This window comes from Bos mutus, chromosome 22, assembly GCF_027580195.1.
Source record: "Bos mutus isolate GX-2022 chromosome 22, NWIPB_WYAK_1.1, whole genome shotgun sequence".
NCBI classification, from domain to species: domain Eukaryota; kingdom Metazoa; phylum Chordata; class Mammalia; order Artiodactyla; family Bovidae; genus Bos; species Bos mutus.
In genome coordinates, this window is record NC_091638.1 from 54,161,599 (window position 1) to 54,283,494 (window position 121,896).

Consider the following 121,896-nt stretch of genomic DNA (forward strand, 5'->3'; position numbering starts at 1 on the left):
CCTGGGGAAGCACTTTTTGAAATCATGGAGTATTAGGGTTGGGAAAGTCTTGTAAGTCTTGCCTTTCATCAGTCTGACTCAGGTCCACAGATGTCTACTGAGCACGGCTCTGTGCAGAACTCTCAGCTGGGAATCAGGAGTCTGGGAGGAGCCTAGCAGGGGGGGCTGTGTGCACCCAAGTCAATGGAGGCAGGTCCCAGGTGACAGGAGGCCCCCAAGGAGAAAGTGCTTGAGAGGGGAGTTCTCAGAGGAAATGGGGGCCATTTTATCCCAGGGGGAGGGAATAGGTGATCTGTGGTGTGTGTTTGTGAGGGGCTGGACTTGAATGGAGCGTCCCTGGCGGCTCAGTGGTAAGGAACCTGCCTACCAATAGAGGAGACACAGGATACATGGGTTCGATCCCTGGGTCGGGGAGATCCCCTGGAGAAGGGAATGGCAACCCACTCCAGTATTCTTGCCTGGAAAATCCCATGGACAGAGGAGCCTGGCAGGCTACAGTCCATGGGGTCACACAGAGTCGAAAATGACTTAGTGACTAAACAACAACAGACTTGAATGAGGCACATGGATCTGCCTTACAAGGCCTCTGTGCCTCACAGACTCATAGCAAAAGCCTTTTCTAAACCTGTGATGGCAACAGGTGAAGGGCTGAGCAATCAGGGATCCTAGATCCAAGGCCAAGGCCCGGATGCTGCCTGGGCTGCATCCACAGCTCGGTGTTGCCTAGATCTGCACTTCTCACTTCTCAAGAGGAGATGGATTTTCAAGTCACCAGGAGAAGATCCACTTGCAGCAAAAGTCATTTGCAAGGCTCACACATGCAAAGGAAACCAGGGAAAGACTCTTCCTTTGCTGAATCCCCAGAATGATAACGGAGTGTCATTTAGTATAACTATGTTTGGATTTAAATGCCCTGCTTTATGGAGACACAGGCATAGAGAACAGACTAACAGACACCCTGGTGGGGTGGAGGGGTGGGGTGGGGTCTTGTGAGGACAGGGTGGGATATCTCTCCCATGTCGGAGAGACCAACATGGGAACTTATATTATCATATGTGAAATAGATAGCCCATGGGAATTTGCTGTATGACTCAGGGAACTCAAACCCCGGCTCTCTAACAACCTAGAGGGGTGGGATGGGGAGGGGGGCTCAAGAAGTGGGGGACATTATGTATACCTACGCTGATTCATGTTGATGTTCGGCAGAAACCAACACAATTCTGCAAAGCAATTATCCTTCAATTAAAAACAAATAAAATTATTTAAAAAATAAATCCTTTCTTTTTCTTCTAGCTATAATGCACACCACTCAAGTTAAAGACCGGTTACAAAATGAAACACGGCACTCTTTGGATAAATAAGAGGGAAAGGAAGAGAACAGACTTATAAGCACTAATTGGGTCCAAGGCTATTGCAGACCCTTGATCCCTATTCTCTCACTAGTATAACTCAAAGGTAGGGATAATAGTCCCCGTTTTACAGTTTTCATGAGCAGAGATTCAGAGACGTTAAGGGACTTGCCCCAGGTTGCACAGATTAATAGTGACAGAGCCAGAATTCACGCTTGGGTCTGAGTCCCGGCTTCTCTGGCTAGAATTACCACAAAGAAATGGAAAGGTACGTGTGGGGGGGGGCCTGGTTATTTCATGGACATGTGAAAAAGGACACATGCCCCAAGCAGGAGAGGGCAGCAGTTAAGTGTGACTGCAGGGCACCTAGCTGATTCTATGATCAGGTCTCTTGTGGCCAGAGCTCCATGCTTCTCCAGGAGGCTCCCTTCCTCAGCCACATGGAATACCCCTGTATTTCTGCGGTCCTGCCTCTGAGGGTTCCCATCTTGACCTCTTCTTTTAGGTCATCCTCTAGGCTTCTAAATAGATTGTACTTTCTCTTGACTTAAAAATAGGGCTTCGCTGATGGCTCAGTAGTAACGAATCTGCTGGCCAATGCAAGAGACACGAGTTTGCCCCCTGATTCAGGAAGATTCCACGTGCCGAGGAGCAACTAAACTCATGCAGCACAACTATTGAGTCAGTGCCTTAGAGCTCATGCTCTGCAACAAGAGAAGCCTGCGCACCACAGCTAGAGAGGCGCCCCCCCATTATTATTATTTTTTATAATTTAAAAACTTTATTTTTGACTGTGCCTGGGTCTTTGTTGCCACGTGGGCTTTTCCTAGCTGTGGTAAGCAACTTCCCTGGCGGTCTAGTGGTTAAGGTTTTGCCTTCCACTGCACAGGGTGCCTTGCGGCCAGAAAACCAAAAACCATAAAACAGAAGCAATATTGTAACAAATTCAATAAGGACTTTAAAAATTGTCCACGTTAAAAAAAATCCTCAATAAAAAAAATAATAATTATTATTATTTTAAGGCTTTGATTCTAGGCCTAAAGTATGCCATTATCCTTAACTGGGCTGCATGATAATTGGTGATGATTCACGTATTGGCAATTTGGGAGTGCCCTTCCATTCCTGCAAGCTTGGAAAATATTCCCTGAGAGCCTTTCCCGGTCTCCAAGTGCATTTATCTTCCTGGCATTCTCCCTGGGCCCTTCCAGCCTGCCCAACCCCCCTCTAATGAAGCCTCTCACTGGTGTGTGCCTAGCTCGAAGAACACAGGGATGTCTCAGTCAGCGAGCTGTCCCACAGCTGCCCTGCTTCACAGTCAGTGATCTGATGGATTTCCACACTCTTCTCTGCTCATGAGAACGGTTAGTTCAGCACCTTTTTAGGAAAAGATTCCTCAGCGGGAAAGCAGACCTGGAGAGGTTTCTATCCGAGGCCCTGACTATTACTCAGGGCTCGGGAGGAGATGAACCAACACGGCTGAGGAGCTGGGAGAAGAGGAGACAGAGCAGAGACTCCAGCACATAGAAAAGGTGGAGGACAGGTGATCCAGATCAAGGCTGTTGTAAATGAAGCCAGCCTGGAGAGAGGGAGACTCGGAAGAATGATTTCACCAGTGTGGAGAGGGTGCATTTGGGTGCATTTTCCAGAGATGAGTGCAGCAAAGTCTCCCTCCCTCCCTGCCCCCAGTACTCTTCCAGAAGCTTGCCACTCCCCCATCAAAGACTGGGGTCCAACAGAAAGAGAGGAATCTAAAAAGAAATGATACAAACAAACTTATTTACAAGACAGTATTAGACTCACAAACTTAGAGAAGGAACTTGTGGTTGCCAGGGGGAAAGGACAGGTCTGGGATCATGTACACACTGCTGAATTTAAAATGGATAACCAGGGCTTTCCTGGTGCTCAGTGGTACGGAATCCGCCTGCATTGCAGGAGATCCAGGTTCGATCCCTGGGTCGGGAAAATCCCCTGGAGGAGGGCATGGCCACCCACTCCAGTATTCTTGCCTGGAGAATCCCATGGACAGAGGAGCCTGGCAGGTTACAGTCCATAGCGTTGCAAAGAGTTGAACATGACTGACGCGACTGAGCACACGCAGGCACGCACAACGAGGGCTTCCCCGGTGGTTCAGTGGTTAAGAATGCGTTTGCCAATGCAAGAGACACGGGTTCGATCCCTGGGCCAGGAAGATCCCACATGCCGTGGGGCAACTAAGCCAGTGTGCTGCAAGTGTTTAGCCTGTGCTCTAGAGCCCAGGAGCCACAACTGCTGAAGCCCACATGGCCTAGAGTCCCTGCTGTGCAACAAGAGAAGCCACCACAACGAGAAGTGCATGCACCACAACTAAAGAAAAGCCCACACAGCAATGAAGACCCAGCACAGCCAAAAATAAATAAACAAAATTATTTTTTTAAAATGGATAACAACAAGCACGTACCGTATAGCACAGGGAACTCTGCTCGACGTTCTATGGCAGCCTGGATGGGAGGGGAGCTTGGGGGAGAACGGATACATGTTTACGCATGGCTGAGTCCCTTTGCTGTTCACCTGAAACTATCACCACATTGTTAATCGGCTACTCTCTAATATGGAATAAAAAGTTAAAACAAAGAACTGGGTCTAATTCCCTTGCCCTTGACATGAAGTGAGTTTTAGAGACTGAATTAGCAGTGAACGCTTGAAGTGATGCTAGGTGACACTTGGGAGGCTCCACCATAGAGATCCACATTCATCCCCAGGCCTCGCCTGTGAAGCCCTCAGCCCTCCTGAAGCATTTCAGCTTCCTTGAGGCCTCCATGCTGTGATAAAACCTAAACTAGGCCACACGGAGAGGCCACACCGAGGCCCCGACAGCCCATGAAGAGACGGAGTGCCTGGCCAGCCGCCTGCTGCTTCAGCCTGGCTCTCCGGGCTCTGGCCACTGTCTGATCACAACCACATACGAGACGCAAGCTGCAACCGCCCAGATGAACCTTTCCCAAGCTCCCAACCCACAGAAATCATGGCAGGTTACACAGTGGTTACTGTCCTAAGGCCCTAAGTTGTGGGGTGACTTGTTACACAGCACTCGATAGCTGGAACGTGGTCCTGGCCAAGTTCGGATTAGACAGGAAACGAAGTGGGCAGGCAGTGACGTCACCGCAAATCATTTGAGGAAAGAAATGTTTACCTGTCTTTCCTGGACTTTTCATTAAATTAAATTGCTAGAATCTTTACGAGACTACGACTTCAAAATGATGCTAACCTCCGTTATTACAACCAGATGGTGAGGGACCACGCTCCAGCAGCCTAACCGCTGGTTATCAACAAAACCATGGTCCAACCTGCTCCTTCTAGGAGTCCCAGGGGATGTCCTCTCGGCCTTGCTAATACTGCTGCCATTTCTACCCACACTGCCCCACTTCCTACCCTAGCTCCCACTCTTCCTGGTCAGGAATCACTGCCCACAAGGCCATCTGACGGCCATCAACGTCAAACAATAAGATGCAGAGCCAGGGCTTGCCTTCAGTGGTTTTGGGGCAGAGGCCAGGCGACCAGTCCTCCCCACAGCCAGCTTCCCATTGTCTTCCCTGAACCCGCTGGCAGTTGTGCTTGGATCCAGGGTCTTAAAAGCTCTCACTTGAGCAGCTACAGTCTCAAATCTCTTTCTCTGCTTCAGGCATGTGTGTGTTCAGTCGTGTCCAACACTTTTCGACCCCATGGGCTGTAGTCCACCAGGCTCCTCTGTCCAGGGAATTCTCCAGGCAAGAATACTGGTTCAAAGAACAGGTGACATAACATCCCTCCTGGAGTCCTTCTGTCTCCTCCAGCCCATCCCCCAAATAAAACTCATGCTTCCACCTCCCAATACAGATCAAAAGCTCTTATGTATCCAAAGAGATGCTGGGTGGGAGCAGAAGAGTGTTTTTATACATCAAGGTCCGGAGCAGCCCAGCAAAACTGCTCTCTTAACTGGAATCATCTCAACCAATGCCTTCCTCTCCACAGTGTACATCAGATCTTTGAAGAGCCAGAAATTAAGAACAGGACTATTTAAAATGAGTTTTAGTGAAATGGGGGTGAAGGAATGGAGACACAAAAGCTGCTGGCAATAAAACTTTCAGTTACGAGAATCTCTCCTGGTGGATGTGGTGGGAGCATTGCTGCAAGTTTCATTCTAGACTTGAGCAGACACCAGCGCCATCATGGGAACATAGAAAGGTGGAGTTCTTTGCAAAACACTTTGATTTTAAAAAGTGGACTTCCGTCATAGCTCAGTCAGTAAAGAATCTGCCTGCAATGCAGGAGACTCGGGTTCTATTCCTGGGTTGGGAAGATCCCCTGGAGAAGGAAACAATAACCCACTCCAGTATTCTTGCCTGGAGAATCCCATGGACAGAGGAGCCTTGCGGGCTGCAGTCCATGGGGTCACAAGAGTCAGACATGACTGAGTGACTTTCACTTCACACTCACTTGATTTAAAAATGTGTTCAAATCACACCACACCAACGGAGATGACTTTATACTGTAGATTGGAAATTGGCTAAGAGCTGGTTATCAGAGACAAGATCTACACAGGATTATTTGAATCCATTAGTACAAAGGTATTTCCATGCAGCCTCTGGAGGTCTGAAAGGACCACTATGCTTGGACTGAACATTTTTAGAACTATGCAGAACAGAATCTGAGCTGAAATCTCCATCTGTTTCCCTACGGGGACTGTCCAGACAAGACTTTAAAGACGAGGAAACTATTTCTTGAGCCTTTGTGAAAATTAACGATGTGGTAAAAAAAAAAAAAAAAAAAACAATTTTATGCTTTCAAACTGTGGTGCCGGAGAAGATGAGGGTCCCTTGGGAAGCACGGAGATCAGATCAGTCAATCCTGAAGGAAATCAACCCTGAATATTCATCGGAAGGACTGATGCTGAAGCTCCAATCCTTTGGCTACCTGAGGTGAGGAGCTGAATCATTGGAAAAGACCCTGTTGCTGGGAAAGATGGAGGGCAGGAGGAGAAAAGAGCAGCAGAGAATGAGCTGGTTGGATGGCATCACCGACTCAATGGACATGAGTTTGAACAAACTCTGGGAGATGATGAAGGACAAGGAAGCCTGGCATGCTGCAGTCCGTGGGGTCAAAAAGAGTCGGACATGACTGAGTGACTGAACAACAACAAAAGAAAGAGAGAAGAACAGAAAAGCTACTAAAGATTCTGAGACAGGGAAAGACATGCCCAGTGTGAGAGGAAGTCAGTGGACAAGGAATTGGAGTGGAAGTGTTGGGGCAGAAACGAGTGTGATTACACCCTGCAAATGAGATCTCATCTGAGGCTCCCTCGAGGAGCAGCATATTCAACAGAACTTATTCTCAGGGCCACTCAGACAATACCTTCCGCAGCTCCTATCTGCCCTGAGGTTTTATAGGAAATCACAGAAACGTCCCAACTGACAGCAGTCCATCATCCCAGCAGAGAAACCTAACTCACCATCTCTTTCCTCCCCACCCAGGGAAATGACACCCTTCTTGGGCTGTGCCCTCCTCCCCTCTGTCCTCCACAACTGGAAGGTCAGTTAATTCATGTGGCAGACACATGGCTGTGAACCCAGCCACGCGCCCAACAAACCCGGGTTTATCCTGGTACCCACCTTCCTCAGGGCAGTTATTCCCAGAAGTGTGTCCTAATTAGTCTAAGCCAAGTCGGTGGTACTATTGCCTTGCCTGTGATTTGTTTCAGTTCAGTTCAGTTCAGTCGCTCAGTCGTGTCAGACTATTTGCGACCCCATGAATCGCAGCACGCCAGGCCTCCCTGTCCATCACCAACTCCCGGAGTTCACTCAGACTCATGTCCATCGAGTCAGTGATGCCATCCAGCCATCTCATCCTCTGTCATCCCCTTCTCCTCCTGCCCCCAATCCCTCCCAGCATCAGAGTCTTTTCCAATGAGTCAACTCTTCGCATGAAGTGCCCAAAGTACTGGAGTTTCAGCTTTAGCATCCTTCCTTCCAAAGAAATCCCAGGGCTGATCTCCTTCAGAATGGACTGGTTGGATCTCCTTGCAGTCCAAGGGACTCTCAAGAGTCTTCTCCAACACCACAGTTCATAAGCATCAATTCTTCGGCGCTCAGCTTTCTTTATAGTCCAACTCTCACATCCATACATGACCACTAGAAAAACCATAGCCTTGACTTAGACGAACCTTTGTTGACAAAGTAATGTCTCTGCTTTTGAATATGCTATCTAGGTTGGTCGTGACTTTCCTTCCAAGGAGTAAGCGTCTTTTAATTTCATGGCTGCAGTCACCATCTACAGTGATTTTGGAGCCCAGAAAAATAAAGTCTGACAATGTTTCCACTGTTTCCCCATCTATTTCCCATGAAGTGATGGGACCAGATGCCATGATCTTAGTTTTCTGAATGTTGAGTTTTAAGCCAACTTTTTTCACTCTTCTCTTTCACCTTCATCAAGAGGCTTTTAGTTCCTCTTCACTTTCTGCCATAAGGGTGGTGTCATCTGCGTATCTGAGGTTATTGATATTTCTCCCGGCAATCTTGATTCCAGCTTGTGCTTCTTCCAGCCCAGCGTTTCTCATGATGTACTCTGCATACAAGTGATTCGTTTAGGCAGGAACATATGATAAGACAATTCTGTCTAATGAGATATTAGTGAGGGGCTCTGGGGAACTATTTCTTTGAGGAAAAGAGACACACGGGAGATGCTGACCTTTTCTCACTGGACGTTGCTGGGTCTGCTGACGATGCTTGGAACTGAGGCCACCAACCTGGGACTAAGAGGAGCTGAGGATGAAAAGAACCTGAGATTTTGACAATGTTATTGAGCTGCAGGATTATCAACCTTGGAGTTATCCAGGCTTGGGTATTTTTATACATGCGTGTGTGCTCAGTCACTCAGTCATTTCCACCTCTGTGCAACCCTATGGATTGTAGCACGCCAGGCTCCTCTGTCCATGCGATTTCCCAGGCAAGAGTACTGGAGTTGCCATTTCCTTCTCCAGGGGATCATCCCCACCCAGGGATCGAATCCACATCTCCTGCATCAGTTGCATTGCAGTCAGATTCCTTTACCACTGAGCCATCAGGGAAGCCCCTGGGTATTTTTATAGCTTAATCCATTTCCAGTTGGTATTTCTATTACCTGTATTTGGAAATATACTGACATAACACTTAACTTTCTCCCACTTTTCTTCTTCCTACCTGTCTGCGCCTTGTCGCCTTTGGGAAAGGGGGTTAAGGAACTCCATCTCATTTTTCCTTTGCTGTTCAGTCACTTGGTCATGTCCGACTCTCTGCGACCCCATGGACTGCAGCATGCCAGGCCTCCCTGTCCTTCACTATCTCCCAGTGCTTGCTCAAATTCATGTCCATTGAGTCAGTGATGCCATCCGATCATTTCATCCTCTTTCTTTATGTGAACCCAAAGACAGCTCTGATCACTGCCGTGAAGCTTAAGAGACAGTCCAACCTTGCGCCTGTATCATACAAACAGACTCTAAAGTTGTGACGTGAAATGGGACATCAAGTTCCAAAGCACTGGTTCCAGTTTCAGAGGTCAAAGAGATTTGGGGGAATCTGAGAAGAAAGCAGCAGCAGCAGGGAGAGCGCACATACCCACACACAGTGCCCACCCGCTAAAGCTTTCAAAGAGGCTTCAGAAAGAACCTCTACAGCCCAAAGAATGGTTACAGCGCTGCAAGTCCGGACCATTCTAGACTTTTTTCCCTTAAGAAATGAAATGGAGAGCATTTTTTTCACCAGAATTCAGGAGAAGGCGAAGGCCTTAAAACAGAGCAGTGGGTTGGGGCCAGGGTAGGGAAGTATGGCTCTCGTGAGGAAAGTCATAGATCAGAGTGTATTCTACAAGCGTCTGTGGGATGGAAAGGGAAGTGGGGGGAAGAGAGGGGAACTCTGAATGACAACCAAGTGAAAACGAGAAGAGGATCTGGAACCACCCAGACAGCAGAAGGTCACAGTGTGTGATGAGCTCTTCTGTTATTGTTTGGTCGCTTCAGTTGTATCAGACTCTTTGTGACCCCAGAGAGCCCGCCAGACTCCTCTGTCCCTGGGATTTCCCAGGCAAGAATATTGGAGTGGGTTGCCATTTCCTCCTTCAGGGGATCTTCCCAACCAGGGATAGAACCTACACTTGCTCTTTACCCCCGAGCTGCCAAGGAGGCCCTCCTCCATATAACCCCTCAAACCCATGAAGTTTCCAAACTCAGGAGGTGTTGAGAAAGGTTATGTTTGCTGTGGAAAAGAGCGATGGGGTGAAGCTCGCATCTGGGTTTGACGTGAGGCAACAGACAGATGTGGAGTGTGGGGACAGAGTGCAACATAAAAGAAAAAAAAAGTATTTTTTTTTTTAAAAAGCCCTAGGCATAGAAATTTCCAGAAATGATGAGGAAAACTCTGGAATTACCTAATCCACTCCACAGGATGTTTGAGTTAAATGTGCCAAGTCTCCAAGGGGCAGAAAGGCCCCACATGACACTCAGATTACACACAGCCTTGAGTTTAAGCAAAGTGCTCAGAATAATACAGTTAGTAAGAGATGAGCCGGGACTCCAAGCCCGTTCTAACTCGGATCCCTCAAAGTAAAGAAACATGGCTTCAGTTTTTTTTTTTTTTTTTTTTTTTTTAAGTACTGGTATTGCCACGATATTGTCTTCTGGTTTTATTGTCAACGGGCAAAAATTCAGCTTCACTCATTATTCTTTCCCCCAGATTAATCAAGAGTCTGTTACATGTAAGGTATTCAAGCTTGGGTTTCGGTTTCCAGATCCTGACTTTCCTCTCCTCTCCCTCTGGGACTTCTCACCAAAGGAGCTCACGAATGAGAACTAAATGGAAAACAAAGTGCTGCTGCATGAATACGGAGCAAAAGCCGACAACGAGGGGGCCCAGAGCTCCTAGGTGGCTGGAAGTGCCCTTCCCAGGGTCTATATTCATAACCTCCCCTTTCATTGTCAAAATGCCTGACTTGGATGATGGATTACATGGTGGCCCAGATGAGACTCCCAGCCTCAGGACAAGCTGGTTTGCAGAAGGCAGTTCAGGTTTGTGGTCACTAGGCGGTCCCTTTGTTCACACTCACCTCCCACTCTCAAACCCCCGAATCTCAGGTGCCTGGATCTGCAGCCTCCACCCTCAGGTGGGGAAAGTGGACCAGAAAGAGAGGCCAACCCTGCCAGGTGAGAGGGTGAAACAGAAAGTGAAAGAGGGTGGCTGGACCCGCCCTGCGAAAACGGGGTTTTCTTTGGCATACTCGTCACTCGGAGACGGGAAGGGCAAGAGGAAGTTCATTAACACGCCCTTACCACTAACACCCATGAGTCTGCCCACCAGTAAAACACTGCCTGATGGATTCTCAGGCTCTGACCAGCCATCCTGCCAATACTTCCTCTCGTGGGAGGAGCATGAAGGGGAGACGTCTAGGAAGAACCCTCTCCCAATGACAGGCACATAACGTCTTGCAAAGGTGCCTTCGAGATGGAATAACACAGGTTCCTACACCCTAGGAGCACCTTTGGTGCCACCAGCATGTCAGAGATGTAGCTTCTGTCTCATTATTTTGCACACTGAAGAGTTCTTGATGCTGTATCTGGTCACTGGGCTTCCTGACTCTACACACACATGCAGTTCAGCCAGGGAGGTGAGGCACATGCACAAGCACCCCCCAGAATGAGGTGGACAGTGGGAAGAGGCCTAAGGGAGACCCAGATCCTGCTCTGGGTGCGTAGAGATGGAGACATCTGACAAGAAACCTTGGAAGACTTCATGGAGGAGGAAAGGTTCAAAGAGACTTTAAAGAGAGGACGGAGCTTCACTGCATGGACAGGGGAAAGAGGGTTGTTCTAGACCAATTTTTTGGTAGCAAGGACAGAAAACCAACTCAGTTAGCTTCATGAAAAGAGTTTTCCTACAAGAAGTACATGGACTAAACTGAAAATGGGAGACTTGGTAATCAATGCAATTCCAAGGGCCCATCCTTCCCTCCACAGATTTCTTCCTGCTTGGGTTTTCTATTTTCCTCTCTGAGCCCTCTGACCCCACTCTGCCATATTTCTTCTCTAACAGACAGAGAGCACGGACTACGTGCCAGGCACTCTTCTAAGGGCTTTAAACAACATTAGCTCATGGAACTCTTCCAACAACCCGAGACAGGCCCTATTCGCACATCTGCTTTATAAATGAGAAGTGGGGCACAGAATGGTTGCATTAGTTGGACAAAGATACACAGCCCATGGGCAGTGGAGCCAGGATTCGAACGGGCCGGCCAGCTCCAGATTCTGCTCACATCCACCGTACACGGCCGCCTCCTGAGAGGTCAAATGGCAGCTGATGCCCAGTGTGGTCAACAGCCCAGGATGTGGTCTGATGGCAAATGTCTTCCCAACAGGCTAACAGTTATCAGCTGTGCCAATCAGATTTTCCGAGCTCTCAAATATGGACAGTAAAGGCCAATGAGTAGAGAGAAGAGGGCAGGCCCCGAGCAAGTACCCAGTTCCCACGTGGAGATTCTCAGCTCCTCCTGCTGTACTCTCAGAGGCATGTATATGGATTCTGGCCTCGGTAGACCCAATTCCATGGGTTTTTTTTTTTAGGACTGGATCTTGGGTTTCCCTAGCTTCTTTCTTTTTTTTGTTTTTTAAAAAGTATTTATTTGGCTGCGCTGGGTCTTAGTTGTGGTACCCAGGATCTTCAGTCTTCCTTGCAGGATGTGGGATCCTTCAGCTGTGGAATGCAGGATCTTTAGACGTGGCATGCAGAATGTAGTTCCCAGACCTGGGGTCAAACCCAGGCCCCCTGCACTGGGAGCGTGGAGTCTTAGCCACTGAACTGACAGAGAGGTCCCTTCTCTGGCTTTCTGAGCTCAGGAATCCCTACAGTAACTACACTTGCCGTTGGTTGATGTCACTGGCGGGGAGTTTCCTTTTCTTGGAATCCGGGAAGCCCACCTCTCCCCCTGCCCTGTCAGGCAGTCTAGCCTGAAGAATAACACTAGTCCTGGCTTGGTTATCCACTCACTGGCTGAACTGGGCAAGTCACTGCCTCTTTCTCTCTGCCTGGTTGGCTGTGGCTGCACAAATGCTAAGATTTTCGGGTGTGGTTCACTGGGATGGAATTCGGGTGGAAGGGGGTGCACTGGCTCATATGACGTCTCAGGCATGTGAAGAATACAGGGATAGAGGAGATGACGGTAAGACTGCTGCTGACACCATTCCTGCTGGCTGACTGTAAGACTGCTACTGACACCATTCCTGCTTTAGAGAGAAAAAGTAATACCCTGATGTGGTTGTTGTTTGTGCGCATGCCCGGTCGTGTCCGATTCCGAGACCTCATGGACTGCAGCCTGCCAGACTCCTCTGTCCATGGGATTTCCCAGGTGAGAATATTGGAGTGGGTTGCTATTTCCTTCTCCAGGAGATCTTCCGGACCCTGGGTTTGAACCCAAGTAGCTATGTCTCCTGCACTGGCAGGCAGGTTCTTTACCACTAGCACCACCTGGGAAGCCCAATATACTTCGGGCAAGTAGTCAATTAAAAATATGGAAGTCAGAGGGCCTCATTGGCAGTAGTTAAGGAAATCCTCATCTCCTGTAGCTAAAGGGCAGATGAGGAGCGTCTTTTGTTATTGTCTAGTCGTTCAGTCATGTTTGACTCTTTGCGACCCTATGGACTGCAGCCCACCAGGCTCCTCTGTCCGTGGTATTTTCCAGGTAAGAAATTTGGAGTGGGTTGCCATTCCTTTCTCCAGGGAATCTTCCTGACCGAGGGATCAAACCCAAGTCTCCTACATTGGCAGGTGGATTCTCTACCACTGAGTTGTGGGCTTTCCTTGTGAAGGGCAGCTTTGCTGCTGCTGCTAAGTTGCTTCAGTCGTGTCTGACTCTTTGAGACTCCATGGACTGCAGCCCACCAGGCTCCCCCGTCCCTGGGATTCTCCAGGCAAGAACACTGGAGTGGGTTGCCATTTCCTTCTCCAATGCATGAAAGTGAAAAGTTAAATTGAAGTCGCTCAGTCATGTCTGACTCTTAGCGACCCCATGGACTGCAGCCTACCAGGCTCCTCCATCCATGCTGTTTTCCAGGCAAGAGTACTGGAGTGGGGTGCCATTGCCTTCTCCAGAAGGGCAGCCTTAGGTCCTAATTATAAGAGTAGCAGAACTTGAGAGAAGTTGATTTCTGAGCCTCGTCAAATCTCTGGTAGGGAAGGAGTGGGACTCTGAGACTCTGGATGGGAATCTCTAGGTAGAGGCACTTGGAAAACTCGACCTCTGATTCTCTGGAAACCTTTGCGGCCTCAGGAGTGACTCACTGTCCCTCGATAGAGGAAGCACCTCTGCTTTCTCCGTGACTGAGCAGAAGCTTCACATGAGACGGAGGCCGCACAAGACAAAGCTTGCCCTCCTCAGAACCTGCCCTCCCTCCCCTCCTGGCCGCTAGACCGACAACTAGGGTTAACTTTCAGCCTCTCTTGAATCTTAGCATAGCTAGCTTGTTTGGATGGGGAAGTTCTAGCCATGCTAAGGAAGGAAACAGATTATGTGTGGAAGGACTTGCAGTTCTTGCCTAATATGTACAAGCAGGATCTGGGAGAATAGGCCTGAAAGGGGATCCTCCTGGTGCTGGATCAAGGGGGCCAGAATCTAAACTAAGTAAGGAAGAGTTTGTTGATATGAGCACACTCTCCCATGACACAGGAGTTAACACCCAGAAAAGGTCCTAGGATCTTGTTCTGATACCCGGCTTGAGACTGAGACAGGTGGGGGTTTCCTGGGGCCTGGGACCCTTTGCTGCAGTGCTTGCACCTGGAAAAACATCTCCTCGAGCAACAGAATAGAAAGAAACTGTGAGGGACTATGCATACACAGCTGGGGCAAATTATGAAGAACAAGATACAAGAGACCCAACTGTCACTTCTGAAGAGCTAGGAGCAAAAACAGGGTGTTGGGCAAAAGCAGGGTACTGCACACATCCCCTGCACTCAACATCACCAAAGGGTGGGCAAACCACTTAAGATACCCCTCCAGCCTGACCCCTGGACACACCACATGTAAAGGAACCAGCTCCAGCTGCCTTGGGGAGTGAGCAAGGGAACCTGCTGCTTGTTTTTGCTCCCCATTTCTGGAGCAGGGGCCCCGGTAAAGCCTTGCTTGAATTTTTTATCTGGCCTCTTATCAACTTCTATTTATTAAGGAGGCCAAGAACCCTAATTGGTAATGAGATGACCCTTGGAAGCTGGAAAAAGTAATACCTAATACAATAAATGGGCTTCCCAGGTGGCTCAGTGGTAAAGAATCCACCTGCCAATGCAGGAGACGCAGATTGGACCCCTGGATTGGGAAGATTCCCTGGAGGAGGAAATGGCACCCCACTCCAATGTTCTTGCCTGGAAAATTCCATGGACAGAGGATCCTGGTGGGCTACAGTTTATGGGGTTGCAAAGAATCAGACATGACTTGGCGACTGAGCATGCACAGACATAGAGTAGAATGAGATGATGTTCTCAGGAATATCTAGCTGTCTAGGCTCCTTTAGACTCTATTGTGGCAGAGAGGTGAATAAACATAGCCCCAGAGCAAGACAATGAGTGTACACTGTTGTCTGTCCCAATTGAATATAAACTAATCTGTGTGGAACACAATACATTTGCCACACTCCTTACCAGCGGCTATGTAATCTGCTCAAATAAAGATACCGTATTGGGTTTGGCAGTTGCAATGGGGCTATTGCTTAGAAATTTTGTGGTAGACTATTGTCATCAGACTATATTATAGTCAGTCTGGCTTTTGCAGAGGCCAGGCCACTGAATTAAATGGAGGTAGGTGGGGGATGACCTTCAAGTCTCTGTGGGTGGCCTATTCTCTGTCATCCTTCTGAAATGTGATATCATTTGTGACTTCCTGCCCTGGCAGGAGAGGCTATAAGTTTTCACTTAGTCTTTGCTACAAAACATAGCTCTTATTCCTCTTTCTCTACTGATCAAGGAACCAATGAGAAGATTTATTTTCAAGTAAGCCCACTGCAATAAACAAGTGGAAGCTGGAGGATGACTACTGGGTAGGTCCATGGACCCAGTGGACCCACTGTGAGATGAACCTGGGCTGCAGCTTCATTTACCAGCTGACCCTACAAGCCTCAGTCTCACAGGTGGAACATGGTGGCTGTTTGGTGCCCAAAGACCTAGGCATTCTCTTTCCCCGTTGTGTCACCTGAGCTATGTTAATTCACCCCTCTGCCACAATAGAGTCTAAAGACACCTAGACCAGTGAGATATTCCTGAGACTAGTATACTGTTCTACTCTATGGGCATGCGTGCTCAGTCACTACTCATGTCCGACTCTCTGCAACTCCATAAACTATAGCCCAGCAGGCTCCTCTGTCCATGGGATTTTCCAGGCAAGAATACTGAAGTGGGTTGCCATTTCCTCCTCCAGGGAATCTTCCTGACTCAGGGATTCAACCTGCGTCTCTGGCATCTCCTGCACTGGCAGGTGGAGTCTTTACTACTGAGCCACCTAGGAAGTCCTGTTCTACTCTATAGATGACATTATATAAATTGGATCAGATGTGCAGAAGTAATGGAAGTACATTGGATTCCCAATCACTACAAAGAATGGGTCACACAAAGACTCATGGGTGCAGAGGTTCTGGGACATAGGGAGACATTCTGTTCAAAGTAAAAGATAAAATTTTGTCTTTGGGCCATGTGACCTGTAAGATCCCATGCTGCCAGAAGTGTCTGAGGTAGAAAAGATGCTATGCAGAGCCTCTGTGTGTCCCCAAAAGAGATGCACAGCACAGGGACATCCCTGGTGGTCAAGCGGTTAAGAATTTGCCTTCTGGGGGAAGGCGCCAAGATGGCGGAGGAGTAGGACGGGGAAAACACTTTCTCCCCCACAAATTCATCAAAAGAGCATTTAAACGTCGAGTAAATTCCACAAAACAACTTCTGAATGCCGGCAGAGGACATCAGGCACCCAGAAAAGCAACCCAACTCCTCGAAAGGAGGTAGGAAAAAATATTAAAGACAATAAAAGAGACAAAAGAGGGAGGGGCAGAGTTCCGTCCCGGGAAGGGAGTCTTAAAAAGAGAGAAGTTTCCAAACACCAGGAAACCTTCTCACTGCCGAATCCGTGCCGAGCTTTGGAAGCACAGAGGGCAACATAACAGGGAGAAAAAATAAATAAACAATTAAAACTCGCAGATTGCGAGCCCTACGGTAACTCCCCCAGCGGAGAAGCAGCGCAGACGCCTGCATCCGCCATTAGCAAGCGGGGGCTGGGCAGGGAAGCACGGCGTGGGCTGCATCGCTGAGAGTAAGAATCTGGCCTGAATACCCTGAGCACTATCTGAGCGAAATAATTTGGGCTAGCAAACCAGACTGTGGGATATCTACCATGCGAAAAGCCAGCCCTAACCTAAGACACCGCCAGCCCGCGCACGGAACAAAGGACTAAACAGAGGTAGCCGGCTGCAAACCTTCCCCCTCCTCCGGTGACAGGCAGCCAGAGCCGGAAGGGGGCAATCGCAGCCCCAGAGAGACATTATCTATAAAACTGGCTTCTTTGCTAACTAAAACTTATTGGGGGTCTGGACGGTCAACATCTGCCTGAGAAGGTGCGCCGGTTTTACACCCAGATAACCAAGTGGCGGGGAGGCGATAAGGCGAGCATTGGCGCTCACCAAACACCTCATCACCTGAGCTGCTCGGACCTGGGAAGAGCACAAAACGCAGCCCCAACTGAGTCTGCGCCTCTGAGGACTACCTGAGTGCCTGAACCTGAGCGGCTTGGACCTGGGAGGTGCATGCAACCCAGGGTCAGCCTCCGATTGTTCCCGGCGGAACAACCTAGAGCCTGAGCAGTGTGGGCAGGGAGGCTACACGCGCTGTGAGCGGGGGCAGACCCAGTGTGGCTGAGGCACTGCGAGCGCACGCCAGTGTCATTTGTTTGCAGCATTCCTCCCTCCCTCCCCATAGCGCGACTGAACAAAGAGAAGAAATACAGCTCCACCCACCAGAACACCGACACAAGCTTCCCTAACCAGGAAACCTTGACAAGCCACCTCTACATACCCACACACAGCGAGGAAATGCCACAATAAAGAGAACTCCACAAACTGCCAGAATACAGAAAGGACTCCCAAACTCAGCAATTTAAACAAGATGAAGAGACAGAGGAATACCCAGCAGATAAAGGAACAGGATAAATGCCCACCAAACCAAACAAAAGAGGAAGAGATAGGGAATCTACCTGATAAAGAATTCCAAATAATGATAGTGAAATTGATCCAAAATCTTGAAATTAAAATGGAATCACAGATAAATAGCCTGGAGACAAGGATTGAGAAGATGCAAGAAAGGTTTAACAAGGACCTAGAAGAAATAAAAAGAGTCAATATATAATGAATAATGCAATAAATGAAATTAAAAACACTCTGGAGGCAACAAATAGTAGAATAACAGAGGCAGAAGATAGGATTAGTGAATTAGAAGATAGAATGGTAGAAATAAATGAATCAGAGAGGATAAAAGAAAAACGAATTAAAAGAAATGAGGACAATCTCAGAGACCTCCAGGACAATATTAAACGCTACAACATTCGAATCATAGGGGTTCCAGAAGAAGAAGACAAAAAGAAAGACCATGAGAAAATACTTGAGGAGATAATAGTTGAAAACTTCCCTAAAATGGGGAAGGAAATAATCACCCAAGTCCAAGAAACCCAGAGAGTCCCAAACAGGATAAACCCAAGGAGAAACACCCCAAGACACATATTAATCAAATTAACAAAGATCAAACACAAAGAACAAATATTAAAAGCAGCAAAGGAAAAACAACAAATAACACACAAGGGAATTCCCATAAGGATAACAGCTGATCTTTCAATAGAAACTCTTCAAGACAGGAGGGAATGGCAAGACATACTTAAAATGATGAAAGAAAATAATCTACAGCCCAGATTATTGTACCCAGCAAGGATCTCATTCAAGTATGAAGGAGAAATCAAAAGCTTTTCAGACAAGCAAAAGCTGAGAGAATTCTGCACCACCAAACCAGCTCTCCAACAAATACTAAAGGATATTCTCTAGACAGGAAACACAAAATGGTGTATAAACTCGAACCCAAAACAATAAAGTAAATGGCAACAGGATCATACTTATTAGTAATTACCTTAAACGTAAATGGGTTGAATGCCCCAACCAAAAGACAAAGACTGGCTGAATGGATACAAAAACAAGACCCTACATATGTTGTCTACAAGAGACCCACCTCAAAACAGGGGTCACATACAGACTGAAAGTGAAGGGCTGGAAAAAGATTTTCCATGCAAATTGGGACCAAAAGAAAGCAGGAGTCACAATACTCGTATCAGATAAATTAGACTTTAAAACAAAGGCTGTGAAAAGAGACAAAGAAGGTCACTACATAATGATCAAAGGATCAATCCAAGAAGAAGATATAACAATTATAAATATATATCCACCCAACATGGGAGCACCGCAGTATATAAGACAAATCCTAACAAGTATGAAAGGAGAAATTAACAATAACACAATAATAGTGGGAGACTTTAATACCCCACTCACACTTATGGATAGATCAACTAAACAGAAAATTAACAAGGGAAAAAAACAAAACAAAACATGTATCTATAAAGTTCACTAAAGCAAAGCACAGTAAAATGAGGTATGGCAATAAAAGGCGTTAAATTTATCAAATAAAAAAATAAAAAATAAAGTATTTATTATGGATAATACTGAATATAATCAAATGTAAATAGAAGCATGAGAAGAAACCCAAGGAAACCCATGCATCCTTCATTCAGATTCCTTCTCCACTAATCATTAATGACACGACTTTGAACAAATTAACCAAACCCAATGAATTATCTTCATCTGTTGTATGGCAGTAAAATGCTCTCATGTTTTGCTTAATTTGAGACTTAGACAAAAATGAAAATATTACACTAAAAACAACTGGCACACAACCTGGTGCTTAATAAAAGTTGATGGCAGTGCTATTATTGTTCTTATCCAAATAATTAATATAACAATGCTGTAGTTCTTATAATGTGGTTCCCCAGAATGAGAGAATAATGGCAGAGGTTGGGTTGTATTATACATGCTAACCCTTTGCTCCTGTAACTGCAAAAAAAAAAAAAAAAAAAGAAACTGCGTTTTAACAAGGTTCTCTGGTGACAGACTTTATTTTCTTGGGCTCCAAAATCACTGCAGATGGTGACTACAGCCATGAAATTAAAAGATACTTGCTGCTTGGAAGAAAAGCTATGACCAACCTAGACAGCATATTAAAAAGCAGAGACATTACTTTACTGACAAAGGCCTGTCTAGTCAAAGCTATGGTTTTTCTCACATCACATACAGATATGAGAGTTAAACCATAAAGGAAGCTGAGCACCGAAGAATTGATGCTTTTGAACTGTGGTGTTGGAAAAGTCTCTTGAGAGTCCCTTGGACTGCAAGGAGATTAAACCAGTTAATCCTGAAGGAAATCAATCCTGAATATTCATTGGAAGGACTGATGCTCAAATTGAAGCTCCAGTCCTTTGGCCACCTGATGCAAAGAACTGACTCATTGGAAAAGACTGATGCTGGGAAAGATTGAAGGGAAGAGAAAGGAACGACAGAGGATGAGATGGTTGGATGGCATCACCGACTCGATGGACATGAGTTTGAGCAAGCTCGGGGAGTTGGTGATGGACAGGGAGGCCTGGCATGCTGCAGTCCATGGGGTCACAAAGAGTCAGACATGACTGAGCAACTGAACTGGTGGTTCCAGGAGTATTAAAGTTTGAAGAGCACGATAATAGTTCACACTCCTCCTCCACCAAAAACACACACACACACACACAAAAAAGATATTCTAAGATTTCATTTTTGGGAGGCACATTTAAAGGAAAAAAGAATGGTTAGCTAATCATTGTTAAACTATACACAACATGTTATACTAGATAAAAAGAAAGGAATACTTGTCCAAAGGGCTTATTGTCCCAGCTGGCATAGTTTGAGGGAACAAAAAAAAAAAAAAAAAGAATTTGCCTTCTGGACTTCCTTGGTGGAACAGTGGATAAGAATGTGCCTTCTGGACTTCCCTGATGGGGCAGTGGGTAAGAAAGTGCCTGCCAGTGCAGGGGACATTGGGACATGGATTTGATCCTCGGTCCAAGAAAATCCACATGCTGCAGAGCAGCTAAGCCTATGTGCCACAACTACTGAAGCTAAAGCTTGTGCTCTGAAGCGAGAGAAGCCATTACCATGAGAAACCTACGCACCGCAAACAGAGTAGCCTTCACGCAGCAATGAAGACCCAGGGCAACCAAAAATAACAGAAAGGAAAAAAGAAAAGAAGCTTGAAAAGAATGCACCTTATAACGCAGGAGACTTGGGTTCCATCCCTGGTCGGGGAACTAATACTCCCTATGCCAGGGGGCAACCAAGCCTGGGCACCGAAACTACAGAGCCCGCGTGCCAGCAAGCTGTGTGTAAGATCCCGCACACTGCGACCAAGATCTGACACAGCCAAAAACAAATACATATTAAAACAAAACCAAAAGGGCCTTCCTGGTGGCTCAATGGTAAAGAATCCGCCTGCCAGTGCAGGAGACACTGGTTCGATTCCTGACCTGGGAAGATCCCACCTGCCGAGGAGCAACTAAGCCTGTATGACACAAATTTTGAGCCTGTGCTCTAGAGCCCAGAAGCCACAACCACTGAGCCCGAGCACCACAACTAGCAAGTAGCCCCTGGTCTCCACAGCTACAGAAAAGCCTGCACAGCAAAGAAGACCCAGCAGAGCCAAAACTAAATAAATACATAAAACTACTATAAAAACCCAAAACATACAAAAAAGAGATGCACAGCACAAACCCATGGGGTTCGGGAACAAGGTCATCCAACTGCAGGAAAGATCTACATGCCACTCAGAAAGAAGCACCAAGCATATTACTGTACCTAAGTAGAGACTGACCAGATGACCATCTGGCAGGACTGGCCATCATGAGGCATGTAACATCAGACCCACTAGTTCATTAAGCGGGCAGACTGAAGAGCAATCCTTCACATGATGGGAGAGGGACAAGCAGGATCAGATGTAAATTGGGCCGGAAGGGACAACTAAGCTGCCTGACCAGGTGGCACGGACCTTCAAGCCACACGTCACTGCTGCATGGGTGTCTCTCCTTCGGCTCACCCCGCTGGCCCCGTGTGGGGTCCCCATGGCCAGATGACAGACGAGAAGGCCTGAGTTTGGCTGCTGGGTGATTAACTCAGGGTGTGGGTAACAAATGCAGGGGACTGCTGTAGCTCTGACACACACAGACAGGAAGGAAAAGACAGGAGAGTAAGGGAATGTCCCTGATGGGTGGGGCTTTGGGGCAAAGGGCACCCGGTCATCCATCCACCCTGAGTGGAAAGAGAGGGGCTTGAGGCAAGAGTATACACAGATGCATGAGCGGTGATAAAAGACTTAGCAAGTTTTGCAAACAAGTGCATCTGTAGCATTTTCCTAAATTCCACGAGTGATATTTTGTGCTATTTGTTTTTCTCTTTCTGACTCACTTCCCTCTGTGTGGCAGCCTCAGTTCCATCCACATTCCTGCAAGCGGCACTCTTTTGTTCCCTTTTATGGCTGAGTAATATTCCATTGTGCATATGTACCATAGCTTCTTTATCCATCCCTCTGTTGATGGACATTTAGGTTGCTTCTCACAGATGCAGAGAACAAACATGGATACCGAGGAAGGAAGAGGGCGTGGGATGAACTGGGAGGTTGGGACTGACATATATATACTACTATGTATAAAATAGATAACTGGTGAGAACCTACTGTATAGCACAGGGAACTCCATGCTCTGCGGTGACCTAAATGGGAAGGAAATCTAAATAAGAGTAGATATATGTATATATATGGCTGATTCATTTTGCTGTACAGTGGAAACCAACATAGAATTGTAAAGCAACTGCACTCCAATAAAAACTAATTTTTTAAAAAAAGGCTTAGCCAGTTGATCAGAGGCCTGGGAGGGGCAAGACTGGAAGATCAAGAACGAAAAGGCCTGGGGAAGAGGCCTACAGTGGACCAATGGGTGAAGGATTTCTGTGCCATTTGTTAGGGCCCATTGTGAAGATCTGCTCCAGAAGAGGCACTAAACGCCTCAGCGAACAGGATGACTTAGCCGTTAGATGAGCTGCCGACCACTGAGTGTGTGCACTGTGGGCTTGTGAATGAAGTAGTCATGTGGCAGAGATGGGATCAGTGGGCACCCTCTTACCAAAGCTCATCTAGTCCTCATCCCCGCTAGTGTGCTGCCTGCCACCAGCAGACAGCCCTGAGACCCCCACCCTGAAAAGCCCCATCACACTTCCATCTTTTCCCTCCCTTGTACAACAAGGGCTGTACTTAGTGGGCTCCTTGTCATCGGGCATTATCAGCTAATAATTGTCCTCACTGTCCAGAGATTGTACACTCATCGGTAATTACAGAGTGTGAGCTATTTTCTGCAGAGGCCTGCTCAGTGCAGCTCACTTTATGAAAGGACAGGAAATTGTCTGCCCTCCAGGGGTGGAGAAGTGTCTGGGAAAACACCAACATGGTGGAATTAGGGGTCCTTTCATTCTACCAATAAATAAATTCTACCAAAAAATAAAATGTATTTATTTGATCTATTATTATTATTTGGCTGCACTGGGTCTTCACTGGTGCGCTCGGGCTTTCTCTAGTTGTGGTGAGCGGGAGCTACCACGTCGCGGTGCACAGGCTTCTCACTGCTGTGGCTTCTTTTGTTGCAGAGCACGGGCTCTAGGTGAGCAGGTTTTAGTAGTTGCGGTGCAGGAAGGCGGACCCCTTCCAGGGCCCGAAACTGGGTTCTTGTCTAACACTCGGAAATGAATTGTCCGAGGAGACACATGTGCTGACAAACCAAGAGATTTTATTGGGAAAGGGCGCCCGGGTGGAGAGCAGTAGGGTAAGGGAACCCAGGAGAACTGCTCTGTCGCGTGGCTCGCAGTCCTGGGTTGTATGGTGATGGGATTAGTTTCCGGGTGGTCTTTGGCCAGTCATTCTAATTCAGAGTCTTTCCTGGTGGTGCGCGCATTGCTCAGCCAAGATGGGTGCTAGCCAGAGGGATTCTGGGAAGTGGACGGACAAGTGGTGTTTCCTTTTGACCTTTCCCGAACTCTTCCGGTTGGTGATGGCTTATTAGTTCCGTATTCCTTATCAGGATCTCCTGCCATAAAACAACTCATGCAAATGGTTACTATGGTGCCTGGCCAGGGTGGGCGGTTTCAATCAGGGTGCTTCCCCTAACAGTTGTGGTGCGTGCCCCGTGGCACGTGGGCTCTTACTGGATTAGGGATGGAAGCTGTGTCTCCTGCGTTGCAAGGCAGGTCCAGGTATCCGCCGAACCACCAGTGAGGTCTTGAAGCCGTACCTTTTGAGGAGTGTTTGTGATATGACTTAATTTCCCAAAACGCACCTAGCAGGGCCCCAAATGGTTCTACATCCCACTGCAGAGCGGAATTCCTAGATCCTGATCGTCATCTTCCTGGCAGGCAGAGAAGAGCTAATTGCAGTGAGAGCCCCAGTAACTGGTGCCTGGTACACTCCCAGCTGTATTACCCCAGACCTTGGGATAACTCAATGGAAGACAGAATTTCCCTATGTTACTGGGAGGACATGAAGCTTCAAGATGCAACTCCCAGGGTATTCAGCTGTCACCAGATTCTGCCTCATCCCCCACCTGCAGAGCCACTGGCCAGGGCCTGGCTTTGCCAGCAGCGTCCTCTGCCCACCTGCGGTTTGGATGTAAAAACCTATCTGTAGTTTCATCATTTCTGTCTCACATTTAGAAGCCTAGGATTTGAGGCTTGCTTCTTTTCCTTTCAGGAGGTGAATCTTCATTTGAAGCCCATCTGGAAAATGGACCAAATGAAGCTGCTCAGAACTTAACCTCTGCTTCCCCAGTCCCATAGATTTCGAGCTCTGTTTAAAAGAGGTGGTGCATGTCCCTGGGCCTGGTGAGAACACTGGCCTTGGGACTTCCATGATGAAAGGCAGGAGCTTGGATGCAACACAGGTCACTCCAGCCCCACACCTGGGCAGCTAACCCCTCCTGGGGGTGGCTCTGAGCCAGCTGCCCGGGGCTGGGCACATGGAGGGATGCGTGGACAGGGTCTGTCCCCACCAGGCTTGCATCAGCACGTCTTGCCATCACAGTACGAGGGAGGAGGAACTGATGCCAGCACACAGGAGGGAAGACACTGGGACGCTAAGCCCCCTGTGCTCCACTCCAACCTCATGCACCCATTTAACAGATGGTGCTCACTTGAGCCCCATGTCTTGAGCCCCATGTCACCCAACTAAGACTGAAGGGCAGGAAAATGGGAAGAATACTAAACACGATCTGAAAACAAATACTTGGCAGCCTGAATCTCTGGGGTGGGAGGTCCAGTCTCCTGATGGCCCCCAATCCAGCCCTTCGCACAGAGCTATACTTCCTAGGTCTTCAGAAACCGGTGGGTGGTGGAATGTCAGAATGAAAGAGGCCTGGAATCCTTGTGGTCAGGACTCCTATTCCCACAGGCTTCATATTAAGGCCCATTGTCCGTCTCTTTCTTTCTAGATTCCCCAGCCCCTAGGGGTAGCTTAGCCCTCCACCCTAAGAGAAACCGAGACAGGAGTGAGTCAGGACATTCCTCCCTTGCCGACTCACCCAGACTGCCTGGGATCAGAATCAGCCAACACCCATCGCAAACTCACTGGTTACACCGGCCAGCCTCGAACTGATACCCACCCACCCAGTGGTGCGTGGCTTGCTGTTTCTCGGAGGCCCACACCCTCTCTGCAGCTTTACCCTCTACTTTAACCCTCCTACAGAAGCACAGAAACACATGATCCTGGCCCCTGGGAGGCATCTCCAGTTTCTTAGGAGTCAGGTAAGTCAAGGCTGGTTTGTACTCTGCATATTTCTGGGTACCGCTGTTTACAGTGAGAAACAGACAAGCCTGCTGTTACTGCCAGGAATGAAACCACAGTAACAGTGTAACAAAATCCCTGTGTGTTTACTTGGCAGGGGGCAGGAATCTGTTGTATCAGAAATCCTGACATAGGGGGAATACTGCAACTTACACAGAAATCTTGCTCAGAGCCTCCTAGCAGACAAGAGGAAAAGTGATTGATACTGCTCTTATTATCAAACAAAAAAAAAGTACACCATACCTGCTCAGGGACCCAGACTTTTGGCAAATTTTTCTAACCCAGAGAGGACCTCGGAAAAATAAGCAAGGAGGGAAAGAAAGGAAAGCAAACTTACTCCCAGCCTTGATGCCTTGACTACTAAATGCTAATTAATTATCACCCAGAGAGAGCATGGAATAAGCAGGGGCAGAAGCATTCGTGGAAAGTGTTACAAAATTTACCAAGTTATCTTCCTGGTGCAGTTTCAAAATCTACTGTGAAGCCTGCAAAAATGCACATTTGTGATCCCAATCCTAGACCCATAGAATTGGAATATCTGAAGGGAGGGGCCCAGGAACCTCCATTTCCTTTGTATTCCCCCATGTGACTCTTAAAAGCACACTGAAATTGGATAACTGATTTGGAGTTCCTTATACTTGGAAAGGGGCTTCCCAGGTGACTCAGTGGTAAAGAATATGCCTGCCAATGCAGGAGACATGGGTTCAATCCCTAGGTTGGGAAGATCCTCTGGAGAAGGAAATGGCAACCCACTCCAGTATTCTTGCCTGAGAAATCCCATGGACAGAGGAACCTAGTGGGCTACAGTCCATGGGGTGGTAAAAGTTGGACACGACTTAGCAACTAAACAACAACAACAACAAATACTGGGAAAGTGCATTAAAATTTGGACCAAAGAGTAATTCCTCTTCCCCCACAAGCATAGCTTTGAGCAACAAAAGATGGCCCCACTCCCAGGACCACACCAGCTGAGATGTTTGTCAGCCAAGCTTGCACACTTGAGCTCACCACTCCCAGCCCTGCCCTGCTGGCTGAGAAGTAAATGCCAAGAGGGATTAAACATGAAAGGATTTTATCAGAGGAAATGCATGTGTGACAGGAAATAAGAGAGGGATCAGAAGAGGCTTCAGAGTGAGCCTGACCCCAAGTAGGGTTATCAGAGGTAGCAAATACACAGCTACAATGCCCAGTGTGAATTTCAGATAAACAAATAAATTTTTTAGTATCAGCAAGTCTCATGCAGGACTGGGGACATGCTTATATAAGAATCGTTTGTTGTTTATCTGAAATTCACATTGACCTGAATGTCCTATAGCTTTTTGGCAGGGGGTGGGGTGGCGGGGTGGTCGGTGTCCTATAGTTTATCCAGCAGCCCTAACTCTGAGGAAAGGAGAAAGGTAGGTTTACTGGCAGCATTCTAAATTGCTGGGCTGTCTAAGGAGGTTCTGCAAAGCCACCGGGGAATCCTTGAGCCAAAGTTATGGGACATCTGAGGCATCTCCCAAAATAGTATTCCTTCTGCACTATTGACAGGTCATGGGAAGTGCCATGGCCTCAACACAAATGAGGGGTGGAATAAGAATCCAAAATCCAGGATCTGGGGCCCTGGGTTGGTTAAGTTCCCTGCAGTGGGAGGTCTTCAAAGCACAGGCTCAGGGCCGCCGCATCCCAGTACAAAGTCCAGTGTGGCTGAGAGGTCAGCTGCAGCTGCCACCGGACACATGTCTTCCAGACCCAGCTCAACTGCCTTGAAATGAGGTCAAGAAAAACATCTCTGCCCCAGTTCCTCCACCCTCCCTCCCTGCCTCACCCCACAGGTACACTGGAAAGAAAAATGGGTGATGTGGCTAAGTACTTCTTCATCCTCAGATCAAAGGGTGGGTGTGTGCTGAGTGGACCAGGCTTCATTCAGGCTCAGATCTTCTCTGGGGACTGGGACACGCTGCCTCAGCCCCACAGAGACTACCTCCACCCAGCACACCTGGCAGATTTGAACACCCCTTTTCCACAAAGGTGAAATCATGGGTCTGAGAGCATCTCAGGTCCATCTCTGGGAAAGCAGAACCGAGATGCCTGGAGAAGAAGAGGGGAGAAGGGCGGGAAGAACCACAAGTGTTGCAGGTCTGGGGAAGGGTGGGTGCAGCAACTGGTGGCAGAGAGTCCTCTGCCCCTCCTCTGGGGCAGAATGACACAGGGGAGTTCATCAGCCAGGGAGCTGATGGAGGGCAGCACTCTCCAAGCACCCCTGCAAGGTGGGGAGCAGCTCTACAGCACCACCGTGCTTGTAAATCACATCCCTAGGTTCTCTGATATTTCTCCCTCTAAAAGGCAATTCCGGACTTCCCTGAGGGTCCAGGGGATAAGATTCCATGCTTCCAATACAGGGGGCCTGGTTCGACCCCTGGTTGGGCAGCTAGATCCTACATGCCACAACTAAGAGTTTGCATGATGCAACTAAAGATCCCGTGTGCAACACAGACCTAGTGCGGCCAAATAAAAATATATTAAAATTAAATACAGATATAAATAGTAAAATGTTTTAAAATAAATATATTTTTTAAACTATCAACAAAAGGCACTTCTCCTTCAATTAAGTATGGAGGTATTCAGTGAGTTGCTCTCAACAAATAAGATGTGGCAGAAATGATGGTGTGTGATGGTATGTAAGACTGGGACATAAAAGATGTTGTGGCTTCCTCCTTGCTTTCCCTCTTGACCTGCTTGCTCTGGGCGAAGCCCGCTGCTGTGTCAGTGTATACACCAGCAGCCCTGTGCAAAGCCAAGTAGTAAGGAAGCCCTCCAGCCCTTATGCAAAGCCCAGTGGTATGCGAGCCCTCCAGCCCCGCTTGAGCATTCAGATGACTGTAGCCCCAGCCAAAAGCTGGAGTACAACCTCACCAGAGACTCTGAGTCAGAGCCACCCACAGAAAGCGGCTGCCAGATTCCTGACCCACAGAAACGCTGAGATAACAAAGGTTTGTTGTTTCTCTCTTTTAAAGCAACATGACTTTATTTGGCTGCCTCGGGTCTTGGTTGTGGCACGTAGGATCTTCAATCTTCACTGTGGCACGTGGGATCTAATTCTAGTCCCTGACCAGGGGCAGAATCTGGGCCCCCTGCACTGGGAGCGGGGAATCTTAGCCACTGGACCACTAGGGAAGTCCCGTGTTTGTTGTTCTAAGCCACGAAGTTTTGGGGCGATTTATTATGAAGCATTAGGTAACAAATATAAGGACTGCAGCTGCAAGTTCGAATGGCCACTCTGCGCCCTTGGACAGATTCCCACACCCCAGAGAGAACACCGACCTGGAGTCAGAGGTGGCCAGCCGGGGTGCCCTAAGGGCCGGCAAGGGGCCTTCCCAGCCTTAGGGAAAGGAGCACAATCACATTTCCTTCCAAACGCCTTCTATCTGACACCAGCCACAGGCTTTCAGACTTAAAAGTCAACCTGTTGTCAGCTTTGTTCTCTGGCAAGGGTCCTGGTCCCGCAGGCTGGCTTGGGAAAGCCCTTAGAGCACAAGTGAAGACATTCAAGGTCATGCAGATCTCCTCCAATCTCTTCACCAGCTCTGTACATCCCTCCCCTAGCTTCTGCATGCCCTGTTCCTGGGGGCTGGCCCCTGGCTCTAAGAAGATGACACTGCGGCCACCTCGTCCTTACAGAGAGCTGGGAGCTCCCTCTGGCTCCCTGGCAGCCTGTGACCAAGAACTCCCTAGTGGGAGGACAGACACCAGCTCCTTTGCCTCGAAGTGAGGACAAGCCCAGGGCTCCCTGATGTCTAGGATCAGGCCGAGACTGCGCTCCCCCTGAACTCTCCCCCTTGGGCGGAGGGATGGTGATGTTGGGGAGGTGGCTCCTTTCCATCCCTCTCCTGCTTTCCCCACTGCCTGACCAGGTTCTCCTGAGAACACTCCCTTCAGAAACTGCTGGCATCAGGTCCTTGACCAGGTTCTGGAAGACTCTGTCCTGAGACTGTGAAAACACAGGACCTTCCAAGAGTCATGCAAGAGTTACCATCATTAGACACACACTTAGGAGTTGGGCTCTGCCCTCCATCTTCAGAGCCAGAGGTCAAGAGGAGTATTTGGGGTGCCAAATCACATCTGGAGAAATTGGGCATTCGAAAGACTAAGAGACTGGCCCAAGGTTCACAGCAAAGAAAAGTACTAGGACTCAGGTCTGTTCCTCTAAAGCCATGCTCCTGGTTGGACCTCGCTGCCTCCCCTACCTGGGCTGCTTAGAGTGTTTCTACATGTTTGTCTTTTTAACCCACAAACCCAGACCCACTTATCCAATTTCCACTAAGACCACACACGCTCCAAAGAATATGCACTCCTCAGGGCTCGCTCGTGAATGGCAGCGCCAGGATTCCAAACCAGATTCCAAACCAGGATTCCACACAGAGTAGTGGAGGCAAGGCTGTAGTCAAGTCCGGTGTTACGATGTGGCTGGCTGTGACCATGGGTGGTTGAACACTATGCCCCAAAGGCCCTGGCAAGGCAGAGAACCACACTTTCAAAGGAAGCCACAAGTCCCAGTTTCAGACACCCAAAGGAAAGTCTCTCCATTCGGGGCACTGGAGGTGACTTGAGGGGACGAGCTGAGACTTCTCAATGTCACCCTGCCTTCCCCAGAGCATCTTGGTCCACCCTATTCTCATCCTCATGACCTCTCTCCCAGTGACCCTGAACACAGAGCTGCTCCACCCCTCTGGGCCTTGGCTTGGGCTGGTCCCCTTACCTACAGTGCCCTCGTCATGCAGGCTTCACTCTGTAAACAATCTTAAACCATCTATTGTTGCATGCTAGTGTGGCACAGCAGTGAAGCGCTTGGGATCAGGTTCTGAGAGCCTCTGGTCTGGGCTCTGCTCCAGGTTCGGCTCTGCTGTGGAACAAACATGTGAATGGGAGTGAGTTACCTTCTCTACAGCTCTCGTCATTAAGTTCTGGGTAGATGGCCTATAGACAGGGCCCTTGAGAGGCAGAGTGGACTCCTAAAGTTTAACTTTAGTTGCTATGGCCTGACTCACTGTACCTCACCTAGAGTGGCAGAAGGTGCTTTGGGAGACAGAGGGACTACACAGTGTTGGCATTAATCACTCAGACTGCCTCCAGTTGACAGCCTCTTCACCGACAGTGTGGGGTTCAAACCCCAGTCCCTCCCTTTCCAGGTGAGGAACTTTGGGAAAAGCTCTGATTTACTTTTCAGGGCTGCTGGAAGGACAGATAAGTGTTTTGGACAGTACAAAACAATTGTCACACAAATGGGAGATATTGGTGCCAAAAAGGGGCTTCCTGGAGATTAAACAGGGGCAAAAGTATGGCTTTCTAATGGTGACATCTCACTCATATGCAGGACAGAGGAAGAGCTGCCTTTAGAAGCAGATGACCTACAAGTTCTGGGGGATCCAGCTTTGACAGTCTCACATAAAGCCATTCTGGGCCCAGCCAAGGAGCCATCACCCCTAAAGACAAAGAACCCTGTAGAAGTTGGGCATTCAGAATGGAGAGTTCTCAATAAAATAAAGCTTTCGTTTGGACTTCTCTGGTCATCCAGTGGTTAAGATCTACATTTCCACTGCACGGGGCAAGGGTTTGCTTCCTAGTTGGGGAACTAAGATCTCACATGCTGCAGGCTGCAGGAAAAATAAAAATAAAGCTTTCATTCAAGAAAAGCTGAGTGTGGAACTAAGCCAGACACTTACATGTTTTGTAGAGGCTCATTTACACTTATAACTTTGCAAAGAAGATGCCATTGTGCCCACTTTATAGGTGAGGAAAGTAAAGCTCAGAGGTGTGGCTACCTGTCCAAAGGTTCACAGTCCATTACCGGAGGGGCCAGGATTGCAACCCAGAGGAGCTGGTTCCAAAGTGGAAATAACTGTCACCCATTGCATGTCACAGTCTTCCTCTCTAACATTATCTTATTTGACCTTAATGTCAGCATCTGAGATAAATGTCCCTGGCCCAGGTCCAGCTCATGGTGGTGCATCCATGGAGCCAACTGGTGGTCATATCTCTAGTTCTCAGATGTGTAATGTACTGAGTGGATACACTTGGGAGTAAAAACCACGCCTCAGGTTCCTGGACTGTGGGGTGGGAGCCAGGATAGTGGAAAAGGGGAAGGTTCAAAGCTGCCCCCAGCCATGTCACATCCTTAGGAGAATGGTGGAGACTAGTGCTTTCTCAGTGTCCTAAAAGATACAAGGATTGCAGCCCCCTATCTAAGCCACAGGGTACTGGAAGATGGAAGTGAATTGTCTCAAACTTAACCATGCAACTAAGCCCAAGTGCTGCAACTGCTGAGCCTGTGCGCCACAACTCCTGAAACCTGGGCATCCTAGAACCTGTGCCCTGCAACAAGATAGGCCACTGCAGTGAGAAGCCTGCACACCGCCACAGAGATTAGCTCCCGCTCACTGCAACTAGAGAAAGCCCGCAGGCAGCAATGAAGACCCACACAACCAAAAATAAAGAAACAAATGTTTAAAAACATATACAGCGAAAAAAAAAAAAAAAGCCAGATGGTAGCCCCAACAGCTGTTACCAAATGCAGTATCCTTGCTAGAGCAGATTAACAAGACATAGTATGCAGCTATTGGTCTGGCAAATGCATTTTATATTGGATAGTTCAGATGGGAAAGAATCTGTCTACAATGTAGGAGACCTGGGTTCTATCCCTGGGTCAGGAAGATCCCTTGGAGCAGAAAATGGCAATCCACTCCAGTATTCTTGCCTGGAGAATCCCATGAAGAGAGGAGACTGGCGGGCTACAGTCCATGGGATCACAAAGAGTCAGACATGGCTGGGACTAACACAAGAAGAACCATCCTTCTCAGAAGAGGGGATCAGAGAAAATTCACTTTCTCTGGGGATGAACAGCAGTACACACTGATGAGCCTGCCAAGGGCTAGGTCACCTCTCCTGTCCTCTGTCATCACATAACATCCAAAGGGATCTGTCTCACCTGTGCCCCAGAGCACTGCAGGTCCGCTGCATTTTGAGATCATGTCATCAGAATAGAGGATCGAGAGGTGACAGGTATGTGAGAGATGTTAGTAAGACACACACACTCAAGAAGGTGAGGGATAAATCCTAGGCGGACTCAGGTACCTACCAGACAGAGCAAGCGTTTACGGGTGTGGGGACACACCAGAACATGCCCTTTGACATAAAGAACACACTGGAAAATTAATGAAGAGGGTGCCTGAGAGGACGGGGTAACATCCTGCAAGAGGCAGTGTATACCCTGGTGCCCTAAGTCAGTGGGCATTGCATGGGGCTATGTCTCCATTAGAGGGGTTACACAGTCTGGAAACCAAGAGCGGGGAGCAGAGTGGTTCCAGTCACTGTCACTTCTGGGAACCCAGATGGAAAGTTCATGTCGCCAGGAAAGTTTAGAAATTCTAGTAACCAGAGGAGAAACACTTGCACTGGTGAGAGCAAGGATTCCACCAGACCCCAGGCTGTCCAGTCACTTTGGGCTCCTCATGCCAAGACACTGGCAGGGAAGGACAGGAGTCCCTCCCTGACTGGGTAATAGACTCTGGTCATCAGGAGACAGTCTAGCTGCTGATCCACAGTAGGGGCAAGAAAGAAGAGGTTTGGCACCTAAGTGGTTCACTGGGACAGCTCTCAGTTCTCTCGTCCCCAGTTTCAACAGGAAATGAAGAAATGCATGGACCAAGAAGGGCCTGGTAATAAGCAGTACAGACCTCTCAAGGATGAGGGTCTCACTCACCACCACCCCCATCCAAGCCACCTAACCAGTGGGGGTGCCAGCTCAGGGCACAGGGGCACAAGGAGGTGGTGCAGCAAGGGGTGAGGATGTCAGTTATACCCTCGAGACCAGCTGCAGGGAGGAGGGAGCTGAATTCTAGACCTCCAAGCTTCCCCCACAAGAGTGCCCAAGAAAAGAGGCCCAGTGGGGACTGGAGGAGCTGCTTCCCAAAACTTATCATATAAAACTGGTGAATCTGGGCTTCCCTGTTCAGCGGTAAAGAATCCACCTGCTAATGCACGAGACATGGGTTTGAGGATCCCACATGCTGTGGGCCAACTAAGCCCATGTGTTACAACTACTGAGCCTGTGCACCACAGCTGCGGCAGTCTGCATGCCTAGAACCCCTGCTCCACAACAAGAGAAGCCCTCGCACCGCAACTAGAGAGAAGCCTGCATAGCATCAAGGACCACGCACAGCCATTTGTAGATAAAATTATTAAAACACACATACACACACAAAGGATCGCATGTGAATCAGTTCCAATGAGGTCGATGAACCTAGAGTCTATTGTACCAAGTGAAGTAAGTCAGAAAGACAAAAATCGTATATTAACGCATATATGTGGAACCTAGAAAGATGGTATCAATGATCCTACATGCAGGGCAGCAAAGGAGACACAGACATAAAGAACAGACTTTTGGACCCAGTGGGAGGAGAGGGTGGGGTGATTTGAGAGAATAGCATTGAAACATATACATTGCTGCTGCTGCTTAGTCACTTCAGTTGTGTCCAACCCTTTGTGACCCCATGGACCATGGCCCGCCAGGCCCCTCTGTCCATGGGATTCTCCAGGCAAGAATACTGAAGTGGGTTGCCATTTCCTTCCCCAATGATAAAGTAAGAAGTGAGTGAAGTGAAGTCGCTCAGTTGTGTCTGACTCTTTGCGACCCCATGGACCGCAGCCCACCAGGCTCCTCCATCCATGGGATTTTCCAGGCAAGAGGACTGGAGTGGGGTGCCATTGCCTTCTCCAACATATCCATTACCACATGTAAAACAGATAGCCAGTGGGAGTTTTATGTATGACACAGGGAACCTAATGCCAGCGCTCTGTGACAATCTGAGGGATGGGGTGGGGAGGAAGACAGGGTTGAGGGGAGGGGTCAGGAGGGAGGGGTCACATGTATGCCTATGGCTCATTCACAGATGTGGCCGTTGACACAAATTTTAATTTATGGCAAAAACCATCACAATGTTGTAAAGTAATTATCCTTCAGTTAATAAATAATTAAAAACCAAACAAAACCAGTGAATCTGAGTAGTGTGAGGGATGGTGGACATTGAATGAACCGCTAAGATATCTCCTTCCTCCAGGAACGGAGACTTGCTCCCCCGCCTGCTGGTGGCTCACACTGAGTCTCTCTGGGACCCACCTTCTGCTGCAGTGACGCCCTTATCCAAGGCTGAGATGTGTTCAGAAGGGCTGCCTGCATCTAGAGCCTGGTCACGGTGACCAAGCAGCCTCGTGCCCATACAGGTCCACTTGGAACCAGAGCTCTGCACCAGCTGGACCAAAAGGTGAAAGCTAGTTGCACAGTCGTGTCCAACTCTGCAATCTCATGGACTGTAGCCTGCCCAGCTCCTCTGTCCATGGAATTCTCCAGGCAAGAGTTCTGGAGTGAGTTGCCATTTCCTTCTCCATTTCCTTAACTGCACTGAGGCCTTTGTCAAGACTGAATCACGTTCAACCTTGCCCTCCGGTCAAGCCTGCTGTCTTCATCCCCTAGAGGTCTTGACCCTAAGAGCTCTCTCTTGTGAGCCTGGATTTTGTAGATAAAACGATGCCAATCTGTTTCCCCCGAGGGGCTAACTTGAGACAGGGATCCTCATTCAGCCAGGCTCTGCTGAAGGCTTCCGAGTATGAATCTCACCCCAAGCTCAGGGTAGCAAGAAGTAGGATTTTATTTTTCTACAACTTAACCCAACTTCCACAGAAGTCCCATTCTGCTGAGTTCTGGATGCTTCCCCCGCTGTGAGGTCCAAGTTCAGGGTCTCACACTGTGCCCAGATCCTTTCTGGACGACCCTCCGGAAGTTCCATCCCCAACACCCACCTCAACTCTGTCCTTTCCAGCCTCCTCCCCGATCCCACCTCCAAACCTTTCTCCCAGATCCAAATGTTTTCCCCCAAAAGTTGTGAATAGAGGTGGGGCAAATGCAGCTCATGGAATTAGCCTACGTTCTAAATTCTTAAACATAAATAATTACAAATTAAGAAATCCCACATAAAAATCCATTTTTTTTCCTGCTTCTAAGGAAAAAAATCAGATGATCTATCCTTCAGTTCCCCTGGTAACAGCTTGCTGAGGCAAGGAGCTGCTGCCCCTTTTGGTAGACCAGATGGCTGGGGTCCCTCCTACGGTCTAGATGGCCTCCAGCCTGCTTCTCTTAGCCATTTTTCCCACCTGGTATCAAAGCTTAGCCCTTGCTGTTTTGGGGCTTCCTTAAGGACTCAGGATTGCAGTTTTGGGAATTAGGCCTGATTTTCACTTCTGTTGCTCAGGCAGTGGTGGGGGAAGGAGTTGGTGGTGGTGAGAGAGAAATGCCAAGAAAGTTCCTTGAGGTGGCTTGTGAAAGCTGGCATAGTTCAAAAGTAGAAAGAAGAGAGGGCATCCCAGCAGGTGAACCCACCTGAGCAGAGGCTGTCTGCAACCCCCCAGGACAGATGAGGGGGCCTGTCTGATGAAAGCATGGGGTGGAGTTTATGGAGCAGCGGGGGAAAGGCTGGGTGGGAAAATGGGCCAGACGACAGGCAGCAGCCTTGACCACCCAGATGCCAAGCTTGTGGGCAGCTGGAGGCAAAAAAAACCCATGCTTCTCCAAGTGTCCTGCATTTCTGAACAACACAAAAGGGAAGCAAGTGGGTTCACCCCAAACTGCCCTCTGCACCCAGGCCTGCAGCAACCTGAAAGGAATCCGGCTCTCCCAACAAGTCTGGCTAATGTTTAGTTCAAGGCTCTGTGTCAGGCCCAAGGAGGAGGGGGTACAAGGAAAGACCAAGAGCAGAGGTTGGAAAACATACATGCATGTTCTTGGACATTTCCTCACATCGATGGTGAATTCTAACTTCCCTTTCCTTGTGTTTGGGTCCCTTTAGTTACAAGGTTCTAATCAGTAAAATGGGCTTCCTAGGTACCACTAGTGACAAAGAATCCCCCTGCCAACGCAGGAGATTTAAGAGACACAGGTTTGATCCCTGGGTTGGGAAGATCCGCTGGAGAAGGGAATGGCAACCCACTCCAGTATTCTTGCCTGGAGAATCCCATGGACAGAGGAGCCTGGCGGGCTACAGTCCATGGGATCACAAACAGTCTGACACGACTGAAGTGACTTAGCACACACAATCAGTCAAGTACTGATGTGGATGACTGATGTGTGACTTCTGAGGCCAGGTCATAAAAGGAATACAGCTTCCTCCTTCCTCTCTCTATCCCTGCCACCTGGCTGTAAGGAGGCCCAGGCCACACAGAAAGAGGCCACCCATGAGCCAACAGTCCCGCCAAAAGTCAGTATCAACAGCCAGCGTGTGAGTGAGGGTCCTTCAGACAATTCCTCTCCTGCCCTAGCCTCTCACTGCCCCAGCTGTCACCATAAAGTTAAGCAAAATAGAGGCAGTTTTGCTGTTTTAGCTTCCAAGTATCAGAATGGTTTGCTGTGCGGTAATAGGTTAAGTGGCCCGAATACACAGACCCTGTCCCCGGATGATAGATAAAGCCACTTCTGGATAACTCACAGCCGAGCACAGTGTCTGGAACATCCTAAGTGCTCCTTAGCTGCCAGGGCTGGTGGAGGGTTCTGGATAGGACAGAGGAAGCCTCTTGCCTATGACGGCACTCCTTATCTCTTAGTATCCATCTCATTCCCCACCTGCACTCCTGCAGGGACCAGTAATTCCTTTCACCTACTCAGAGCTTCAACAACCCTGGAGTAAATGACTCAGACTTCAGCAGCCCCTCACCGATGAACACTTCCCGCTTGTCCTCCTGCTAACATTGGGGCTGGGTCTCCACCCGCCTTCCCTGTGAGATGGTGGCTTAGCAGGAACCGACTTCCCAGATGAACAGCTACTAATACTTCCTGTGTTTTTTAAGTTATAAAGGCAAGACAGCTACATTACAGAAAATGTTAGAAAAGCAAGAAAAAAATCACTCGCAACTTCAACATCCTGCCCTGCCAGCTCATTCTTCTCATCTTTGTGTTTTTCCCCCAAATCTACACCTTAAAAAAAGAAAAAGAAAGAAAGAAACCTGTTAAGAGTCACGTTTTCCATTTAATTTTGAATGTCGCAGCACATGCTTTTGTCATAATTATCTTTTTCCTAATGAACACAAAGCAGCATTGAGTAATTGAACCACATTGTCTGTAATTGTTACTCCGCTGTCTGGCATTTAGGTGGTTTCCAGCTTTCCTCTGCTGTAAACTTCTTCCTGCCTAGAGATCTGCCCACAGGCAGAACTGCTTTCTCAGGACAAAGTCCTGGGAGAGAAATAACTGGGACGGAAGGTATGGGTATTTTATGGTTCTGGATATGCATCCTTTGTCAACTGATCACAGTGACTTTAAAAAATTTGAAATTGTGGGAGAAGCGGAGTAAGAGGGAGAAGTATGTCTGCGGAAGTCCCCGAGGCAGCCTCCGCGGAGGAGCAGAAGGAAATGGAAGATAAAGTGACTAATCCAGAGAAAGCTAAGGAAGCAAAATTAAAAGCAAGGTATCCTCATCTGGGACAAAAGCCTGGAGGTTCCGATTTTTTAAGGAAACGATTGCAGAAAGGGCAAAAGTATTTTGATTCTTGGGATTACAACATGGCTAAAGCAAAAATGAAGAACAAGCAACTTCCTACTGCAACCCTGGATAAGACAGAGGTCACTGGTGACCACATTCCCACTCCACAGGACCTTCCTCAATGGAAACCATCTCTTGTTGCTAGCAAACTGGCTGGCTGATTAAAAAGAGCTGAACTGCATGAATCTTCTAATTCCCATTATTTCTCAATATGTTACTCCTCTGCTTTTTATTTCCTTTTACTCCCTATGTCATTTGAGAGTGATGGCTTTGCAGGTAGCGGTAGTGTGTGCTGCTATTTTAAGGGAATATACATGTGTAGAATTTTTGATTAGTTTAACAGTGCACTGATGAAAAGAACATGTTAGAGCAACATAAAGTAATCTACTTGAAAATAATTGTATATATTACCTAACTCCTAGTGTAGGGCTGGATCCAACAAGTAACTAACAAGTTTTGCAGTTTTAATGTTGGCTTTCTTTAATTCATCTTAATTATAGCTTTGTATGTTACTCTTATTTAATATAACCTCTACTGTTGGTTTCTTCTGGATTTTCCTTTTGGGTTTTGTAAACAGAAGTTTAAGACCACAAGTTAGAAGAGAGGTCACATATTTCAAACACAAATAAATGGGGCTCCAAAAGATTTGTATCCTGTGCTTGAACGTGAATGGCCTTAAATCTGTTTCAGCTTTAACAATAGAATTTTACTTGGGCAATATTTGCCCATTCTGGAGTAACTTACATGACTCTATTGCTTAACAGCTGCTGTTGAAGCTAGTATTCTTATTCAGTTCTATAGTGTTCAGAATACCTTTTGTCATTGAAGATGTGAATGAAGTGTGCATGTGCATCGACTGTTGAATTCACTTTTGTGCCATTTTTGTAAATACAATAGTTTTGCACAACCTCAAAAAAATTTTTTGAAATTGTGATTGTAATAGCTGCTATTGTTGTTATTATGAACATATTAGTTGACTGATGTAGAAAATATGGAGGGAAGTAAATCAAAACCACCCATATTTTACCCAGCTAAGGACAATCATTTGGAGAAGGCAATGGCACCCCACTCCAGTACTCTTGCCTAGAAAATCCCATGGATGGAGGAGCCTGGTAGGCTGCAGTCCATGGGGTCGCTACGAGTCAGATGTGACTAGCGGCTTCACTTTCAATTTTCACTTTCACACAGTGGAGAAGGAAATGGCAACCCACTCCAGTGTTCTTGCCTGGAGAATCCCAGGGACGGCAGAGCCTGGTGGGCTGTCGTCTATGGGGTCACACAGAGTCGGACACGACTGAAGCAACTTAGCAAGGACAATCATTATCAGTAACATATTGGTATATTCCTTTCCTGTATTTATTTTTCTTTATGTAACCTTATGGGTTTTTTTGGTTTGTTTCAGTGCATGTGTGAATTAACATAATTCTGATGATACTCTAAATAAATTGGAGATGACAGTTTTCCTTGAGCATTACAACTAAGCATTTTCCAGTTTATTGCTCACTCTTCATAAGTTATCAAGTTTAAGAAATGCATCATTTCCCACAAGGTAGATGGATCCTCATTTACTTGCCCATTATCCTATTTGGGGACACTTTAACTGGTATCAAATTTTTGCTTTTAAAAACATTTTTCTTGAATAAATTTGCAAATTATGATCTAAAAAGCAATTTGTAAGTTAGGAAAATTGAAAATTATGGATACTCATGATAGAAGACTTGACTAATTGGTCTTAATTGTGGAACAGATTAATTTAAAAATGCTTTTCTAGACTCATGATTGGAATTTAAATAACCAAGGGTGTTTTGGAGTTTTCTTTCATTTTTAACTTAAAAAAAATTTTATTTTTATTTATTTGTCTGTGCTGGTTCTTAGTTGCAACACACAAGACCTTTAGTAGTGGCATGCATGACCTAGTTCCCCAACCAGGAATTGAACCCAGGCCCCATGCATTGGGAGTTTGGAGTCTTAGCCAGTGGACCTCCAGGGAAGTTCTTGTTTTGTTCCATCCATTGGAACCTCAGACACTTGGTTTTCCAATGGCTTTGCCTCTTGCTGTGTGACCCTGGGCAAGTTACACAGCCCCTTGGGACTGGATAAAATGAGCAAGCTAGATGATATTGGCCCTGGTGCCCAGGGTGCAGCCTGGTTCCTTGTCCTGAGCCTACACCTTTGTAAATGGTGCCTTCATTAAGGCTCGTCAGTCACCAGGTTTCAGTTGTCACCTGCTTCCTTCCTCCCCGAGTCACAGGGCAACCTGGGGGCATGCACTGTACAGTCTGCAGGCTCCAGGGTGGCTGGCAGCAGTGCCTTAGAACTGAAGTGTGTTTGATTAACCATCAAAAATGACTGATGTTGCTTCCTATGTACAGACACTCTGAAATAATCAAAACTCTTGTTAGGATGAAGGGGAAAAAATCCTTAGGGGTAGAACAAGATGATAATATGTTATTATTTGTATAAAAATAAAATAGAGAGCCAGACACTCGTATGAAAAATATAGAAAGAGCTGGGGACACAGAGGGCAGCAAAGGGCCTCACAGTGACCAGTGGCAATCACAAAAAGTGTGGATGCTTGCTTACCAGATAATCACTTTATTTTACACACAGGTAAAAGTTTGCTCATTGAAGAGGCCACCTGGTGAATGACACAGACACGGCTGGATGAAGTGGAAATAGTTTTCCCAAATGCTTCCTGGGCCCCTGGGCTAACCTGTATCTGAGACCTTACCTCCTTACCTCTTCACGCCTGACCCCTGCTCAGCCTCACCAACAGACCAGCAAGGACTGAACCATCAGAAACTACAGCTAAAAAGAGAGATGGACAGAGAGAAGTAGGGATACAGAGAGAAGGGAGTGAGAAAAAGAAAGAAAAGTGGCCATCGTCTGAACAACCAGAAAGAACTTGGCAAAGTTTTGATGATGTTCCATTTACAATGAGCCTTTGCATATGATATTCTTTAAAGCAGCCTGCCTTCCGGATATCTTTCTGTCTCTTAGCAACTCAGAATGGCAAGGCACTATGCCTGCATGGGATAACACCTGGGATCCCAGTTGGCCCAGGCTCCAGTGCCAGCCCCATCCCTCCAGCACAGCAACCGGTGGCCAGCCACCAGTCCCCAGGAGCACTGGGCATCTGAGCCCCTGAGAGAGCTCACTCCCTGAAATGAGCCACTTCAACAACCGGACAAGGCTTTGGAGTAAAGGTCTGGGATGGAAGATAAGAAGGAGCAGAGTCAACATTTCCAGATGTCTTTTTCCTATCTGTTGGGATTAATCTTCAGTGACAGAGCAATTAAACTGCACAGAACACGTGGGGAATGGATATGAAGCAGGTGTTCTGAATAATACGGGGAGGCAGAGGGGACTTCGGGGACTGCATGGAGTGCCCAGAGTCTCACCCGAGGCAGGGCGCAGAGGGCACCCTAGAAGACAACCAGTCTCCTGGAACTTGAACACCACTCACTGCTTTTGAATCTTCTGGCTGGTACTTTGTCAGCCTTCCCTTTTCAAGAGGCTGGTTGGAAGAGACTTGCTTTCTTGCTCTCTCTCCACTTTTCAGCTGGAGTCAGGAACTCTAAGCAGCAGGCCAAGGTTGGTTTGATCACAGAAAAGTTCTCTTCTGTCTTCCTCCCTACTGCCTCCTGCCACCATAAGGACCTGAGCTAGTCACCGTCTCCAAGTCTTTTTTTTTCATAATTTATTTATTTATTTTTGGCTGTGTTGGGTCCTAATCACGATGCAGTAGTTGTGGTGCACACGCTAAGTTGCCCCCAAGGCATGTGGGATCCTAGTTCCCCAACCAGAGATCAAACCCGTGTTCCCTGCGTTAGAAAGCAGATGCTTGGATCATCAGGGAAGTCCCTCCAAGTCTTTTTTACCCCTGAAAAATGACTCAGGAACCAGAGATTAAAATGTTGTCTTTGTAGTAACAACCGATGCTTTAGAGTACCTTGCCAAGTGCCAGGTCCCAGGTTCAGTGCTTTATGGGTAATACCCCATCTGATACTCACGACCCAATCAGTTCAGTCGCTCAGTCATGTCTGACTCTTTGTGAACCCATGAACCACAGCACTTCAGGCCTCCTTGTCCATCACCAACTCCTGGAGTCCGCCCAAACCCATGTCCATTGAGTCCATGACGCTATCCAACCATCTCATCCTCTGTCATCCCCTTCTTCTCCTGCCCTCAATCTTTCCCAGCATCAGGGTCTTTTCAAATGCGTCAGCTTTTCACATCAGGTGGCCAAAGCGCTGGAGTTTCAGCTTCAACATCAGTCCTTCCAATGAACACCCAGGACCAATCTCCTTTAGGATGGACTGGTTGGATCTCATGTAGTCCAAGAGAGTCTCAAGAGTCTTCTCCAACACCACAATTCAAAAGCATCAACTCTTCGGTGCTCAGCTTTCTTTATAGTCCAACTCTCACATCCATACATGGCTACTGGAAAAACCATAGCCTTGACTAGACGGACCTTTGTTGGCAAAGTAATGTCTCTGCTTTTGAATATGCTGTCTAGGTTGGTCATAACTTTCCTTCCAAGGAGTAAATGTCTTTTAATTTCATGGCTGCAATCATCATCTGCAGTGATTTTGGAGCCCAGAAAAATAAAGTCAGCCACTGTTTCCACTGTTTACCCATCTACTTGCCATGAAGTGATGGGACCAGATGCCATGATCTTCGTTTTCTGAATGTTGAGCTTTAAGCCAACTTTTTCACTCTCCTCTTTCACTTTCATCAAGAGGCTTTTGAGTTCCTCTTCACTTTCTGCCATAAGGGTGGTGGTCTTCTGCATATCTGAGGTTATTGAGATTTCTCCCGGCAATCTTGATTCCAGCTTGTGCTTCCTCCAGCCCAGCATTTCTCATGATGTACTCTGCATTTAAGTTAAATAAGCAGGGTGACAATATACAGCCTTGACGTACTCCTTTTCCTATTTGGAACCAGTCTGTTGTTCCATGTCCAGTTCTAACTGTTGCTTCCTGACCTGCATACAGGTTTCTCAAGAGGCAGGTCAGGTGGTCTGGTATTCCCATCTCTTTCAGAATTTTCCACAGTTTATTGTGATCCACACAGTCAAAGGCTTTGGCATTGTCAATAAAGCAGAAGTAGATGTTTTTCTGGAACTCTCTTGCTTTTTCTGTGATCCAGCGGATGTTGGCAATTTGATTTCTGGTTCCTCTGCCTTTTCTAAAACCAGCTTGAACATCTGGAAGTTCATGGTTCAGGTCTTGCTGAAGCCTGGCTTGGAGAATTTTGAGCATTACTTTACTAGCGTGTGAGATGAGTGCAATTGTGCAGTAGTTTGAGCATTCTTTGGCATTGCCTTTCTTTGAGATTGGAATGAAAACTGACTTTTTCCAGTCCTGTGGCCACTGCTGAGTTTTCCAAATTTGCTGACATATTAAGTGCAGCACTTTCACCGCATCATCTTTCAGGATTTGAAATAGCTCAACTGGAATTCCATCACCTCCACTAGCTTTGTACGACCGTATCAAGTAGACACAATTATGTATCCCTGGTGTATTGGTGCGGAAACAGGCACAGAGAGGTTGAATGACTTGCACAAAATCACACAGCAGGCTAGACTTCAAGACAGGCAGACTAGGAATGTGTTTCCTTAAGGACAGTAATGCATCTCATTAATGATAAAGTTGATCAAGAGGACACAGTCTAGATCTGTGGCCAAGAGACTCCTTAACGCCCCATTCTTAAATTAGACTGGCCTAGCCAGTCATGTCAGAGGGGGTGGGGAAGGGGCCCTTGGGCACACCTCACAGAGCGAGCAGAGGACACCTGCATCCCAAATGAAAGAATACCTGAAATCAAGGAGGCAGGTCATCCAAGTAGGAAGAGGTGAAATGTGAGGACCTGAGAGGCTGAGTTTCCTAATTCAGTTTCCACTTTCCACTGGTTCTGAAGAATAATCTACAGATGTGCCGTGTTACTATATTTCCTCAAATCTCAAATAGCATCAGTGTAGCTCACACCATTGCATGTACCTCTAAGAAAAAGAAACATACTCTTTTCTCATCATCTGTAAGATGCATCCCAATTTCAAAAACAGTAATATGTGAGAAAAGAAACAAATGTCTCTGAATCAATGAATTATGGTAAGAAGGTTTCAGGGTGAAATGGGGTTGGGAAAACTTTGAGTTAAACAGGCCTCTTTATGCCAGACCTTTTATTATGCTCATGTGAGCTCCGAGTCTCTAAGAAGGGGTAAGTAATGAGCATTTCCCATGGGTGTTGGTCCAAAGAACCTTTTCTCCCAGAGTGTGCCAGAAAAGGGGCCATCTGCAGAGCCAACTCAGGAAAATCTCTTTTAAGAAAAAGAGGAGTGTGTGGAGACTGAGCAAAAAACCAAGAGTATCTAAATCTGAAGAGAAAAAAGATCAAACATTGGAAGAAAGACCTCGAAAGAAGACTTTGGGAGGGAACTGAGGTGAGAGTAAGGGAAGGAAGAAAAGATGAGAAACACAGGAGGTTGGCTCTCAAAAAGAAATCCAAGCTCCACCCTAACTGAGAGGGACTATAACTCTCCATCCCCTAATGTGGGGCTGGGCCTGGGGACCCCCTCCCAGAGAGTCCTATATGGAAAAGTGGGGGCAGGGAGAGAAACCTGACGAGAACCACCCCAGCATGTGGCCAAGATTAATATCAACAGTGGTGAGTCATATTGGTATTTTCCACTCTTGAGATATGATGAAAATGTCATTTCCCTCTGTGATGTTTCTCCCCCAGACTCATAGTCCCAGTCTAACCACGAGAAAAACATCAGACAAATCCCAATAGAGGATCATCTTACTACACACTGACTGTTATTGCAGTTTAGTCGCTAAGTCGTGTCCAACCCTATGTGACTCCATGGATTGTAACTTGCCAGGCTCCTCTGTCCATGGGATTTCCCAGGCAAGAGTACTGGAGTGGGTTGCCATTTCCTTTTCCAGGGTATCTCCCTGACCCAAGGATCAAACGCATGTCTTCTGCACTGGCAGGCAGATTCTTTACCACTGAGCCACTAGGGAAGTCCATTTACCTGACTAGAATCCTCAAAATTGTCAATATCGAGATTTTCCTGGTGGTCTAGGGGCTAGGGCTTCATGCTTCCAATGCAGAGGGCACAAGTTCAATCCCTGGGCAGGGAACTAAGATTCTGCATGCTGAGCACAGCTCGGCAAGAAACAACAAAACTGTCAAAAATCATCAAAAACAAGGCAGGAAGAGCGATTGTATCAGCCAAGAGGAGCCCAAGAGATGTGATGGTGGTGGTGGTTTTAGTCGCTAAGTCGTGCCTGACTCTTGTGACCCCATGAATTGTAGCCTAAAAGGCTCCTATGTCCGTGGGATTTTCCAGGCAAGAATAGTGGAGTGGGTTGCCATTTCCTTCTCCAGAGACATGATAACTGACTGTAACATGGGATCCTATCTCCTTAGTAAAAACTAAGGATGTCTGAACATGGGCTTTAGTTAAAAATGATGTATTGGTGTTGCTTCATTATCTGTAATACATGTACCACACTAATAATGTAAGATGTCAATAGGGGAAACTCAGGGGGTGAGGGGATGCTTGGAAATTCACTGTACTATCTGCTCGATTTTCTGTGAATCAAAACTTGTAAAAAAAAATAAAGCCTATTAATAAAAGAAAAGAAAGAAGGAAAGAATCCAGTGAGACGATTACCTGCCATGTGGGTAAAAAAGAAAGGACAGTGCTGCTTGAATGAAACTGGAAATTGTTCACCCTGACGTAGACCTTTCGCGATTCAGGCAAATGTTCCGCTGAGCTGTCAGAACTCTATGGAGCAAAATGAACTAGAGGGTGGTCATGACATGACCATGTTTTCTGATCCCCAAATTCATTCAAGGGACCTGAAGACAAGAATCAGGACTCTTGTAGAAAATCTAGGATAGACAGTTGGGTGTATTTATTACTCAAGCGGAAAAGAAACAAATAGGCTACCAAGGTAGCAGTGAGAGATTTCAACTTGGCCAAGAACAGCTGCAAAACTCTGATGGAAATGGAGAAAAGCAAATTAGCACTTAAGAAAGGGAACTGGTGTGGGTTCTCAAATATTTATCCCAACTAGACCTTGATCCTGGTAAATGCACAATAAATATTTATTGATTACTGTTGACTTGATTCCTCCCACAAATATTTTTGAAATATTGCAAACACTGAGTGAAGGCCTGGGGAGGTCACCCAGATTAAAAACATGGGGGATCTTGCCAGCCTAGAATCCAGAAACTGTGTTTCATCAATTCCCAGACACATGTCTTAAAAACTTTCAGCATCTCTGTAATGTGGGCACTTCTCACAGTTGTTGCTCACAAGTGGCAGCGTGGTCACCATCCTGGACACAATCCCACCTGGCTATCGTGTTCATACTGCATCACCTTCCACTGAATTATACACATGGTTGGTTCTATCCATGCAAGGTCTATTTACCATTTAAAACATCATCAAAAAAGATGACAATCTGATTCAGTATGGAAACAAACAGTATGGGCACAGGAAGGCAGGGAAATGGGGCAGTGGGGCAGAAATATAACAGCAGAGTAGCAATTATCAGTCTTGAGAGGAATGACCACAATTCTGTATTTTCCTGCAAAGCTATAACAAAGTGCTTATAGTAGTTAAGAAAGGATGTAGAAGAAGCAGAATTCCATTAAGCTGTGTTGTCACTGAGAAGTGTCCAAAGGACAGCAGACCACACACCAAGCAACAACACAAGGGAGCTTAGAGGAAAATGAGTCCCAGGGAAGGATGAAGGCAGTGGGACACTGACCACAAAAGCTGGTGTGAGCGATGCCCTGGAGCAACGGCTGCCCAACATCCAGCCACCAGGCAACTTCTGCCTTTGGCTGAACTTCTAACAAGTGCAATTCACCTGAAAGTGAAAAAAAGTGAAAGCCACTCAGTTGTGTCCGACTCTTTGCAACCGAATGAATCGAAGCACGCCAAGCCTCCCTGTCCACTGTCACCAACTCCCTGTCACCAACTCCCGGAGTTCACTCAGACTCATGTCCATCGAGTCAGTGATGCCATCCAGCCATCTCATCCTCTGTTGTCCCCTTCTCCTCCTGCCCTAAATCCCTCCCAGCATCAGAGTTTTTTCCAATGAGTCAACTCTTCGCATGAGGTGGCCAAAGTACTGGAGTTTCAGCTTCAACATCAGTCCTTCCAATGAACACCCAGGACCAATCTCCTTTAGGATGGACTGGTTGGATCTCCCTGCTGTCCAAGGGACTCTCAAAAGTCTTCCCTAACACCACAGTTCAAAAGCATCAATTCTTCGGCACTCAGCTTTCTTCACAGTCCAACTCTCACATCCATACATGACCACAGGAAAAACCATAGCCTTGACTAGACGGACTTTTGTTGACAAAGTAATGTCTCTGCTTTTGAATATGCTATCTAGGTTGGTCATAACTTTCCTTCCAAGGAGTAAGCGTCTTTTAATTTCATGGCTGCAATAACCATATGCAGTGATTTTGGAGCCCAGAAAAATAAAGTCAGCCACTGTTTCCACTGTTTACCCATCTACTTGCCATGAAGTGATGGGACCAGATGCCATGATCTTCGTTTTCTGAATGTTGAGCTTTAAGCCAACTTTTTCACTCTCCTCTTTCACTTTCATCAAGAGGCTTTTGAGTTCCTCTTCACTTTCTGCCATAAGGGTGGTGTCATCTGCATATCTGAGGTTATTGAGATTTCTCCCAGCAATCTGGATTCCAGCTTGTGTTTCTTCCAGTCCAGTGTTTTTCATGATGTACTCTGCATATAAGTTAAATAAGCAGGGTGACAATATACAGCCTTGACGTACTCCTTTTCCTATTTGGAACCAGTCTGTTGTTCCATGTCCAGTTCTAACTGTTGCTTCCTGACCTGCATACAGGTTTCTCAAGAGGCAGGTCAGGTGGTCTGGTATTCCCATCTCTTTCAGAATTTTCCAGTTTATTGTGATCCACACAGTCGAAGGCTTTGGCATAGTCAATAAAGCAGATGTTTTTCTGGAACTCTCTTGCTTTTTCTGTGATCCAGCAGATGTTGGCAATTGATCTCTGGTTCCTCTGCCTTTTCTAAAACCAGCTTGAACATCTGGCAGTTTATGATTCAGGTCTTGCTGAAGCCTGGCTTGGAGAATTTTGAGCATTACTTTACTAGCGTGTGAGATGAGTGCAATTGTGCAGTAGTTTGAGCATTCTTTGGCATTGCCTTTCTTTGGGATTGGAATGAAAACTGACTTTTTCCAGTCCTGTGGCCACTGCTGAGTTTTCCAAATTTGTTGGCATATTGAGTGCAGCACTTTCACAGCATCATCTTCCAGGATTTAAAATAGCTCAACTGGAATTCCATCACCTCCACTAGCTTTGTTCGTAGTGATGCTTTCTAAGGTCCACTTGACTTCACATTCCAGGATGTCTGGCTCTAGGTGAGTGATCACATCATCGTGATTATTTTGGTCATGATCTTTTTTGTACAGTTCTTTTGTGTATTCTGGCTACCTCTTCTTAATATCTTCTGCTTCTGTTACGTCCATACCATTTCTGTCCTTTATCGAGCCCATCTTTGCATGAAATGTAGGCTTGGTATCTCTAATTTTCTTGAAGAGATCTCTAGTCTTTCTCATTCTGTTGTTTTCCTCTATTTCTTTGCATTTATCACTGAGGAAGGCTTTCTTATCTCTCCTCGCTCTTCTTTGGAACTCTGCATTCAGATGCTTATATCTTTCCTTTTCTCCTATGCTTTTCACTTCTCTTCTTTTCACAGCTATTTGTAAAGCCTCCTCAGACAGCCATTTTATTTTTGCATTTCTTTTCTTAGTTGTACATAAACAATAATGTTTCTTACCATGGGTACTATCTTTGATTTGCTAAGATCTGCTGTGTGTAATGAAGGAGGAAAAGGAACTCTCTTCATGTAGGAAAGATTACATTCATGATAAGCTTAGTTTTGAGGACTCTAAAGGCATTAGATGGAGAAGGAAATGGCAACCTACTCCAGTATTCTTGCCTGGAGAATCCCAGGGATGGAGGAGCCTGTTGGGTGCCATCTATGGGGTCGCACAGAGTCAGACACAACTGACGCAACTTAGCAGCAAAGGCATTAGAATTGAGGTAACATACTGGGCATTAGTAGCTGCTAACATGACAAAAAGGAGACAGTCATTGCCTCCTGACTGAAGCCCACAGCCCCATCCCTATGGTGGCCCTGCTGAAAAAAATCAAGCATGAGGCAGATCAGACCTTGAGATCCAGCTTATAGGAACCACACAGGGCAAAGGAAACAGGACAAACAGCCCAGTTTTTTCAATAAATACATTTTGAGAAAAAATAAGAGATAAGGGAATCTTGATTCAAATGAGTTTAGAAGACATACCATGGGCTTAATGTTGGTTCACTTGCAAGAAATAGAGCAAGAAAAGGGGAAGATAGTAACTTCATGGTGGAGAAGCCAAGAGACACTACTTACCCGAGATAGGAAGGTGAGCATCACCAGGGATGTCCTGTGGCTGTTACCCACCCCTGATGAGGTGTGATGGGGCACTCTGCCTCTGTGCTGTCATTACCAAACCCACATCCCCAGTCTGATCATGACACAAACCTCAGACAAACCCAGACTAGGGGACCTGCTACAGGATACCCGGCCAGTACTCCTCAAGACTGTCCAGGTCATGAAAAAGGAAAAACTGTCACAGAGCAGAGGAGCCTAAGAAAACATGATGACTAAACATATACCATGTGGTATCCAAGATGGAATGTGGTAACAGAAAAAGGGTATTAGTGAGAAAACTGGTGAAATCCCAGTAAAGTTGAGAGTTTAGTTACTAGTAAAGTATCAGTGTTCATTTCTTAGTTTTGACCAATGTCTCATGTAATGAAAAATGTTAATGTTAGAGCTACTTAGGTGCGGAGTACATGGGATGTCTCTGTACTGACTTTGCAACTTTTCTGTAAATATAAAATTATTCCAAAATAAAGTTTATTTTATTTTAAACAAAAGGCACACTGATCAACTGCAATACATGAACCTACATGAACCATGTTTTGATTTTGAATCAAACTAAAACAGTAAAAATGATTTTGATGAGACGATTGTAAATTTGAACACTGACTAGATTTTTGATGCTATTGAGGCACCATCATCCATTTAGTTGGAGGTGTGATGACGGCATTGTTGTTGTCTTTGTTGTTGTTGTTGTTCAGGCACTCAGTCAAGTCCCGACCCTTTTCGACCCCCTGGACTATAGCCCAGCAGTTCCTCTGTCCATGGGACTTCCCAGGCAAGAATACTGGAGTGGGTTGCCTTTTCCTTCTCTAGGGGGATCGTCCTGACCCAGGGATCTAACCCGAATTTCCTGCATTAGCAGGTACATTATTTACAGCTGAGCCACCAGGGAGGTGCTGATGTTACCTTGAAAGTGAAAATGAAAGTTGCTCAGTCATGTCCAACTCTATGAGATTGTGTGGACTATACAGTCCATGGAATTCTCCAGGCCAGAATACTGGAGTGGGTAGCCTTTCCCTTCTCCAGGGGATCTTCCCAACCCAGAGATCGAACCCAGGTCTCCCACATTGGAGGCAGATTCTTTACCAGCTGAGCCACCAGGGAATCCCCTTACAATCCAGAAATTTTGCTCTGGCTATGTAAACAAAAGGACCGAAAACAGATCCAAATAGATACTTGTACCCCCATGTTCATAGCAGCATTATTCACTGTAACTAAAAGGCAGAAACAATACAAATGTCCACTGATGAACGAAGAGATAAATAAAATGTGGTGTATCTACACAGTGGAATATTAGTCAACTATAAAAAGGAAGGAAATTCTGACACACGCTACAACATAGATTGACTTTGGAGACATTAAGCTAAGTGAAATGAGCCAGATACAAAAAGACAAATGCTGTATGATCCCATTTATATGAGGTACCTAAAATAATAAAGTCACAGAGACAGAAAGTAGAATAATTGTTGCTCAGGGGCTGTGGGGAGGGAGACTAGGAAGCTGTTTAGTGAGTACAGTAAGTACGTTACACATGAACCTTCAAGTTGCAAGCTTCAAAGACACGATCGTGCCTTCACATGTCCAATCGCATAAGCAAGTTCAGGTGTCTGGCGTACACTGTCATGTGTCATGGTTGTGCTTTTGTGTTCTTTACTGTACAGAACTATATAGAGTACAGTAGGGTAATATTTTTATTTCAAGCCCAGGATGTCTGGAAGCAAGCATAAAAGCAGTGGTGTTGTAGCAGGTACTGACATGAAGAGAAAAAAAGAGCTTTTAATACTATCCAGACATCACTGGATTGTTTTTTCAAGAAGGTAGATAGAGTTGAATCCAGCAAGGAACCAGAACCTGTGACATCAACGTCAGGCATGAGTGAAACTGCAGCTTGCCTTTTGTCTCCTATTGCTGATGATCCTTCAGCTCTACCATCTCTCACCTTCTCTCCCTCCTCCAATCAGTAACTCTTCTTGCATGTTCAATTCCAGCCCCTGTATGCCAGTTCTTGTACTTTTCAAGGTAATGTACTGTAGGATTTTAAATGTTTTATTTTTTGTGTGTTTGCTTTCTATGTATTATTTGTGTAAAAAGTATTATAAATCTATTATGGTACAGTACTACATAGTCAACTGTATTAATTGAGTACCTCGGCTAACTTTGGTGGACTTATGAACCACTTGGACTTATGAACACACTCTTGGAGCAGAACTTATTCTTATGTAGGGGACTTTCTGAACAGAGTTTCAGTTTGGGAAGATGAAAATGCTCTGGCGGCAGATGGTAGTGATGGTTGCACAAGTGAAGCGTGAGTCTCCTGAGGATACGGATTAGATTCTCAGTGGTGTGGGAGGGCACTGCAGGCAAAGTCTGTGACCAATGGCTCCAGGCTTGCTGAGTTAGCTGTGTCTTTGCCCATCCAGCTCCAGAACCAGTCCTAGACTAGGGGAGTCTCAGAGCCTTAGCCCACGCTGCTTCCCCATCCCCTCCTCCTTCTGAAGCCATCTTCCCATCACCAGACCTGGTGTGACCACGGGGAGGGGCTTTGGCTATTCTGGAGAGAAACATTTCAGCAGAGCACTGAGAGTGGAGGCCAAGCGGCCAAGGAAGAGGGTCAGAGCGGGTGAATGAGCAGTGGGAATGAGGATGCTGGCAGAGTTAGACCAGGATTTTTTAAGAAGGAGAGCTCACGGGCTCCTGGCTGGAAGCCTGGCTTCCTTCTGCCCTGAACACCACATGTTGGGTGGCTTGATGTTGTCACGTCCCCTCTCTGTGACTCCATCTATCAAGAGGTAACAACGAGATGAGCTCCAAGCCTTCAGCTCAATGGTTATGACTCAATTCCCTCTCCTGGGGGAAGAACAATCTCTGAAGGTATTCTAAAGACCATCTTCCTCCCACACTCCAAGTGAAAATATAGAAAAGAAAGAAGCAAGGCTGGCAGGCTCAGGCCTGATGTGGATATGGGTCATATCCAGGGAGGGGCAGGGTCTGGATTTCTTCACCCTGTGGGCCAGACTTACAGGGAGCTGACTACACAGGCTTGAAGAGGCAGGAGGGGAGAGCTCTGTCTCCTGCTCCTCATTTTTCTCCCTCTGTCGTTCTACCTTGACCTCCTAGGTGCCATGATCCGGGGAGGTGATGGAGCCTGGGAACTCCATGGCTTCAAGGCACCGTGGGGCGAGCACATAGGTGCTTGGCAGCCTGCTGGCGACTTCCTGAGTCACTTGGATTCAAATTCACTCAGCCCCAGTCTGCAGCAGCTGACTAGCTACTTCTGGAGGATCTTCCTTATTTTGTCATCCTAGGACTGAAATTGTACCAGGTGGCTCCCCCTTTGGGCAAATGACTTGGCAAACCAGGAACACCCATCTTATCCCCAGACCACAGCCAGCTCCTCTGTTTCAATGCTCACAAAGGGGCCTCTGCCCCAGCTGTGACTGGGAGGTTTTCTCTCTGAAACAGTGGTTGGCATTAAAGTGACAGTTAAGGGCTGTTTGTGCTCCCAAAGAATCTCCACTTTGTTAATTTGCTTAATCGCCTGGAAAGCAAAGTCTCAGAGAAGCTGCCTGATGCAGACAGATTCTTTCCACCCCTCTGTTCAAACCAGATGAAGTCTTGGCCCACCAGACACTGGCCAGTCCCATAAGACCAGGGTTGCTGCCAGACACCTGGCCTGGGCCATAATGACCTCTTTCTAGAAGCTGCCCCCCGGCCCTTTTAAAAATGAACAACTTGCATTCATCTTTTCAGGGTCCCAAGTTTTAATAAGATCCCCAGGCTCAGCTGGATAGATTAGCAGGGCCATCCACACATTCATCAGCTTGATGAATCCATTCATTGCCCAACTATCTGCTGAGCAGTGACTGTGTACCAAGCACCGTTTTTAGCACTGAGAACATCCAGATGAGTAAAGCAGAGGCAACTTCCTGTCTTGGGGAACTGATGCTTTCATGCATGAATGAGATCATGAAGATGTTGGTCTCCAGACCTCTCCAGAGCTCTCCCCTCCACCCCAACCAAGCTGAAACCCTCTCATTTCACACCAACCCCCATGGCAAAAGCAATCTTGGCCACATTTATTGTGCATTTAATACATGCCAAGCACTATGCACATATTATCTCATGAATCTCTACAACACCCTCTGAAGGTCATCCTCTCATAGCCCTGGTTTGTGGCTGAGGAAACCAAGGCACATATAGAGTTGCACAAGCTGGTAAGTTGCAGAGCCAGTATTTGAATCTAGGACATCTGACTGCAGAATAACAGTGGTAGTCATTAAGCCATTCCACCACGCTCGTTTAGGTCAAATTCCTTTTTGCAGCGAATCACTGGGTCTGCTTTCCCTTAACATTCCACGGCACGAGAAAAATCTCTAGTGCTGGCCTAAGGACGAGGTTCCGCTACAAGTGACTGGAAGCTGCAAATCACAGAAGCTTGAAAAGGGAGTATGTTCCTTGAGGCTGGTGTGTCACTCCATGGTCAGGCTCCTTGTCTCTGGTTGCTCAGCCGTGTGTGGCTCAAGTGCATCTGAAGAACACAGGTGTGCTGAGGTGTGGATTATGTACATCTTGGCCAAACACTGCTGAGGATCTCATCAATAAAATGTATGTCTCCATTTGATTTTATTCTGTCCATCGGTTCACCTGGAAGGGGCTCCCATAATCCTTGGCCATACATTTTACAACTTGACTAAATCTGGACTCCCGTCTCTCTAAGCACAGTGCATGTCAGCCTGGGCATTCCTTACCTCTCCCTTGAGGTGGATTTTGTGCTTCTTGTGTCCAGAAGCAAATAAATCATGAAGATAAGAAAGCTTAAATAACACTGCAATCCTTCTAAAGGCACATGCTCATCTACTCCTGTTTTTTGTAATAGTCGCAAAGGCATGTATTTCAATTGCAAAAGAGTTTTTCCTCCACCTCCCCTCCATCCCACCTCCCTTTATGCAATGCAGCACTGAGTGGCTATGAGCAATTTGGGATCCGGCTAAGGAGAAGCTGAACTGGAAATACATTTAATTGGGAGTTAGTGGGATATCTTAGTGGGACATAATTCATAGTCACTTTTGGGTCATTGCTTGCACTCATGCTGTACTAGTGTCTTCTAGAAATACTCCTCAGACCCACTGGGCGGACTCATCAGATGAGGTGACCAAAAGGAGCAAGGTCAGAAGTGGTATCATATGATGAATCTGTCCTATAGTACCCAACCAGAAGCATGCAGATAGTGGAGGAGGAAGAATCAAAGAAGCTAGTCTGGAAAATTCTTTCAACTATCAAAACTAAAATATTAAGCATAACATGCAGTTCGAATGTCTTATAAAAAATGAAGGATTTTTTTCTGCCAGAAATAAATTAATAATGCAGCATATACAATTATAAATGTATCACACTACTTTGCTCTTTAGTAAGAATCACACATAGAATTTGTAAGAATTTCTGTACTCTGCATGGCACAACATTATGTTTCTAGAGACACTGCATTTCTGTGTATGAATTCATATGCTGAATGCATCACAATACATCAAGATTGTATCTTACCTTATCTGATGCATTTTGTCATGAAATTTGACAGTTCCAGAAGAAATGATACATATATCAGTGACGTAGTATGACCTGAAGAAATGAACAAATGAAGGATATAGTGTTATGAAAAGTCAAAGCGTTAGTTGCTCAGCTGTGTTCAACTCTTTGCCACCCTATGGACTATAGTCCTCCAGGCTCCTCTGTCCATGGACTTCCTCAGGCAAGAATACTGGACCAGTGACCAACCTAGATAGCATATTGAAAAGCAGAGACATTACTTTGCCAACAAAGTTCCGTCTAGTCAAGGCTATGGTTTTTCCAGTAGTCATGTATGGATGTGAGAGTTGGACTGTGAAGAAGGCTGAGCGCCGAAGAATTGATGCTTTTGAACTGTGGTGTTGGAGAAGACTCTTGAGAGTCCCTTGGACTGCAAGGAGATCCAACCAGTCCCTTCTGAAGGAGATCAGCCCTGGGATTTCTTTGGAAGGAATGATGCTAAAGCTGAAACTCCAGTACTTTGGCCACCTCATGCAAAGAGTTGACTCATTGGAAAAAACTCTGATGCTGGGAGGGATTTGGGGCAGGAGGAGAAGGGGATGACAGAGGATGAGATGGCTGGATGGCATCACTGACTCGATGGACGTGAGTCTGAGTGAACTGAGTGCGATTCATGGGGTTGCAAAGAGTCTGACACAACTGAGCGACTGAACTGAACTCATATTAGAGATATCACACTGCTTCCTAGATTTAGTGACATTTATGGCATTTTTCCGAAGGCAATGGCAACCCACTCCAGTCCTCTTGCCTGAGGTATAGCGTGGGCGGAGGAGCCTGATGGGCTGCAGTCCATGGGGTCGCTAAGAGTCAGATACAACAGAGCGACTTCACTTTCACTTTTCACTTTCATACATTGGAGAAGGAAATGGCAACCTGCTCCAGTGTTCTTGCCTGGAGAATCCCAGGGACGGGGGAGCCTGGTGGGCTGTCGTCTATGGGGTCGCACAGAGTCGGACACGACTGAAGTGACTTAGCAGCAGCAGCAGGGCATTTTTCAACTTTTTCAAGTTTGTGATTTGTTGTCATCTCTTTCCTTATTATAAATAAATACTCACTTTTCACATTTGACTTTCTATTTGTAATTCTGTATTCTTTTTCTTAAGGTAATTAAGTTCAGCCCCACAAACCTGTATCCACTCCTCTCTGTGTCTCACGCATTTCCTGTTTTAATGGAATACATTCTCCAGTATTTGTTTGAGAAAAGGTGTGTGGGAGTTTGTTGTTTGGAGGTTTTATTGGTTTTCTTTCTGTTTTAGATGTTGAACATCTAAAAGTGCTCTTTTCCTACTTTATCACTTAATTGGTAGCTTGGATATAGAATTCTTAGTTGGAAATTATTATACCTTCACAATTTTGAAGGTATTGCTTCATTGTCTTCCAGCTTCCAGTGCTGCTACTGGGAAATCCAAAGCCAGTTTGATTTTTGTTTCTTTGCATAAGACCCTGGAAATTATAAAATGTTCTCTTTGTTTATAGGCTCCCGAAATTTTGCTGTGATGTGCCTTGATGTGAGCCTGTTTTATCCATTGTACTGGACACACCATGAGTCTTTAAATCGGGAAACTCATGTCATTCCAGACCTGGGGAATTTCTTGAATTATATTACTGATGATGATATCTCTGCTTAATCTGCTATTTCTATCTGTGAAACCCACTATCCACGTTACAGCCCCTGAACTAGACCCCTAATTTTCTTACCTTTTCTCTCCTACTTTTTATCTTTATCTTTTTGCTTTACTTTCTGGGAAATCTTTCAATTTTTCTATTTACTTTTTAATATTTACTGTCATTTACAATTTTTTCTAAGAACTCTTGTAGGTCCCTGAATATTCATTTTTTTATTACTCCTTATCCCTACAGCATAAATACACTGTTGTCTGCTATTTTTCTAAAGAAGGTAGCAATTGTTTTGTTTTATTCTCTGTCTTTTCTCCAAGTGCCTTTTTCTGTTTGGTTGGTTTTGACTCTATCATGTTAGCTGCTTTTCTCAGATGTCATAAACTCCTACTGTCTGGTCATATTTAAAAGTGAGAGATCAAAAAGTTTAACTGGTGGGGCTTATCAGCTGTGAATGTCATGGGAAGAATCTGGTTAGCCTCTTGATGGGGATAAATGTCTGTGTCTTTAGGTGTTTCCCTTCAAGCTTGTCAGATTCTCCAGAAGACTCCTTCCATCTCTAGTATGAATTGAGACTACTGGAGTCTGAGGGGCAAACCGGGGCCAGGCACCTAGGGAACTAAGCATAAGGAATACATTTGTTCCTTTTATCTACCTATTTTCCAGAATGTCTCCTAAGCCTACAGCTATGCCCAGCACTCCTCAGCCCAGTTTCCTCAGTTGCAACCTCTTCAGAAAACAATGCTTCAGATTTCTGCTTAGGGGCAGTTGCCCAGCCAGGAGAAATGGAGAACAGTTTCCAGAGATCGAACTATAGTTTTTCAGCTTTCTCCCAGGTTTCATTGTTTTAGCCCCTTCTTCACTCTCCCATTACACAATACCTTCTGCTGCCAGTTCCTTAGTGGTGGTTGTTTGTTTGTTTTTTTATTTCTCAACTTTCCCCTCCAGTGGCTTACAGTTTCTACTTACCCATCTGCTTTCCAGTTTCTAAGAGGCTGTTGTCTTCTGTCTGCTCCCCTCATCTTTGTAGGCTTATGTTTTTTACCAAAGGGGGGAAAAAAAGTCCCTGCTTTGTAGCTTTTGTAGGGTTTCCAGAGGGGTCAAAAATGCTTAAAAGATGCTTGCTCCTTGGAAGAAAAGTTATGACCAACCTAGACAGCATATTAAAAAGCAGAGACATTACTTTGCCAACAAAGGTCCATCTAGTCAAAGCTATGGTTTTTCTAGTAGTCATGTATGGATGTGAGAGTTGGACTATAAAGAAAACTGAGGGCCAAAGAATTGATGCTTTTGAACTGTGGTGTTGGAGAAGACTCTTGAGAGTCCCTTGGACTGCAAGGAGATCAAACCAGTCCATCTTAAAGGAAATCAGTCCTGAATATTCATTGGAAGGACTGATGCTGAGGCTGAAGCTCCAATACTTTGGCCACCTGATGTGAAGACCTGACTCATTGGAAAAGACCCTGATGCTGGGAAAGATTGAAGGTGGGGGGAGAAGGGGACGACAGAGGATGAGATAGTTGGATGGCATCAGTGGCTCAATGGACTTGAGTTTGAGAGAGCTCCAGGAGTTGGTGATGGACAGGGAAGCCTGGCATGCTGCAGTCCATGGGGTTGCAAAGAATTGGACATGACTGAGCAACTAAACTGAACTGAACTGAACAGAGGGTTCAAAATTAAATACAACAGCTTTAAAACTCATCTATCAATGTCATTTTTTCTCTGGCAACAGACTGCAGCTGCCTGGATTTCTTTCAGTTCAGAAATAACTTTTAAAAATTGATTCCTTCCATTCAGGCAAGTTTGTAAAGAGAAGACATTTCCAAAATTTGGCAAAGCTTTGCTTACATTCTTCCATGAACCAAACCATTGCCTCAAGACATCTTGATTTCAACTACAGAGGTGGGTTGTCTTGCAAAGGGTGCTGAAATGCCTCCTCATTTCCTTGACTCTTTCTCACTTGCCATTATCTGGAACTACTACCAATCCTTCACATCTGAGACTTAGTGACTCTTGTGTCATTTATGGAAAGTTCATTTAGGACTTCCCTGGTGGTCCAGCGGTTAAAAATCTGCCTGTCAATGTAGGCAACATGTATTCAGCCCCTGATCTGGGAGGATCCCACATGCCTCAGAACAACTAAATTGGTGTGCCACAACTACTCAGCCCACACCCTAGAGCCCGTGAGTTACAACTACTGAGCCCACGTGCTGCAACTGGAGAGTAGCCCCCTCTTGCCTCAAAGAAGAAATGTCCATGAGCAGCAACGAAGACCCAGCGCAGCCAGTTTCACTCTTCCAGAGAGTTCAGTTAAACTTCGGAGAAATGAGACAGTAAAAAGATAACTTGTTGCTTAGGCTTAAACTTATCACAAAATATTTCTAGTATTTTCAATTCAACTCATTGCCACTCCATTATTATTATCAATATTATCATCATCATCACCATCATCATATATAAAAAACAATGGAGTTAGGGACGCTATGAAAAGATGCTGGGGTATATATGCCTGCTTACAATTAGGAAAACAGACAAAATCTGCTTTACTCTCCTGTCAGCATAAACATATTTAAAGGATGTTTAGATTTTCTGATAATTTTTTTCTCTTGATGAGTCTGCCTTCAATTTCTTGGGGAGAACCAAGAGCCTCCCTACTTTTCTCATCCTCTTCCTTCCCTCTAGGCCTCAGCTTCCTCATTTGTCTTCTAAGTAACTGGAAGGTAAACTCATGTTCCCTCAGCTCACAGTCCATAGGTGGAGGAGGGGCGGAGCAGTCATGTCCACAGCCCGGACAGCCCTGCATCCCTCATGAACTGTGGGCTCCCTGTAGACAGAGGCTGCTTTATTCTCATCACTGAAGACACACAGAAGGAAGGGGATGACTCTCCTAAGAGATGGTTTCTCACCCCTGTTCCTGATAAGAGTAGAATCAGCCTGGAGAAGCTGTTTCCCAAGAATAAAAAAAAAAGTGGGAACTGGACACAGACCAATGCTCTTGCATGTACTCTGCTTCCAGGTTATTCTGGGTGACCCTGGCCAAGTTGCTAGCTGCCCACCGGCACAGGCAGGCCCACGGGGGCCTTTGGAGTCATTCTGATAGAACCCTGGTCTGCTAGCTGAGAGTCCCTGAACCATCCACTGTCTCTCCTTGTGACACTGTGACCCTGGACTTGGTGTGTGGCCTGCAGAGGGGAAGGAGAATCCACAGGACCTCAGAAACCAAAGAAAGGCAGCTGGGAGGAGGGAAAGAGGCCCAGGGTCATTCATTTACAGCCCAATAATTGCAGTAAATGCCTCAGGCCATACTGTTCAGAATTCAAGGAAGGGGCCCCATGGCAGGTTTCTCCTCAGGGCCCTCTCCAGCCTCCAGTATTCACTCATTTCATTCAGTCTTCAGAAATGAAACGAAGCAACTCCGGTTGTGCAAACCCCTTCCAGGGGTATCAAATTCTGCCTCCGCAAGTTACTAACTGGCCCGGGGACCTTCGGAAGGTTGCGTAACTGGGTGTCTGTTTCATCTGTTCTGCGGAAGGGTTACTGTGAGCATTAGAAACACTGTCCGTGAAGTGCCTTGGGTTGGCTAAGGGCTCATCATTCTGAAAAGAGTACCAGTAGCATCGGCCTTAAAAGTCCAAAGCCTGCAGCCCAAATCTGGAAGCAGAGGCGGAAGCCACGGCTTGGGTGTTCCACAGACTTGATTTCCCCGGAAAAAGGGCTGCACAGTGGCCTCCGTTCAGTGTCTCCCAGACAGTGAAAGGAGGGCAAGTGTCTTCCCCAAGGGCGACTTTGGCCCCTATAGAGAAAGTCAGGAGAGGGACGGCGGCTAGACCCCGGGAAGGTGGCTACCGGTCCCAGTGCTCCAGGCGAGAGGCGGGAGTGGAGGCAGGAAGGGGAGGAGGACAGGGAGGAGGGGACTGAGCCGGCCAGCTCGTGCTCCCGCGGCGCTGGGCGGAGCCTGGGCGGGCCCGCCCCGCGCGCAGGTGAGCGAGCTGGGGTGGAGCGCAGCGCCTCGGATGCCAGGCTCGGGGGCCCGCGGCCGCCACTCTGCACCTCGGGCCACAGTTGCTTTCCCCGCCGAGGCCCAGGCGCCTCGGAGCCATGGCCAGCCTCAACTGCGGGGTCGCGGTCGCACTGCTGGGGATCTTACTGCTGGGCGCCGCGCGCCTGCCCCGCGGAGTGGGTGAGTGCGGCGCTGAAGGGGCGCTGAGCGCTGAGGGTCGCGACCGCCCGCCAGCCGGCGCCTGGCGGAGAGGGGCGCGGGTTGCCGAGGGTACAGGGTGGGGCGGGGGCGGCGCGGTCCCGGGGGGTCCCCGGGACTGCCCGGCGCCGGAGCGGGGTGGGCGCGGTGGCCGTGCCCTCCTGGATTCCGCGCCACCTCGCCCAGGACGCAGGCCTTGCTTGGCACGCGGGGAGCCCCGCGGTCGGGCGCCCGATTCGGGCGCTGAGGGAGAAGGAGGGAAGGGCGCGCGGAAGTCGGGCGCGGGGACCTCGCTGAGGCGGCGCGCCGCGCGCTCGCTCTACCTGGGCTGTTGGTGGCGCCGGGCGGGCCGTGAGGAGAGAAACTTCCCTCTCGGGTGCACCCTCCTTCCTCAGCGCCCCGGCCAGAGACGCGGGCGAGGAAACGAAACAGTGGTTTAAGCGTCACCATCTCCTAGCTTTCGCCTCGTTTCCCCCCTGTCCGCCCGGAATTTTCTCGTTGTCCCGAAGTTCGGGAACACGAATTCCACAAGGAAAGCGCTTCTGCGCCGCGGAGGCTGGGCAGCCCGGGCCCTCGCACCTGTGGGCGGTGGACCCTGACGGCGGAAGGGGGTCGGCGGAGGGGAGGGTCCAGCGCTGTGGGGGAATCCGGAGTTCCGGTGGGGGCGGGGCGGGGGCGCGCAAGGACGCCCCCATCCCGGCTGCCCGCAGCGAGGTGCCCTGCGGGCCCTGGAAGTATTTACACCATGAATACCTGGTCTCCTCACGTAAGGATTTGATTTGAAGCCTTCCCTGAGACTACTACAGGTTTTGTGTAGTGGGGCTTTTTTTCCCCCTTGGGAAAGAACTACCCAGGAAGCGATCTTTAATTATTACCCTTTGCTGCATCTAAGGGGACGTTTGCGTTTGGCAGGCAGACAAATTAGAGGAAATTAAAAAGAATGGAACTATGCGGATGAGTTGAACTTGGGCGTCCCGGCAACTGCCATCATGACAAATCCGAGACGGGAAAGCTTCCTGGTTCTTTTCCTCAGCGGCGTCAGGCGACATATTACTGCATAGTAGATGGGATATTGAACATACTGTGCGCGTATTGACTGTATTTAAGTTAGGACTGAGTTTTCAAGATTTCCGTTGAAAAAAGTCTGCTTAAGAATAAAGAGTAACTTAGCAAATGAATAGGTGTAAATGTATGTGTGAGAAAAAAAGTGTGCCCACCAGACTTGGGAGACCTCTTGAAACTCGGGGGAATTGTCTGAGATGTTTCTGGTTGTGTGTGATAACAGTTGAGAACTCCAGTAAGAATATGATGTAAATCAAGGCATCAGTACATTACTGATCACAATGACAGACTGCCCTGAACTGGCTTCTGTTAACGTGTCTGATTCCTACTTGTGGCCTGCGGAGGCTGCCATTTTGGTCTCCAGTGGAGCCTGTTCTTTCCAGGAAGTTATTAACTGTTGGAGCAGTGTCTCACCGTTCATTGTCTAAATACAAGGAAGCCCAGGAACTTGCCCCTTTCACTTTCTTAAATCCCTCCTGTGTTCTCAGGAACTAGACCTGTGAGGCCACATCACTGGGCTGAACTAATGGTTGTGTCTTTTTGGTTGAAGCAGGCAGAGTACATTTGCTTTGCCCAGAAGTTTCTAGAGTCTGTCCTGAAAAGACGGAGAAAATCAGAGAGCCTGGCATAGTGGATTTATTTTATAAATCCCTGAACTCTCTTAATACTCCTCTGAATGAAAATGAAGTTGGTGTCACTGCACAGATGGAACTGTAAAGGAAAGTTGACATCGCCGTGGGGTGTGTTTGAGTTCGGTATTCTTACAAGTTCCCCCACTTCTAAGAATGAAGGGCTGATTAAGTTAAAATAATCCTGTTAAAACCTCAACTTAGTGGCTTTCAAGAACCACTCAGGTACCAGAATCTGGGTCGGTGACCCCATTCTCGCTACCATTGATTCTTGCCATAAGTATGAGTAGACATCAAATGATGTGTTCTCTTACCCTGGGTGAGTGTGTGAGTTCGTCGTTCTTCAGATTCAAATGAGGAGCTGGTGCCTGTTGTCTGGAATGTGTAACTGGCAGAACTGCTGGGTCCTCCCCCGAGCCTCCCCAACACCCACACAGATTTGTGTGAGACAGTCAGAGACCGCTGCTCTGCTGGTTGTATGATGTGCCCGGGTGCTCACCTCAGCCTCAAGCTTCACCTCAGATGCCAGCGTTTTGTCTGTGATGACCGGACTGTGCTCCTCCTCAACATTCTTCTAGGGGTTCTCCCAAGCTATCAATGTGGGGAAAGGAAGTTGAAATTATTTACATGTTTTAAGTACTATATATATTGTTGTTATTGTTTAGTCGATAAGTTGTGTCCAACTCTTGGCAACTCCATGGACTGTAATAGCCCACCAGGCTCCTCTGTCCATGGGATTTTCCCAGTAAAAATACTGGAATGGGTTGCCATTTGTTTCTTTAGGGGATCTTCCCACCCCAGGGGTCGAACCATGTCTCCTGCTTGGCAGGCAGATTCTTATACCCCATGCCTCAGCTTTGATTTTGCTCAGTGGGGCTGGCTTTGGTTTGGATTGAGGAGAAGGGGAGTTTGCTGGTCAGAAGGACCCATGATTGAGGTCAAGATGGGTGGAATGCTAGGGGATGATACAGTGCTAAGGCTCTCCACCTGGGTGATTAAGAAAAGTTCACACCCTTTCATTATCATTCTAAATTGTAAAAATTATTCCACAATCAAATTATTTCAAACCTCTTCCTACCACCTTGTAATTAACCCATTACTTTCTCCGGGGCATTTGGCAGTATTCCAGAGAAACAGGCAAGGAGAGCCAAGTTCCCTCCCTCACCTCTTTGTAACCTTGGGTTTGTATTCAGTACATCAGTGTTGTTTTTCTTTTTTAAATTACTAAGTGCTACTTGTAGTAACTAACACACATTGAGCTTCTACTCTGTGCTGGTCATTCTTCTGAGTATTTTATGTGTAAGCATCTCCCATTACTTAACATCAGTAATTCATCCCTAAAAACCAGACATTCTACGTGAAAACACTCACTGATGCCCTATGTCTCATTATTTCTTGTGGGACAAACTGTAACATCCCATTGCACAAAACCCAAACCCCCGATAGTTTCTGAAAGCATAATGAAACACTGGGAGATACCAATATATAATTAACAGCCAATTCTATTAAATGTAAAACGTGTAAGACATCCTTTCCAAATTGCAAGACGTTTATGTGGCTCTTTGTAGACAGTTACTTTGTGTGTAATAACTTCTTGCACCCCCATTTGTTGGCACTCAGAGAATCTCCACTAGATCCTGACATTCTGCCTCTGTGTACAACATATATTTTGTTTAAGGTGTTGTGTTATGTTTCGAGATGTAAATATACATGTTTCCTAAATAGACATTGGCCAAAAATAACTATGATGGATGACACAGTGTTTGCGTAATAAAAGCTCAGCTGTTTCCTCTTGAGAAAATATAAATCAAGAGTCATTTAGCTCTCCTTCTTCAAGCATGTACTCCTAGAACCCTGGGAATAGAGGAGCACAGAGAGGTGAAGTAACTTGCCCAGGGTTACCCAGCAGGTATGTAGTGATGCTGAGATGCTACATCACCAGTGCACCATGCCCGCTATGTGCAGTGGGACTCAAGACAGCATTTGCTGGTCATCTTAGAGACTGTCTGCACGCCAGACATTTTTTTAAAATGTACATATTTCTTTATTTGGCTGTGCTTGGTCTTAGTTACAACATGTAGGATCTAGTTCCCTAACCAGGATTTGAACTGGGACCTCCTGCATATGAAGCATGGAGTCTTAGCCAATGGATCACCAGGGAAGTCCCTCTTTCATTTTTTAAAAAATCAGCACTTACTGAGTGCTGTGTTCATATCTGTTCTAGAAATGTGTATGTGGTATTTTTTTTATTGAGATCACATTTGTTTATAGCATGTAAATTTCATGTATACAGCATTGTATTTCAACTTATGTATATCCTATAGCATGTAAAAGTCACTCAGTCATGTCCGACTCTTTGCAACCCCATGGACTATACAGTCCATGGAATTCTCCAGGCCAGAATACTGGAGTGGGTACCCTTTCCCTTCTGCAGGGGATCTTCCCAACCCAGGGATTGAACCCAGGTCTCACGTGTTGCAGGTGGATTCTTTACCAGCTGAGCCACCAGGGAAGCCCATGCTACAGCATGCTTACCACTAAAAGTTTATTTTCTATCCCTCCTTGTAAAATCGACCCCCTTTTCCACATTTGTGTCCCCACCCCTCATCCCTTCCTCTCTGCTAACCACTACTCTGTTCTTTGAATGTATGTTTTTGTTTGATTTGTTCATTTATTTTGGTTTTTTGTTTGTTTTTTATATTCCATATATGCATGAAATCATAGAGTATTTGTCTTCCTCCATCTGACTTATTTCACTTAGCATAATGTCCTCAAGATCCATCCATGTTATCACAAATGGCAAAATGTTTCATCTTTTTTATGGCTGAGTAGTATTCCAGTGTGTGTGTGTCTGTCTGTCTCACATCTTCTTTATCCATTCATCCATGGATGGGCCCTTGGGTTGTTTCTGTATCTTAGCTATTGTTAATAATGCTGCTGTAAACATTTGGTACATGTGTCAAATTAGTGTGTTTGTATTCTGTGGATAAATACCCAGAAGTGGAATAGCTGGATCATATGGTAATGTGTATTACTGTTAATATTTAAAAGCTGTGCTTAGAAAAATAATTGTCTGTTCCTGGTAACATAATTTCAAATAGCACAAAATGGTCTGTGGGAGGAAAGAAGTATGTCCCCTTCTACGTCTGACCCCAGGCCTCCTCCCAGAGGCAGTTGTGATTTCTTATGCATTGTTCCTGAGCATGTACAAGTTAACAAATGTATATACTGCCCTTCTTTGCACAAAGAGGAGCAGAAATACAGTATATAGTGGAGGATGTATCCCATATGTTTCCTGATTTTTTTTCACTGAGCAATCCATTTTGGTGCTCACTATATAGCAAAACATACAGAGCTATCATATGCTTTTTTTTTTTTTCTTCACATTTCCAATGAGCATTTATTATTAGTTATACCATGATTCAGGATCCCAGGGTGGGGATGTCCATGTACCCAGGTCCCCCTTCACCACCCTGGGGAGAAGGACGGAGGACGGAGGACAGAGGAGGTGGGATGGAGCCAGTTCAGATCTTCCCAGGAAACGTGCCTTCTGCCTGGCGATCGTCCCAAGTTGACACCCAGGATGTGGAGCAGAGGGACTTGTACACACGCCGGTACCATTCACACACGGAGACGTCACCCCCTTTAGCGGTCATTGCCTTCTCACAGCGGTGGAAGTCCAGGTAGTTCTGCCAGCAGTTCCTGGTCTGGTTCTGGTTGGGGAAGCGGCTGTCAAAAGGAGCAGACTGGTAGTTCTTGATTTTGGTCTTGATGTCTTCTGCCATAGTGCTGACTCCTAAAGATGCCCCTGAAGTCGCTGGAAGCTCAATGTGACCCTCAGCAAAGACTATCATATGCTTTTTGAGAGCTGTACAGAGGTCCTCATCATGGAAATACCATATTATATTTAATCAGCAGCTTATAATGGATTGTTCCCAATCTTTTGTCTCTATACACTGAGCGTCAGTGACCATCTTTGCAGTTGATTTGGTTGGATATATGGACAAGTTTATCTGTAGTTGAAATTCCTGGATGAGGAGCTACTGGGGTTTGTACAGAAAGTGAAAGTCGCTCAGTAATGTCCAACTCTTTGCAACCCCATGGACTATATAGTCCATGGAATTCTCCAGGCTGGAATACTGGAGTCGGTAGCCATTCCCTTCTCCAGGTAATCTTCCCAACACAGGGATCAAACCCAGGTCTCCCACATTGCAGGCAGATTCTTTACCAGCTGAGCCACCAGGGAAGCCCAAGAATACTGGAGTGGGTAGCCTATCCCTTCTCCAGGGAATCTTCCCGACCTGGGAGTCGAACCGGGATCTCCTGCATTGCAGGCAGATTCTTTACTAGCATATCTAGAAAACGTCAGAGCAAATGGAAGAAAGTAAGTAACAGTGGAGTAAGTTAATAAGTGGTGGTGCCATCTGTGAATCTGGGCAGTTTAATTTCAGAATACAAGCTCTTAACCGCCCCCAGCCTGCAATTTATTCCTTTCTTTATTCTTTCCAGTTGAAACTAATTATAAACTTTAGACAAGGGAAATATTTTGAATCTCCTTTCAAATATTCACCTCTGGTTATGTGATCAGAATGCCATGAGCACTGTGTATCAAGAAGGCTGAAGATGCGCCTGGGCTCTGACAGCTTCCAGGTGAAGTGTTTGCACTGAGGGCTGATGGATCCTTAGTGACTTTTTACCTGATAAGTCTAATAGTTAAGGTGTGACGCACTTCCAGCTGCTGTAACACAAACCCAAATGTGTCTAATGGCTCAAACACAATAGATGTTTATTTCCTGCTCATAGGAGGCTGTAAACACCAGTGTGCTCTCTACACCTGCATCTCCATGTCTTCTCTGGAAACAGGTTCATCAGTACTATTTTTCTAGATTCCATGTATAGGCATTAATATATGGTATTTGTTTTTCTCTTTCTGACTTACTTCACTCTGTGACATACATACATTATTATATGTAAAATAAATAGCTGGTGGGAAGCTGCTTTATAACATAGGGAGCCCAGCCTGGGACTCTGTGATGACCTACAGGGTGGGATAGGCAGGGCAGGGAGGCCCAAGAGGGAGGAGATATAGGTATAATTATGACTGATTCACGTTGATGTATGGCAAAGACCACCACAGCATTATAAAGCAGTTATCCTCCAATAAAAAAAATTACATAAATAAATAAAAGGGCCCTAAATGGGATCTCCTCCAAGCAGTGATATGGGGACACAGGCTTCTTCCACTTTAACTCTAGCATCTTCAACAAGTGTGGCCTCTGTCCATCTATATCAAACCTATGGTCATGATGAGGACTTTGTACTGTCCTACATGTTCTCTCCTGTGACCTACCTGGCTTCACAGTATCCCAGCCTGGTTTGTTTCATTTGGAATTTTCTAAACAGCAATACTGAATTTGTGATAGAATGCAGTAGAAAATCAGAATTTGTTTTACTGACTTGCACTTCACACAAACATTTGTAAAACTTAAAGTTGTTTCTTCAGATACTGTACTTAAAAAATATCTGCACTTTTCACTTCTCTCCTGAGTACAGCCCAAGCCAAGGGCACCACTGAAAGCCTTGTTGGTCTGACTTTGCCAGGGAGGGGCTGTCCTCTTGAACGGGCCGTCCATTCTGCCAGAGGGAAATACAGTATTCTTTGTGGGTTTCCTCAGTGGCTCAGTGATAAAGAATTCACCTGCAGTTTAGGAGATGCAGGTTCAATCCCTGGTCGGGAAGATCCCCTGGAGAAGGAAATGGTGACCCACTCCAGTATTGCCTGAAAAATCCCATGGACAGGGGAGCCTGGGGAGCTACAGTCCAAAGGGTCGCAAAAAGTCAGACCTGACTGAGCGACCAAGTACAATATTCTCTGAGGCCATTAACCACCTCCCCTGAGAGTCTGAACATCTTTAAATAATATTTAATATTTGGGAAATATTTTGAAAAAATACAACTGTTCCATGCGCACAAATGGGAAGCTTTCTTTGTTTTTAACGAAGTGTAAATATTCCCTACCCTCAATGACAAAAAATCAAAGCCTTCTGGGGGAAATGTGCCATTTCTGCAACAATGAATGGGTGCGAACCTGCTGCCTTTGGCTGGGACAATGAAAGACAATCTCCAGGTTTAAGTTAATCAACTTTCCAAGTCCAAAAATCACATGGAGTTCAAGTCAAGCTGTTGTTTTTGTTTTGAGGTCTGCCCACTTGGCCACGTTCAGTGTCACACAATGCTTGGAGCCACGAGGGCGACTTCTCAATACTTGACAATGTGTGGTCCAGCTGGAGCTGGGCTAGGATGGTGTATGTCCAGGCATGTGCCAGATTCCTTCAAGCAGATGCTTTGTCTTCCATCACTGAGCTGGTCATGGGGACAGCAAGTCATTTCCAACAAGGATGTATAGCAAAAACATTTTTTAACCTGAAGACAACTCACAAGCATTTGTGAGAAGTCTCAGGACATCGGGCTTCCCTGACGGCTTAGACAGTAAAGGATCCGCCTGCAATGAGGGAGACCTGGGTTCAATCCCTGGGTTGGGAAGGTTGCCTAGAGAAGGGCATGGCAACCCCCTCCAGTATTCTTGCCTGGAGAATCCCATGGACAGAGGAGCCTGGTGAGCTACAGTCCATGGGGTTGCAAAGAAACATGAGGATGCAGAGGTGATGAGATGAAGCCCCTGCATGTGATGGGCTCAGGGCATCTCCTGGACGCAGACAGACGCTTGACTCTGGTGCAGGGTGGCACTCAGCCACGGCAGGGAAGCGACGAGCCAGCAGCACAGCGGGTGAAGTTACCATATATTGCTGCCCCTGCTAGAAGTCTGCCCTATGCTGGAAGTCCGGGGCAGCAGGAGACACTGTCTCAGGAGGAGTCAGTCTGGGGCGATGGGTCATCTTCACCACCAGCCGTCTGGCTGACAAGTCTCACTGGAGAGCAGGGCCTCGGAGCATCTTCCAGGCATGGACCCAGTGAAAACAACATCTATAAATCACTCAGCACAGTGTCTGCCCTCAAACGGATTCCTCGCTTAAGAATTAATACTACTTTGATTATCTAAATTGAGCCCAAAAAGAACACCGAGATTTTTTTTAGCAGCAGACCATCTGGACCAAACTGCCAGGCCAGGTTGCTTTGGGGAGACGTTTTGGTTGTTTCAGCCTAACTACACAGCGTGCTTCAGGCAGTATCGCAGTAGTCAGCTTTGGGCCCTTAGGAGAACATCTGGGGAAGCTCCTGGATTAAAATCTGCAAGAAATCAGTGACACAGGAACATGTTTTGCTTTTGTGTGTGTGTGTGTTTTCATCATGTGTTAAAAAAATTTTTTTTTGCTTGCACTGGATCTTCACTCCTGCACGCGGGCTTTCTCTCGTTGCAATGAGTGGGGACTAATGTCCAGTTGGAGGTGCAGGGCTTCTCACTGCGGTGACTTCTCTTGTTAGCACAGGCTCCAGGTGTGCGGGCTTCAGGAGCTGCAGCACACAGGCTCAGTAGTCGTGGCTGTTGCCCCACAGCATGTGGGATCTTCCCAGACCAGGGATCATACCTGTGTCCCCTGCATTGGCAGGCGGATTCCTAGCCACTGTGCTGCCAGGGGGTCCTAGAACATGTTTTAAAAAATTGTTTTCAAGTGAGCAGCTGTGCGCGCGCGCACACACACACACACACATGCATACACACAAGCACGCATATTTTCTTTTAACCAAGGAACTGACCAGACCAGTTTTATATAATGTAAACATCATACCCAGTTACACATGAGAAGTGAAGAGAATGCCTCAGTGGGCTTCTGAAGTTTACAGCCATCCTTGTGAGCAGGTGTCAAAACTAAACCGAGTCTGAGCTGCAGTGTGCCAGGCCATGAAACCAGAGCCGAGTTTTCCGTGGAACCTGGCAGGGCCGCCACCTTTCACCACTGCTGAGAGGAGGAAGATTGCCCAACTGCTCTGAAGTTGCTGACAGTCTTATCAGGCACTCCAGCCGTAGGCTGTCAGGAGCAAGTTCTCAACTTACCACGACAAGGAAGATGTTTTTCAAATAGTAAACAGTGCTCGGGTCATCTTGCAGAAGCCCATGTCAACGTGGTGCAGCCAAACCCTGGAAATAACGTCTTCCAGCTTCCCTGATCTCAGCCTCTGTGGGAATACAATTCAAGTTCCAGCCAGGAACCTGACACACCCAAGAAGGTGTGTCCAGCTGGCACCTTGAAACTCCAAATAAACATCTTCTGCTCCTTCCTCTGGTCACTGGAGACTGGAAACAGCCCAAATATCCGTCCTTAGAAGACTGGTTACATTAATGATGGTGCATTTAAACAGGGGAATGCTGCACAGCCATTTAAAAGAATGGGATGTACAGATATGGTGTGGACCCCCCACTCCAACCAAGATACATTCTGGAGGGGAAAACACAAGACTCAGAACAATGAGGATGGTATGCGACCTTTTGGCAAAATGAAATAAAACAGGAATGCCTTATGCGCACGTATTTTATTTTGTGCTTCATGTATCATTTATCTAAAAGTAAAATACATTTTTCAGCTTTATTGAGATTTGATGTATATACCATGAGATTCTCCTCTCAGCGGCAGTCTTTGATGGGCCCTGTCAGGTGCGTGATACAACGTTTCAGTCCCTCTGTGAAGTTCCTCCAGACCCCTTTGCAGACAGTCCCTGCCCCTTGGCCCCTAGCAACCATTTGTTTGCCTTCTATCAACACAGTTTTGCCTTAAAAATAGTTTTAAATTTAAAAAGAATTTAGAGACTTCCCTGGTAGTCCAGTGGTTAAGAGTCCGCCTTGCAATGTGGGGGACCCAGGTTCAATCTCTGACAGGGATCTAAGATCCCACATGCCGCAGGGCGACTAAGTCTACTTAGCCACAAGTACAGAGTCCGCACGCCACAGCTAAAGTTCCCGCAGGAGGCAACAAAGATTCTGTGTGCTGTAGCTAAGCCCCAGCCAAGTAAATAAGCAAAGATAAATAAAAAAGGATTTAAAGCCAGGTAATGAACATCTCACACGCTAGTAAAGTAATGCTCAAAATTCTCCAAGCCAGGCTTCAGCAATATGTGAACCGTGAACTTCCTGATGTTCAAGCTGGTTTTAGAAAAGGCAGAGGAACCAGAGGTCAAATTGCCAACATCCACTGGATCATGGAAAAAGCAAGAGAGTTCCAGAAAAACATCTATTTCTGCTTTATTGACTATGCCAAAGCCTTTGACTGTGTGGATCACAATAAACTGTGGGAAATTCTGAAAGAGATGGGAATACCAGACCACCTGACCTGCCTCTTGAGAAATTTGTATGCAGGTCAGGAAGCAACAGTTAGAACTGGACATGGAACAACAGACTGGTTCCAAATAGGAAAAGGAATACGTCAAGGCTGTATATTGTCACCCTGCTTATGTAACTTATATGCAGAGTACATCATGAAAAACACTGGACTGGAAGAAACACAAGCTGGAATCAAGATTGCTGGGAGAAATCTCAATAACCTCAGATATGCAGATGACACCACCCTATGGCAGAAAGTGAAGAGGAACTAAAAAGCCTCTTGATGAAAGTGAAAGTGGAAAGTGAAAAAGTTGGCTTAAAGCGCAACATTCAGAAAATGAAGATCATGGCATCCGGTCCCATCACTTCATGGGAAATAGATGGGGAAACAGTGGAAACAGTGTCAGACTTTCTTTTTTGGGGCTCCAAAATCACTGCAGATGGTGACTGCTACCATGAAATTAAAAGACGCTTACTCCTTGGAAGGAAAGTTATGACCAACCTAGATAGCATATTCAAAACCAGAGACATTACTTTGCCAACAAAGGTCTGTCTAGTCAAGGCTATGGTTTTTTCCTGTGGTCATGTATGGATGTGAGAGTTGGACTGTGAAGAAAGCTGAGTGCTGAAGAATTGATGCTTTTGAACTGTGGTGTTGGAGAAGACTCTTGAGAGTCCCTTGGACAGCAAGGAGATCCAACCAGTCCATTCTAAAGGAGATCAGCCCTGGGATTTCTTTGGAAGGAATGATGCTAAAGCTGAAACTCCAGTACTTTGGCCACCTCATGTGAAGAGTTGACTCATTGGAAAAGACTCTGATGCTGGGAGGGTTTGGGGGCAGGAGAAGAAGGGGATGACAGAGGATGAGATGGCTGGATGGCATCACTGACTCGATGGACGTGAGTCTGAGTGAACTCCGGGAGTTGGTGACGGACAGGGAGGCCTGGCGTGCTGCGATTCATGGGGTTGCAAAGAGTCAGACACGACTGAGCGACTGAACTGAACTGAACTGAACTGCAAACCCATCATCACTTAAAAACATAAATAATTCAAAGCACAAGCCCTGGAAACAGCCTATCGCTAGTATCTACATTGGAGAATCATTTAGTTACTTTAGACAATGAACGTGCATCACTGAATATAAACTTCTCTCCTAAGGAATTCAGGAATTAAGAGGAGGAAATGAATGCGTGGACACCACGGTCCTCTGTTTTGCTAAACAATTCAACAAGTATTGACCGAGAATGCACAAGGTTCCTTTTAACATTGCTCTTTGAGGTTTATTTTATTGTGTCCATGATTGTTCTAAGAGATATGAAAATAGTAAACTGGTTTATAATGGGAACTGTGGGTTTCTTTCACTGAGCAGATGAGAACATGATGTCCTTTGAGCTCTGAAGTCTGTGGATGTGACTCCACAGGCTGGGCCCAGCCTTGTGCATCTCTGTATGCCTGCACCTGGCCTGGACCGAGCTCGCCATTCCCTGGAGGCACGCGGCCACAGTCAGCCTTCTTACAAAGGCAGCACCGCCCTTCCAGTCCCAGATGCTTTGGGATCCCTGGGCCCCGGTGCGGACGTGGCTAAGTGTAAGAACTATACTACCCACAACCAGTCCTGAAAATGGCACAGAAATGGCATCAAGCAGCCCCTATCACAATGATGTGAATCTCTTAAGGGGGTGGACCCCCACTTCCTGAGGAACATGCACTTGGCCAAGAAGCACAGGAAGAAGGGCCTGAAGAAGATGCTGGCCCACAGTGCCAAGGCCATGAGTGCATGTGCTGAGGCTGTGGAGGCTCTCACGAAGTCCAAGGAGGTCAAGTCCAAGACCCCAAAGGGTGGCTGCTGCACGCTTAGTCAGCTTACCTACATTGCTCACCCCTAGCCCAGGAAACATGCTTGTGCCCACATTGCCAAGAGTCTCAGGCTCTGCCGGCCAAAGTCCCGGGCCAAGGCTCACACCAATGCCCAGTCACTGGCAGCTGCGCCTGCGGCTCATACTCTGGTTCCCAAAGGTGCCCAGGCACCCACAAAGGTTCCAGAGTAGAGGCCTGGAGAAGGAAATGGCAACCCGCCCCAGTAGCTTGCCCAGAGAATCCCATGGACAGAGGAGCCTGGTGGGCCACAGCCCACGGGTTCCCAAAGAGTCGGGCATGACTGCAGCGACATAGCACAGCACAGAGGCCTTTATCTGCCAGTGTGAGGACAGGAGGGCGGGTGTGATCCCCCTGCTGCTGCTGTCTGCATGTCACCGCTCCTCTGCTGTTTGTACAAATGAACCCGAGGCAGGATCTGTCAAAGAACAAAACGGCTGCAGCACCAGTTGTCTTTGGGCCTTCCGAGTCTCTTGTGCATGCCCTGGCCCTCCTCCTGCGGCTTCTTCATTGCCCTGACCCCTGCCGCCGCCCCACGCCAGGGCAGTTCCACCCTGGTGTGAGGTTGTTCTTGGTCACCCCCAGGCCCTTTGTTTATAACTGTGGTCGATGTCCAGTCCTTCCTGGTGTACTGACTGATGATTGCAGTGTTTAGTGTATGGGCTTAAAGTGTGGCCCTCTTCTTTAAGGAGTCTGGGAAGCTCCTGTGCTGGCATTGAAACCATCTGTGTCGTTTCCAGGAGCTCCAGAGAGCTCTGGTTCCATAGTCCTTTATGTCTCATCACAGAGAAGAATTCGGGGAGAGCAAAGTGATAGGTGAGTGAAAGTGTTAGGCGCTCAGTTGTGTCTGATTCTTTGCGACTCTACGGACTGTAACCCTCCTTCTCCAGGAGATCTTCCCAACCCAGGGATCGAACCCCGGTCTCTTGCATTGTAGGCAGATTCTTGAGCATCTGAGCCACCAGAGAAGCACAAAAAGTGATAAATAAGAAGTGATTTGTTAGAACAGGATGTGAGGTTTACAAGGGGATGGGCGAGAAATGCCGTGCCCTGAGAACTTACTGGGCTACGGTTTTTTATAATCAAAGGAAAAGCGGGGAGGAGGAGAACTTCTTTATCTTTCTTGAGTAGACATTATGCTTCCATCATCAGCTCCTCCTCCAAGTTGAGCAGGGGAGTTTTCTTGTCCCTACATGGTCAAGCTTGGTCCACAAATTGTTTTTGTGTGTGTGTGTGCAAAGAGCGTGTCCTAACTTACTGAGCTCACTGGGCAGGATGTGGGGCTCCCTGGCGCCATTGTTTCATTGTCTGGGGGCACGTCTTATGCTTCTGCTGAATGGTTCTGCTGCCAAGCAAGCCTGCTTGGTTTTGTGGTTAAGCAAACCAGCTCTCTTGAGTCATCATTAACTCACAGGGGTCTCCATATTTTTCCTACTTATAATCCCCTAGTGGGAGTAACTATTTAATAACCGGTTTTGTCCCTTCACTCTTTCCCTGTCAGAATGGCTGGCGAATTCTTCAGTTGCTTTTGGGGGCTGAAATGAGGCCCTGTCCTGTGGCCTCCCGTCCCTCCAGACTTCCAACAATAGCCTGAAGCATTCCCCAGCCCCGGCCCGACGACCACGTGTGTGCTCAGCCACTCATTTGTGTCTGACTCTGCGACCCCAATGGCACCCCACTCCAGTACTCTTGCCTGGAAAATCCCATGGATGGAGGAGCCTGGTAGGCTGCAATCCATGGGGTCGCTAAGAGTCGGACACGACTGAGCGACTTCACTTTCACTTTTCACTTTCATGCACTGGAGAAGGAAATGGCAACCCACTCCAGTGTTCTTGCCTAGAGAATCCCAGGGACGAGGGAGCCTGGTGGGCTGCCGTCTATGGGGTCGCACAGAGTCGGACACAACTGAAGCGACTTACCAGCAGCTGCGACCTCCATGGACTGTAGCCCGTCAGGGTCCTCTGTCCATGGGATTTTTCAGGCAAGAATACTGGCGTGTGTTGCCATTGCCTTCTCCAGGGGATCTTCCCAACCCAGGGATTGAACCCATATCTCCTGTGTTGCAGGCAGATCCTTTACTGCTGAGCCACGTGGGAGGACCCACTCAGCCTCTCCGTGGGGATGCTGTGTGTGTGGGCACTCCGAGAAAGAGGATGAGGAAAGATTTGCCCTCTACTTGTAAGAGGCTGGTTTTCCCACACCAACCCAGGGAATAAGGTGGGTGGAGTGGCGAGGGGGACAGGGTTGGGGTGGGGCGGGGGGTGCCTTCTCCATCAGGCCCTGCCTGGTTTCTGAGCCAGTGCATGAGGGAGCAGCTTTACAGCTCTGATGCCTGGAAGGACAGGTGGGAGTCTCCTACCAGGAGAAGGTATTTCCTCCCCAGCTAACCAGAGGTCTGGGTTGAGATTGAAGGCCAAGTAAAGAGGAAGGAGATTCGGTAGCGGGGGTTTGGGGAACTCTCCTTAAACATAGGTGTGATTTCGCCCATGAGTCCCACTGACAGTGGCCTGCAGAAGTGAGCCTCTCCAGCCTGGGTTTCTGCAGATGCTTTTCTTCCAAGACCTGGCACTAGCCCTGTACACCCAATGCTTCGTTCCAGAATGATGGCTGCTTTTTGTCTGCCACTAACTCAGCCACTAGCCTCCCATGCCCACGGCCCCTGGGCAAGCCTCACAAAGCCACCCACGTCTCAACACGCCAGGTTCCCTTTTCTCAGGTCCTTGTCTAGAGTCACTGCCAAAAAAAAAAAAAAATCACACAGAAGAACCGCACCCCAAACATTTTGAATTCCGGGGAACTGTCAACTTTCAGTTTAAATCCAGAGCCACATTTGCAAATGATTTTGAAACAAAGTGCCTGTTTAACTATTTTAAAGAAATGCCTGTCCCTTTTGATAGCCTGAAGAGTCTCTAGCAAGCCAGCCACTGAAAAATGTTTCATTCCATTTCGCTTGGAGAGAGTAGACTGTGCCCATCACCAGGCCCCTGGCTGGCCGTGTGTGGAATTCTCTGGGCAGGGCTGGGTCTGCCATGAGCCAGTGTTCATGTGCTAGGCTCTGATGTCAGGCTGCAACCTGGCCCTGCCTCTTACTAATCACACGTGCCTGGGCAAGTTCCTTGACCTCTCTGAGCCTCGGCTTTGTCATCTTTAAAATGCGGGTTAACGTTCGAACCTGCTCTGTGGGGTGGCTGTGGGCATTTTATCAAGTGCAAGCACAGATCCTGCGTGTATTAAGTACTCATTGTTATTCTGAAGGCTGGCCTGGTATCTAGACTCCAAAGGCTTCTCATCCAAGGAAGACTGGTTAGTTTGTGAAACAGCAACTTCCCTTGCACTCCTTTTGGATGTGAATGTGGGAAATTAACTATTTCCAGGCCGGAAGATGGCTGATCTTCCTGCTGTTGGTGAGACTTTCCCCTTGGTTTGCCAGTCCGTGAACAGACCTGGCCAAGGCCACGCCAAAGAGATTTAGGGTGGCTACACCAGTTCTTCCTCCACAGCTTGCAGGCCGTGCAGCCCCAGGTCCACTGGATTAATAACACTTTAACTTTGGTGGTGTGAGAGTCTGGCACTCGCTCCCAAAACAGGCCCTGTTCTGATGGGTTATGTTGGTACCCATGCTCAGGCCCTTGGTGTCAGCCAACAGCTACACGTACTTGATCACAAGTACTTCCTCCCCTCCTGCTGGTTGATTCCGCCAGCTTTGGCAACTTCCCGGAGGACAGCTCAATGTGGTACCTGGGGGGTGGGGAGGGCAAGTGTGCGGAGGTCAAACCAGAATCTCCCAGTTGCCTCCTGAGCTCAGCAGACAGGGACATGAGGTCACTTCTCTGAGCCTCAAAGGGATGCTGAATTCGAATGAATCAACACACGTGGAAGGACCTTAATAATAGCTGGGCAGGGCTAGGCCAGGGCAGGGGAGGTGTGGAAAATGTAAGGAAGCACTCACCCTTGCACAACCCTGAGTGTGATGGTTTGCCCCTAGGCACCTTACCTGCGCTGCCCTCTCCCAGCCCAGCCCTGCCAGGACTCTGGGCTCTAGACTGAGAGCCAAGCTGCTGCAACAGTTGTTTCTCTACTTCTCACCCTCAACAACGCCCCACGAGTACTGCCCCAGTGGTTATAATGTGCTAGCTATCATTACTAATATCAACAATAACATCATTGGTTGACTACCTGGCACCGTTCTAAGCAATTCGCAGGTACTTTCTCATTTAATCCTTACAACTATTCCATTATTGCGCCCCTTTGCAGGGAGGAAAAGTAAGACACAGAGAAAGTAAAGAATTTGTCTAGCGGGACACAGCTGGTAAATGGTACCAAGCCAGGAATTGATCCCAGGCAGTCAGATTCTAGCATCCAAGCTTTTCACCACGACACTGCCAAGGTATCCTAGTCCCACTGGGTGAAGCCCGAACTCCATGGCAACAACCAAGCCTGGCCCCTGCCTCTGTCTCCAGCCTCCTCGACCCACTCTCTAGGCAAACCAGACTCCCTGGAGTGGCTCCAAGGAAGCCTTCTTCACACCTGTGGCGCTGCACCTGCCTTTCCCTCCACTATCTTTCCTGACACCCGTTTCTCTGCAAGCAAACCCCTTACTCATTTTTCTAGACCCCACTCTTGAGTCTGCTCTGTGAAGTCTTCCTTGACCACCCCGAGACAGTTCATAGCTGACCTCAGCATCTTCAGAGTACCTTGACCGTCCTTGGTGCCCTCAAGTTGCTGACTATCCGGTGGGGTCACATGGGGCAGACAGACAGGCAAACGTACACTCAGTTCTGTGAATTCAGCAATCGCCTCCCATAAGGCAGGGGTCCTCAACTTCCAATATCCAATGCCTGATGACCCGAGGGGGAGCTGATGTAATAATAATAGAAATAAAGTGCACAATAAGTGTAACACACTGGAAGTATCCCAAAACCATCCCCTCCCCTCACCCGCAGCCGTAGGAAAATTGTCTTCCATGGAGCTGGTCCCCCATGTGTAAAAAGGTTGAGGACTGCGGCCCTGAGGAGTAGAGGCAGGAGGAATCGGGATGGTGTGACCTGCGGGGTGGGTGCGGGGTGGGAGGGTGAACCCCGTGCCTTCTGCTGGTGTCTCTTCCTCTGCCTCTTGTGCTGTGAGTATCTACAGTCTAACAAGCTGAATTTTGTAAACCTGGCTCTAAAATCAAATCATCACTTTATTTGATGCTCAGCCAGCAAAGCATGGGTCTGCTCTGTGGAGGAGCAAACTCCAGCCATCGGCCCCGTGGACTCACTGAGAGAAGGATGTGGGTCTGCAGTGGGATATCTTCCCGAAAGAGGACAGGGCTGTTTCCCCAGAAGCGATTATCTCCTTATGGGCTTGCCTGGGAATCTGACTCCCACACGGGCTGCAACTGATCAGTCACGCTGATTCACAGTCGTACCGCCTGGCTCCTGTGTTCAAGTTCTCAACCTCCCAGGCATTCGTCCCGTGGGTCTTCGTATGTGTCTCCTGGTGCCCGGGCTGAGCCCAGACCCTGGCCGGGAGCCATTCTGTTCATTTTCTTTGGACAGAGAGAGTGGATGAGAGCAGAGTCTCCCAGGAAACCACACCCAGAGGCAGCAGATTCTGACCCATCTAAGAAACCGTCAATCACATTTGGCAGTCTTGTAACCTGTACTGGCCACATCTGGGAACAGGTAACTTCCTGGTGTTTCCCGGGTGAATCCCCTTCCTTGCATCTGCCTCCCTTACAAAGACAGAGACCGGCAGGGAGAAGGAGTAACAGGGGCATCTGTATAATATCCTGTGATAGGTGACTAATGAATGGTGAATAATGAATGGTGGTGATTAAAACAATTGGAAATTCCCGCCTGAGGAGCTCCTGGGGAGGCAGAAACTCCGCAAGGCATCCTAATAAGGAGAGGTCAGAAGGCAGGGGAGCGGAGGATGAGAGCTGTGACTCACGTGCCCACGTGTGGCGCCTGCAAGCTCTCCAGCCGGCAGCCCACGCACTGCTAACGTAAGGGTCGCCTTGGATTTCTTTCAGCCCCTGAGCCCTCGAAATCGTGCCGGAATCTGGAGCTTTGTCTGGGTTCCTGTGAACTTGGGTAATAGATCTTCAAAAATAACCAGACCAACGAAATACCAAGTTCCTGGGGAGACAAAAGAAAGAGATGCTGAAGAAGAAGATGCCTATCCATTTTATTTAAATTACAGTGCATTTATCAAGCACTCAGATGTGCCAGCGTGACTGGTGGGAGTGGGCTGGGGGTTGTGGTAGGAGGTTGAGATTGCTTCTGCTGCTGCTGCTGCTGCTGCTAAGTTGCTTCAGTCATGTCTGACTCTGTGCGACCCCATAGATGGCAGCCCACCAGGCTCCCCTGTCCCTGGGATTCTCCAGGCAAGAACACTGGAGTGGGTTGCCATTTCCTTCTCCAATGCATGAAAGCAAAAAGTGAAAGTGAAGTCGCTCAGTCGTGTCCGACTCGTAGCGACCCCATGGACTGCAGCCCACCAGGCTCCTCCGTCCATGGGATCCTCCAGGCAAGAGTACTGGAGTGGGGTGAGATTGCTTCTACAGGGTTGAAATTTTCATTTCAAGGGGTGATGAATGGTGGGGAGTGGGCAAGAGGGAAGATGTGCAAACAAGGTGTCCTTCTCAAACTCCAAGCATTTGTGATAAATGAGTTATAAGTTATTTTACTCAAGCAGTGGCAGGGGTCAGGGTCTCTCTGCTACTTTTATTATAGTGAAATAAAAGTGAAAATTGGAAGTTAGCTGCACAGTCCTGTCCAACTCTTTGTGATCCCATGGACTATAGCCTGCCTGGCTCCTCTGTCCATGGCATTCTCCAGGCAAGAGTACTGGAATGGGTTGCCATTAAAAATGCCACGGACAGAGGAGCCTGGCGGGCTACAGTCCAAAGGGTGGCAAAGAGTCGGACATGGCTGAGTGATTGGGCACACATGCAAGGGGTTAGCATTGGTAGGGGGCTGGGTAAAGAGGGTCCAGGTTTCAAGTATATATATGGTTGAATCATTGTCTTCTCCCTCTGGCTGTGCCCCTCCAGCTGGTATGTTAATCATTGAGGATGAGGGGGGGAGCAGTGGAAAATGACAGTCCAGTGGGTGATGTGGCCTTGCCTTTATTATATGCTATGAAAACAGCATATAATAAAAGATCCCCTCCTTGTGCAAAGGCAGGTAGGCCTTCAGTGCTGCCTGGGCTCCGGACCCACGGTTGGATGGCATCACTGACTTGATAGACATGAGTTTGAGTAAGCTCCGGGAGTTGGTGATAGACAGGGAAGCACGGCATGCTGCAGTCTATGGGGTCGCAAAGAGTTGGACACGACTGGACTGAACTGAACTGGGCTCTGGACCAGGGGGATCCTCTGGTCTGGGGCACTGAAGGAGAGAGATGAACTAGGGCCTGACCGTAGAGCATTCCAGGTTGTTCATCTCAAAGTCAGAGTGAAGAAACATGGTTAGATGTTAAAAGTCCACCCAAGTGAGTCATTTAACTCATCTGACAAGGCTCCATCTGCTGTATTTCCGAAATGAATTTGGATGAAAATCTGGGTTATTTAGACCCCAAAATAAAGCAACAACAGAAGTAGCATGAGCAATCCATTAAGGAAGAACTGGCATACTCAATCATTAGCGTCGGGACATTTGGCTTTCCATCTGGAGAAAAACGAAAGGGAATCCCTACCTCCTACTGTAGGGATTTTAAAAAAACACAAAAGTTTCCAGTTCGGACTCCCAGGTCCCACAAAGGCCCTATTCTGACTTAGAACTTTATCATTTTTACAGCCCGTCACAGATCATTTAGTCTAGACTGTTAACCCCCACGGGACACGGACTCTGCTGCTTCTATTACATCATTTGCGCCCAGGATGGTCCCTGGAACATAGTTGTTGTTGTTGTTGAGTCACTCAGTCATGCCCGACTCTGCCACCCCGTGGACTGCAGCACGACAGGCCTTCCTGTCCATCGCCAACTCCCGGAGCTCGCTCACACTCATGTGATGAGTCGGTGATGCTGTCCAACCATCTCATCCTCTGTCACCCCCTTCTCTTCTGCCCTCAATCTTTCCCAGCATCAGGGTCTTTTCCAATGAGTCAGCTCTTTGCATCAGGTGGCCAATGTATTGGAGCTTCAGCTTCAGCATCAGTCCTTCCAATGAATATTCAGGGTTGATTTCCTTTAGGATTGACTGGTTTGATCTCCTTGCAGTCCAAGGGACTCTCAAGGGTCTTCTCCAACACCAGTTCAAAAGCATCTGTTCTTTGGCAGTCAGCCTTCTTCATGGTCCAGCTCTCACATCCGTACGTGACTAATGGAAAAACCATAGCTTTGACTATATGGACCTTTGTCATATGACTCTAAAAACTGTTGGAATGAATAGGTGACTTCAAAGAATTTAAAAGAAAAAACAGATGTATGGCAAAACCAATACAATATTGTAAAGTAATTAACCTCCAATTAAAATAAATAAATTTATATTAAAAAAAAAAAACAACTTCTGAAAGAGCTCATACATTTTTTTTTTTGGCTGTCATTGATAATGAGATAGATGGTCATACATGCAGAGTTATTTGGGGTACTGCTGAAAAGCAGGAGAGAGGATTTGAGTAGAGACATGTTAGTGAGATCAGCCTTTTCGTCTCAAGATTTAATTTAAAGCTATATGAAATTATTACACTTACCTTGGGAGAAACTCAGCCCACTTCAAAATATTATTAAACCATATTTTAACTGTGGTCATGATTATTCTTCTTTTCATTTATTAAGTGCCTACTTTGTGCAGAAACACAGTCTTTCTAACACAAGTTTTCCCTCTTTTTTTTCTAATTTATTAAGGCATAGCTTACACATAATAAACGTTACCAATGTCAAGTGCCCAGTTTGATGCCTTTGGGCATTTGTGTGCCGCCTATAATCACCATCATGGTCAAGATACAGAACGGTTATTTCACCCTACACTGTCTCCTCTGCCCTCTTTGTTTCCATCCCCTCCTCCCACCTCCAATCTTAGGGAACCACTGATCTGCTTAGGGTCTAACAGTCAGTTAAAGTAACAGTAATCAGGAATTCCCTGGAGGTCCAGTGGTTAGGACACTGCCCTTCCACTGCAGGGGGCCCCAAGTTCAATCCCTGGTCAGGGAACTGAGATCCCACAAGCTTCAAGGCATGGTAAAAAAAAACAACCCAAAAAACAGTAATTGTAAGAGTCAAGAATTTTTGAATATTTTTACCAAAGAGGAGAAATGAGAAAGAAATGGGTAACCTAGCCAGCCAGACTGCAGCCCTGAGACAAATTGCAGCTTCACTGGACAACGAGTTAGCCCCCCTGGAGACCCAGGGTAGGGGGCCACAAAGAACTGGGTGCTCCAAGAAGTTTGTTTTTATACAAATAATGTGGTGAAACCTTTTTTTGTGATTACAGAAAAAGAAGGCAAGGGTTTACATATTCAGTTCAGATATACATCTGCCCACTGAGTTTCTGATCATGCATCTGGACTTATTTTTTTAAATATTTCTTCTTAAAAATTTTGTTTATTTGGCTGTACCAGATCTTCATTGTGGTTTGTGGGATCTAGTTCTCCAACCAGGGATTGAACCCAGACCCGCTGTGTTGAGAGCATGGAGCCCTAGCCACTGGACCACCAGGCAAGTCCTTGGACTCATTTTTAATCTGGTATCTTAAAGAACCCCTGGACCTTCCCCCGCTCTCAGAAGATTCTCAAAGGCCGTGCTGCTTGAAGATGAAGCAGGAAGTAAAGAAACTTCTGCCTCAGAGGATGTTTTCTTTTTCTGAAGCTATTAATTATAAAGCTCAGAGTCCCTGATTTATAAGAAACTAAAGAGTCCCACTAAGATTTATAGCCCAAACTGAAACACAGGAATGGTGGTAAGTCTATGAGAAATTACATGGTGCAAAGACAAGAATGTGGAGATTTTATGTGGTGCTGTCAGGTGGGTCATCAATTCTGCCTCCATGAGGGAACCCAGCAGGCACTGTTTGGGTCCCAAGGCTGTCACTGAGGAAGACAGGCAAACTCCTGCTGCCCTCTGGGAGGCAGCGGCTCGCGTTCTGGTCTCGGGAGGTGGGAATGAGTAACATGGGTCCTCCAGAGGATGAACAAACAGCAGGGGCAGGACAGCTGGGTTGGGGTGGGGTGAACACTTTGGGTAATGGTCAGGGATGGCTCTGAGGAGGTGATCTTTGAGCTAAGACCCCCAAAACAAAAAGGAACCAGCTTTTGCTAGAGAAAGAGCATTATAAAAACCAGGACCAGCACATGCAAAGGCCCTGAGGTAGCAAAGAGGCTTGTGTTCAGGAAAAAGGGCAAAGGTAGCCGTGCTCAGTGGCCAAGGTGGAGACGGATGCGAGCTGAGGGTAGAGAGATAAGCCCTGCTCCAAAATATGCAAAACCTGAGCCCTCTTGGAAACAAAGTAGCGAAGCCAGCTGTGCCAGTGCCCCCTGAGCTCCTAGTCGCGTGTCACGGCTGGGCGGTAGTACGGAATGCTTACATTGGCAAAATGGCTTCTTATTTCCTTGGATACTGATCATAGATGAGCTGCCTGGGAAGGTAGAGCTAGTCTAGCCCAACCTCCTCATTTTACAAAGGAAGGAACAGAGGCCCAGAGGGTAAAGTTCTAACCTCATAACCTGGAGGAAATATTTGCAGTTCATTATTGTTACTGAAAGGAGGAGGGGTGTGCGGGGAGTCCAGCTGCTTGCTGCTCAAAAGGCAATAAACAGGCCAGGTTGGTGGAAAGGAAAGTTTGTTTTATTTCAGATGGCAGCAACTGTAGGGGGAGGGTGGCAGACATCTGTGCAAAGGCCAACCCCCCACCCGGCCGCCATCGACAAGCGGGGGGTGAGAGCATTTACAGACAGATTCGGGGGTGGGGGGCACGTGCAGAAACAGCACAGTCATCTCTAACAGCCAGCTTCAAATCGGTCATCAGTGGTCTGACCAGCACCATCTTGGTTGTTGTACGTACAGTTAATCTTCAGGTGCGGGGTGTGCTTGTTCCCATTTCTTTTCGGTCAGTTCTCAGAATTGAGGCAGCTCAAGTCCTGGGAACAGTCTGGTCAGCATGTAGTTAACTTCGCCACCTGGTGCTTTGGTATCTGTAAGACAGCTCACAGGATACACTCAGAATATTATCCCCAGCCCTTGAGAAAGAACTAAAGGTCCTTGACTGTGCTTAATGACTACGTTATTATTATTTAGTCTTCTTTGACTGTTTTCCTTTGTTTCCACATTTCTCATTTCTCTGAGGAAACTTGTTCTTTGACTCAAGTTTGACTAAAGGCAAAAGGCAGGCAGAGGCCATGGTGGGGGCGGGCACAAGGACCATATTGTCCTGCTCTGTTTCATTATGTCAGATTGAGAGATCAGTTTCCACCCCGTATAAAGAGCTGCTGGCGGGTGGGGCTGGCATAGAGCGAATGAGGGGGAGGGGTTCAGAGGAGGTTGACAAAAATCCAGATGTTTGATGGCACACAGCAACTGGCAGGTGGGAACACGGGCACATGTGTGCCCTGAGTGGGAGAAGTGAGCACAGCTCTTGAGCAGGCTTGCAGCTCTGGGAAAATGAAGTCACGCGGTTGGTCAAAAACTGGAAAGAACTCAGTTGTCACTGAATGGGTGCCCAGATGAATAGATTGCAGTCTCTCCAGACAGTGGAATACTATGCAGCAATGAAAAGGAACAAACTGCAGACCCATGCAGTAACGTGGGTGACCCTCAGACATGCTGAGCAAAAGCAGCCAGCTGCTGTTTTGCAGGAAAGTCTAAGTCAGGCAAAACTAATTGATAGTTTTCTGGGGCCAGGAGTGGAGGTCGGTGGCTAAGTGCACTGAGGGAGCTTCTGTGGATGATGAACATTTTTATATTTAATCGCGGTGGTATACACACGTATACACATTTGTCAAAAGTCTTTTAGGTCTTTCTTAATGTCTGTAAATTATATCTCAATAAATTTGATTCTAAAAATTTTGAAAAGGAAAGGGGAAAGTAAAGCTTTTGGTTAAACTGCTGTTCACTGGCTAGGTGGTTACGGAGCACCTCTTGTGCATATGAGCAAGGTGCCATAACAGGTGCCAAGCGGCTGTTTGTGCCAAACACGGTAGGGAAGAGGACTGACAAGCCCCGTGGTTCCCTCCTCCAGAAGACCGTCCCCCCATTCTCTGTACCCAGCCCGTCAGCCACCCAGAGACCACAGTCAGCACCCAAATCCAGGAAGGAACAGGGATCACTAAGGAGAAAAACAGCTCTTCCTTTTGGCCTGGGAGGACCTAAAAATCCCTCAAGCAGAGGGAATGGGAAGGAGATGGGACTGGTTCATCCTGACCCAATGCACCCACCTCTCTGTTTAGTAACCAACCCCCGTCTGTCTGGCTTGATACAGTTTGCTCATGTAATTTTGCTGAGCGCTGGTCTGAGGTCTGAGCCATGTTTGGCTCTGACTCGCCAAGTTCATCGATCAGTATGTTTATATCTAATTTCTGCAAGTTTACCCAGCCTCCACTACTGCATATATGTGTGCACAGGGCATCACAGATAAACATGTGTCTCTACAGAATGACAGTTTCTATGAGTGGACTTTTACCTACAGTCGTACTGTGAAGAGATATGGCAGTTTCTGTTTAATATTGCACAGATAGGGGTATCTGGACGCATACTGCTCTGGACATCTAGAACATGGTGCAGTGCTTTTAATTTTTCGAGAAATGAATAAGCCATATCAGAGATGAACATCAGGGCCTAGCCCTCAGTGGCCGGGTTCTGTCTACAGGTAAGGATGATGCTGTCATTTGGTATCACCCCGCTTCTCAGACCTGGAGGAAGGAATAAAAGGGTTCAGAAGACCATCCTCCTGGACCAGCTGAGGGGACGGCAGCAGGCAGGCAGCCCTAGTTCATTCTATTATTTTTCTTCCTTCTTTCTGAAGCTTATGAGATTGATCTGCCACGTGGAAGCGGTGTCACAGTCCTCCTGAAGCCTGCGACCCAAGCTCTGCCAGTGAAACTCTGTTACATCATGTCTAAAAGATGGGAAACCACCCTGTCCATCAAAGCCGGAGAGAAAAAGGTCTTTTCCTTTAGCTGCCAGGATCCACATAATTACTTCGTTATCGAGATCCAGAAGAATATTGGTAAGTACTCACTCATGGACTCTTTGGCCTCCCTGTCTCTTCTTTCCAAGCTAACCCGGCCTGTACTGCTAGAGAGGTGAGACCTGTTCTGAAATTCTGCACTCTCTTTAGCTTGTATGTGGCCAGTCACAGTCCTAAGCGTTTTGCATGGTTTCAGGTTTGTTTTTTCATTTAATCCTCAAAGCAGCCCTAAGAGAAGTTCTCAAAGGAAGTCACTTGCCTAAGATGGCACAGTGGGTATGTCTCAGCAAGACAGGAACCCCAAGTATTCGGGAATTGTGGATCCAGAGTGTCTGCCTGTGACCACCATGCAACACTGTCTCATAGCAGAGCTACGGATCCTCGGGTAATGCTCTGTCTGATGTGCTAAAAACATCTGGCCGAGCAGGAGTGGAAGTCAAGGGAGCTGGAGGACAGAAGAATTGGAAGATTGAGGAGATAAGAGTGGGGTAGTGGATCCACTAGTTACAACGGGAAAAAAAACACCAGCTTTGCAGGCTGAGGGACCTGGTTTGACTTCAAGTGCCAGGGCGACTGATCATGTGCCTTGATTGCATGGCTTCATATAAGTTACTTACCTGCTTTGCGATTTCGTTTTCTAGTCTGTAAAACAAGAGTCATTGTACCAACCAATAGGGATGTTTTCGGGATGAAATAAAATAATGGATTGAGGTGTATAACATACTGGCCTTCAATAAACTACAGATACTTGGCATTATTAATGATAACTTGAGTTTGGGATAGGAGATTGATGTAAGAAATACTAATCAGGCAGAGAGAATTAAAGGTATACTTTCCCAGTTATTTTAAGGTGGCATGCCAATGAGGAACTAATAGATGTATTAACAACAATGAGAACACTATTTTGACTTTGTAATCAAAGTCATACTCAGAAAATTTCTTCACCTTTAACTAAAAATAGATCATGAAGGAAGAAGAAGAATAAAATAAACCTTGAGAAGAAGGAATTCATAAAAATAAAAAGAGAAATTAAAGTACGTAAAAGCAGTTTTAAAAATTGTGTTTATGGACTTCCCTGGTGGTCCAGTGGTTAAGAATCCGCCTGCCAATGCAGGGGACACGGGTTCAATCTCTAGTGCAACTGAGCCCATGCGCCACAACTACTGAGCCCGGGCTCCACAACAGGAGAAGAGCCTGCAGGGAGAAGCCTGTGCGCTGCAGCCAGAGAGCAGCCCCCACTCCACACAACTACAGAAGGCCCGCACACAGCAGTGAAGGCCCCGTGCAGCCAAAAAGAAGTGTTCGTAACCAAAGCCAAAACCTGGTTCTTTGTAAAGGCCAATTAAAAAGACAAATCTCTGACTAGTCTCCAGGCAAGAAGAGAAATTGCAAATATATAACACTGAATGTATACATGTGGATTTAATGACATATAGAAAGCAGATTGCTGAACTGTAAGAGACTGGTAATAATTGTGAAAATCTGAATGACAAAATGATTTCCAGGGAAAATTTACTGGGCCAGATTGACTCAAAGAAAGGGAGGAAATGTGAATAAGTATATGATCAAGGAGGAGACTGGAAAAAATGTCCAGTGTGAAGGAGAAAGGGTTTGGGTTTGTCAGAGATGGTTTCACAGAAGCGTCCTATGAAACTCCAAGTAGCAGATAATTTCTGTGATATTTAAACAATTCCAGAGGAAGGTTGACAAACCTTTTTTTTGTAAAAGGCCAGAGAGTAAATATCTTAGACGTTCTATGCCAGATGGTGTCTGTCACAACTCCTTTGCTCTGCTATGATAGCACAAAATCAGCCATAGACAATAGATAAACAAATGGGCAATGAACATCCCGTGTTTATTTACAAGAACAGATGTTTGACTGGATTGGGCCTATGAGCTGTGGTTTGTCAAACCCCATTCTAGAACGTTGAAAGAGGTGAAGTTTCATAGTTCATTTTCTAAGGTCCTTAAAACCCTGATGTCAGACTCTTCCCCTGCATAAAAAGAAAATAGACTAATCTCTTATGAATATGCTTTGCCCCCCAAATCCTAAGTAAAATAGAAGTATATCAGATCCAAAAATTTCATGGAAAGACCAAAGCAACAAGAGCAAGAGGACTTGTTGGAAGACAGGATAGTTCTAACCATTAGCCAATCAGCTCAATGAACTGCAGCATGTGAGTATGTGAAAGGGAAGAACTGCAGTCGATTTTTTTTTCAATTGTGTTTATTTTTGACTGTGCCGGGTCCTCGTTGCTGAGCATGGGTTATCTCAAGTTTCAGAGTGTGGGGGCCACTCTTGATTGCGATGTTTGGGCTTCTCATTGCAGTGTCTTCTCTTGTTGCGGAGCACAGGCTGTAGGCGCACGGGCTCAGTAGTTTTGGCTCATGGGTTAGTTGCCTTGTAGCATGTAGGATCTTCCTAGACTAGGGTTCAAACCCGTGTCCCCTGCATTGGCAGATGGATTCTTAACCACTGGACCACCAAGGAGGCCCACACTTGATCATCTTAATAGATGATTTTAAATGATTTTAATAAAATGCTCTGGCACGCATGCTCAGTCACTTCAGTCATGTCCGACTCTGCAGTGCTGTGGACTATAGCCTACCAGGCTCCTCTGTCCATGGGTTCTCCAGGCAAGAATACTGGAGTGGGTTGCCATGCCCTCCTCCAGGGGATCTTCCCAACCCCAGGATCAAACCTGCATCTTTTGCATTGCAGGCTTCTTTACCACTGAGCCAACGGGGAAACCCAAAAACACTCTTAGTAAACCAGAAATAGAGGAATGTTTTCTTAATCCAATAAATTATATTCATCAAAAACTAATAGCAGAGACTTCCCTGGCGATCCAGTGGTTAAGACTCCATGCTTCCACTGCAGAGGGCATGGATTTGATCCCTGATAGGGGAAGTTCCGCTTGCTGCACAGTGTGGCCAAAAAAAGCAATAACAAGTATATTTAACCATCAGACATAGAAGCATTACCAGAAAAACAAGGAACAACATAAGGATTCCCACTGTGCATGCTTTTGGGCGCCAGTATTCAAAGGTTCTGTTTAACTATTTAGAGATAATCTTAATAAATACATAGGATGTATATGAAGCAAAATATACAATTTTCCTGAAAGACCGAAGAGAAGACATAAGTAAATGGAGAGATGTTCCCATGTTACCTGATGAAAATCTCAGTATTTTTTGTGTCGTTTCTCCCCAAAATTAATTTATGAGTTTAAGTCAATTACAGTTAAAATGTCAGTAAAGCTTTTACATAGGTGAGGAGTCTAAATATACTTAGAATTCAAAGGAATGGTGTATTGCTATTACAGAAAGAAGGAAATCTATGTATTAATGTTTGACATGGAAAGATCCCCCTGGTCGTTTTGTTCCATGCAAAACAATGCAGCTTTCAGTAGGAGAAGAGTTTGTATAGTTTGTTGCTGTTATTTAGTCGCTAGGTTGTATCTGACTCTTTTTGGACCCCACGGGCTGTAGCCCGCCAGTCTCCTCTGTCCATGGGATTTTCCAGGCTAGAATTCTGGAGTGGGTTGCCACTTCCTGTTCCAGGGGATCTTCCCAAACCAGGGATCAAACCCGTGTCTCCTGCTTGACAGGCAGATTCTTTCCCACTAAACTATACAAGGAAGCCCTTGTATAGCTTAATTTCACTTTATTAAGTACACAGAATCATACTGAGCCTCAAGTCTGGAGGGTTAAACACCAAAATGCTATCCTTATATTATTTCTCTAGTGAGTAGGGGAGGGGCACAGGTGGCATCCATGGTCTTCTTTCTGTTCCTCTGTACTGTCATTTTTTTACAAGCAGGCATTACTTTTATAACCAGTTAAGTCAAGAAAATGACTGCCATCTTGAAAAAAGGAAAAAGATACCACAATCGTATCTCACAAGACACATCTCATGAGCCCCGTCTCACACAGTTTCCCAAATAATAAAAACCCATGCTCGCAGTTTCTGAAAATGATATGAAAATAACATTTTTAGAATTATAAATCTACACACTGGAATCAAGTTCAGTGTTCTGCTTACCTCTGGTTTTTGAAAACCTTTCTGAATAAACATTCTGAAAGTTTCAATGTTTAGCCCCTCTGCTGTCATCCCTTCTTTTTTAAAAAAGAAGTTCAGTTTTTATTTTATATTAGATATAACTGATTTACAATGCCATCCCTTCTCGAAGGACTCCATTAAAGCTAATGAAGGTAGAAGTCTGTGCGGGGGAACTGAGGTGTGAATCACTTCAGAAATGACGCTTCTCCATCCTCTGGATAAGGAATCATTTGAGTTACGTAAACCTTTTTACACTGGACGGGGAACTGAAGACTTGGAGGCTCCAAAATCACTGCAGATGGTGATTGCAGCCATGAAATTAAAAGACACTTACTCCTTGGAAGGAAAACATGACCAACCTAGGCAGCATATTCAAAAGCAGAGACATTACTTTGCCAAGAAAGGTCCATCTAGTCAAGGCTATGGTTTTTCCAGTAGTCATGTATGGATGTGAGAGTTGGACTATAAAGAACGCTGAACACTGAAGAATTGATGCTTTTGAACTGTGGTGTTGGAGAAGACTCTTGAGAGTCCCTTGGACTGCAAGGAGATCCAACCAGTCCATCCTAAAGGAGATCAGTCCTAGGTGTTCATTGAAAGGACTGATGTTAAAGCTGAAACTCCAGTACTTTGGCCACCTGATGCAAAGAGCTGACTCATTTGAAAAGACCCTGATCCTGGGAAAGATTGAGGTCAGGAGGAGAAGGGGACGACGAAGGAGGAGATGGTTGGATGGCATCACCGCCTCAATGGACATGAGTTTGGGTGGACTCTGGGAGTTGGTGATGGACAGGGAGGCCTGGCATGCTGCAATTCATGGGGTCGCAAAGAGTCGGACACGACTGAGCCACTGAACTGAGCTTGTGTGTCCATTTGAAAACTAAGCTCTTAGCAGCACATTAAAAAGTGTCCACACAACCTGACAGCCGCAGGGTCACGTGACTGGTGGCAGAGCTGTGGCTGAGAGACGGAGCTTTTTTGCTCCAGGTACTTGGTATGGAATTAAGTCAGAATCACTGCCTTAGTTGGGTTAAGTGATCCCATATGAACACGGAAGCCAGTAGGAGCCACTCCGAGCCACATGGCAGGTGTAGCTAAAAAGTAGACCTGGCTTAATGCAAACAGTAGAGTTTCTGTGAGCTCCAAAACGTTGATACTATCTTTACCTACACACAAAACCTGATTTTAGCTGCATTCGTCACCTCGTTATCTAACCTTGCTTTATCACTTGAGCAGTGCAGGGCACTGGCAAGAGTGCAGGGCACTGGCAAGAGCGCAAGTCAACAAACAACAGTCTGGGCTTTCGTCCTGGGAGTGTGTGCACTGTGAGCAGCACACAAGCCACCGGGACTCTGGGTCTCTTTGCAAAAAATGAGAGGCTTGATGTGCTGACCTCAGAGGTCCTTGACAGCTCTGAAATTCTCCTATAAGTCCTTTTCGAGTTGGCAGTAGTTTCGCATACTCCCCCGGAGCAGCAATAAAACACTTGCAGATTATTATTACAGTGGCCAGAGTGCTTTGCACCTTTCAGATTCCCTGTGCTCGAGACAGCAAAAGCCACACTGCCTTTTCCTTAGTGCCTCCCTGAGACAACCTTTCTCCCTTTGTTTTCTTTTGTTTCTTTTAAATTTCTTTTCAATGGGAGTACGATTGCTTTACCATGTTGTATTAGTTTCTGCGTGCAGCAAGGTGAATCAGCCATAGGTATACATGTATCCCCGCCCCCTTGAGCCTCCCTCCAGGCCCTCTGGGTCATCACAGAGCACGGGCTGAGCTCCCTGTGCTATGCAGCAGCTTCCCACTAGCTATGTATTTCGCACATGGTCGTGTGTATATGTCAGTGCTCCTCTTTCAGTTCATCCACCTTCTTCTTCCCCCGCTGTGTCCGCACGTCCATTCTCTATGTCTGCATCTCTGTTGTTGTTCAGTCACTCAGTTGTGTCTGACTCTGCGACCCCATGGACTGCAGCACGTCAGGCCTTCCTGTTCCTCCCTCTCTATTCTGACAGCATCTCTATTTGCTGTTCTGCAAATAGGTTCATCATACCATATTTTAGATTCCATATATATGCGGTAATATACAATATTTGTTTTTCTCTTTCTGACTTACTCTGTAATACAGATTCTAGTTAAATCCACCTCACTGAAAATTCTCCCTTTGTTTTAAAAAGGTTTAGGAAACAAAGTACATCAAAGGATTAGATATTAGCCTTAGGGGAAAAGATTCAACAGCAGTGGTAATAACATACCAGCATTAAAGCCAGGAGGCAAGAAGATGACCTGGCCTCTGGGTTCCAGCCATTAAGGGCTTGTACACTCAGGGCATACTCCATCTGTTGATGACTGCACTGATGGGAAAACCAGTTTTAAAGGGTAGAGCTTGGCGCAGTGCCTGAAAAATTATGAAATCATGACTTTCGGGATCAAGGAGGTAGGACGTCCCAAAGCACAAGCCCCACTGCAAAGGGTCCCCCTCTGGGGGCTGAGAATGCAGCCACAAGCTGGACTCCACTGACTTAATCTGGAAAACAATGCTAGTTTCCCCTGCTCTTCAAAAGCAGAGTTCCTGTGACACTTTTTTCACAAGCTGGAACGGTGTAAATTGAAGCAGCAATTACCATAGGACATATTTTGCTAATGGAGGCACAAAGTAATTTGAAATAAAGCACAGATGCTCACAGATACAGTACAGAGCTGTGACGGCTTGTTGCTGAGAGGCTGAGTCTCATTCCAGGGGAGAGAGAGCAATGCCCACTCCCCAGGTACGCACTGCCTCTCTAATGGCTCCCTGCAAAATAAACACCAAACGCTGTTCACGCTTTCCACCTTTTTTCATAAAAGCAAAAATTCTCTTTGGATTTATTTTGGTTCGTGGAAACACGTACTACTGTAAGTCTTTCATAAAAGCGAAGTGGTATAAAGCGAAGTTGCAAAAAGTGGGGGAGACGTGTAGTTAGGAGGTAACTTTGGTCTGGCCCACTGGAAGAAGAGCCTGACTGGGGATTCTTGTCTTTAAGTTGGTATCAAGAGAGTTCCCTTGGGAGAGGACTCTCCTAGCGGTCCAGTGGTTAAGGCTTCGCTTTCCAGTGTAGGAGGTACGGGTTTGATCCCTGGTCAGAGAGCTAAGGTCCCACATGACTCTCAGCAAAAAAACAAAACAAAACCATAACATAAAACAGAAGCAATATTGTAACAAATTCAATAAAGACTTAAAAAAAATAAAAGGTCCAAAAAAAAAAAAACTCTTAAAAAAAAAGGAGAGTTCCCATCGGAAGAAACCTGTGAAGAAGTGAGGAAAAACAGGATAAGAGGAAAACTTAATAAAATGAGTAAAGTGAGGGATACTTGTGGTTTTAGCTGTAGGCTGAATGGGAACTTGAGTGGCAGTTGCCGGGCTGGGTCATGTGAAAAGGGGCAGAGGGTCAGGCTGATGGTGACTGGGGCTTCCCCTGTGGCCCCGTGATAAAGAACACTCCTGCTAATACAGGAAACGCAAGTTTGATCCCTGGGTTGGGAAGATCCCCTGGAGGAGAGAATGGCAACCCACTCCAGTGTTCTTGTCCAGAGAATCCCATGCACAGGGGAGCCTGGTGAGCTGTGGTTCATAGGGTCACAAAGAGTCGGACACGACTGAAGACCCTCTGAGGGGATGCGAGTCGGGGAGCAGGGAAGTCTCAGGCTTTTCTGCCCCAAAGCAGTTCCCTCCAGCCAAGGCACTTCCCCAGAGAGGGACACACTCCTGAACCATGGGCAGGCAACATTCACGTAGCCAGGAGATGGGGGGCGGCGGGGGGAATGGTTTGGGGATGATTCAATAAATTACAATAAATTACATTCATTGTGCACCTTACTTCTATTGTTTTTTTAGCCTTTATTTTTTTTACCTTTTAAAAAAAGTATCTATTTTTAATTGGAGGATGATTGCTTTACAGTGCTGTGTTGGTTTCTGCCAGGTGTTGTTCAGTTGCTCAGTTGTGTATGGCTGTTTGCAACCCCATGGACTGCAGTGTGCCAGGCTTCCTTCCCTGTCCTTTACCGTCTCCCCAGATTTGCTCAGACTCATGTCCATTGAGTCAGTGATGCCATCCAACCATCTCATCTTCTGCCGCCCCCTTCTCCTCCTGCCCTCCGTCTTTCTCAGTGTCAGGGTCTTGTTTTTTCTGCTACACAACATGAATATTTCTACTGTTACCAAATCAGTGCCACCTCAGATCATCAGGTGTTAGATCCCAGAGGTTGAGGACCCCTGCACTCCAGGGGCTGAAGAGGTGGGGCAGTGAGGGGCCCAGTAGCGTTTGTGACCAGACCGTTTTGTGACTGTGTTTCAGACTGCGTGTCAGGCCAGTGTCCCTTTGGGGAGGTTTATCTTCAGCCTTCCACGTCGGTGTTGCCCACCCTCAACAGAACCTTCATCTGGGACATCAAAGCAAGCAAGAATGTCAGTCTCGAGCTGCAGTTCTCCCTGTCACGCCTGAGGCAGATTGGGCTGACGGAGAACTGCCCGGATGGAGTCACTCACCGCATCAGCGGCCGCGTCGACGCCAGCACGATGGTCAGGATCGGGACCTTCTGCGGCAATGGCACTGTGTCCCGGATCAAGATGCAAGAGGGAGTGAACCTGGCCTTGGACCTGCCGTGGTTCCACAGCAGAAACGTCTCTGGCTTCAGCATCGCAAACCGCTTGTCGATAAAACGTGAGCTTGCCCACCCCCGTCTCCCCCAGTAGTGGCTGAGGTTGAAACCTACAAAATCAGCCTCGCTTTCCATCAGAAACAGTCTGATGGCGGTGGTTTTGTGATTCCACCTGACCCCTTAAAGCACATCCCACTCTTTTGTGAACACACAGGACGCCTGGTGTGAGCCCACCCTTCGCTGTTACACAGACCCTGTGGCGACTCTTTCCTTTGTCCTTGGTATTTGACACTTGTGTTCAAGAAACAGAACGGGACTGGCTGCACAAATCTATCGCTCCGTGACTCTGTTTCTCATGTCTTTGTCCTGTCTTCTGTCTCTTTCGTATTTTCTAGAATCATATCGGTGGCCGTGTGCCAAAGCTGGCTCACAGCAGTTCTGAGTGCCAGTTGCTAAGTGTTCTGGAATTTTGTGAGCTGGTAGTAAACAGAGCAATTACTAAAACTATATAAACTTATAGCTAGATAAATTAGTTGAGGAGCAAAGGTAATAAGAACTTGAAGCTCATCCTTCTTAGTTACTGCAGTTTTCTCTATGGTCTGAGGGTGGGTATGCCGATGGATCTGTATGGTAAAAATCCTATGTTATGGGAGAGGCTGTCCATCACCTCCCACCTCCATGTTCATCCATCTCCTGTCAGCAGTTTGAAAACAGCAATAGTGGGAGTCTTTACACCAAGGAAGTGGGCAGACATTACAAATTAGGGCTTTATTTTTTTCCCCTGCTGGGCTGGTTATTAAACATTTACTCACACATGCTGATGTATCCTCATGCTCACTGTTGTTCAGTCGCTTAGTTGTGTCTGACTCTTTGCGACCCCATGGACTGTAGCACACCAGACTTCCCTATCCATCACTATCTCCCAGAGTTTGCTCAAACTCATGTCCATCGAGTCAGTGATGCCATCCCACCATCTCATTCTCTGTCGTCCCCTTCTCCTCTTGCCCTCAGTCTTTCCCAGCATCAGGGTCTTTTTCAATGAAAGGTGACCAAAGTATTGGAGCTTCAACTTCAGCATCAGTCCTCACAATGAGTCTTCAGGGTTGATTTCCTTTGAGATTGACTGGTTTGATCTCCTCTACCTTGAGTATAAACATGCCATATCCAGACCCAATGCTCAGGATCTGAGACCTAGCCCTTCACCTCTTCTCTAACCCTGGTCCCTCCAGCCACGAATGACCAATTCTCTTGTTTGGGTTCCACCCCCACAGGCCTGTGCATCATCGAGTCTGTGTTCGAGGGTGAGGGCTCGGCCACGCTGATGTCCGCCAACTACCCGGCTGGCTTCCCCGAGGACGAGCTCATGACGTGGCAGTTCGTCATTCCCGCACCCCTGCGGGCCAGCGTCTCCTTCCTCCAGTTCAACGTCTCCAACTGCGTGAAGAAGGAGGAGCGGGTGGAGTACTACATTCCGGGTTCCACCACCAACCCTGAGGTGTTCAGGCTGGAGGACCAGCAGCCCGGGAACATGGCCGGGAACTTCAACCTCTCTCTGCAGGGCTGTGACCAAGATGCCCAGAATCCAGGCATCCTCCGGCTGCAGTTTCAAGTTTCTGTCCAACATCCACAGAATGATAGCAGTAAGTGAGCCCCACCTTCCTTCCCCTCTCCCTCCTCCTTCGTTCCTTCCTGGAATCTCTTGCCTGGGGTGAGGTTCCTTTCTACTTCTCGTCTGTCAGTCAGTCACACGTGGACTCTGGACCCCGTAAGACTTTCAGGAAGTCCGTTGCTAGTGATACCAGGTCACTGGGTGAACGAGGAGCATGCCTCCATTTCAGCACAATAAGCTGAGACGATCCTGCGTTCAGGGTGCTGAGTTGTTTTTAATGAAGACATTGGAAGGTTACGCTCTAGAGCTCATGTCTTGATTGACCCTCCAGTGAATCAGGACGTCACCAGCACTGTGAGCAGTGCTAATAACACTTTTATTGGCTGAATGCCCCATACCATGGGCACACTCTGCATGCCAAGTCCTGCCCTAGGTACACCACTCACGTGGTCCCAACTAATCCTTACTATAGTCTTGTAAGGGAGACAGGGGTTGTCTTCATTTGTTTTTTGAAATTGTTTGTGTATTTTTGACTGCGTGGGTCTTCATTGCTGCAAGCGGGCTGTCCCTCAGTTCCAGTGAGTGGGGGCTACCCTCCGTTGTGGTACGCGGGCTTCTCGCTGTGAGGGCTTCTCCTGTTGCGGAGCGTGGGCTCCAGGCGCATGGGCTTCTCGCTGTGAGGGCTTCTCCTGTTGTGGAGCGTGGTCTCCACGTGCATGGGCTTCTCGCTGTGAGGCTTCTCTGGTTGCGGAGCATGGGCTCCAGGCACACGGGCTTCAGTAGTTGCACACGAGTAGTGACGCACAAGCTCTTCCCAGAAGAGGGGTTGAACCTGTGTCCCTTGCATTGGCAGACAGATTCTTACCTGCTTTACCTGCAGGGAAGTCCCAAGAGTTATCTTCATTTATTGATGACAAACCAGAAGGTTCAGGGAGGATGACACTAGCCCAACATCACACAGCTTGCCAGGAGCAGAGCAAGCTCAGAACCTGTGGCCTATGCTTCTGGACCACACAGAACCCCAGGTTCTGTGACAGTGAGGTTGTCTTCATTTGTTTTTTGAAATTGTTTGTGTATTTTTGACTGTATTGTGTATTTTTGACAAACGTGTGTTCCACACATGTTTGCTGAGATGCCGTGAACCTTGAGAAGGGTTGTCAGGGCCGAAACTACAACGAGGTGACGTGCCCAGGGCACAGCATTGGAGGAGGCCCCAGCTCTGATGCACACACTCTTACAGACCCCCTACCCTTGGATCAGTACGAGGTCGGCCCCTGACAGCAAGCACCTCCTTAATGCTTGCTCCCTGGGTTCCCTTGCCTCAAAGGAGGGGAGTCACATGGATATTGAGAAAAAGGTACAGGATGAGTTCAGAGGGGCTCTTCCCCGGGGTTGTCTATGAGCTGGAGTCTGTGAGTTGTGATGTGTGGCCTTGAACCAGGACCTCTGTGACACGTGCTAAGGATGGATCCTGCCCACAGGCTGCTTCTCATCCTTATCTTTATCAGTATTTGCTTTGGAAAGTAGGCAGAAACAGGCAGAGAATCAGGCAGAGAAAACAAGTGGGAGTGTGGACTGTCAGGCCTGGTAAATATCTGCCAAGGGATCATACAGGATCCACTCCCAGATTTGCCCATCTGAGGCTGTCTTAGGAGTGCCCGCTCAGCGCTCACTTGGAGCCCGGCTCCTGGAGAAGCCTCAGTTCCATCATATCTTGCCCCGAGATTCCTTCTAATTCACAAGAACCGTGTACAAGGCATAACGTTATATATACATGTATGTGTCCATTGATGAGTCCACTGTCATCAGTGTTAGCAGAATGTTGAAAACAGCCATCGGAGGGATCAGAAATGGACTGGGTTTGAGTTGTAGAAGACGAAGGGATTTGTTTACCATCTTGGTCATAGTGAAGTGCTGCTGCTGAATTCTGCTTCCTGTAACATCGGCTGGGTTGAAAGCTACATCTGATCAAATTGTTAAGCATGCTATTACCAGCATCAAGAAGGATACAGCTTTAGTTTTGAGGCAAATAGTGGTTAACTGCAATTTAGATGTGTTTAGCAGCGTCAAGGCTTTACATCAAGCAGGGTTTGCCTTTTTCTAGACTACTGAGTGAACCTGGCTGGCAGAAGTATCTTTTTTATTAGATTCAATTACTTTTGGTTGTGCTGGGTCCTCATTGCTTTGGGCGGGCTTTTCTGTAGTTGCGGTGAGCGGGGGCTACTCCTCGTTGCGGTGCGTGGGCTTCTCACTGCGGTGGCGTGTTTTGGAGCACGGGCTCTAGGGCACGCAGGCTTCAGGAGTTGTGGCTCCTGGGCCCTGGAGCACAAGCTTAGTAGTTGTGGCTCATGGATTTAGTTGCCCTGCGGTATATGGGATCTTCCCAGACCCAGAATCACACCCGTGTCACCTCCGTTGGCAGATGAACTCTTACCCACTGTACTATCAGGGCTGTCCAGCAGAAGTATCTTTAGAGATAAAATTAGTCGAGGCTGGGTGCCCTGAGAGCTCTGAGTCTCTGGACATCTCCGTCTTTGAAACCCAGCATGGACCCTAAATTTCAGGACATTGTGCAAGGCAGCGAGCCCTGTGCACTCACACGTTTGTCAGGCTCTATAAATATGTGTGGACAGCTTGTCTTGCAGGCAGCATAGGCCGGCAGTCAAGGGCACTCCCTCTGGAGTTGGCCTCCGAGAAGTTAAAATCCTGGCTCCCCTACTCACTGTGTGAGCCCAGGCAAGTCACTTCACTCCTGTGTGACTCAGTTCATCTTCCGGTGGCGCCAATAGGCCTACCCTCGTAGGGGTGCTGTGAAAATGCAATGAGGGGGCACTGCCTGGCAGGTCGTAAGCACTGTCTGAATGTTATCCTGCCAGGTGCCAGGTCAGGGAAGGGAGGCAGCGTCAAACAAGACACAGCACTTGTCCTTAGAGGTTAGCTGGCAATCCAGAAAGCAGATGAGATTTGTAGGGTGCTGGTGGTCCCCTCCCAGAGGAGTTTCTTCTATTTTCATGTCTTGTTGGTTTTATTTTAATAATTGCAGTCTTTGTGCCCTGTTGGTGTGACATGTGGTCACCGTGTGGGTGGCCGTTTCTCCACAGGCTCCTCTGGGGCTGCAGTGGATCGCTGTAGGGGCCCAGGACCCCGGTACGCTGTGCATCACTGGGACGGGCGGAGGTCTTCAGGGCCGGGTCTCCTGGTTCTGCTCCAGCCGATTCTGTCTGTCATTTTCATGCTCTCTCAGCGTCAGCTGGTGGTAACAAATGCTGTTGGTCTTGTTTCTCCCTTTCTTGCACAGATGATAGAAGTTTCAGAGGAAATTTTGGCTGGCATCTCTACCCACTTGGCTGTCTTCCCCACCTTGGCACTGTCTCTGCACTTGTATTGGCAGAGGGGTCATCATCTCCATCCTTTCCTGAGTGCTGGTGGTCAGCTATTCCCGGCTTGTGGTTGGCTGTTCGGTGCTAGGAGCTGGTTGTTCCACACTTGTGGCTGTTCTGTACCCACGGTTGGCCAGTTCATATCTGTGTTAAACTCTTATGGATTGCCAGTAACTTCAGCCATGCTGCGCCTCCCACTGTGTCTGTGCTGGGGTTCCTGATCTCCCTACATATACCTTCTCCTAGGCAATGAAGAGGGCCTCCCCGGTGGCGCAGTGGTAAAGAATCCGCCTGCCAGTGCAGGAGACCCAAGAGACACGAGTTTGATCCCTGGGTCAGGAAGATCCCTGGGTCAGAAAGATCCCCTGCAGCAGGGCATGGCAACCCACTCCAGTATTCTTGCCTGGAGAATCCCGTGGACAGAGGATCCTGGAGGGCTACAGTCCATGGGATGCCAAAAGTCGGACACAACCGAAGTGACTTAGCACACTCGCATGCTAACTTAGGAGCAGCCAGATGGAAGAGATGCATGGGTATGTGGGAAGGAGGGCAGGGCTTCCAGGCCGTCTCCCCAAATCTCCACGTGTTGACCCACCTGGAAGCCCCTCAGAAGCAGTTTCAGGGGCATGTAACGGGATTCAGAGCAGGGAGCATCCCTCAGGCTTGGGGGGCGGGGTACCAAGAGGAGACTTGTGACAGAGCCTGGCCCCTCTCAAGCTGCCTGAGGCCCCACACAGGATGTGCCCCCTCGTGGCCACAGGAAAGAAACACATATGTGCTGTTTATGCTCTTTGCTTTTTTTTTAATTTACTTTTTTTGGCTGCGCCTGGCGGCCTGTGGAATCTTAGTTTCCCGACCAGGGATTGAACCTGCACCTCTGCACTGAAAGCAGGGGGTATTCACCATCAGACCACCAGGGAAGTCCCTCTGCTCTTTCTTAATTTTGGAGATGAGAAAAAAGCTAGAGGTTTGGGGTGAGAGGGACTTCAAGAGCCTTGACCTTGCTTTGTCCCAGCAGAAGGAAGCAAATGCTCAGACCACCACACCAGGAGCCCCCATGAGAGTGGTTTGCACTCAGCACACACCATGTCCCAATCATCCATCTGATCATCCATCTGTCCATGTCTGGGTCCTGCTAAACACCCCATCAGGCATCTTGTCTTATTTCTCTATCTTCCCACTCTCAGCAGTATCCAGCACATTCCAGGCCCTCCGTAAACCCTGCTTCACTACTCTCAGGAGGCCCCCTCTTATCCAAAGTGGTTCAGACTCAGAGCACTTTGGTGCTCCAAAAGCACCACGCCTCAAAAGGGGCAAGGGTGGCATACAGTGGCGGCACCAAGAGCGCAGCTGCAGAGAAGTCGGGCAAGGGCAAGAGAAGTAGAACCAGAGCAGAGGCAGAGCTGAGAGGCCTTCTCAGGCCACACAGGGCGGCTGTCACAGCCCCCTTGCAAAGGCAGAGCCTCGGCAAGGGCACAGGCAGCTGTCAGAGGCACCCAGACCCTTATCATCATCCATCCAGTAGGACCTGACTACAGTCGGCTCAGAGTGCCAAAAAAAAACACCCAACTTAATGAATATGGACAGCAGGAAGGTACTACATTGAGCCTGACCGCCCCCCAAGCCCTTTTCTCAACCTCTGTACTTTGCTGAAAATATCAACTAGGCTCACACTAGACCCAGACGGCTCCTGCAGAGATTATCTTTCCATGGCTTGACCACAAGCACCCTGTGTCTTAAGACAGTAATGTACAACCTGCCCCGGACTCGAGGAATGACTGATCTAGCCAGCTGTGACCAGATGTGTGAGCACAGATAGCCTACATTGCCCAAAACCTGCAGCTTAACCATGTCTGAGATTGTCAGAGAGCTTGATTCATAATTATCTCCACCGAGCACCAACTCAACAGACATGAATTTGAACAAACTCTGGGAGATAGTGAAGGACAGGGGAGCCTGGCAGGCTACAGTCCATGGGGTCACAAAGAGCTGGACACGACTGAGCAACTAACATTTCCTACCTTCTGGAAGATACATTTACTTGCTCAGAAAATACCAACAGACTAAGTGTATCTTCAAGCCCTGTGGGTTTCCAAGTTATCATGATTCAAATAAGGTAAAGGGACGTGAGTTTCCAGCATTGTGTATCACATGCTTCCAGTGACCCATCTGGGTAAACGCTGGTTGCGGAAGCAGTTACACTGCTTCTTTTTCAGCTTTCGTAACCACCAGAAGCCACCTGGAGCCCTTAACTAAATGTTGGCTTTGTTTGTATTTTTTGTTGGGTAACTCCTGCTCTAAAAATCCAAACATCACAGACAAAGCTAAAATCTCCTTGACAATCTGTATTGTCCCTACTTCCAGGCTCCCCTCCCAGGGTAACCACAGTTATGTGTGTGCTTAGTCGCTCAGTCGTGTCCAACTCTTTGTGACCCCATGGACTGTAGCCCGCCAGCCTCCTCTGTCCGTGGAATTCTCCAGGCAAGAATACTGGCATGGGTTGCCATGTCGTCCTCCAGGGCATCCTCCCAACCCAGGGATGGGACCCAGGTCTCCTGCATTGCAGGCAGATTCTTTACCATCTGAGTCATCGGGGAGGCCCATAACCACAATTATGAATTTGTTATATTCCTCGCCAAATTTTTTTCTCTTCATTTAAATATTAAATGCAAATGTATGTACATGTAGAAACAGCTATTTCACTTTACATAGAGATTTTACAATCAAATAATGTCACAGTCTAAATATGGTTCTACAGCTTGCTATTTTGTCTCATACAACATCTTCTTAACTGCTGTGTAATATTCCCTTCATGCGTTTCATGGTCTGTTTAACTATTCCAGTATTATTCCGCTAACTATGGCTGGTGTACAAATGTGGGCATATATCCCCATACACTGCTGGAGTTATAGGGCTGAAGAGCTTTTATTTTTATCCTATGCTTTTTTTTTTGACTGCACCACGTAGTCTTAGTTGCGGTATGTGGGATCTTTGCTGACACGTGCAGCATCTTTAGTTACAGCACGTGGGATCTTGTTGCCTGACCAGGGATTGAACCCAGGCCCCCTGCATTAGGAGCCTGGAGTCTTAACCACTGGACCACCAGGGAAGTCCCACTGTATTTGATTTTAATTTGCTTTTCTCTAATTACAAGCAGTATTACAAGCGATACTAAGAACCCTTCAATGGCAGCCCACTCCAGTGTTCTTGCCTGGAGAATCCCATGGACAGAAGAGCCTGGCAGGCTACAGTCCATGGGGTTACAACAGTCAGACGCGACTTAGAGACTAACCCACCAGAGAAAGACTACCCTCGATTCGGCAGCAAGTGACAACTGTCCTTAAGATTTCTTTTTTTTTTTCCCCCTGATAGAAAAAGAAAACACTTGGAAAATGAAAATAATAAATTTTCTATTCAAATGTAAAAAAAAAAAAAAAGAACCCTTCACATTTTGGATATTTGGACATTTATATTTCCTGTACTGTGAACTCCTCAGTCATTCTGTTACAAACATTTTCTCCCAGTGTGTGCCTTGTCCTTCAGACATTGTTTTTGGTACGTCAACCAGAGAGACATTTTTATCTTTTTTTTTGCTTTTATAATTTGTGTTTATTCCACATTTAAAAAGATAATCTCTTTGTTTTTATTTTGGTGACTGCTCTGAGGCACCAGTGTAACATTCCTCTTTTACTCATGGGAGACACCATTCTCTTGGCCCAGCCTATGACGTAGTTCATCTTTTTGTCGCTTATTTGAAATGTAGCATTTATTAGAGACTATATCTGTGATTCCATCCTGTCTATGAATCCTGTCTCCCTGCACTAATACCAACGGTTGTTAATTACTGTTCATAGTAGCAGAATATTTAAATAGGTGATGCTACATCCCACTTGGTTGACTAAGATTTAATGAATATTTTTAAAGATTAGTGAGTATGAAAACTGTATACTAAAGTAGATATATCTGTACAAAATAATAAAGTAAAAGCTGAATATACATTTTTATATACACTGTAATATGCATGAACAAGGACTAAAATGAATTTGAAGAAATGAAGTGCTTCCATGAGAGGGGTAGAAATGCAGTCCTGCTCATTTTCTTTTTAAATTTTGTTTCAAGCTATCATAATGTTCTCTTACTAATAAACAAACTTCCCAGCATTCCCCAGCCATGAGAGGTTCTGTGCTCATTTTTGCCTCCACGTGAGGTTGGTCCTGACCGTTCTTCAGGCCTGTTTTGTACTTGTGGTTCCAGATAAAACCTACGTGGTTGACTTGAGTAAGGAGCGAACCATGTCGCTGTCCATCGAGCCACGGCCCAACAAACTGAAACGCGAGTTTGTCCCCAGCTGCTTCGTGTGCCTGAACTCTCGGACCTGCAGCACCAACCTCACCTTGACAGCTGGCTCCAAACACACTATCTCCTTCCTCTGTGATGATCTCACACGCCTGTGGATCAACGCCGAGAAAACCATAAGTACGATCCTGCCCTGTCTCAGTGGGGTCCGCTGGGTGGGTTGTAAATAATCTGATCACCAGCAGGGCAGGGTGAGCAAGGGCAACCGGCAAGCACAGAGTGAGGTAGAGACACAGCTCCTTTTAGGACCAGCAGCCTCAGTGGGGACATGCTTCCTTCAAAAGCAGGTAGCGTCCCCCATGTCCATGCTCACGTCTCCTCTGCCCAGCCTCCAGTCTCCCTCTTTTGAGGTCCTTGTAGCCTTCCCTAACCTCCCCCATGCGCACCCGCTGCTCCCACTCTCACTGCCTGCTTTTCTTCTCTTGCATAAGAGCAAGTCTTGAGGTCAAAGACTTTGGCTTCTTCCACTTTTTTTAACCCCTTTAGTTACTAGCCGTGCCAGACGGGTGCTCGTCACGTAAGAAATGTCCCATCAGTGGAGAGCAGCAAAGCCAGGAGGCACCTCCTCCTGGCGACCATCATCTCTCACATGGATGCTCTTAGGGTCTCCACCGAGGCATTAGCTGGGTCCAGGAGAGGTGAAGCAGCTAGCCCGAGGCCACCCTGATAGGAAGCAGCAGAGCTGAGACGCCAGCTGAGATCTCCCCAGCTCCACTCTGCTCTAATCACTAAGCAGAACTGCTTCCCCACAGGCAGGGACGCTGAGCAGTAGGGCTGGGTGCAGGAAAAATACCTACACTTGGCCCATGTGGCACTTGGCGTCTAAGATATAGGTTGTCTTAGAGATGAGAACTGGCAGCAAACAAGAAGAGAAATTTTCAACCCTGACTCCTCCCCAGAAGGTGGTCTGCCAGTTTAGTGGAGAGTAAGAAAGCGAGAGCAGGGGGTGAGCTGGGAAAGGAGCACCAGGGAGGCAGGAATGAAGGAAGAGGAGAGACCAAAGGGAGAAGCGAGAAAGCCTCAGGCTAACTTGAGAGCTGGAGAGGATGCGCTGCCGGTCTCCTCCCAGCTGAGCACCACCTGCCCCTCTTTCACAGGCTGCTTGGACCACCGGTACTGCCACCGGATGCGCTACTCGCTCCAGCTGCCACCGTCCGTCTTCCAGCTGCCTGTGCAGCTGCACGACTTCACCTGGAAGCTCCTGGTGCCCAAGGACAGGCTGAGCCTGGCGCTGGTGCCGGCCCAGAAGCTGCAGCAGCACACGCACGAGAGAGTCTGCAACACCAGCTTCAGCTACCTGGTGGCCAGTGCCGTGCCGGGCCAGAACCTTTACTTCGGCTCCTTCTGCTCTGGAGGGTCCATCGAGCAGATCCAGGTGAAGGAGAACATCTCGGTGACCCTCCGCACCTTTGCCCCCAACTTCCAACATGAGAGCGCTAAGCAGGACCTGACTGTGTCCTTTATCCCCCACTTCAAAGGTAAGGGTGTCTTTCACTCTCTCCCCATCTCCAGGCCCCTTAGCCGTTCTCGTTGGAGAACTCATTTTGCTTTTGTGATCAACTTAATTGTCGATTTGAAGAGAAAGGGGTACCTGAGTGGGTACCTGATGAGGAATCCTAATCCTGAGTTTACCATTAGGCTAGTGTAGACAATTCCAGGAGTTAGAAATAAGTCTCTGACATCACTCTCTGACAATAGGAGGTGATGGTTGGTAGGCAGCGGAACAAATAATCAGGTCTCGAGCCTTTTTTGGAAGCAGGCAGGGCATAAATGAGAACTAACCATAGTCTCAAGTCCTGGATTCTTGAGGTGGTAACATAAAAATCCTTATGCAGACATGCTTATGATTCTGCTTTGACAATTCAGAATGTGGTTCAGAGGACACAGAGGAAGGAATATGGAGAGAGAGATGAATCTTTGGAGCATTCTCTTGCATGGGGGAGCAGAACCCTCCTGGGGGGCCGGTGCATGATCTTCTCAGGCAGTAAATGAGGTTTAAATCGGTCACAATGGATGAACTCTATATGGCTGATTTTGAAATTCACGGTCACCGTTACAAAGTTTTCAGTTCATTTTTAAATTCACCGAGACTTTAATTCAAGGTTTACTCCATAGTTTTGTTCTCAGAGCCGTGAGTGGGAGGGAGATGAATCTTTGGCCGGTGAGATCAAGGTCAGTCCAGGCTGTCTGGTGTCTTCTAGTTTACCAGTGAAACTCCTTCTGGGGAGTCTTTGAAAATAAGACACACCATCCTCAGTGTGGAGGGTTGGGGTTTTATCTTATCCGAAGGTAAGGAGTGGATTAGAGACCCTTTCAGCTTTGCCATTCTAGAATTCCTCCCAGAACCTGAAGTTTTCTAAATCTCCAAAATAGAAATCAGTATATTCCAGTCCCACCACGGTGCAGAGCATTAGATGAATGTTAGCTCCGTTGAGGGCATATTTCTTTCTTTCCATTTTTAACTTTTCTGGCCGTGCCGAGTGGCATGTGGGATTTTAGTTCCCCAACCAAGAATTAAACCTTCGTCCTTTGCATTGGAAGGCGATTCTTAACCACTTGACCACCAGGGAAGTCCTGCAGGCATTTCTGAAAAGAACCTGAGATAACCACCAGTTTGGCAAACTTGGCCTGTTTTATGTTTGGTTGGTTTTTTCAAAAGGCCTGAGAACCTCCTTGAAGATTATTCTTTTGACCAATATGGCAGCCACAGACCACAGGTGGCAGTTTACATTTAAATCAATAGTAAATGAAATTAAAAATTCAGTTCCTCAGTCACACCAAGTACTTTCCAAGTCTTGCAACAGACACCTGTGGCTGTGACCACTCTCCTGGCCGGTGCCGATCCAGAGCTTCTCCGTCATGGCGGGATGCTCTGTGGTCTGCTGTAACATCATCTCCTCCACCTTCCTGTTCTCTCCATCTTCTTTAAAAATAACTTATTTACTTTATGTTTGCTTGCACTGGGTCTTCGTTGCTGCCTGCCGGCTTTCTCTAGTTGTGACGCGCAGGGGCTACTCTTTGGTGCGGTGCTTGGGCTTCTCATTGTGGTGGCTTCTCTTGTTGCGGAGCACAGGCTATGGAAGCTCGGGCTTCAGTCGTTGCAGCACATGGGTTCAGGAGCGTAGAGCTTAGTCACTCTGAGTCACGTGGAGTCTTCCCCGGCCAGGGATAGAACCCGTGTCCCTTGCTTTGGCAGGCAGATTCTTGTCCACTGTATCCCCAAGGAAGAACTGTGTTCTCTCCATCGTGATTGAGTGAAACAACATCTGAGTGGATTCTCTTCCCTTTCCTGCAGAAGAAAGTGTCTTCACAGTGACCCCAGACACGAAAAACAAGGTCTACCTGCGGACCCCTAACTGGGACCGGGGCCTACCGTCCCTCGCATCAGTGTCCTGGAACATCAGCGTGCCCCGAAACCAGGTGGCTTGCCTGACCTTCCTCAAAGAGCGAACAGGTGTGGTCTGCCAAACCGGGCGTGCATTCATGATCATCCAAGAGCAGCGGGCCCACGCCGAGGAGATCTTCAGCCTGGAGGAGGAGGTGCTGCCCAAGCCAAGCTTCCGCTATCACAGCTTCTGGGTCAACATCTCCAACTGCAGCCCCATGAGTGGGAAGCAGCTAGACCTGCTTTTCTGGGTCTCGCTTACCCCAAGGACCACGGGTAAGGTCTTTTGGGGGTGGTGGTGGACAGCAAATTGTTGGCTTAAGAGTCGGGAGCAAGCCTGGAAGGCAAGTCAGAAAGCATGGATTTCAGCCCTGGCTGTCCATGTATCAGTTAGCTATTGAATCAGTAATTCTGAGTAACAAACCACTCCAGAATGCAGTGGTTTAAAAACAGCCATTTGTAATTTCTCACATGTTGGCTGGGCATTTCTGGTCTGAGCTGGGCTTATCGGATTCATTCACTCAAGCCCCTGTGGGCAGCTGCAGGTGGGCTAGAGAACTTTGTCAGTCTTGACCAAACACTCTCACATTCTGGGGCCCAGACAAGATCAGCAGGGACAACTGGGATTCCTTGGCTCTACTCCACGTGGATTCTTACCCTCTAACCCAGGCCCCTTCTCATGGCAAAGCTAGAGAGATCCAAGAGAGGCTGGGGGAAGCATGCTAGGTCACCTGATGCTTAAGATTAGAAACTCATACCCCGTCCCTGTGACAGCATTGGTTTGGTCAACTCAGATTCAAGGGGAGGACAGGTAGGCTCCCCCTCTTGGTGGGAGGAGCTGCAAAATCACACAGTAAAGGACATGGTTTGGGGAGCGGGGAGAATTGGGCATTTTTTGTAGTCAATCTACTACTGACCTCTTTCTGACATAGAGAAAGTCTCTTTTGCCCTCTGATCTTCCTCATCTTCCTTCTGTAGAGAATAGATGACTGTAACTACCCTGTAAAATTTTCACTGGGCATTCAGAGTTGGTGACTCAGATGTGAGAACCTGAAAAGTGGGACACGGACGCATGGCACCAGCACTTTTTATTTAGTCCAGTGAAGCATCAGAATCCCTGAAGGCCCTTGGTCGTGAGCCATGATGAGGATTTTGCTTTTATGCCCAGGGTAGCAGCATCCACTGGAGGGTTTCAGGTAGTCTGTGCTGGGGCCATGTTTGCATTGGATTCCAAGATAGTCACAGAGCATCCCAGTGTTGGAACCATGGAGATTTGTTCCCTGACCTCTTCTCTTTTTGATGGTCAGATAGACTGTGTGTCCATCCAGGTGGATAGATTGTGACCACCCAGGCCACACAGGTGGTCAGCAGCAGGAGCATCGACAGGGACCAGAAACCACATGTGAAAAGCTCGCCCACACTCAGATTAGCTCCTGGGTTTTTTCCTTCTCTTCCATTCATTTTCTGTCATTTATGTCTAGTCCTGTTTTTCTCTCAGTCTCACCTTTTGTTTTCTTGTTGAGCCAGCCAGAAAGTCTAAATCCCAGCTTGGTGCAGGGCTCTCTCTCTGACTGCTTTTCCTTTTCATTTGTACAACTGCAGGAGAAGGACAGCACACATGAGACAACCCTCTCCTAACTCCTTCTCCTCTGACTTTTGACTCCCTGCTTTCTTCTACACTCTTCTCTCCTCCAACTCGGGCTGTGGCGATTGGGGGAGCACAGCTGGGATAGGCCAGGAGTAGCCTTTGGAGTAGATCTGGTAGGTCTCCCAGTTCACTGTGTAACAAACTACCCCAAGATTTAATGGCTTAGATGGTCACCATTTTTTTATGCCCACACTCCATGGGTCAGGAGGACTTCCCAGGTGGCACTACTGGTAAAGAATCCATCTTCCAATGAAGGAGAAGTAAGAGACACGGGTTCCGTCTCTGGGTCTGGAAAATACCCCAGAGGAGGGCATAGCAGCCCACTCCAGTACTCTTGCCTGGGAAATCCCATGGACAGAGGAGCCTGGCGGGCTACAGTCCATAAGGTCGCAAAGGGTCAGACATGACTGAAGCGACTCAGCATGCACGCATGCAGGCATGGGTCAGGAATTCAGACAGGGTACAGCAGGTGGCTCATCTCTGTTCTAAGATATTGGGAGCCTCTGCCAGATGCCCTGAACAGCTGCGGGGGGTAGGCTGGGATGGTTCACCTTTGTTCACTTTCAAAGCTGGGTGGGACCCTTGGGTTTTGTTTTTTTTCTCCCTCCTGGAGTCTCAACATGGCCGCTTGAGCTTCCTCACAGCATGGTGGTCTCAGCATAGTCAGACTGCTTACATGGTAGCTGGATTTTCCTCAGGAAACACAAGACGCTTGCACATTTCTAAAAGGTTAGGCGCATACCAGCTCAGCTCATATTCAAGAGGAGAGGAAGCAGATTTCCCTGAATGTGTGAGGAGTGGCATGTGCATATGGGCAGGGAAGGAATGGATGGCGGCCATCTTTGAAGACTGTCTACTGAAGTTTGTCACCAGGCTAAACTAACCTCACATGTCTCCTCATCTCTCTCCCTTGTGTCTCTGCTCACAGACCTGACTGTCATCATCCTCACGGTGGTGGGAGGTGGCGCCTTACTGCTGTTTGCCCTCGGATTCATCATATGCTTCGTGAAAAAGAAGTAGGTGGAATTTCTCAAACTCTTCTCCTGAGCTGACACCTCCTCATATCACACAATCCAGAGCTGTCATTAATTATTGACTTTTTTTCCTTGCTTTCCATTGACCGCCCCCCCCTCCCCCGCCCCTCCCCGCAAAGATCAATCTTAAATACTATTGCTAGGGGGGAATTCCCTGGAAGTCCAGCAGTTAGGATTCCTAGCTTTCCCTACCTCGGGCACAGGTTTGATCCCCGGTCAGGGAACTAAGATACCACAAGCTGTCTGGCATAGCCAAAAAAAAAAAGGAGCATAAACAGTAGTGCCAGATGTGAAGTATGCTTGGGGGTGGGGTTGGCGTAGAAACCCCCTACCTAGCAGGAAAAAAAAAAGAAAACACACATGTGGTGACATTGTAGCCTGCAGTGTTTAGGCAGCTGCCTCAGCACAAGCTCCCTGTGAATCATTTACTGTCTGCTCATTAGACTGCGGTCCTCATGGGGGTGATGCTGGCAGAAAAAGCTCACGTAAGCCCTGCCAGACCAGGCCTGTGAACCTGCTCCACTGTCACCTTGAGGTACACATGCACGCTGCCCAGCTTGTTGTCCTCCAGTTTTTTAAACAAACTGTCTGTTTATGCTTGTTTGTTGGCCTCCAGACGGGTACCAGAAAGCCAGCCCTGTGGGCAAGAGCAAGGAAGAGCCAGTTAACTGACTCAAGTCTCACCTTCCACCCCCTCGGGATGACAGCTTCTTTTTTATGAGAGGACAGGGTTGACCTTTTCAGAGGTTCACCTTAGTCCACGCTGCTACCAGATTTCATCAATTCTGCTCGTATTTCTGATTAAAGCCATGGGCGGAGGGGGCAGTGGGGGGTGCGTCTGTTTTCCTTAGCAAAAAAACTAAAAAAAAATTTTTTTTATTAACCGGGGCCATGAGCAAACAGTTGAAATTGCTGATCATCAGTGAGACTGTCTAGAAATGTCTCTGCTGATGAGGACGGGCTGGCAGGTCCAGGGGAGACGTCTTCTCGGTGAAATGGGATTGCACATGTCTTGCATGAGGGGAAAGGACTTCTTTTAATGACGTATCATCGTAAGGTTTCTCTCAGGAAACTTTCCCGTCTGGGGTGCATGGTATGCTCAACCCAGATGGGAAAGCGTGTCATTAATACTGAGAGCCAGCTTCCTGCTCAGGAGGGAATTGGGCAGGGAGGGGAGGGACCTGCACTTGCCTCCATCCCTAAAGTGCCCCAGTCCGGGCCTGAGAATCCTCAGCCCCCTCCTTGCTGTGGGGGAGGCTACTGGCTGGCAGATTTACATAAGGCTCCTCCATCCCCAAGTTAGGGTGGGAGGGAACGCGGCTTCTGTAAGGGGGAAGAAGGGCAGACAGTGCCGTTGAACTTGTTCCTTAAGCATGTATTTCCTGGGACTTCCCTGGTGGTCCAGTGGCTAAGACTCCACGCTCCCAATGCAGGGGCCCTGGGTTCGATCCCTAGTCAGGGACCTAGATCCCACATGCCACAGTTAAAGATTCCGTCTGCTGCAATGAAGACCTGGCACAGCCAAGTAAAAAAATTTTTTTTAAAAAGCGTGTATTTCCTGAGGGTCTTCTGGGCCTTAGGAACCAAATGAGGTGTTGGGGATACACAGGAGACAGAAGAGCTTAGTGGGGACAAGAACGGCGCTGTAGGAGCACACGGGAGGTCATCATTACAGGACTTCAGGCTGGAGCCCTGGCAGCCCGTTGTTCTGGCCGGGGAACCCAGCGTTACAAGGTACATGTGCTGGATTTATTTTTATCTCAGAAAAGTCCGGGTTCATCATTAGCGAACCGCCAGCCAGCGAACTGCGTTATGTGATCCCTTATGCTGATTGAGCTAATATCCTCCATTTGAATCTCTGATTGGCTAAAAAGTCAGCCTACCCCGCTTTTCACTGGTGGAGATGGACAGCGAGGCTTTGTTTTTGAGGCAGGGAGTGCTAATGCCTGTCCACGTCCAAGTACCAAAGAACATTACAAACCAAGCGTCACTGGTGGCGGGGGGAGTCGGGCACCCTGGGCTGACTTTTGTCTTGTTGGTTGCTCTTTCCTCTGTTGGAGGTTACTGCTGAAGGGACTGGCTCCCTCTGCTCCTTCTGATTCCAAACTGTCCCCAACTCCAACTAAAAACTAAGATACAACCTTCCATCCTGAGTCTTGTGTGCTGTCATTTAGAATCGAAATGGACGTGGCTTGTACACGTGCAAAAGTGAGCTGAAGTGTTAGCTACAGGAAAGAATTCAAAGTCATGGGAGGCTGGCCTGGGCATGCCCATTTCTGCAAGGAAAGGGTATTATCAGACCCTCCACCTTTGGACACCACGGGAGTAATCAAAGCAAATGGAGGCACAGATGGTGTTGAGAATGCCCACTCTACACCACTCTCTGCTCCTTAAGTTTCCACCTTAAAAACTGGAGACAGAGTTGGTCCCTCCTAAATGTTCTCTGAGGACAGCAATTTCCATTTCAAATGCTAAAGCGACCTGAGGGACTCGGAGAGACATGGGTATAATTGACCCTGAAGGATCTATTATACATTCCAGTAGGGACATACAGTTGATGGGCCTCTGAGGTCACATTCTTCCTGACTTCTGTCTGTTTCCCTCCCTCAGTAAGAAAAAGAAGATCACCAAGGGCCCGGCTGTAGGCATCTACAACGGGAACGTCAACACCCAGATGCCGATGCAGCGGAAGAAGTTTCAGAAGGGGCGCAAGGACAATGACTCGCACGTGTATGCCGTCATCGACGACACCATGGTATACGGGCATCTGCTGCAGGATGCCAGCGGCCCTTTATCCAGGCAGAGGTGGACACCTACCGGCCCTTCCAGGGGCCCACAGGGGACTTCCCTCCCTCCCCACCCCCCACAAACTCCAGGGCCCCGACCGTCAAGCTGGCCACAGATGAGCCGCCCCCTGGCTCCCCTCCTGAGTCTGAGAGCGAGCCGTACACCTTCTCCCACCCCAAGGACGGGAAGGTCAGCAACAGAAGCACAGACACTCCTCTGCTGGACGCCCACGAGCCCACGGAGCCCGGGGAATAACAGGGACCCACCCAAAGACTTGGCATACGGCAGGGCACTGAGAAGCCCTTTAGGGTTCCCACCCAGATATCCTGAAGACAAGGAATTGTGTGGAAGGACAAAAGGAGGTTTTTCCTGAATGCCACCAACTTCTGATTTCCACGTGGACTCACTCCGCCGCTGAGACGTTGAACATGATGATTTGTGATCCGGATGCTATCATCTCCGGGCATGTCCTTTAAACTCAGGTTGGGTTGTAACCAGCCCATAATGAGAGGGAAGCGGCTGAATCACCCAGGACAGGGCTGCAGCGAGCCCCACATTTGGGTTTAGACCTCTTCAGGTTGACAGTGTTGATCCCTGGGTCCTTGCTCTCACTGGGGAGCCCCTGGATGAAAATGTCAGTGTGCTTTTTTAACTATTATTATTTATTGGGTGGTCCTGGGTATTTAAGAAGTCAAACGGGTTGCCATGCAGCTCGTCTCACCAGACATAGTGGCAGCTCATGCTCACTGATTAGATGGCTGGGTTTTGACTTCTGCCCACCACTAGATAAACATGTGCCTGTCCTCTGGGAGGTGGGAATAATTTGCAGTTTCTCCAGCCGGAAAACAGTGTGTGTGTGTTTGAGGGCACTGACGCACATCTGCTTTGAGGAGAGACTTGCTGGTTGTCTTGCTCTGCATGTGGTTCTCTCGCTGCAAAAATCCGTCTTGAGTCGCATTGTTGTCCTTGGATCTAGGAATAAGAGAAATGTCCTGGAATTGCGGTGTGTGGCTCCACCCAGCTGCAGCAACGCTTTAACGTTTAAACAGAAACGTAGAGAGTATTTTCATCCTCTAGAAGCGTTGAAAGAGGATTTCCGTGGTGGCTCAGTGGTGGGGAGTCTGTCTGCCAGTGCATGAGACACGGGTTTGATCCCTGATCTCTGAAGATCGCACATGCCTCAGGTCCGCCGAGCCCGTGTGCCACCATCGAGCCAGCACTCTAGAAGCCGGGGACGCAACTCCTGCACACTACAGCAACCAGAAAAGCCCGAGCACCACAACAAGAGAAAAGCCTGCCCAGCAACAAAGACCCAGCACAGCCAAAAAGATATAAGCAAACAAAAGCATACACTAGAAAAATAACATTGAAAGGTACAGGAGAGAGTGGCCACTCGTATTAGTTGCTAAGGCTACTGCAACAAATTACCGCACGCATGGTGGCTTGAAACAACACGCGTTTCCTATCTGACTGTTCTGGAGATCAGAAGTGCAAAACGGGTTTCCCTGAGCTAAAATCCGCGTGTCAGCAGAGCTGTGCTCCTTCTGGGGGCTCCAGGGGCGAATCCGTCTCCTTGCCTTTTCCAGCTCATAGCAGCCTCTCACATTCCTTGCCTCCAATCATGGCATTGTGACACTGCTGTTGTTCAGTCACTCAGTGGTGCCCAACTCTTCGCAACCCCATGGACTGCAGCACACCAGGCTCCTCTGGCCTCCACTCTCTCCCACAGCTTGCATCTCTCTTCTACTGACAAGGACCTTTCACTTACAAACCTCACCCGGGTAATCCAGGGTCATCTCCCCGTCACAGGATCTTTCATTACACTGAAGATCCCCTTTGCCCTGTAAGGTAACATATCCATAGGTTCCAGGCATTAGCACATGGACCTTTCTCCTGCCTACCACACTCTACCCGCCCCAGGAGAGACTACAGAATGTTCCAGCCTACAGATGTGTTTTGTTAGGCCTGCAGCATCTTTTTAAAGAATTACTCACCAACATTTGAAATGATAAAATGTTTACATAACAAATCTGGATCGGAAGATCTGGCCATGCTGGGACTTGCGTGCTCATCAGAAAATAGCCGTCTGGAGTTGACACACAGCTGCTCTCTAGAGGGGGCACCTGATTCACCCATTCCCTGCAGGCCACACCTCTCCCTATCGCCTCCCACAGAGGCTGAGGGTCTGTTGCTGTGGGTGAGTGCCCTTCAGGGCTGCTTCTCTCATAATGGAAAGTTCAGGACCCATACCTCAAGTGACATAAAAAGACAAGTCTTGAGGTTGATGTGTGCTTCAGGAAAGTTGTTTTTTCACACCCAGCCCACATCCTTCATTTATACTAATTACCAGCCCAGCTCCTGCAGGCGTTTGCCTTCGTGGCCCCTGCTCTCGTCCAGGAGGAAAAGGATTGTGTTATGGCTTGTCAGCACAGTCCCAAGGTCAATATTTCTGTGGCAAAACCTCCTTTAAAAAATAGATGCGGGTTGTCAAATTCAGTGGCTTCACCTTGGAAATGCACTGTCTGGACTTGTCCCCTTGCTACTTTGCCTCCATGAAAAGTTTTGCAATCATCTAAATGCTGTGAGGTCCAAGGTCTCTTGAATTCTTTCCAGAAAGAGGAGTATTATTTTTATTGTGTCTTTGGTGCTCCCTGTGACGCTTTTACTCTGAAAGGCTGGCTCTGCCCACGGACCCTCATTGTCTTGGCCTGAGATGCTGGCAAAGCCCCTCCAGGAAGGACCAGAGGAGGTCTGTGGCTCCTTTCCTTTCACTGAAATTGTATCACTATTTAAAACCATCACTGGGGCCCCGCTCCTCCATTCTCTGCCTTCTCCAACCTCTTGGCCTCTTCTGAGGGTCACTCAGCGCTCGAAATTCCACCCCCAAAGTGTGGCTGTCCTCACACACATCATCTTTACCTGCAGGGGCCCCACGTGGCCATTCCTTTAACCAAGAGCTCAAAACTCCAGGCCACGTTACTATCTCCTGAGACCTCAAGTCAATCTCCAAAAACATGCCTCCTTGAAGGGGCCAGACCGATATACCCTTGGCTCTTCCCTTTAAAGCTCAGGCCCCATTTCTGTAACATATTTCAGGGTCACTGAAAACCAAACACATTTGTCAAAGCCTAGCTGGTGCCAGCAGATTGCCCTCCAGGCCACGTCTGCCCTCGCCCTCAAGCCCATCCTCTGACGAAGCCTGGCTCGGGCAGGACTGATTAATGCTGCAGCCATTTTGCAAGGTTGGGTGGGGCCGGCGGGGGGGTCGGGGGGGTCGGTCTCAAGGAAGAGCCAGGGGGAAAAGCAGAAGTCTATGGGACATAACCTTGGTGAGGGTTAGGACAGATTCGTGGGATCTGCAATGCTTAACTCAAAATAATTTATTTGTTGTAGATACTTTTTAGGCAGCATTTTGTTCATTTCCTATACTTTTTTAAATAAACAAATATACAGAAAAAAAGAGGTATCAGGTTGTTTAAATGCTTTGGCAGCTTGTCCCCTGGGTCAGCTGAAGCCCTCATTGCCCGGTTGTTGACTGAGACAGGTTCAGCAGGAGCTCAACGCATTCCATCTTCTCTGCTCAACGCATTCCATCTTCTCTATGTGTTTATGTTCCAGCAGGCTGGGCTTTGAGCTGCCAGTGGGTGACTCAGAGGCCAGAGTTTGTTCTGTTCTGTTCTTGCTGAGGCAGCCGGAGTCCCCTCTGCATGACCCTCCTAATACCTGTCCCCTATTGAGGCCACCTTGGCCACTAACTGCTCAGTGGCTCAGTTCAAGAACCCACCTGCAGTGCAGGAGCCGCAGGAGACTCGGGTTCCATCCCTGGGTCAGGAAGATCCTCTGGAGGAGGAAATGGCAACCCACTCCAGTATTCTTGCCTGGAAAATCCCATGGACTGTAGCCCACTGGGCTACAGTCCATGGGGTCACAAAGAGTCAGACTCGACTGAGCACACACGAAAACATATGCACACTGCTCTAAGCCCAGTGCAGCTCACCAGCCAACAGAACAGAGGCAAAGGGAGAGTGGTGGGAGGGGAACCTCCAGGTGGGCGCCTGCGCACTTGGACAGGAGACCCAAGTGCTCGAGGGAGACGGAGTACTGCTGTGTAACGAACCAGCCCAGACCCTAATGGCTTAAGAATAATCGTGTATTCTGCCACAAACCTAAGCTGAGCAGGACTCAGCGTGGATGGCTTCTCTGTGCTCTGTGCGGCCTCTGGGGCAACTCAACTAGAATCCACTTTCAAGATGGTGCATCACGCAGCCAACAAGTTAGCGCTGGCTACCAGCTAGGAGCTTTGATTCCTCATCACAAGGACTGCTCACTCCACAGGGCTTTCTGGACTTCACAACCCAGAGGCTGAATTCCCAGGGCGAGTGCCCCCAGAATCAGACCAGTGTCTCGAATCCTGGGCCTGGAACCTGGCCCAGTGTCACATCCATTCTAGCCTATGGGTACGTCAGTCTCAGAACCTCAGATTTAAGAGGGTACGGACACAGCATCACAAAAGAACATTACATTCGTAGAGAAGTGACAAGACAAAGGAGAAGTACTCAGCTTCTAGGAGTGGCAAATTGTGGAAAGCTAAGAATATGGGGAAAACAAATGGAAAATACAGTTCTTAGCAAAGTGCATTGTGTCGATTTCTCTGGTGTTGTCTCCCGGCTAAGAGTGTAGAGTTGTCTCTGGTGATTAAGAATCGTTCTGTCCTTCCTGGTAAAGAGGGGGAGGACAGAGAGCTTTTCTTGTGTCTGTTCCTTCTTAACTGCCTTCAATTCAAAATAATCCTCATGCCAGTCTGGCATATTTTGGGGTAGAATACCCTAAATCCCTCACTTTCCCATTTGAAACATAAGTTTCATATATTAAAAGTTGAGTTGGCAGCTGTGCAAAGAGGCTGGAATGAGAAGTAGCAAAATAAGAGATCTGCAGAGGCAGAGAAAAGCCTAAATGGAAGAAGGGGAAAAGAACAAACCTAAGTCTCTTGCCCATGTCTTAATGAATCAGTCTCTCAGACCCAGGAAGGAGTCACTCGGTGAAACAGCTGTGTTTCATTTTAGGAAGCTGTGCTGCAGGCAGGAGCGGGAGCCTGCTTAAGTCCAGCCTTTATATGGTGTCAGCAGTCAGGCACCTGATGAGGGACATTTCTATAGGAAATGAAGGGGAAACAAACTGTAACCTCATTTTTTGAGTCCAGAGGGTCGTTAGTGAGAAGATTTCTAGATGTTGGGCTCAGAGCATTTTTAAATGGTGGACTGAGAATAGCAGTGCCAAGCCAACAAACTTCCTAGTTTGCAATTCCAGTGTCGGATTCGAGCGTCTCCATGAGCATCACTATCCCCAGTATTTCTCAGTCAGGCGTGGAGGTGTACAGCTGCACTTTGCAGGGCTTCTCCTCCTGGCGCTCCTTCTCTCTCTCTTTTTTTTAAGGTAGTCCCAAGAAGGATCTAGGCAGTCAGGTAGTTCTCAATGGCACCAAGCTGGGAGGGAGAGAGAAAAAATGGAAATGTTAATTGCTAAAATGCACGTCAGAAGCCAGTTTACCAAGAGGTCAAAAGGCTCAGAGGCAGTGAGCCTGGCTGGAGTTCCACAACCCACCCACAACAATATGCTAGATTTTGTTGTTGTTGTTGAAAAACAGAATTTCTCTCTATAAGTACCCCCATTTCTATCAAAGATAATCAAAGACTATTTTGTTTGCAAAGTAAGTCTAGTCTCATGCAATTTGGCTTAATTATTTACATTAAGTGCAGCAAGAGTGGTACCGTGTCTCCCCAGACCGAAGAGATCTCGGAATTGGCTAAGGGCCGCCATGAAACGTGATCTGTGTGACTGAGACAGGCTAACTTCTCAGAGCCAAAATTTCCTCAACTGTAAAATGCAAATCCTAATACCTACTTATTAACAAGGTGACTGCCAGGGTGGGGAAGAGATGCTGCATGTGACACTGTCTGGATTTAGTAGTCACTCTTTGTTAAATCTGCATTGAAGAGAGAAAAAAAATACATAGCCTATAGTCTGCTCAATTTGGCATGGTCTCATCTTCAGCAAGCTGCCTGTCTTTTCCTGTGGGCTGACAGTTCTCTAGCTAATTGTGTCAAATTTGAAGACGCTGTACTCCGCGTCCTCTCCACACTCATTTTAGCTGTCAGCTTCAGCAAGCTGACATATGATCCTCATCATTCGTGCAGCCCTAGAAAGAGATGTTCCTGGGGGAAGCATCACAGCATGAGCCATGCGGGGTCCACAGCCAAGGAACCCAGAACTATGGGCTTTCATTTTCTAACACGATTGCAGTGTGATAAGATATTTGGCTGCCTGTGGCAGGGGCAGCACCAGCTGTTTGGGCTTGCCTGAGCAGGCACCCAGACCAGAGAAGGACCTCAACAAACACATAAGAGGTGTGCAGCATTGTGGCTTGAAGTTACCATAGCAACTGTCCTGTCTTTTTCTCCTTGCTCCACTCCTACCCCATCACAGGACACCATTCCTCAGTGACAAAGAGGGCAAGAGTTGTTCAGTCGCTAAATCATGTCTGACTCTTTGCCACCCCATGGACTGCAGCACACAAGGCTTCTCCTGGAGTTTGCTCAAATTCACGTCCATGGAGTCAGTGATGCTATCTAGCCATCTCATCCTCTGTCATCCCCTTTTCCTCCTGCCCTCAATCTTTTCCAGAATCAGGGTCTTTTCCAATGAGTCGGCTCTTCGCATCAAGTGGCCAAAGTATTGGAGTTTCAGCTTTAGCATCAGTCCTTCCAATAAATATGCAAGGTTGATTTCCTTTAGGATTGACTGGTTTGACCTCCTTGCAGTACAAGGGCCTCTCAAGAGTCTTCAGCACCACAGTTCAAAGGCATCAATTCTTTGGCGCTCAGCCTTCTTTGTGGTCTAACTCACATCCGTACACGACTACTGGAAAAATCATAGCTTTGACTAGACGGACCTTTCTTAGCAAAGTGAAATCTCCGCTTTTTAATACACTGCCTACTTTTGGCAAAAAGTATCCCTCCTTTAAAGCTGATCAGAAACTCATCACTTCTCTAATGTAGAACCAAATCAATGCCTCTAAATTGCCTCTAAGCATCGGAAAAGTTTCAAAAAGAAGTTTGAAAAAAAAATCTTATTAAACAGGAACTGTGGACAGTGTTTGCCTTTATAGAAGGAAATGGTGACTGGGAAATTTTCCCCCATATACCATTCTGTAGCTTTTGAATTGGAACTGTACAAATGTATCTTATTTTTCAGTGAAAGAAAATGGAAACAAAAACTTCCTTTTAAAACTTGTCAAAATTCAAGATTCCTGGGACTTCCCTGGCAGTCCAGTGGTTAAGACTGTGCTTCCAATGCAGGGGACATGGGTTTGATCCCTGTTCAGGAAACAGCTCCTGCTTGCAGCAAGGCCAAAAAGAATACATTTAATACATAAAAATACATAAAGAATACATTTAATACATAAAAAACAAAAAATAATAATAACAACAGAGTACCCTTTAGATTCTTTGGTGGTTCAGTCTTGCCATCTTCTTGTGAGTGCAATTTTTCAGAGACTTTTAAGCCTCCTTCCCCGGCTCCTCCGCCCCGCCCCCAGTGGTGGGACCAGTTTGGCCAGATTTCACCCTATCTGGTCAGAAATCCCAGGTTACTCCGAGAGAGGCTAAAGGCTGGAGAAGACTGGAAGGCATGGTAGCTGCTCAAACACCCTGGAAGACTCTTCCATACTATCTCAGGGATCATTCCTCAATGCTGATGCTCCCAGGCCAGGAAGTTCTCTGGGAGCCGACACCAATCCTGGGACAGCAGCTGTTGCACTCGGCTCCCGCATCGGAAAGAGGAGTCCTGGGACCAGCTGGTGACCTGGCGTCAGCTCCATCATTGCCCAGGACGTTCAGATCTGACCTATCCAGGAGCCAGACTGGAGGGACTAGAATCTGCTCAGATCTTAAGCCTAGGAAGTACGGTTGGGAGGGTATCGGCTGCCCCTTGGAGTTCAGGGAGAAGAAATCATTTTGTGATGCTTAATCATTTGGAAGGAAAAAAAAAATTTCTTTTTTTTTTTTCAGCCAAAAAAAACCATGTTAAAGAGTGAAAGAGCCATTCTACCACAGGCTTGGGTTCAGTGTGTACTTTGAACCCTGGGCTGGCTCCCTGGGTCTCAGGATAGCAGGCGGGTCCAAGTCCCTCGTAGGTCCCTTTCTTTCCTGGACACATTAATTGCTTGGCTGCCTGCCACT

General features: G+C 47.4%; 2 protein-coding genes, 2 long non-coding RNA genes and 1 other non-coding gene across 5 annotated transcripts; 4 read left to right on the forward strand and 1 right to left on the reverse strand.

Annotated features, from left to right (window-relative positions):
• The first annotated feature begins 12,532 nt into the window (after positions 1-12,532).
• LOC138984665 (uncharacterized) lies at positions 12,533-30,973 on the forward strand. Its single transcript, XR_011461915.1, has 4 exons — positions 12,533-12,728; positions 24,254-24,384; positions 24,990-25,302; positions 30,699-30,973. It is a non-coding gene; the product is annotated as an uncharacterized lncRNA (long non-coding RNA).
• A 6,737-nt stretch (positions 30,974-37,710) lies between these two features.
• On the forward strand, positions 37,711-38,564 carry LOC102270104 (cAMP-regulated phosphoprotein 19). The gene has a single exon (XR_001351462.2). It is a non-coding gene; the product is annotated as a cAMP-regulated phosphoprotein 19 (transcript).
• Positions 38,565-60,584: 22,020 nt separating this feature from the next.
• CDCP1 (CUB domain containing protein 1) lies at positions 60,585-116,927 on the forward strand. The gene is given in 10 exon segments (XM_070359100.1): positions 60,585-60,800; positions 86,601-86,804; positions 95,157-95,522; positions 96,732-97,100; positions 104,704-104,925; positions 105,903-106,283; positions 108,101-108,466; positions 110,767-110,854; positions 113,483-113,658; positions 113,661-116,927. Coding segments are annotated over 10 exon segments (2,508 nt in total). The 5' UTR covers positions 60,585-60,718; the 3' UTR covers positions 113,915-116,927.
• LOC102270387 (cytochrome c oxidase subunit 6B1) lies at positions 66,004-66,387 on the reverse strand. Its single transcript, XM_005896104.3, has one exon. It carries the CDS (start codon positions 66,361-66,363, stop codon positions 66,034-66,036), a length of 330 nt encoding a protein of 109 aa, XP_005896166.2. The 5' UTR covers positions 66,364-66,387; the 3' UTR covers positions 66,004-66,033.
• Positions 75,623-82,658, forward strand: LOC138984641 (uncharacterized). Its single transcript, XR_011461882.1, has 3 exons — positions 75,623-75,875; positions 79,199-79,324; positions 79,675-82,658. It is a non-coding gene; the product is annotated as an uncharacterized lncRNA (long non-coding RNA).
• Positions 116,928-121,896: the final 4,969 nt, after the last annotated feature.

Bases quoted from the DNA above. Each gene is read 5' to 3' on its own strand.
- LOC102270387 (XM_005896104.3), bottom strand. From the start codon at position 66,363: ATGATAGTCTTTGCTGAGGGTCACATTGAGCTTCCAGCGACTTCAGGG.